At 52.8% G+C, this 134,083-nt stretch overlaps 9 protein-coding genes across 17 annotated transcripts in view; 3 read left to right on the top strand and 6 right to left on the bottom strand.

Moving 5' to 3' along the window:
- The window catches only part of MAP7D1 (MAP7 domain containing 1), a 16,124-nt gene extending 711 nt beyond the window's left edge, over nucleotides 1-15,413 (top strand). The window contains exons 1-18 of one of the 2 annotated variants that reach the window (XM_052812052.1): nucleotides 5,541-6,045; nucleotides 6,445-7,122; nucleotides 7,274-7,342; nucleotides 8,025-8,188; nucleotides 8,495-8,609; nucleotides 10,268-10,378; nucleotides 11,905-12,027; nucleotides 12,163-12,305; nucleotides 12,427-12,560; nucleotides 12,651-12,910; nucleotides 12,986-13,160; nucleotides 13,237-13,396; nucleotides 13,705-13,809; nucleotides 13,937-13,990; nucleotides 14,096-14,153; nucleotides 14,291-14,408; nucleotides 14,484-14,689; nucleotides 14,777-15,413. In XM_052812052.1, coding sequence (XP_052668012.1) covers nucleotides 5,556-6,045; nucleotides 6,445-7,122; nucleotides 7,274-7,342; nucleotides 8,025-8,188; nucleotides 8,495-8,609; nucleotides 10,268-10,378; nucleotides 11,905-12,027; nucleotides 12,163-12,305; nucleotides 12,427-12,560; nucleotides 12,651-12,910; nucleotides 12,986-13,160; nucleotides 13,237-13,396; nucleotides 13,705-13,809; nucleotides 13,937-13,990; nucleotides 14,096-14,153; nucleotides 14,291-14,408; nucleotides 14,484-14,689; nucleotides 14,777-14,787 — 3,174 coding nt within the window. In that variant the 5' untranslated portion in view covers nucleotides 5,541-5,555 and the 3' untranslated portion in view covers nucleotides 14,788-15,413. Of the gene's footprint in view, nucleotides 1-5,540; nucleotides 6,046-6,444; nucleotides 7,123-7,273; nucleotides 7,343-8,024; nucleotides 8,189-8,494; nucleotides 8,610-10,267; nucleotides 10,379-11,904; nucleotides 12,028-12,162; nucleotides 12,306-12,426; nucleotides 12,561-12,650; nucleotides 12,911-12,985; nucleotides 13,161-13,236; nucleotides 13,397-13,704; nucleotides 13,810-13,936; nucleotides 13,991-14,095; nucleotides 14,154-14,290; nucleotides 14,409-14,483; nucleotides 14,690-14,776 lie in introns of those variants that run through there. The other variant, XM_052812053.1, reaches the window with a different exon arrangement.
- Nucleotides 15,414-16,206: 793 nt separating this feature from the next.
- THRAP3 (thyroid hormone receptor associated protein 3) lies at nucleotides 16,207-51,829 on the top strand. 4 transcript variants are annotated; one of them, XM_052812055.1, is made up of 14 exons: nucleotides 16,214-16,300; nucleotides 21,395-21,460; nucleotides 26,597-26,775; nucleotides 27,161-27,246; nucleotides 36,010-36,171; nucleotides 39,798-40,703; nucleotides 42,173-42,913; nucleotides 43,895-44,067; nucleotides 44,504-44,615; nucleotides 44,844-44,928; nucleotides 47,287-47,471; nucleotides 48,080-48,272; nucleotides 48,936-49,085; nucleotides 50,262-51,829. In XM_052812055.1, exons 5-14 carry the CDS (start codon nucleotides 36,035-36,037, stop codon nucleotides 50,481-50,483), a joined length of 2,904 nt encoding a protein of 967 aa, XP_052668015.1. In that variant the 5' UTR covers nucleotides 16,214-16,300; nucleotides 21,395-21,460; nucleotides 26,597-26,775; nucleotides 27,161-27,246; nucleotides 36,010-36,034; the 3' UTR covers nucleotides 50,484-51,829. The 4 variants fall into 4 exon arrangements, with proteins under 4 accessions (XP_052668014.1, XP_052668015.1, XP_052668016.1 ...); XM_052812054.1 differs by lacking the exon at nucleotides 26,597-26,775 and having other exon boundaries at nucleotides 16,207-16,300; XM_052812056.1 differs by lacking the exon at nucleotides 26,597-26,775 and having other exon boundaries at nucleotides 48,939-49,085.
- Nucleotides 51,830-51,982: 153 nt separating this feature from the next.
- Nucleotides 51,983-58,030, top strand: SH3D21 (SH3 domain containing 21). Its single transcript, XM_052811687.1, has 13 exons — nucleotides 51,983-52,169; nucleotides 53,200-53,272; nucleotides 54,458-54,566; nucleotides 54,687-54,741; nucleotides 54,866-54,966; nucleotides 55,036-55,134; nucleotides 55,294-55,639; nucleotides 56,748-56,789; nucleotides 56,940-57,051; nucleotides 57,203-57,264; nucleotides 57,379-57,643; nucleotides 57,759-57,822; nucleotides 57,899-58,030. The coding sequence occupies exons 1-13, from the start codon at nucleotides 51,983-51,985 to the stop codon at nucleotides 57,935-57,937; spliced, it is 1,554 nt and encodes a 517-aa protein (XP_052667647.1). The 3' UTR covers nucleotides 57,938-58,030.
- Nucleotides 58,031-59,087: 1,057 nt separating this feature from the next.
- EVA1B (eva-1 homolog B) lies at nucleotides 59,088-62,353 on the bottom strand. 2 transcript variants are annotated; one of them, XM_052811921.1, is made up of 3 exons: nucleotides 62,166-62,353; nucleotides 60,100-60,219; nucleotides 59,088-59,990 (listed from the first exon to the last, which is right to left on the bottom strand). In XM_052811921.1, exons 1-3 carry the CDS (start codon nucleotides 62,233-62,235, stop codon nucleotides 59,584-59,586), a joined length of 597 nt encoding a protein of 198 aa, XP_052667881.1. In that variant the 5' UTR covers nucleotides 62,236-62,353; the 3' UTR covers nucleotides 59,088-59,583. The 2 variants fall into 2 exon arrangements, with proteins under 2 accessions (XP_052667881.1, XP_052667880.1); XM_052811920.1 differs by having other exon boundaries at nucleotides 60,100-60,216; nucleotides 62,131-62,343.
- A 701-nt stretch (nucleotides 62,354-63,054) lies between these two features.
- On the bottom strand, nucleotides 63,055-88,061 carry STK40 (serine/threonine kinase 40). 2 transcript variants are annotated; one of them, XM_052811127.1, is made up of 12 exons: nucleotides 87,952-88,061; nucleotides 80,258-80,370; nucleotides 78,109-78,228; nucleotides 77,021-77,106; nucleotides 76,380-76,523; nucleotides 75,147-75,374; nucleotides 74,258-74,310; nucleotides 71,135-71,250; nucleotides 67,676-67,820; nucleotides 67,188-67,307; nucleotides 66,283-66,367; nucleotides 63,055-65,488 (listed from the first exon to the last, which is right to left on the bottom strand). In XM_052811127.1, exons 3-12 carry the CDS (start codon nucleotides 78,218-78,220, stop codon nucleotides 65,270-65,272), a joined length of 1,308 nt encoding a protein of 435 aa, XP_052667087.1. In that variant the 5' UTR covers nucleotides 78,221-78,228; nucleotides 80,258-80,370; nucleotides 87,952-88,061; the 3' UTR covers nucleotides 63,055-65,269. The 2 variants fall into 2 exon arrangements, with proteins under 2 accessions (XP_052667087.1, XP_052667086.1); XM_052811126.1 differs by lacking the exon at nucleotides 80,258-80,370 and having other exon boundaries at nucleotides 87,952-88,056.
- Nucleotides 88,062-89,401: 1,340 nt separating this feature from the next.
- Nucleotides 89,402-90,499, bottom strand: LSM10 (LSM10, U7 small nuclear RNA associated). Its single transcript, XM_052810959.1, has 2 exons — nucleotides 90,444-90,499; nucleotides 89,402-89,989 (listed from the first exon to the last, which is right to left on the bottom strand). The coding sequence occupies exon 2, from the start codon at nucleotides 89,980-89,982 to the stop codon at nucleotides 89,611-89,613; it is 372 nt and encodes a 123-aa protein (XP_052666919.1). The 5' UTR covers nucleotides 89,983-89,989; nucleotides 90,444-90,499; the 3' UTR covers nucleotides 89,402-89,610.
- Nucleotides 90,493-102,379, bottom strand: OSCP1 (organic solute carrier partner 1). 3 transcript variants are annotated; one of them, XM_052810955.1, is made up of 11 exons: nucleotides 102,209-102,379; nucleotides 100,407-100,436; nucleotides 96,530-96,684; nucleotides 95,655-95,822; nucleotides 94,947-95,027; nucleotides 94,280-94,383; nucleotides 93,772-93,900; nucleotides 93,101-93,170; nucleotides 92,260-92,399; nucleotides 91,474-91,537; nucleotides 90,493-90,666 (listed from the first exon to the last, which is right to left on the bottom strand). In XM_052810955.1, the coding sequence occupies exons 1-11, from the start codon at nucleotides 102,318-102,320 to the stop codon at nucleotides 90,550-90,552; spliced, it is 1,170 nt and encodes a 389-aa protein (XP_052666915.1). In that variant the 5' UTR covers nucleotides 102,321-102,379; the 3' UTR covers nucleotides 90,493-90,549. The 3 variants fall into 3 exon arrangements, with proteins under 3 accessions (XP_052666915.1, XP_052666916.1, XP_052666917.1); XM_052810956.1 differs by lacking the exon at nucleotides 100,407-100,436 and having other exon boundaries at nucleotides 90,496-90,666; nucleotides 102,209-102,377; XM_052810957.1 differs by lacking the exons at nucleotides 100,407-100,436; nucleotides 102,209-102,379 and adding an exon at nucleotides 99,836-99,986 and having other exon boundaries at nucleotides 90,496-90,666.
- A 944-nt stretch (nucleotides 102,380-103,323) lies between these two features.
- Nucleotides 103,324-110,658, bottom strand: MRPS15 (mitochondrial ribosomal protein S15). The gene is made up of 8 exons (XM_052810958.1): nucleotides 110,485-110,658; nucleotides 109,312-109,374; nucleotides 108,410-108,485; nucleotides 107,506-107,554; nucleotides 106,621-106,705; nucleotides 105,652-105,710; nucleotides 104,226-104,417; nucleotides 103,324-103,503 (listed from the first exon to the last, which is right to left on the bottom strand). Exons 1-8 carry the CDS (start codon nucleotides 110,579-110,581, stop codon nucleotides 103,384-103,386), a joined length of 741 nt encoding a protein of 246 aa, XP_052666918.1. The 5' UTR covers nucleotides 110,582-110,658; the 3' UTR covers nucleotides 103,324-103,383.
- A 289-nt stretch (nucleotides 110,659-110,947) lies between these two features.
- Nucleotides 110,948-118,249, bottom strand: CSF3R (colony stimulating factor 3 receptor). The gene is made up of 16 exons (XM_052810954.1): nucleotides 118,024-118,249; nucleotides 117,041-117,136; nucleotides 116,410-116,709; nucleotides 115,932-116,055; nucleotides 115,627-115,796; nucleotides 114,697-114,851; nucleotides 114,416-114,569; nucleotides 114,221-114,303; nucleotides 113,900-114,113; nucleotides 113,449-113,637; nucleotides 113,093-113,194; nucleotides 112,613-112,759; nucleotides 112,254-112,394; nucleotides 112,017-112,107; nucleotides 111,703-111,784; nucleotides 110,948-111,494 (listed from the first exon to the last, which is right to left on the bottom strand). The coding sequence occupies exons 2-16, from the start codon at nucleotides 117,108-117,110 to the stop codon at nucleotides 110,985-110,987; spliced, it is 2,532 nt and encodes an 843-aa protein (XP_052666914.1). The 5' UTR covers nucleotides 117,111-117,136; nucleotides 118,024-118,249; the 3' UTR covers nucleotides 110,948-110,984.
- Between the last annotated feature and the right edge of the window lie 15,834 nt (nucleotides 118,250-134,083).

Genomic DNA, 134,083 nt, shown 5'->3' with positions numbered 1-134,083 from the left:
GGGCGGCGGCGCCTGCCCCTGCCCGTGCTCTTCCCCACCAGCCGGTGGGCGATGCCGGCCGGGCCCCGAGCCCCCCCCCCCCCCCGCCCCGATTCCCGCTGCCGCATGTGGTGCCGGGTCCCGACGCCCTGGCCCGGCAGGCTGCTCTGGGGGGCGGCCGGGGGGGGGCCTGCGTGCTTGCCAGGGCAGCCCCACTCGCGCTGTGGGGCGTGGGTGGCCCTGGGGTCCGCGCCCTGGTTGTGCCGGGGTCACCGCCACCGCCTGTCCAGCAGCCTGGCCGTGGCACCCTGGCTGGGGGGGGCGAGCAGGGGTGACTGGCACTGCCCGGGGGAGAAGCCGCTGCCGGTGGGTTTTGAGGGGTGCAGGGGTTGCCCCCCCCCCCCCCCCCCCGCCTTCCCGGAGCCGGCTGCCCTCGCCCCCCACCACGGGGACTCGGGACACGTCCCAGCCGGTCCGGTCCCATCGCTGCCCCAGGATGAACTCTGCCTCCGGCCCTCGGCTCGGGGGACCGGGGAGGGCGGTGGCTGGCGGGGCCGAGTCTCGGGGCGAGGGTTTGTTTTGGCTCTTCTTTGCAGGGCTGCAGCCAAGCGCTCTTTGGCCCCGCCGGGCCGCTCGCTCTCAGCGCGGGGCTGTGACTAAGCAGGGCTCCGTGGCAGAGCTGCTTCCCACCGATGGAGGAAGAGGAGAGGCGGCTCCCCTCCCCCTCGTCCCCGGTGCCCGCCACCGGGCCCGTGATTCATCGCCCGCGGCCGCCCGGGCCTTCGCAGGCGGAGAGAGATCGCTGCCCGCTCCCGGCAATGCCGAAATACCGCTCGCCCTTTCTCGGCGGCTCTTGAACAAACCGGCTGCAGATCCCCGGCTGCGCTGCCCGAGCGGCGCGTCCTGCGCTGCAGACATATTGTCTGTGTCCCGCTCGCCGCCTCCGCAGCCTTCCCGCCAGCCCCGGCGCGCAGCCCGGCTCGGCCTTTCCTTCCCTCTTGAGGCCATCGCTGCCCGGGGAGGGGGGCTGGCTGCTCCCGGCCACGCCGGCCGCTTCTGCGGTCAGCCGGGCCCCCCGTACCCCCTGCGTGGTTTGGTTTCCCGGTGCGGAGAGGTGCTTGCCTCTCTACCGCGAGCAGAGGACGGTGCTGGGGGAGCACGGGCGGCTCTGCAGCACATCCCGCTCCGGGGACCATCCCCGATCCTTCTCATTTGGGTGACCCACATGGCTGAGCAGCCCAGGCTGCTCCCTCCAGGTCGCGCTGCCCAGCGTGGGTCGGAGCCCCTGGCCTCCCCAGATGTGCCGTGCTCTGGTCGCCAGCGGGGCCGGGGTTGCACTCCAGGCACCGGGACCCACTGTGGTGTGGGGCAGCTGGTGGTGCTGGGAGGGGAAGGGGCTGGCGGAGGGCAGACGGGGCAGCGTGGCCTTGCGGAGCCACCCGGGTGGGATGCCGCCCCGTGGGCAGGCAGAGGGGCGAGGACCACGGCGGGGAGCAGGCAGGGGTTTGTTCTTATCTGGGTTTGCCTTGGCTTCTCCAGCCCTTCTCCCTCCGGCACGGCGGAGAGGGAGGGTGCAGGGCGAGCTGGTTGCCAGCCAGCGCCTGTGTTTGGGAGCAGGCAGCTCGGGAGCTCTCCCAGCGCAGGGACGCCAGCAGAGCTGCTGCTGCGAAACCGTCAGAGCAACGTGATGCGACGTGCGGAGCGGTGATGTGACGGTCCCGTGGTGCCATGTCCAAAATAGTTAGCGCAGCTCTCGCTTGTCGAAGGGCTCTGAGCAGGGACGGGCAGCAGCACAGGCAGCCTGCTGGGAGCGGAGCTGGATCCCGCACGGCCCCAGCCCCGGTAGGTGCCCGCATCCGCGTTGTGAGGCTCAGGACCCATTTTTCGGAGGTGCTGGGCACCTGCTCCCCGAGAGGCCGGATCCCAGCAGGCGCAGAGCCCCCTGCCCTGCCTTTGAGCCAGGTTTCTGTTTTCCCAGCGTGATGCTAGCAGACAGGTTTTCGGGAGCACGGCTGGGCCGGCTGCCCTCGGTGCTGGCGGCTCCGCTCGGGTCACCCCAAGGACGAGGGCACCTCCTGTCGCCGCTGCCGGCGCTGCCCAGATGGATGGCAGGCAGGTGCTGCCTGCCCCTGCCCTCGGTCTGTTGGGGGCTGTGCCGTGACCACAGCCAAACGGAAAGTTTGCCGTGGGGGTGCCGGGGCACAGCAGCAGCTCAGGCTTTTTCCTCCGCGTGTATTTTAAACCCTGGAAACTCCCCGGCTCTGGCCCCGCTCTGGCCACGAGATCCCATCTCCCAAGTTCCCCTTGCTGCTCTTCGGCCTGGCACGTCACCGCCGGCTGGCTGCTGAGCCGCAGGAGCTCGGCGGCCTCTGCCAGGGGCTGGCGCGGTTCCCCCATGGCTGCCCCCATGCCCCCGCTGCCTCGGAGGAGTATGGACCCCAGGAAGGGGGGCTGGTCCTCCATGCTGGGGAGGTTAGCTGGGCAGCGGGCGCAGCCCCCTCCCGAACCAGCCCTGCCAGGAGCGGGTGCAAAGGCAGTGTGGCCCCAGCCGGGTGGGCGATGCCCTGCCGTGCCCCTTCCTCTCCAGCACCCACCGCGGGCATCCGGCTGTGCGCTCCCGGCTGCGCCGCTGCCTGTGCCCCTCCTGCCCTGCTCCTGCCTGGCCCTGGAGGCCCGTCCCCGAAGCGGAGCTCCGGGCAGTGCGTGGGCTGCCGTGGGACGGTGCCTGACCTGCCCCGGCGCTGCCGGCTGTGTTTTGCTGGCTGTAAGCCGGCGGGGAGAGGAGCCAGCCTTAGGCTACAGCACCCGTGCTGCCTGGAGCCAGGGTGCGGGTGGCTGTGGGCAGCAGCACCACAGGGACCCCCCCTCTCCACGGGGGACGGGGTGTCATTGCTGTCGGCGGCTGCCAGGGGGGCACTGGCCACCCCCGTGGTGCGGTGCTGCTGGTGCTTGATCTGCGCGTCACCTGTGTCTCCCTGCCCATGCATGCGAGCCGGGGCCGAGGGTGTGCGTCAGCGCTGCGCCCGCGGCCGGGACGTGCCGGGGCTGTGCCGGGGATGCTTGCTCGCTGTCCCTGTCATCCAGGTGCGAGGGGAATCCCGGGAGCTGGGTGGGACAGGACAGGGCTCGGCTCCGAGGCACGTCTGAGACGTGACGAGGCAGAGTGGCACTGGGAGCAGCGCCGGGGCTCTGAGCACCCCCAGGGCTTTGAACCCTCCCATGCACCCCACGGCACGCCAGTGGCCTCGGGCAGCCGCTCTGCCTGCCGGACCCAGCACCCGCAGAGCAATCGTGGCTCGGGGCCACGGCTGCCTCCCTGCTCAGCACAGGGACCTGTTGGCAATGAGGAGAAGCCCCGAGACCCATCCTTCCCCCTCCTCTGGCATGGCCATGGGGCTGCCATGGGGACGGGGGGGGGGAGGCAGCTGGAAAACAGCCGCACCAGGAAGGGCCCAAGGGCGCATTGGGCACACGGGTGTCCCCACGGGCTGCGGGGAGCCGGCGATGGCTCTCGGGGCTGGGGTTCCCCTCAGGACCCTGTCCCTGGGCATCGCAGGGACTTGTGCAATGGCCAGGGTGGCCGGGGTCCGCCGGCCCCCCCTGTGACCCCAGCCCCTTTGGGTGGCTTTGCAGCTGCCACCAACGGGCCCCCGCTGTGCCCACCGGCTCTGCCCTCCTCTCCTCCCTGCGTAGGGGTGGGTTCTGTCCGATGCCCCCAGCCCCAGGCAGGCACTGCACGCGGAGCATCCCGTGGTGGGCTCCGGCCGTGCCGCAGAGCGGGAACATGAGGCTATGGCGGCCGGGGGGAGCTGAGGTTAAAGCGGCGCGGGTGCCCCCCCCGCCCTCGTGGGAAGCACCCTGCGGGGATGCGCAGCGGACAGTTAACGAGGGCTGCTTGCCTTCCGACCGGAGCACCCCGCAGGGCCTCGATGTGCTCTCGCTTCACGGCACCGGGGAATTAGCCTCTGCCTGGCCGAGCATCCCCAGCCACGTGCTGGCCACGGAGCAATGTCGCACCGGGCAGTACCGGGCTGGAGGTGCCGGCGGTGCTTGCTGGTGCGGGTGCCTGTGCCACATGGACCCACGGGAGGAGGTGGGATGAGCTGGGTGACGTGACATTGAGGGGCAGCACCTCGCCCTGTGGCCGTGGCCCTTGGCCGGGCACAGCGCCGTCCCGGTGCCAGCAGCACCGGGCTGGGGGCTGTGGGGGAGCCGTGCCTGCGTGTCTGGGGTCCGGGGAGCTAATCCCCTGCGGAATGCCCTGGCCGGGGGAGAGGGGACGCCCGCGCCGCCTGGGCGCAGGCAGCGTTGGGTTTCAGGGCAGCTGCCGCACTGGAGCAGCGACAGGGACAGATGGCGGCAGGGCTGGTCCCGGCCGCATGCTGGGGTTTTGGCCGTGCCCGGCAGCCCTGCCCTGGCCACGGGTGCTGCTGTCCCTCTGGCTAGCGGGGTTGGACGAATCCTGCCCAGGGCTGTGCCCAGGGCTCCGTGCCCGGTGCCACGGGGTGGCAGGAGGCACCCGCCATCCCCCCCGCACCGCTCCTCACACGTCCGAGGCTGCAGGAGGTATTCCCATCTGCTCGGAGGTGTCAGCCTGCCCTTGAAGCTTTTGCTCGGCTGGTGGCCCTGCGGGCAGCACCCAGCAGCATCACCGCAGCTCTCCCAGGGGGTCACCCCTCCGAGCTGGGATACACACGGTGCCATCGCGGGTATCGTCCTCAGAGCTGGAGCCTGCGGGGCCGCCGAGCCCCCCTGCCTGTGGGTGCCGATCTAGGGAATCGGGGCGGGGGACCCCCCGGCTGCAGCCCCAGCACGTTTCCGGCCGCGCATCAGGATCATGGCCACCTCGTGGGGTGCAGCGATGGGGATGTGGGATTTGCAGGATCGAAGCCAAGGGATGGGCCGGCTTCCTGCGGCAGAAAATACCCGGAAGGCTGCCGGGGTCTGCGGGGGGGCTGGGGCTGGCTGTGTCCCCCGTGGATCCCACGGTGGGTGAACCCTGCTAGCATGAGCCCTGGCCTGCTGGCGGGCTGCAGCAGGACCCCCAGCCCCTCCGTGGGCAGGCGGGTGCTGCTGTGGGTGCTGCACCCCGGTGTGGGTGCTGGGGGGACCATGGGACCTGGGGTGCACCCATGCCCACAGTGCAGGGGGGGCTGGCGGTGCCTTCCCCGGCAGTCTGGGGCTGCCCCTGGGCTCGGCGGGCTCCGGCGCAGGGTGGAGGAGCGGCGCCAGCCCGTGTTTGCAGAGCCCACACTTTGCCCCTCGCCGAAGATTGTGGAGAGCTCTGCAAACACGGCCGAGCCCGGTGCGTGACATCACCCCGTGGCAAGAGCTGCTCGCCGGGGCCAGCGGGTGCCGGTCGCTGGTGTCCCCACCATGCCGTGCTGCCAGAGCTGGGGTCGTGCGCTGCAGCGGTGCCCGCGGGGCTGGAGCTGGGTGCCCGCGGCACCAGGGCAGGTCGGGCATCATTCCTGGGCAAGAGCGACGGTGCTGCCCGCTGCGTGGGGGTCGGCGCTGTGGTCCCAGGCACGTACTCCAGAGGTGCATTTGCAAAAGGCTGGTTAACTGGGGGGGGGATGACCGCTGCTGGTCACCGCAGGCGGTCCTGGCACATCCACCCTGTGCAGAGGGCACGTGCTGCGGCTTCGCAGGGTGGCTGGCACCACGTCTCCGTCCCCAGTGCCGGGGCGTGCAGCGGGGTCCCCAGCTGCCGGGCTTCCCTGGGGCTGGCCGGGACGTGGGGGGCGATTCCCCGGGCTGCTCCCCTTGGGGTGCACAGAGCAGGCACCGTGCCCCCCCGTCCACCCCCCGTCGGGGCGGCGAGCGGCCGGGCGCCACGCGAGGAGGGGGCTGTTCGCTGGTGGCAGCGGCGGCCTCGTGTACATTCCTTGGCCATGAGTTCATGGCTGTGCTCAGGCCTGGCCACGGCATGGCGCGGTGCTGGGGGACATAGGGCCGGAGCGGTGACGTCAGGCCGCGGGGCCCGCGCCCATCCTGCCTCCGACCGTGCCGCGAGCACCGGCGGAAGCGGCCCCGCATCCTCCGGGAAGAGCGGCGGGGAAGCGTGTGGGTCCCCGTGCCCGCGTGGGGTCTCTGTCCCCGCCGCGGGGCCGGGGCGGCAGCTGTCGGGGGAAGAAGGGCGGCTTTGTGGCGGCGGTGCCTGGCGGAGCCCCGGCCGGTTCCCTCTGTGCATTGTGCGCCCGGCGCCTGGCACCCGGCATGGGGTGGCGAAGGCGCTCCCCGAGATGGGAGCAGCGGCAGGGCTCGGGTGGGGGTCCCGCTGCCTTCTCCCAGGGGGGACCAGGGGACTGTCCCCAGCCCCTGCGGCCAGGGACAGCCTTGCTCCCGAGGGCTGTGTTTGGGGGGTACAGGGCTGCACCCCCCGAGGGCTGTGTTTGGGGGGGACGGGGCTGCCCCGGGCTCCTGCACTGAGTGACCGTCTGTTCTGCTCTGCCTGTGTTGCAGGGAAGCCACCGTCCCCGATGGGAGACAGGGTGTTCCCCCCCACCTCACCGCCCCCCTCACCTGGGGACGCCCTGCAAGGAGAGCGCACCCCCCCGCAGCGCGACCGACCCATCTCTCCAGCCATCGTCCCCTCCGGACAGCCCGTCTCACCCGTCCCTCCAGCCATCACCCCCTCCGAAAAGACCGTCTCGCCCGTCCCTGCAACCGTGACCCCCTCCAGGCAGCCCATCTGCCCCCCAGCCGTGACACCCCCCTCCGAGAGCAGCACCCCACAGCGTGACCGACCTGTCCCTCCAGCCGCAACGCCGTCAGGACAGCCCGTCTCCCCCATCCCTGCAGCTGCGGCCCCCTCAGCCGAGAGCATCTCCCCCTGGTGTGACCGGTCCCCCCCCAGACCCCCCCAGCCCCCTGTGACGGAGCACCCCAAAGAAGAGGCATCGCCCCATGCCGCTGGCCAGCCAGTCCCCGTCCATGCTGCTGCCGCCCCTTGCCCGGCAGAGACGCTGCCCCGCGGGAGCGAACCCCCGGCCCCAGCTGCTGGTGAAGGGGCCCCCTCCGATGCCAAGAGCCCCCCGGGCGGCACAGCCGGGCCCTCGAAGGACGTGCCGCCCCGCAGCGACCGCCCCACGCCGGCTGCAGCCTCGCCGGCTCCTGCTGCCAGCCCCAGGCCCAAGCAAGGTGGGTGCCCGGGGGGGGGTTCCAGTGGTGCTCCGGTGATGCTGGCACCCCACGGGCGCTGCTCGAAGCCTCCGTGCCCGGCTGGTGCCGGCACAGCTCTGGGGCTGGGGGGGGGGCCGGGCGCTGCTCTGACGGTGTCTCCCCGCTGCAGATGCCCAAAAAGCCCAGGCGAGGCACAAGCAGGCGAAGGAGCGGCGCGAGGAGCGGGCCAAGTACCTGGGTAAGGGGCTGGGGGAGCGGGGTGGGACGCGGGGCCAGCGAGCCCCCCGGCACGCTCCGGGAGGGAAAGTGGAGGCGGGGGGGGGAGGCAGGAGCTAAGGAGCTTTACCGGCTCACGGGCAATCCTATTAGCTGCGATGAGCTGAGCCCGGGCAGGAGCTGCTGTGCCGGCGACTCTGCCCCCCCCGCCCCGGCACGCCGCCGCTTCTGCTGCCACGCTCCCCCGGCTGCTCCCCACGGTCCGGGTGCCTGCATGGGTGCCCCCCCCGGTCTGTGCGGGTGCCGCCGTCCCGGTGCCCAGCTGTCTCCCGTGCGCGGGCAGCAGCAGGCAGCTGCGGGCAGCCCCGCAGCAGCTCGGGGCGGCAGGCGAGCGGGGCCCCTGCGCCGCGCATGGGGCCTCCTCGTCCCCGCGCTCTTTCCACCCTCATTCCCCCATTGTTCGCCGGCGCGGCGCGGCTCGGCGGGCTCCCGGCCTCCCTTTTGTCCTCGCCCAAACCCCTCCCTCACCGGCCGGCCGTGATGCCGCTTGCCCCGCGCGCCCAGGCAGCCCAGCGGCGTGCCCCGGCCGGAGCCAGCCCTCGGCCCCACGTCGCCGGCACGGGCACGCGTCCCGACCGCGGGGTTTGCCGGGGCCGGGGCTGTGTCTCGGGTGCGACCCCCGCTGCCCCGGTTCCCTCCCGCAGCTGCCAAGCGGGTGCTGTGGCTGGAGAAGGAGGAGAAGGCCAGGCTGCTGCGGGAGAAGCAGCTGGAGGAACGCCGCAAGCGCCTGGAGGAGCAGCGGCTGAAGGCGGAGAAGCGCCGCGCCATCCTGGAGGAGCGGCAGAGGCAGAAGCTCGAGAAGAACAAGGTGGGGATGGGGGATCACGGGTGGGGGGCCGGGGCAGTAGTGCTCCCTGGGGAGACCTTGTGGCTCCAGAAGCCCTTCGGGAGCTGCCCACCATGCCCGTCCTCCACGGTGCCCATCCTTCGTGGCGCAGAGCCTCTGCGGTGCCTGGCTCCTCGGGCACACGTGCGCTGGCCAGGGTGGGTGTCACTGGCCCGTCTCCCTCCAAGCGTCCCCATCGCTGCGATAGCATCATGCCGGGAGGCTCCGGTCAGTCCCAGCCCCGTTCCCCCAGCTGCCGGCCTCACCCTGTCCCTCTCCCTCGGGCAGGAGCGCTACGAGGCAGCGATCCAGCGGTCGGCCAAGAAGACGTGGGCAGAGATCCGGCAGCAGCGGTGGTCCTGGGCTGGGGCCCTGCACCACGGCTCCCCTGCGCACAAGGATGGTGAGTGCCGGGCTGGGCGAGGGCACCCATGGCCCTGCGGCTCTGCCGGCGGCGGGGGCGGCTGGGCACGGCTCTGCGGTGCTCTGTGGAAGGTGGGCGAGACTCCGCAAACCCAGCTCAGCCTCATTCTGCTGTGGGGTCATGCTGCTGGGGCCCGATGGGGTCCCTTGGTTTTTCCCTGCTCTCATGGGGCTGGGCGTAAGCTGGAGGTTGTGCGTCACGGTCACCGTTCTGCGCAGGGGCATTCTTGGGGACAGCCCAGGTTGGTTGTGGGGATGCCGTGGCCACACTGCCTGGGTCTGCAGCAGCTGGGGGGAGTCAGGCATGGGTTGTGGAGCTGTGCGAGGCCATCGCTGTCTGTCATTGGGGTCTGTGCTGTGGCGTGTTCCCTTGTCCCCCAGCTGGGTGGAGGCAGCGCTTGGCTCCTCCAGCTCCAGCGTGGGGTGACCGTGTCTGTGTGTACTCCTGGGTGTGCATGGCCATGCCGCGCCTCGCCGCGCCGCCGTGCCGTGCCCCTGTGGCGGCTGCCGGAGGCTCAGCCGTGCCCACTGCCCCACACCTGGAGCACTAAGCCCAGCTGGGCCCTCTCCCTGGGGGCTCCTTGGGGACACCCCATGGGGTTTGGCACAGTGGTTGGGCATGTGGAGGTCTCCTCTGTCCCCTGACTGCCAAGGGGACAGGGCTGCACCGGTGGGCGCTGGCACTGCCTGGTGTGTCCGATGGTGTAGAGGGGAGCGCTGTGACCCCGGGGTCTGTCTACCCCGGTTGTGCCATGGGGCGGCTGTGGCAGCCCTGGCTGTGCCTGGCCGGGCTGTGTGTATAGGTGTTGTGTGCCAGCCTGTGTGTACCGGCACCGTGTGCCCGGCACCGTGTGCGTACCAGCGCTGTGTGCCCGGCCGGGCTGTGTACAGGCGCCATGTTCTGGTTACGCCTGTCCGGGCTACGCGTACAGGTGCCGTGTGTCTGGCTGTGGCTCGTGGCACACTCGGGGACAGACCCTTGTGTCCTCGGTGCAGCACCTGGCTGGGTCCGGCAAGGGGACACCTTCCCCTGCCACCTCCCGCGGGGACGTGCTGCCGGAGCTGCTGCCAGCGCTCTCACTCGCCAATCTCCTGGCTGCTGCCTCCACCGGCAGCGAGGTCCCCTGGCCGTTTTCTCCAGAGGAGCCTGGCCGGGGCAGAGGGATCCCAGCACCCTGTGGAGGTGCTGCCAGCCACCAGCACCCTCCTGGCACTGTCATAGTGACCCAGCACCGGCGTGAGCGTTGTCCCATGTCTGTCTGGACCTGCTGCCCTCAACCTGCTCCACCGGGCTGGCTGCTCCCCCGGTGCTGCCGAGGTCCCTGGCCACCTGGCTCCTGGTTCTCAGGACTGCTTTTGGGGAGACTGGTGTGGCGGTGCCCAGGAGCCACCCTGGCTCCCTGAGGATGAGATCCCTGCATGATCCCAGCATGACCCTCTGGGGCTCGGGCACCGTGCCGTGCCGGATGCCAGCGCCGTTTGTCGTGTCCCCAGACACCAGCGTCTCCTGGCCCCACTCTCTGTGCCGCATCCTCCTGCTCCCGCCCCAGTGCCCCGGCACGGCCGTGCATGCTGCATGTGGGGGGCCCGTCCCCGTCCCCGGGACCTTAATGCCCTTGTGTCTTTTCCCTCCTCCAGGTGCGAGCCGGTGCTCGGTGTCCGCTGTAAACCTCCCCAAACACGTCGACTCTATAATCAACAAGCGGCTCTCCAAATCCTCTGCCACCCTCTGGAACTCTCCCAGTAGAAGTAAGAGCCCTTTGTGTTTGCCCCAGCGCAGGGGGCACAGCCTAGCCCCTGCCCAGCGCTGGGGACCCCTGAGGCCAGGGTCCCCCGTCCCCAGGCCCTGCCTTGCAGCACGGTGCCCGCGGAGAGAGGAGAAGCCGTTTGCTGTTTGCGGGAGGAGGCTGGAGCCGGCCGGCGGTTCCTTGAAGCTGCGTGCAGGCTGGGAGGAGGAGGAGGAGGAGGATGAGCGGCTGGGTGGTGGCAGCCCCACGGGGCGCCAGGAAAGGGACCGGGAGCCCTGGCTCCCTGCCCCAGGGCAGCTCCGGTGGGTGCATACGCAGCCGCAGAGCGGGGCTGCCCGTCACCGGACGGTCCTCAGGGCTGGGCACGGTGCTGGTGCCCGCCGCCGTGATGCCTGTCCCCGCAGGCCCTCGGGGCTGGGTGCCATGGAGCGCTGTGGGCACGGTGCTGCATCGGGTGCTGCGAGGTCGTCCTGGCCCTGGGCGAGCTGCCCGAGGCTGCCAGCCGCGCCGGAGGGATGCGTCCAGCGCCGGGGCTGCTGTTGTGTTTCGGGGTTGCCTGGCGATGGGTGCGCGCCTTCCCGGCCGGGTATAAATAGCCAGAGCAGCTGACGCGGGTGGCTGCAGGCGGTGGTGACGCAGGCGGCTCCCGCCGGCCCCACACTGGGGGCTCAGCCTGGGGAGAGGCACCCAGGGGCTTTCGGCATCGCCCGGGTGGGAGCAGCATCTCCCTGGGACGGTGCCAGACCCGGCGCCCTGTCCCCTCTGCTGCACCCGTGGCTCTGTTTTCTCCCCTCCTGGCAGCGGGTGCTGCTCCCGGCCTGACCGGGGGCTCTGGTGAAATGGGGCAGAGGGGCCCTGTCTCTGTGGGTGCTTTCTGTGCGCCTGTGGGGCGTTCGGTGCTGGCAATGTGCACTGGAGGGCAGCCAGGGGCGGCCCCGTGCCCAGCTGAGCCAGCAGCGTGGCCAGGGACCGCTGTTCCTTGGGTGCCATGAGCCTGGCCTGGCTCCCGCGGGCATGCTCGGTGACTTTGGCACAGCTCCCTCGGGGTGAGGACACGCTGCGGTGTCCCTGCGGCAGCTGCAGCGTGCTGGGGGCTCGATCACACCAGGACAGGGGCACAGGGAGGGTGCATGCCAGCGCCGGGCGCAAGGAGAGAGCCGGAGTGGAAGGGGCTGCTGTCAGCAGGGTTGCACCCTGGCGCTGCTGGTGCCGCTCGCTGTAGGTGCACGGTGGCCGGGGTGTCTGCGGGGCACGGGGACAGCGTCGTCGTCGTGCCTCAGCGCCGTCCCATGGGTGCCCAGCCGCCCACCCATGCCTGTGCCTGCATGGCCCCTCATCCTGCTCAGCCGGCCAGTGGGGACCCCTCCCCAAGGCGGCCGAGCTTCGGGCACTCCCGGGGCCACGCACGTGCCCTGGCCTTGCCGCAACTGCACGGCTGCTCCCTCCCGGCGGGCGGCCACGGGGCTGGGGGCCGGGCCTGGTGCCTGGGGGCTCGGGGGCATGCTAAGGGCCCCTCTCCCTCCCCAGACCGCAGCTTGCAGCTGAGCCCGTGGGAGAGCAGCATCGTCGACCGGCTGATGACGCCCACCCTGTCCTTCCTCGCGCGCAGCCGGAGCGCCGTGACGCTGGCCGGGAACGGCAAAGAGCAGGGTGAGCACCTGGGGGGGGCACGGGGCCACACAGGTCCTGGTGGTGGACTGGGACGAGGGTGCCTGAAGCCAGCGGAGAGCTGGTGCCAGTGCTGTGCCAGCTCTGTCCTGACGGTGTGGTCACTCGTACTCCCAGTGCCCGTGTGCCCCCGCTCGGCCTCTGCCAGCCCCCTCAGCCCCTGCCACAACCACCGCCTGCAGCACCGCTGCTGGGAGAGGCGGAAGGGGACCGCCGGCAGCCCCGATGTGACGCCGCGCCGCAGGACCGAGTCTTCGCCCGTGAGTGCCACCTCCCGTGGGGACCCCTCGGTGCCAGGGCAGCTGTGGGGTACAGTGTGGCTCCCGGCCGAGCCAAGCACCCCGCACTGATGCTGCCTGTGTCTCTCCCCGGCCGGAGCAGAAGAAGAAGGAGAAGAAGGAGAAGGATCGGGAGAACGCCAAGGAGCGCAGCGCCCTGTCCCGCGAGCGCAGCCTCAAGAAGCGGCAGTCGCTGCCAGCGGCACAGCCCCGGCTCCTGCCCGCAGCGGACAGCAGGTAGGGACCTGCCGCCGTGGGGGCTGCCTGGCCCCCCCACCCCGCAGGCTGCCCCAGCTGCGCTAACACTGTCTCTTGCTCTCTTTGCAGCCCCGGCCCCAAGAACCGTCCCTCATCCCCCGCCACCCCCAAAGCCCGTCCGGCATCCCCCAGCCCGGCCCTTGGCTCTCCCCACAAGCCGCCCCTGCCCCGCAGCACCCACTCCTCTCCCAAGGTGCGGGCCAGGGCCCGGGAGGAGCGGGGGGAGCAGGAGGGCCAGGCGAAGGCACGCGAGAGGAAGGAGGAGGAGCGGAGCCCGGCCCCCCCAGCCCTCCCTGAGACCCCCAAGGTGCCCGCAGAGCCAACAGCAGGTGGGTACGGGGTGGCTGGGGGGCAGCGGGGCTGGGGGGAGCGGGAGCAGCACTGACGCTGCGTGCACCCTGCAGCCCCCCCAGCCCCTGCAGCCCCCAGCCCTGTGCCGGCCACCCCCCCAGGCAGACCCCCAGCTGGCACCACGGACCGGGAGGAGGCTGCCCGGCTGCTGGCGGAGAAGCGGCGCCAGGCGCGTGAGCAGCGGGAGCGTGAGGAGCGGGAGCGCCGGGAGCAGGAGGAGCGGGAGAGGTGGGTGCTGCCCCCCCACCCCACCCCGGGCCCCTGGCCCTGGTCCCCCACCTTGCTGAGGGCCCCATCCCTGCAGGCGGCTGCAGGAGGAGCGGGCGCAGCAGGCAGCGGAGGAGCAGACCCGCAGAGAGGCCCTGGCACGCCAGCAGGAGGAGGAACGGCGGCTGCAGGAGGAACGAGAAGCCCAGGAGAGAGCACGGGCTGAGCGGGAGGAGATGGAGCGGCTGCAGAGACAGGTCTGGGGTGGCGGCGTGCAGGGGCAAGGGGCTGCAGGGGAGGCGGGGTGGAGGGGACGGGAGGAGGAGGTGGGATGAGGGATGAAGATAGGGATGGAGGGGGAAGGCACGAATGATCTCCTGTGGCTCCTACCCCAGCGGGATGCAGGGGCGAGGACCAGCCCAGCCCCTCGACACCCAGGGTGGCAGGAGGGGATGTGGGGCAGGGCTGTGCTGAGCCGCCCGGGCAGCCTGTCCTCACTGTCCCTGCCCCAACCCATCTGTCCCTGCCCTGTCTCATCCATCCCTGCCACCCTGCTGTGCCGCAGAGGGAAGAGGCCGAGGCGAGGGCGCGTGAAGAGGCTGAGCGGCAGCGCCTGGAGCGGGAGAAGCACTTCCAGCGCGAGGAGCAGGAGCGGCTGGAGAGGAAGAAGGTGAGGGCTGGGGACACCCCTGGGCGAGTGGCACGGCAGGGGCTTCCCCTGCAAGGGCTCCTGCCCAGCACCCAGGGCAGGTCCTGCTGGCGAGGGCTGTGCACGAGCCCCCTTCTCTGTCCTGCAGCGCCTGGAGGAGATAATGAAAAGGACACGCAAGTCGGACGCAGCGGATGCCAAGGTGGGTGCCTGTCCTCTGTCCCGAGGCGCCTGGGGACATGGGGGACTCTGCAGAGCCCCCCTGCCCGGAGCCGCTGCTGCCCTCACGGCTCTCCTCTCCCTGTAGAAGAAGGAGGACAAGAAGGTGGTGAACGGGAAAGCGGCCGAGCAGGAGGATGTCCCAGGTGCGTGGCCCCTTCCCACAGCCTGCTGCACCTCTGGGGTGTCCAGGGTCCGCAGAGCCACAACCCCATCCTGCTCCCCGCCAGCCATGCTCCTGCCTGGGGCCATGGCTGAGCAGGGGCTCTGCCGCTGTCCCCAGGCTGCGAGAAGCATGCAGGGCCTATGCCGAAGGAGGAGGAACTCCCTGAGATGAAGACGCTGAGCACGGGGACTCCGGGGGGTCCAAAGGGCCTGGCGGGCGAGGAGCTGCAGCCAAGGTGAGCACGGGGGTGGATGGGGGGGGACCGGAGGGCGGCAGGGACCTGGCTGACCCCAGCCCTCCCACCCCACAGCTCCCCGGCCAAGGAGGTGGCATCCCCAGCATCCCTGGTGAACGGCGTGCAGCCCAGCAAGCACGAGAACGGCTTCTCGGGCACAGAGGGGTCGCAGGAGCTGCTGGAGCTCTCCCACCACGGCAGCAGCCCCGGCAGCATCATCCCCTTCGGCGACAAGGAGCCCTTCCTCAAGCAGGCCGTGGTCAAGCCCCCCCAGGTGACAGGTGAGAGACGGGAGGGGGTGTGCAGGGGGGGCCAGGGCGATGCCATGGCTGCCTGGTCTCACTGCGGCGCCCTCCCTCCTCCCGCAGAGGTGCTGTGAGGGCCTGGCCCTGACAGACGTCCCCGCGGGGGTGACCGCACACGTCTCGACTCCAGACGCCCGCGCAGAACCATAGCTGTTGTCAGAAGAAAAAACCTCGCCGCTCCCCCCCGCCCACCACGCGTGCCCGGCCCTGCCGTGGGGAGCCCGGGCGGTGTGGGACCTCGGCGAGGCGGCCGCTGGCCCCCTGCCCGCTGTGGGGACGCCTGGTTTCTCTCTTTGTTCTTGTTTTTATTTCGTTTTTTTTTTTTTTTTAAATATGCACCTTATCAGACTGACACCCCCACCCTAACAGCCTGCCAGAGCCGCCCCAGACGTGTGGTGTAATAATGTAGTTATTTAACTTGCTGGGTACAATGTATGTGAATACTGTAAATAGAGCTCGGCCAGACATCGGGGACGCTCGCCTGGCCCGGCCCTGCGTGGGGCGGGAGGATTCGGGGCTGCCCGGGGCTCGCAGGGAGAAGGGCTGCAGCCCGGCCGGGGGGAGGTCGCTCCCCGTCCCCACATCCCCACGCATGTCTGCGTGGCCCGGGGCCCGGGCGGCGCCACGTTGCTCTCCGTGCCGTTGTGACAGTGTTATGCATCCGGACAACCTTTGCGAACAATAAAAGTGGACAACTGCCCTCGCCTTGCCTCGCTGTGTCCCCAGGGGGGACGGGAACCACACTGCCGGCGGGCAGGCGGCCGTGCCTCAGTGCTCCGTGGGGCTGGGCTGGGCTGGCAGCTCTCCTGGCCCCCCCGGCAGCAGTGGGGTGGGTTTATCCCCGGTTTCAGGACTCGCCCCTGGAGCCCCCCCAGCACCGTTTGCTCTGTCAGCTCCCTTCTCCCTGGCAGGGATGCAGCAGGCTCATTCTGGCCGCCCTCCCCACACGCCAGCAGGCCCCTGCACCCTCCCTGGCCCGGCCTCCGAGCCGGTGGCCGGCAGCTGGGCCCTCGGGAGCTGCAACCGGCCCCGGGCCGGTGGAAAGAACCCGGCAGCCGCGGGGAGCCCGGGGCCTCCGCCTCCTCAGGGCCGCGGCCTACGCTGCCAGGGCCCGGGTGGGAAGGGGCGGCCGGGGGGGGGGCCCCTCCAGCGACCGGCTGCTCTGCGGCCTCGCTCCCCCCCCGGGCGGGGGAAGCGCCGCGCAGTGCGGGAGGAGGCTCGGCCCACACCGGGGAGGGACGGAGGGCGGCCTGCGCCACGGCCCAGCGAAGGTCGCCGCCGCCATTTTCCGCCCAGACCCCGTAGCCCCACCCCTCCCCGCCGGAAGCATCGCCCTCTCCGTGGCGCCAGGGGCGGGAAGGGGAGGAGACGGAAATGATGTAATACCCCCGCGCGGTGCCCGCTGGGAGTTGTAGTCCGCACGTCGCCGCCAGCCAATGAGCGCGGCGGGGGGTCCGGACTGCGGCTCCCGGCAGTCCCCGCGGGCGGGCGGCGGGCGGGCGCGAAGCGGAAGTGCGTGAGGAGGAGGAGAAGGAGGGAGGCGGAGGCGCCTGGCTGCTGAGGAGGCCGCGGGCGGCGCGGGGTCCGGTGAGTGCGAGTAGGCCCGGCTCGCCGCGGCGGGGCCCGGCCCTTACCTCCTCTCCGCTACCGGGCTCATCTCTTCCCCTTCCTTTCTCCCGTCTCGCTCCGAGGCTCCTCCGCGGCCGCCCGCCTTCTCCCCGCCCGCTCTGGGCCTCAGCGCGGCGCTACCCAACCCCCACCCCCCCCCGCCGCCGCCGCCACGTGCCGGGCGCGGCCCCGCGGCCCCCCCCGCCCGCCCCGGGCCTTGTCCCCGGAGGCTGCCCCTGTCCCGCTGGGGCCCGACCCCGGAGACTCCTCCTCCTCCTTGTCCCGGCCCAGCCCGTTCCTGGAGATTCCCGTTCTCCGCCCGGGCCTCCGGGCCCCGTCCTCGGAGATTCCTGCCCCGCTTCGGGCCCGTCCCCGTAGGTTTTCTCCCTTCGCCGTGGTGGCGGGCCGTGTGCGGGGTCCCCGCACGCTCGCTGCGGCACGGGAGGGGCTGCCTGTATTCCCAGGGCGGGCCGTCGGGGCCGGGGGGGGTAGCGGCAGTTTGCAGGGGTTGCGGTTTGTCCGGGTCGTAGCCGCGACCCCGCGGGCTGGGGTTGAACCCCCAAGGGTGTGTAGCTCTCGCAGGGCTCACGCAGCGGCGCGCAGCGCCGTGCGCTTCTCGGTGCAGCAAGGGTGGGTTTGTTCGCTCGCGTTCGCCGCTCTGCGTCTTCTTGTTTAAAAGTGAAGTTTGGTAGAACCCCAGGTGATGGGGCGGAATGGGCTTTGTGGTGGCACAGAGCCACCTGTGAGCCCTGTATCTTTATTTTCACCAGGCTGACGAGGGCTTGTGTCCCTAACTGTTGTTGTTTTGGGGAGATTAATGTGTTTGAGGGGTCTATAAATGTATTTCAAAGTCTCCACAAGGCATTTGTCACTGTAATTGCCTCCTGAGTGGCTTTTTGAGTGCATTTATGTGCCAAAAGGTGACGAGATAAGTTTGGAATAAGCAGTACTCCGTGTAGCAGCCTTGGGAGGCGCAGGTTCGCCTCTGTTTGCTGGCGTGTGTGAGGACTCCATAGATGTGGAGTGGGTGCAACAGCGTTTCCTTGGGACTTGTCAGAGGTGGGGTACTTGTTCTTGTTTTTTACGTATACCGTGATGTGTCTGATGCTGTGGTGTAAGAACAGATTTCATTGTTCATTGAAATAAACAATATGTAAAACCATTTGGGAAACGTTATAGGTTGTCTTACAGCTGATGGGTGGAAGGAGACTTTATCTGCTGCTCTTGCGGCAGTGTCAGCACAGAGCACGCGTGTGAGAGGCTGCAGGGTCGCATCAGCAAATGGATGTTTTCAGGATGCTCCTTCCTAAGAGCACAGACAATTAAATCATCCCATTACTCTCTGCAAAGGACTCTTGCAGTATTCCTTCCCGCTAGTAGCGAGGGCAGGTCGTTATGTCAATGATTCTGGTAAGGCCAATGTGACATTTTAGGTGTGTTTTTAATGTGCCTTTTGTGTGGACGCTGCCCTGAAGTGCTGTGGCTGAAGAGGAGATCTGTTCTTTGGGTTCATATTGCATAACCTGACTTCCATTCATTGAAAAAGGTATGTTTTGAAGCTTAGCTTCTCAGATTGCCTTTAAGGGAGTATATTGTAGAGACAGAAAAAATAAGTATTTAGACATAACTATGCCTTCTCCTGGAGCGTTTAGTAGTTCCTCTGTATACTTGCGCTGGCAGTTTGCAGGTGCCCAGCACAGAGTGAGGAAATGGCTGACTGTGAACTGCATTATTAGTTACACAATCGAACAGCAGGTAAGAGGATAAAATAAAGCGGTTATTGTAGAGAGCTAAAATGTATGTTTTTGTGACATAGGATCCTCTGTAGAGTCTAGGGCCTTGTGATTATGTCTAAATTTTCTTTGGATCCTGCTATTTATTTTTTGTTTCACATCCTCCCTGCTGTGAATTAGTTATTCCTACTTCAGCAGGAACAGGGAGGGGCATGTATGAAAAGTCAATTTTAAGAGTTATCTCTGAAGTCCTTAAGAAGCTGATATTGCTGGTTAAAATTGCTGCTACCGAGGCAGTACTCTAGCAGACAGGCCTTAGTGTCCCGAGATGTCTTTTCAAAACTGGTGTTGATACACGTGAGAGTGTGTGATCTGTAAACTATACAATCTCAGCCCAGGGGGTTTGCAGAGTTCTGGAGCCTGAACTGACAGCTGTGGCGTTGCACCGTTCCCCTTCAGCTGGGGCTCCTGCCCCTGGGAAGGAGGAAGGCGTACGGCAGTGTGCCATCGCCAGCAAGGGTGCGGGAGGCCTTGCCACCTGCTAACTTGAATGCCCGCATTTTTTCATCCTTTTTTGTCTGGGATCAAAAGGTGAAACCTTTTACCTGCCATTTTACTGTAAAGAAACAACCTGGCCGTGGTAAGGAGGCACCTATAGCACCGTCCACGTGGTCTCTTTTTGAGGTGCTTGCTGTAAATGCATTAGAGTTGTGGCAGATGTTGCTGCCCTGCAGTGTGTCCGTACAGACCGTGTGTTGGCAGTGGCAGGTGCGTGTTGCGATGAATCCGTGCCCACGTTCTCTGGGTAGTTCTTTGTCTGCAGAAGTCATGCCTGCATTTCTGCTGAGTTATGCTCTGGTGTCTTCCTGCTTTTTTCCTTCCTTGCTAATTCCATGTCTCTCTGCAAGCTCTGTATCTCTGGAAGACATAGTTCTGCTCTTAGTGCTTCAATGGGTGCTGTCTGGAAAGAGGTTTCCCTGTATGCTGGGATTTCAGAGCAGCCATGTGCCCCTGACCTTAACTTCCAATTCTGTTTCGATGAAAGTGAAGTTTTGTTGTGTGTATTGTAAATTAAAGGGGTGTTCTGCTATTAGGGATATGATAATACAATTTAGCTGTCTGCTGGTTTCTCCAGCTTGTTTAAGCGAGGAAGCTTTGTAAATTATTTGAGAAAATAGTCACTTGGGTCAAGCCAGGCCTGTGCCCTGTGGGTTCACGGGTGAGGCGTTTGAGATCGGCATGCTGCAGAAGAGCTGGTGGACACCTTCTAGCACGGTTGGTGCTATTTGAAAACAAAAACATTACATGTATAAAACACCAGGACGTAAAATAGGTGGCGGTTCAAGCAAGTCAGCAGATGTCACTTTTTTTTTCTCACTGCTCCCACTTTCTCTACTGTAAAAGAAATCTTGCTTTGAGAGGCCTAGGAAGTACTGACCCGGACTGGTTAGGCCTGAGGATGCTCTTCATTGTAAAAGTGTGGTGTTCCCTTTGTAGCTGTATCACTAGCTCCCTAAAAGAATAGTGCCATTTAAGCTTGATTTTTTTTTTTTTTTTTGGTAGCTCACTTGGCTTTGTTTTTGCAAAATGACGGTTTGCCCTGTCGGAACTTGTTAATTGTTTAAGCAGCAGCGTAGCTCTTGAACTTTTTTTCCATATCAGGAAAAGTTTATAATATACTGAGCTGTGTTTAATGGCTGCATGTGCCAGTACAATAAAGTGGGCTTGGGTCATATGGTTTCCTCTGAATTATGATGGTACAGAGAGTTGCTCTGCGTGGCAGGATTCCTGCTTTATATTTAGCCATATAGTTTAGGCCGTGGGCATTGAAAGAGAGAGGAATAGTGGTGTTAATTGCAAAAGCTGTTCCGGCTCTGTGGAGCTTGTGCAAGGTACAGGCTGTATAAAGGGCTAACGGTCAGCATTGGGATTGTGCTGGCTTGCCTTGTGCTTGGCATATCTCTTATTTGTGCTTTGAGCTGACCCCGTTGCTCTACTGGTAGGCTGTTGTTCAGCAAACACTCGCTGCTGGGCGAGCCTGGGAGCATGGCTTAAAACTGCTTTGTGGGTTTCTGTAATGGGTCCCAAGATGAGGAGAAGGTGTTAGATTTAGCACAAAAGCTCATCTTGTCTCCCCTGTTCCTGCTGGAGTCACACTGAAGTGGTGCCTGGGAACAAGTAGGTGCCATTTTGTTTCTGGATGACAGGCTGGGTTTGTAGGTCTGGAGTCTCTCTTATCATAAAGGAAAATATCCTTCCTCTCTTCACAGTGAAATAGAGCATTAGCAGAGGCTAAATCACTGCTATTAGGTTTGAGAAAGTTAGGAGTTCCTGCTTAATTTAGCTTTATCATGTCAGAGCTATGAATAGTAAAATCCTGGGATTACATTTCATGCCAGCTGAGAATTGTGTTTGCGCTGTTTCACTCCATGGTAACCGGAAGCTGTCACGTCCAAAAAAAAAAAAAAAAAAAAAGGCACACAGAGATGACACCCAGCCTTGCTGTGGGAACACTGGAGCGCTGGGTCCTGGGCGGGTGGCGGGGGGGAGTCGTTTCCTACCCAAGGAAGTTTTCTGTCAGTGCCCTTTTTTCCTGTCACATATGAAAATAGTTTGTATGTTTCTCCCGTTGTACTTGTAGGAGAATGAGGCCTCTTTGCAAAGCCCTGCTCGTAGCTAGTACTCCTTTGATAAAAGAGCGAATGGACTGCTCATAATTTCATCTCCAAATTCATCATCCAGCCATTTTTAGCCTGTCATGATTTACAGTGTAAGGTAGCTGTACAAAACCCAAAAAAGCCCCTGCTGTAATGCGAGGGGTGCTGTAGCTTGCACCGCCAGCCAGCATATGTCCTCCCCACTGCTGCCTGCATTTCACTTTTACCTTTGGTTGAGTGAAAGGAAGAAAGGAAAGCTTGGCAAGTAACCTCATAGGTTTCTCGGCTCTGAGAGCACAAAAGGTGATGGTGTGGGGGGCCTTAAGCTGAAATTCTGTTCTCAAGGGAATTAGGCTCAGTATTAATGATGTTAACTTGTGCCTTAACAGAGGGCTGTACACGTGATATCTTGTGGGGGTTGTGTACCTGATTATTTCAGGCCCTATGTATCTGTGTAAATTATTACATTTGCTCCTATAGGGCTGTGGATGAGATTGGTTTCCTGAGTTCAGGATCTGCATATGCGCTATCTAATTAGATTAAGTAATTTCGGCAGCCTTTTTTAGCTGGGAAACGGTGCTGGGATGAATGGCTAAAATCAGAATACTTTCCTATGCTTGTAAAATGTGATGATTTGCTGGTATCTTGATTGGTTTAAATTTGATTTTCCCTTTTTTACTTAGGTGAGAGCTCAATCACTTCTAATAAAGCAGTATTGAGAAACATAATTGATGGGAGACTTATATAAGGTATGTAAACACAGCATTGAAAACTATCTGTTCGAATAAGCTTATCCCTGTGTATGAGATTTCTGTGGACAAGCATTTACCTCTGTTTTGTAGCCTAGCAGAGTGTGGGGATAGCCTGTTCTGATGGCTTGTGCTTGCAATAACTCCTATGAGTTGTGTTGTTTGTTTTTTTTTTTTTAAGAACTTTTAATGTTATACCAAGTTGTGGAAATCCTTTTCTTTGTTTTCCCCTGACGTAAGGAGATTCAAGTTAAGGTAAAGATAAATCAAGTGCTGACTCGAGAGTAAATATGTGAATGGTTTTGCTTGTTGCAGCTTATAAATTAAAGTTGCTGGAGCTTGTATTTTCATAGGTTAAATGTATGAAGAGTAGTAATCCTTTAGGGCAGATTCAGTTTTGGCTGTAACTGTACTGGGTATTTCAGAAGATACTCCAAAGAGCCCCAGATTCAATTGTTTTTTACATTACTTGCTGTTTCTCTGGAAGCATAACTTCCACATTTTTCAAGTGCATTGTGGTCACTCTAATGAAGGAAATACTGGTGTGCAGAGTCTGCTGGTTTCCAGACTGCAGTGACCTGAGAGGGTTGAAAACTTCACTGGAGGCCACAGTTTATTCTTCCATTGCCGCGTGGGGAGTAGCACAATAACTTCAATTATGCACAAGTTTGAATTCTTTTGGTTAACTGATTTGTGAATAGTTTTCTTATGTAAAGTAAATTGGACCATTTCTTGCTTCTCTTGGGGGTTCTGAAACTACAGGCACAAGGATTCACAGACCCCCAACAGTTTTGACAAGGGTTCAGTTCACATTCAAAAACTGCTCAAAATAGTAGGGCTGCACTGTGAGGAAGCCATTAGTTTTGAGAAAGATCTGATTTTTCTGCTTGTCTGTTCCCAGGTTGTGTAGGTTTGGAAGCAAAAAGCTGATGAAATAGGTTTTCCTTTTTTTTTTTTTATTTATTGTGGATGTTTTTCTTCCACGTTTAACAGAAAATCCAGCTGCCTGACTTTTGTAGCAAAAGCATCCACATTTCTAATCCGCTTTTTCTTGGATTTGTTTTCTTTGAGCTCCCTGTCACTAAACTGTCTGAGTAACAACATAAGACTTTTTAAGCTCAAAGATATATAAAATATTTTTTATCAAGTAACTAGTGTCAGAATTAAAGTCACTGATTGGTGTTTATAGCTGCTCAAATTATTTGGAAAACGATTGTTCAGCACTGCAGTCTGCAGAATCAGTCCTTTTGGAAGAACTTGTAAATAGTTTTTCAACCATTCTATAGAACCTGCTTCTAATTGTCTGAAACCAGGGCTGGAGCTCAATATTAAACTTCTTTAGGGATTAGTTTAATTGTGTGAAAACCCAAACATGCTTGAAGGAAAATCTTAATTTTAAAAGCATATAAACTAGAGAGAAATTGGAACTGCTATTGACAAACTAGTGCTGCTCTTGCCATGGCAGAATAATCTGAACTTTTTTTTTCCTCAAAGCATGTTTGGCATGTATTAAAGTAGTTTGTAGTTTGGTAAAGTAGTTGTGGTTTGGGTTTTTTTGTTGTTTTTGTTTTTAGCAGTGTTGTCCAGGAAAATTTTTCTTGAGGAGGTTGGGAGGTGTAGTTGTAGGCTTTAGTTTAACTTGTGTCATTAATCTCCTGAAAACATATACTGGATACTTGATCTAGAAAGAGGAATTGTTCTGCTTTTTGTTATCCTAATGAAATTTGAACTGGATGATTAGAAATAGCATTTTAATTTGCAGTCCACCAGGCTGGCAGTGGGAGTTATGCAGGTGGCTCTTTTTTCTTCCCCTTAAGTGTTCTGTTGATTTCAAGAGCATACTTAATTTTTGGTGCAAGACCAAACCTTAGCTTCAAAAGGAAGAATCAAGTAGAAAGTGAGATTATTAGACTTTGATTTCTGAACTAGCAAAGCCAGCGTGTGCTTTCTGTACTCTGTACGTTACTGCTGGCACTTCCAGTGTGCTCTGGCATGTAGATAGCTGCAACTTTTTTTCCACTTCAAGTAAGCTCACAGCAAAATCTCGTGCAGCTGCAGCACAAAGCTTGCTGGGAGATAGATTTTACATAGCTGTCATGCATAGCAAGGTTAATTTGTCATGCTTCTGGACTGCTCTTTTACAACAGGAGCTTTAGTTCACTTCAGTGTATTGATGGTTGTCAAACTTAACTGATTTAGGAATATTATTTTCAATTTTAATCTAATGTAGGAATTTGTGATAGTCAAACTGCCATGGTCATTATTTTGATTTGCTCTTTGATAAAACTGATAGATCTGGGAGCTGCAAGGGAAGAAGCAGGTGTCATGTGTCTTTGTGCTAACCGTGGCTGGGTTGAAGGGAGGCGGGTTTCGGCGTGTTCTCTGGCTGTGTCCCTCTGCATGAGCTGCCAGTGTGCTGCGATCCCAGCAGCAGCCTCAACAGGTGCAAGTGCAAAGTGCTGCTTGGACTGCGGATCTTTCCAGGGAATTAATGCACGGTATGAAAAATACCCTTTTGGGGCACTTGCTGCAGGGGAAAAAAAAAAAAAAAGAATAGCTCTTCTATTCTTTGCCAGGTACATGTCTAGAAAACAAAGATTGCTCTGATTTGACACTGGTGGCAGGCTGCTTTTACTAAGTGTATTGAGCCTGAGTGCAAGAGGAAGTACTAAGGACCAAATTTATTACAGTTCTATGTGTGTTTTTACATGAGCCCAGTAGCTGACGTTTGGCTTATTTAACCAATTTGTTCATATCAGTGTTATTTGGTGTTCAAGTAGCAATTTGGTATTGGACATAGTGCAAGTGCAAGTCTTATTCTGTAGGTAGATAGTTAAATTGAAACAAGATCATACTGAAATTAACTTTAAAAGATGCTGACAGTTGTTAGTTACTGTTGTGTTTTATTTGACACTTTTTATTTCCTACAGTTTGTCATTGTATTGTAACTAACACTTGGCAGTTCTTAACAGCGGTATTCTTACCCAAGTCTTCTGACATATCTACGGGTGCCACTTACCTCCTCTGCTTCTCTGGCAGGCAGGTCAATTAAAATGCACAGAAGTGGTGATTTTTACAGGCTTGTGAATTACAAGGTCCTGTATAGGACTGCATTTTTAATGGCTTGATCAGATTTTCTGCCTCTGTTAGGCCTGGATTTAGGTGACTACTATTGTTTAAGTTTATAAATAGCTAATTTCTTACTTTCAATGCTTTCAAAAAGAACACAGTGCTGACATTTCTGTTCGTGTCAGCATTTTCCAATATCTTTGATATCTTTGTAGAGTATAAATTGGAATATAGGGTCAATCAGCAATAAATAATTTTCATCTTCTGGGTCTTTAAGTTGTAAAGAGGCAGTTTCTTGGCTAGGACAAAGGCTGCCACAGTTTAAATTGATGGAAGCCTTTCAGGTACCTTATCCAAATGTTTAAAAGCTTGTTTTGTGGGAAATGAAACTGTTTTGTAGGATATTTTTTTTTTTTAATTAACTAATCTTGTTTGGGTTTTAGAGCTTAGGATTATGGATTGTAGACCTGGCTGAAGGAGAATTAATTTTTTTGTTCCCTGATAATGAAGGCTGTTGTGAGCAAATAAAGTAGCAGTTCAGCTGTTTCTCCCTAACTCAATGTTTGTGCTAGCAAACACTAAAGGGATGACAAGACGTTCAGGCAGAAATGTTTTCTCTAATGAGGTGCTATCTTCTTTGCTTTGGGTCTTACAGCAAAATAAACCGTAACAGTTTCATTAAATTCTGGCCAGAAAGGAACAAGTAAATTTTTGTTTTCCTACTGCAATTACATAGTGCTTCCTACAAATGCTTTTACAAAATATTTAATATTTGCAAATTAATGTTTTGTAAATGCTGTGTAATAAATTGAAACTACTGTAATGAGTTTTGCAGCGCTGTGCACACTTGAGGTATATGCATAAGCCATTTCACTTGCTTCCAAATGTTCTTAGTGTTTATACTCAGTGTATTATAGATATGAAGACAAACTGCTTCTTTTGATAGGGACTTATCTGCTGTGTTCTTCTCTCTAAGCTGGCAAGTTGTGCTACGTGGTATAGCAATCCTCAATGTCATTACATGCTTGAGATGGAGTCGTTTCAGCTGTAACATTTTGTTAGATGGCTTTTCTGTACAGGGCCATGGTGGTTCTGTTCTGCTTTAACATCTGTGAAAGATCTGAAATAATGATGAGTACTGCTTGAAAGGAGTGGAAGATGGAAAGAGACAGTCATAAAGTAATACAGGCCAGTTGGAAATAGGAAACAAATTCCTGGAAAAAGGCATTGTGAAAACTAGAGATGTTCTTCATTTGACCCATGTCTTGGCATATAGAAATGTTCTTCACAGTGTTCTGGAATAAGAAACTCCTGGAGTATGATTTCTGCTTCAGCAGAGAGCATTGAGCACGTTTCCTACTTTCCATATCTGGAAGAAAGGTTAGCTGTTCTTGCTTGTTGTGTGTTGTCTTGGTTCATTTTTTTTTGTAGTAGTGCTCTAAATAGGAGAACAGTATTCTTCTACAAAAGAGAATTCTGCCAGCTTTTTATCTGGATGACACCTGTGTGCAGTGGATTGTATCAAAAGTTTGTGGTAATGTTGGTGTTTGGGGAATAGGTGAAAAAACAAACAAGACTCAAGTGTTTTAACACAAAGCAAGAAAAAATGGTTACAGCAAATTTTTTTCTGGTAGCCACTGTGAACGGCTGAATGTCAAAGGTCTTTGTAAGGTAAAAGGCAAGATTTCCTTCTTTCGTGGATGTTTAGACAGACAGACATGACAACAGTAAAAATAAAAAAAAAAATCTGTGGTGTTCTTTATTTGGCCTTTTTCAAAGATTGGTAAGCATGACTTAGAAAACTCTAAACCTTGCAATACAACCTTCCCTCTTGGGTGAGCACAGGACTTAATCACCATTTCAGAGAAAGTATAATCTTCAAGTAGCCTTGAAACCTTTTTTCAATGAGGTAAACAGAAGAAATGAATAGCTTTAAACAAATTTATTTTATGGTTGAACACAGAGTAAATGACATTCTTGCTGTTAGATCAGAGGTTTAATAACGTGGAGTAATTTATGAGGTTGTGTTTACTGTTGTTTTCTTTTTTTAAACTTACACCCCTCTAGCAGTGCATGGAAGGATACTGAAATGTAACTGTAGACATGTCAAAACAGCTCACAGTGGACTGGTGGCACCCTTTGAAGACGACGATATGCTGATGGATGAATTTGTCAGGAAAACAGTTATTTCTCTTGGCTTGTGGATTCTCTTTAACAATACGGGGAAATCCTTAGTCCTGAATCCAGTAAGACCATACAAATACGCTGAGAGAAATTACTTCAATACGGCTGTACAAATGTAATGACAGCTATTAGTATGTATATAACAGGAGATGGGATGGGGTACAGTGGAGATGGAGGAAGGAAGAAGTGGACTTAAAATTTTGAAAGCTTGAATAACCATTTTAAAAACTACGTTCTTCATAAAAGTACATGAAAGAATTCATGGTGAAGTGAGTGATGAACTTTTGCAATGTATGCGCTCTGTTGAAATACTTAAGATATGATGAACATTTTGGGTACAGCACCGGATGCTAGCTTAAGGAAGCTAGACTCCTGTTGATCATTGGTGGCCGTAAGTACAACAAAGTACATACAACGATGCTTCAGTGCATTTTCTTCTCATTTCAGGTTTGCTTCCTGATTTCATAATTGATAAAGCTGAGACGGTGAAACCTGACTGTTGAAGGGTGCAAGGTGTGAACCTGCTCAAGCAGGTAAGCACACAATGGAAACTAAAATCTTCAAAAGTGGTAAAACTGCCTGTTTGGGGATTTGGAGTATACCTTCTTGTATCCCCTCTATCCTGGGCATACTGCAAGTTAAACTATCAGCTGAATTCTTTCTTCATTGTTAATGTTGCTTTGCAAAAAGGACTATACAGGTTTTGATAAAAAACTCAGCCTCACGTCTTGGAGTGTTTTGGCTTGACTTTCCAAATAGCTGGTAAATAGAAAAAGTAGTAGTACCTACTTTTTTTTATGCTATGTTGAGTGATTTTTGGATTTACCCCCTGGTGACTTTTGGGAGAAAAGGACTGCTTCCCCCTATATACCTTAATTAGCTGGATTATTATAAGTCATACTGATCCAAAGTGTTAAACCCCCATATTCAGTCTGTCCTTAAACATTTGTTCTTTTGCTGAAGCATTGCAGTGGCTTCAGTCAGTGGCCATAAAAGTTCTCCTTAAATATTCTGAATAATTAAATTTTGAAGCTGTGGTAGCTAGTGGAAGCAGCAGTAAGAGACTCTTGACAGTGACTTTTTTGCATTGCTGTGGAGCAGAGCTGAGCTGTTCTTTTGAGTTCTGTCAGAAGACATTAAACAGGTAAAACATTAACTTTCCTGACACCGTTTCATGACAAAAGTTTGTCTTGTGGGCAAAGTCCATTGTGGTGGCTTAGTAGAACATTTGCTCCTTTGTTGTTTTCACCTCTTTGAGTGGTATTGATGGATTGCCATGAGGATTTAGAAATGGAGAAGGCAAACTTTGCTCCTTGAAATAGCCTCCAAATTTTAGAAAATGCTTATTTTTGAGAGTGAGAGGCTTCCAGCTGTTGGTTCTCCATCTCACCCCCCCCCTTATTTGTCAGTAGGGCTCGTATGAATGGGGTTACAGAATCAGTCTAGATTAAAAATATTCTTGTAAAACAGAACATTTGTAATCTCTGTCATGACATGGATTAAGTTTAGAATGTAGATGAATAATTCATTATATTGGCAGGATGGGAACTTTCTACATGGGCCTTGTTGCTAAGGTAGTAATTAGTGAAACTGCACATCAACAGAAATATCCTCAGAGACCTCTATGTTAATTTTTGTTCTAGTTCTTTAAGAAGTAGAAGTGGATCTCTGCAGAAAACCGTCCACAAAGGTTACTATTAGACATCAGAGAGGGTTGACTTTGGCCTTTGTCTTCACTTGGTAGATGACTTGAGTTGCCTACATTTCACAGTATGGGTCCTGTTTGGTTAAGATCCTTGGAAACCAGTCTTTTATTGCTTTTTCTTTGTACATGTCAAAGATTCACAACAGTTTTGTAAAGACAAAAGTCTTAGAGTTCTTGACCAGCGCTCATTCTCTACTTCATTAGCCTTCTTTGCAAGTCTTCCCTTTCTGAATAGCACCATTTGTTGTGTGGCAAAAAAAAAAAAAAGTTATCTTAAAGCAGCTTGAGAACTTCCACAATGAAGTAGCTTGTATAAATATTACGAAAACTACATGCAGAACTGATCTGGTTGTGTTGCCTGCTTTCCTTAACAAGAAACAGGTTTGAAGAATTCCAGGTGTATGCCTTTGGGGTCAGGGAAATCTTTGATGCCAAGAAGGGGATATAAGTAATGTAGCAATGCTCTCCTGTGAGGAATCAAATTCACTTAAGTTACTGATTGCTGTCAAAGACTTTCACAGCTCAAGCAAACCTTCTGCCTTTACTTTCTATAAACTATGGAAGAAGGATTCAAAACAGTTTACTCCAATAAGAGATGTTTGCCAGTTTGAGTCTTACTGTTCAGTGAAGCTTTGGCTGTTGCTCATTTTCAAACAAGGCTGAACTTTGCACCTTTGAGTTGGTGGTACTCACAGCATGTGGGAATCTGAATACTTTCATGTTTTATGCAGAAATGTCCACGTTTCTTAGAATAAGAATCTAAAAAAAAATTATAATGCTTACTAATTTGCATTGGCAATGTACTTTCAGCAGACTAAACAGCTACCTGTTAGATTGACTATTTTCTTCACTGAACAACTTCAGTGATTTCAGATCTGGCTTGCAGTAAATGTAACTAATTTTAAATCTGTGTGGTATGAGTGAATTTAGCAAACTAATTTGGAATACAAATTGTTTCTTCAGACTTGGTGCGTGTTGAATTTCGAGGTATGTTCTACAGTGTAGTTTTAGGACAGATAAACGAGCTGTCAAGTGTCTGTTTTCCAATAGGTTAACACCTTACTAGAACTTTTAAACTCGGCACACTCAGGATCAGTGCTGATACTTTTGGATGTGAGACTACACTACTTGGGAAGATCTGCTGGACAGCTTGTAACTGGGTCTTCAGAAAAGACAAAGCAAAAAACAATTTTCAGAATTCCTGGCAATGTTTCCAGGAGTGCATGCCCTCCAGATGTGTGCAGTCACGCTTGTCTCTGCTGGGAGATGAGACCTGGATCAGGCAGCAGGGATCAACCATGGTCCCTTTCAAGGTAGAGGTGGAGCCGGTGTCATGGGAAGGTGTTCTGTAGCTGTGAGCAGGAAGGAAATGTGAATTCTGGCAGAGCAGATTGCTAACAACAAGTCTCTGTAGCACTGTGTAAATGCTTCTACTGCAGTCCCCACTGAGGGCCAGACACGCTTTACCTTCCCGTGTTTCAAAAAGCAGCATCCCCCTGTGAGCTCTGTGAGGCTGTATGCATGTGTGTGCTTTGCGGGCACAGCATCAAGTTCAGTGGAAGATTCTGAAAGGTAAGTGAGCAGCCACTGCTGCTTTCACAGGTTGCCTTTGCTTCATTTACAGGCATCTCTTTCTTTAAAATCAGAGTAACCCTTAGGATGTTTTATAGGAATAGATTCTTTCAGAACAGGGGTTTTTTTTTTTTTGCTTACCAGCTGAACGCATTTTATCTGAGTCAGTCATTAATTCTTAGGACAACTAACTGCATATCACAATAAGTTTACAAATGCAGTGTTAACACAGGGGAGCTGAAATGACTCCAATGTTTAGTTTGTTTAACCTTTTGAGTGCTGATAGAGCATAGCAACTCAGTTTCTATTCTAGTAGGAGTTACCTCACCTGTTAGGAATGAATCAACTTTAAAAATATTGACAAAGATTAAAAAAAACTTCAAAGACGAGAGCTTTTGGCACACATCACACATACCAAACTATTGTTTGGCTAGTAAGTGCTGTGGATCAAAGTAAAATACAAAGATGCTTAAACAGCTCAAAGCAAGTGATACTTTTAGAATCTATTTTGGGGCCTTCTCAGGACTTACTGAGAGTTACTGCCACTTATACTCTCCTCCGTCAGTCAGCTCTAACCATGTGCTTTTTCTTGGAAAACGAGTTATTTCCGAAGAGACACAACAGAGAAGAGCTGTAGTGAGAGGTGTTTTAATTGTATTAGTCTATTAAAATATTTCAAGCAGTATGGAGTTCAGTGTAAATAAAGATAACTTACAGATGATAATATGTTGAAGTGTAGTTTGTTTTTGAGCTACAGGGTTGTCATTTAGTAGAGAGCTATCTTGAAATTTGTACACAGTTTATGACATACTTGTAATCTCCTTACAGATTGTAGCTTTTTTCTGGTTTTATTGTATCAAAGCCCCTCAGGATTCAGTTGGGAGCAGCTCTCTGATTCTGAGAGGCAATTTAGATCGTCTTCCTATATCTTCTAGTAGTTCCTATTACCATTTGTTTCTTCTCCTTCTCTTCCATGTTTTGGTTTACTGTGCTGAACTTTTGATTGTTTTGGCCAACAGACTAGGAAATGTTGCTGTTTTGACAGATGTATTTAGTAAATTAAAAGGAAATATTTATAAATGGTCCTTTCACACATTCTTTCCCTGAAAAATGACCATGCATAAGAATGAACTTTGCTTCTTCAGTGATAATGCTTTTTTATTTTCATCCCTGGTGCGATTTATTTTTCCTAATAGAACAGGAAACATTAATTTTTTTTTCTGCATACATTCTAGTGTGGAATATATTAAAGTACTTCAGTTGAATTGATATAGCATCTTTAGTACAGTGAGAGGGAAGAACGAGAACATGTAACATGATTTTTAAAATAAAAGCCTACTTCCCATTTCTGGAGGGTACCAGCTCTCATGATGAAGAGCAACCCACTTTCCCAGCAGTTGCTCCTGTGACAGGCATTGTGCTGTTCCTGAAAGTACCCTGGCAGTAGTTGGAGTATTCAGTAACCATAATGTAATTTGGCTTTAGAGAGCGGCTGAAAGTGAAGATGTTGCAAGTTAGTCCACTGGAATTTGCTTAAAATGGATACAGCAGCACAACTTAATCGGTTGTGTTTACATACCTAATTTTAAGCAGTAGGTGGAAAAAAAGGGCTAAAGTTGTGCTAATGTAGTTCCTTTTTTCTTTCTGGCTTTTATTCATTAGTCACTTTTGCTGAAAAGTTTGTTGATAACTTTTATGCAATACTCAGTTAATGCAAATTTTATCTTTACAATCCTTTTCCTAATTCCCAGAGCAATCTTAGTTTTTTCCCTCTTGTAGAACGTGGGCGATGAACATTGCAGAGCATTTGTTTCACAGATGCTCAGGTTTTGGCAGTTTGTTGTCAGAATGCTTCTTAGTTCATTTCATGATTTAAGATGCTTTTTAGCCATTGAAATAAGTAATTAAAATAACTTACGGTATGTAATCTCTGGACCATCACAACAATTATTGATGCTCAGTTTTCTTGGGGACACCATGAACACTTGCACAGTGTTTATTTTATTCTCTCTTAGGGCAGCAAAGGCCAAGGACTTCTTGCTTAAACAGAGCAGATTAAGGGGTCTCAAAGCCACAGGCAGTTGTGGACTGCTGTGTGTGTTAATGATTAGATTTTTACTGTATGATCCTTCGTGACTCATATTTTGAGCTTCCTTAAGTAACATGAGAGAGTATATCTGATGATTTAAAGCTGAAGTGCTGATTACATATTAGAATTAAATGAACACTAATAAAAATCCAGCTCTTAGTTAAAAATGCATGTGTTGTGTTTATCCAGTAATGATTAACACCATTGCAGTTGAAGTGTCTGCTTGATTGGGAGCACCTAAAGTTCTACTTCGGGATTTATTACGCTGCACAGCCCTCAGATGTGTCCTGGAAATAGAAAGACAAATTTTAAATATTTATAGGCATGCCACCTCTATCTGGAGCTGGGATAACTTAGTGGTGGATGATTTTGGAACAGGTTTTGGAAAATACAAGGCAAAAACCCAATTATTCATGTTACAGGAAGTCTTAGCATCCTTCCAAGGATGCTTTTGAAAGGATGAGGATAGCTCACCAATCCTAAATAAGTAGAGTATAATAGCAAGTTGCCTTTTCAGTGCACTGATTAAAAGTAAGGTCCAATTTCCTTGCAGTGTCATTGGTGGCCTTGTTTTGCTAATGTGGGTGTTGCAACCTAATTTGAATGAGAGTTCTGTTTTCCTGACTCAGAGTGCACATGGACAGATCTGCAGAGAAATCAATTGAACATGATCAAGTACGCATGTATTGTGTTTGCATGGCAAGGTTTTGGTAGTGGGGGGCTACAGGGGTGGCTTCTGTGAGAAGCTGCTGGAAGCTTCTCCCATGTCCGACAGAGCCAATGCCAGCCGGCTCCAAGACGGACCCGCCGCTGGCCAAGGCCGAGCCCATCAGTGACAGTGGTAGCACCTCTGGGATAACAAATTTAAGAAGGGAAAAAAAGTTGCTGGGACACAGAAACTGTAGCTGGAGAGAGGAGTGAGAACATGTGAGAAACAATCCTGCAGACCCCCAGGTCAGCAAAGAAGGAGAGGGAGGAGATGCTCCAGGCACCGGAGCAGATTCCCCTGCAGCCCGTGGGGAAGACCATGGTGAGGCAGGCTGTCCCCGTGCAGCCCAGGGAGGTCCACGGTGGAGCAGATCTCCACCTGCAGCCTGGGGAGGACCCCACGCCGGAGCAGGGGGATGCCCGAAGGAGGCTGTGACCCCGTGGGAAGCCTGTGCTGGAGCAGGCTCCTGGCAGGACCTGTGGCCCTGTGGAGAGAGGAGCCCACGCTGGAGCAGGTTTGCTGGCAGGACTTGTGACTCTGTGGGGGACCCACGCTGGAGCAGTGTGTGCCTGAAGGACTGCACCCTGTGGAAGAGACCCAGGCTGGAGGAGTTTGTGGAGAACTGTCTCCCGTGGGAGGGACCCCATGCTGGAGCAGGGGAAGAGAGTGAGGAGTCCTGCCCCTGAAGAGGATGGAGCAGCAGAGACAACATGTGATGAACTGACTGTAACTCCCATTCCCCGTTCCCCTGTGCCGCTGGGTGGGGGTAGGTAGAGGATTTGGGAGTGACGCTGTGCCTGGGAAGAAGGGAGGGGTGGGGGGAAGGTGTTTTAATATTTGATTTTATTTCTCATTACCCTACTCTGGTTTGATTGGCAATAAATTAAGTTAATTTTCCCTAAGTTGAGTCTGTTTTGCCCGTGACAGTAATTGGTTGAGTGATCTCTCCCTGTCCTTATCTCGACCCACGAGCCTGTCACTATATTTTCTCTCCCCTGTCCAGTTGAGGAGGGGGAGTGATAGAGTGGCTGCGTGGTGCTTAGTTGCTGGCTGGGGTTAAACCACGATAATGCATGAAAATCTGTCCCACTCTGAAACAAGCTCTGCAGAATTATGAGTATCACTCTAATATTGTTGTTTGGTAACACTGGGGATGTTTTCTGACAAATAAAAAATATATTCAATTGTAACCTGGAAGCTGCCTGTCTGGATTTTTCCCTGCTTATAGTATCATTTTTCATGCATTCTATGTAAAATTCCAAAACATCAATAACACTGTATACAAATCCGCTTTGAATAGTAAGGCAGTAAGGTAAGAAACTTTTTCAATAGCTATAATTTTGCTGTTGAACATGCACAGATAGAAGCAGAATGGTAAATCTACCAGTACACTGATTTTTTTTTTCCTTTGCCCAAATTACTTACAGCTATGCAATATTTTACTAACTTTGAGGGGGAGAAAATGTAACTTCTTGTAGAAATTCCTAAGGAATTCTCTTAAATGCTAAATAAATTCCTTCTGATATTGTGAATGGAACTTATGTATTGTTTAAAGAGAGCAGATTTTCTTCTCAGCTTCATTAGCTACCTCTGGGATTGCAGAGTTCAAATTTTGATACCAACTGCTGATGTGGAATACTCACCAATCCAAACACTTAACTCAAGCTAGCACTTAGTCCCTTTCCCAGCCCATTACTGAAACCTCCAGTTTCCAGGAATGAAAATAGAAAGGAGACGAGGAACTTAATCTGAGGAGTGAAGGAGTGGAGTCCCCTTCTTCCTCAGCAAGTCAGGGGCCAAAGCATTTTCCATAGAAGCTGAAGAACTATACCGGAACCAACAGGGATTCAAAAGCTGGAGCATATTTTGCAGCATGATCAAATTCTGAATTGTAAGAAATTTTGTTTATGGCTGGATACAGTGATTAAATAGGTCAACTATTACTACAGTTGAGAAGCACTGTAATGGCTGGACAGAAGAAGCACTAGAGGTCTCCTGACTCTCTCTGGTATGCTCGATTTTCTTCCCCAGCCCTTTGTGGAAGGGAGGTCACGAAAGGAGGTTGCTGGTAGCGTGAAGGGGAAAGTTTGTGAAGGTCCCTGTCGGAAGCTGCAAAACTGTGTGTTATGCATTTGACTCTTGGATACTGACAGGAGAATCTGACTGGCTGAAAGAAATACAGCATCTTGAATTTTATCAATTTGTACCAACCTTCAAATGTAAACAATATGACACGCCCCAACTCTTGAGTTAATAGTCCTGAATATTTTTCTTTCCCTTGAGGTAAGAGATGATGAACATCCTTTAGAAAACCTTGCTCATTGATACAAAGTTGATGTTTACAAGAGAGTGGGTCAGGTAGGGTATAATTGAAACAACCATGTGGTCAAACTGTATTCCTTGAAACATCTTTTAAGGGACTCTTTAACCTTTACCTGGACACATGCCTGAAAATAGCCCAGGTAATTCATAATTATAGCTGTTCTGAGTCACTTAATGCTACAGCGTAATCTCTTCTGTCTCTGAATATTTGGAAGGACATCTGAATTATTTTGGCTGCAACAGAACCCCTCGCTGGATGATACTTGCTTGTAACTGATCATAGCAACTGCATAAACTGCACAAGCAGACAGGACACGTACATCCACCATTTAACCTGAGTGTTCATAGTGAGGCAGATCTGTGCAAATAGGCTTACATTTATGTATCTTGGATTAACATTTTTGTTTGTGATTCTTTCTGAAAATTGAGAATAGTTTGGGGGGTGGATTTGGGGGGTTTTTTTTGACAGTAAGCCTTTTTATTTCTTCATTGTTCTTTAAACCAGTGACAGCTGGCTGTACTGATAGTGATGTGGCTGAAATGAAATGGTTTGTCTCTTTAAAGGTATTCTTGCTTAAGGTAGCAGTGTGGCCTCTGCCTGTTCCTGGGTTTTGCATTAACTTGCTGCTTTCAAATGTAGCACTCACATTTGTAATTACTCTGGGTTGAAAGCCTTTTATTCTTTTTGCAAATTTCCTCCTTAGACTGAAATAAACCTTCTATTCTGAGCCCAACGTCATTCATCTGTTATTAGGCAGCCACTTCAAACATGGATATTTCCAGTCTTATCAAACTTCATGTCACTCCGTAGTTTGTCAGGCTGCCGGATGTTGCCTGTTCTCTTAAATCTGCTGCATGACTTCATTTTTCAAGTACTTTTATTTCCCTGTTTCCTTCAGGTACAACTGACAGGTGCTTGCAAAGATGTCCAAAACTAACAAATCAAAATCTGGATCCCGTTCTTCCCGTTCGAGGTCTGGATCAAGATCACGCTCACGTTCCTTCTCCAAATCTCGCTCCCGTTCTCGTTCTGTCTCACGGTCAAGAAAACGCAGGCTTAGGTAAGTGTGTGCTGCTCTGAAGCCAAAGGGTGTAACTGTGGTTTTCCCCTCTGTCCTGTTCAGATGGTTTGTCACTTAATTCTTTTCCAGGGAAGGACTTTGATTAGATTCTAGGACAGATAGTGTCCTGTGTCTTTGGCTGTTTCCTGTACTGTTTTGAAGTGTTTTCAATGAGCTAGGAGAATAAATTGTGACCGTTTATCAGCATTGTCAAGATACTTCTTCTGAGCCCTTAACCTGGTCTCTGTAGCATGTTTTTGGTGAACGATAATTTTACTTTTCTGTGCAGGTCTTTTTCCTCTAATATGAATACTAAGATACTCTAATGTACAGTTAAATCAGAAGGTGTTTTGTTAGTATAGCTCATTTTGTCAGGTATGCAGTAAACAGTGGAGCTGTTACATCCTTTTTAGACCGGGCCCTTACAGAAGACTTCTGTACTTTGTTTTTCCTCACAGGTATTAATAGAAGCCCATTTCAAAATGCATGTGGGTTTTTTTTCCCATGTTCTTCTGCAGTTCTTAATTGCTGCTGTATGTAATGGGATAGCCTATTGTGCTTTTCCTAATTCTAAGTATGCACAATCTCTGAGACCAAGTTTCCTATATTAAAAGTACTCATGGTTAATGATGATGTTTGAAATTGCCAAAGCAGGACAAAATGTGAAAAATCATAGCCTTTTGTCCTGAATTGAGATTATTTCGGGATTTTGCTTTTGGTCAGATATTTGCTTTACTGCTGCCAGTGAGAGAGTTTAAGTGTGTGTTCTGTAGTCAGAGTTGGGAGGGTCCATAGTAAAACATGCACCTTTGTTTTGTTAAATGTCTTTGGCTTTTTTTAAGCTTTTAATGTAATTGATCCCAGACTTGAGGGGCCTTTGTGGACATTGCATGCTTTCCCCCTCTTTCTAAAAATGAATTCAAACAAGTTTTAATGTCAGTTTAAGATACTGCTGTGAAAGGTAGGGGCAATTTTTGTTGTTGTTTCCCTGCCCCTCACCTCACCATACAGGAGTCAGTTAATGGAATTGATCATTCTGGATGGATAAAGTAGACAAAGTTAATTTCACTGCAGTTAATTTTGAGAAATCATTAATGTGCATAATAGTTGTTCTTACCTCCCTGAATTGCTTCTGATCAGGCCACTTAAAGGCTCACGTCTTCCCTGGATATCAGGATATCTGTTTTTTCCATTTCTTTTGGCTAAGCATTTTCTATCTGGCAAAGGCATTCCAGTTGGACTGGGTATAAAGTTCAGCTGCTTTTTCACTAATCTTAAATTAATAACACATATTCTGAAAATCATTAGATTGTAAACACATGCAACTGTTAACAATTAAAGAGATTTTTTTAAATGCAGAGGTTCTAATAAATGTACAGTTGGAGAGAGAAGGACATGACAAAACTAAATTAGAGGCGGAGACTTGAGTCAAACCAAGTTCTTTGCAGAAGGAAGCTGGAAGATACACGGTCATTTGGGAATATCTGCCTAGCGATGAAGGAACTTTGACAGTTGAAAACAAAGGCATCCTCTGCAAACATGATCGTTTCCTCTGTGCTGCTGCTGAATCTCCTTGCGCTTTGTAAATAACTCCTTTTTTAAAAATAGAATCAAAATGGAGGGGGTTAGTACAGACAAGTCATCTTGTATGGCGTTAGGATTTTCTCTGAGGTAGGTCTCGTTGTATCTTGGCATAAAAGTCCATTGTTGTGTACTTCAGCATACACCACAAAAATTGTTGTACTCTTCATTTGGTAGGTTTACTGTTTGTTCTAAGTTGTTTTGCCATGTTGGAGTCTGCCTAATATTTCTTGCTTTCTTTATGACTTTATTTTTCATTTTTACCTATTGTGAAATGGTGGGTGCTTTAGAACTGAGCAGTGTGTATTAGCTGGCTAGCTACAGGGGCTGGCAGAGTTGGGAAAACTATTACTTGCAGTGTTTCTTTTGCGTAACATTTACTGTATTTTTCTAAAAAGATTTCTTGTAAATAATCTCTGCAACTTTTGGAGTGAAATCTCCCTGCTGCAAGCCTCTGTAAAATGATAGAACAGATTTTGGAAGCAGCGTACAACAGGTCCCTTGCTGGTAATTGATCACAAATGCAGCAGTTGTCTGAAAATGGGAGTGTATGTATTCTTAGTACTTTTGACTAGGGCTCATTGTAATTGGTTCTTGCTGTCTGCCTCTTGTGCTTTCGTCTCAGATAACTTGCTTAGGTTTTTTGGTTATTTGAAGTAATGGATGAAGCATATGTTAAAATTATCATTGAGCTGTTTGCTAGCAATGACTATACAGTTTCACGCTAAAATGTAATGTATTTGATAGGTGGAAGAAATAAAAACAGAACTAGAGTTCGTCTCTGACTGCAGGCATGTATGCTAATCTTGTAGGAATTCCTAACATGGCAGCGTTACAGGGGTTTGGGGTGTGAGCGGAGAGGGGGCAGCAGTGAGTTGTGTGTTGTCAGTCTGTAAAAGTACAAGTCTACTGGAGTATGACTAATGAGTGTTTTAGAGCCAGATCTCTCTTAATGTAAGAAGGGACTGTGGAAATGGTATCAATGAATATTATTTACTAAAGTTCCGTTTGGAAAAATCTCTTTTCTATTTAAACTTACTAGTTTGGACACTTTCTCTGTTTTACTAATACAAATTTGGTAAAATTTCAGACTTTCAGTGGAAGTTTGTTTTTCTAACAGCAGTGAAATACTTACTGTAAAGCTGGCATTTAATCCTGAGCTACAGTGGGGCTTTTAAACAGTTATACAACTGCAGCTCCAAAATTTTAATGGAAGAGACTATTGGAACAATTAGCCCTTAATGTTTTGCTACTTAAATCTGTATTCTTACAGGCTTTGTACTTGTCGTGGATTCAGTTCTGTTCTTTATGAATGTTCTTGCACAGTGTGGAGGGGAGCAGAGGGACTCCGAACAGTGCCATCTCGCGGCGTGAGGCTGGAGAGCGAGTGCATCCCTCTGCTGTCCCGCTTGTTTGGAGCTCCAGCTTCTCAGTTGTGGCAAGGGGTGCACTTTTTGAAACTTAAAACTATAGACCAGTGTGCCATTTGCTCCAGTAGTGCTCTTCTCATGTTGAGGTGTAGCAATTTATTTAACTTGCCTGGCAAAGAATTGGGGTTTCATCTTGATTATCAGAATTTCAAAAGCACATGAGAACTTGGGACACAAGAGGAAGATATTGGATCTGTTCTAATAATGGTAATGTGACATGCCTAAAGAAATACCTCATCTTAGATCTCCTCCACAAAGAAATATAACCTTGACCTTGAGCTGTAAAGGGCTGGAATTCTGAGATGTCACTTTTTCTGAAGCTGGATAGCAGCCATGTTCATCCTAGAAAAATGAAGAGCAACGTGGACTTATCATGGGCTCTGCAGTGATCCTGAAGTCAAATATTTGTTTGGTGGTACCACTGATACAAGTTATTTCCACTCCAATTTATTGAGGGCAAAGTGTAATACCTCAATTGGGTGAGGATAAACCAAAGAAATTACTTTTAAAAGCTTAGAAATGAATTTTTCAGGTTCTTTCTTATAAGGCTTCAAATAAAAAGTTGTGACAGAAGAATAAACTTTAAAATATTTGTGTAATTTTCTTCTTTATCAGTTCTAGGTCCCGTTCAAGATCATATTCTCCATCTCATAACAGAGAACGGAACCATCCAAGAGTCTATCAGAACCGGGATTTCAGAGGTCATAATAGAGGATACAGGAGACCATATTATTTTCGTGGCCGAAATCGAGGGTTTTATCCATGGGGCCAGTATAACCGAGGAGGATATGGGAATTACAGGTCAAACTGGCAAAATTATCGCCAAGCATATAGTCCTCGTAGAGGGAGGTCACGCTCTCGTTCACCCAAGAGAAGGTCTCCTTCACCAAGGTCTAGAAGCCATTCTAGAAATTCTGATAAGTCATCTTCTGATCGGTCAAGGAGGTCTTCCTCTTCCCGGTCTTCCTCAAATCATAGCCGAGTTGAGTCTTCCAAGCGTAAATCTGGAAAGGAGAAAAAGTCATCTTCCAAGGATGCCCGGGCATCTCAGGCTGCAGGAGATAATCAAGGTGATGAGTCCAAGGAGCAGCCATTTTCAGGAGCAGTGGCTCAAGACGTCAAGGCATCTGAGGGATCAAAACCGTGGCAAGATATGACCACCTATGGTACAAGTTCAACGTCAAGAGCTTCTGTGTCTGAACTTAGCCCAAGGGAACGCAGTCCTGCATTAAAAAGCCCTCTCCAGTCAGTTGTGGTGAGGCGTCGTTCTCCTCGGCCAAGTCCGTTGCAAAAGTCAAGCCCTCCACTGTCCAACCCATCACAGATGAGCTCTGCTTTACAAAGCAGCAGCACCTCCTTTCAGGCAGGCTCTCATCAGAGTCCATTTGACCATGGCTCAGCAGGTTTGAGCCCAACAAGGAAGAGCCCTGTGTGCAAAAGTCCAACACCAATCAGTTCAATTTACGGTACATCTCAGAAGGAGGAAACCACAGCTCCTGGAGGAGGAGCCTTCTCAAAAAGGCAAGTGATGTGTTTCGTTGTGCTGCAGTATTTTTGACAAGCCAGCTTGCATGAGTAGGCACTCTCCATGAGCACTGTAAGGGTTCTCGGTGTGTGTGTGTGTGCAGGTTCCAGCTGGAAAGAGGCCCCAGGGTGTGCAGGGTGCCATGCTAGCAAGCTGCCAGCTGTTTGGGCCTGGTACTGTCTAAATCACAGAACAAAATATAGACCTAGCCCTGTGTTGCAGGAAGTTGGAGTTATGTTTCTGACTTGGATAGTTCTAAAGATTGTGTAGGTTCCCTGCAAAAATGTTCATAGCTGATGAACACTTGAAGTGAAGGTGTGCCCGATGAGATTTTCTAGCAACCTAACAGTGCACACTGGAAGCTTGCATTTCCAAGTTATTTACTTTTCAGTTAAAGACATTTTTTTGGTATTGCATTCTGGAATTGCATTAGATACTATAAATTAGAAAAATTTAATTAAATCTTACTGCATGTCCTCCTGCAAGCAGCTTAAGGCAGGTGTAGTTGCAGTGCTTGTGCCTGTGTATGCAGGTAGTATGAGAAACTAAAGCACCGAGATCATCACTAAAATTAAGACATCCTTCCATATCGAAGGCATCAATTTACCATGTTTCTGTTTGCTTGGTTAGTCCATTGCAGATTCCTGCCTGAAGGTAACGCTTTGCTTTAAAAGATACAATAGAATACACAAGTGCTTCTAAATATTTTCTTTATTATTTTTAAAGTTATTTTGAACTTATTCTATATAAAGGATGTCTGAAACTTAAAAAGAAAAAAAAAAAGCTGTAGCTCTTGGGCTTTCCAAAGCACTGAACTAATGTCCTTGGGCTTTACTGCTGTTTCCTCGAAGCTAGGGTTTTGCTTAATGAATGCTTTAAAACATAGTTCTGATGCTTTAAACTAGCTAAACTGTTGTTCTCACTAGAAGTGTTTTGTCTTCTCCCAGCAAAATAAATATTCTCCTCTGTTAACCTTTTTGCTTTTATTTGTATTTACAGTCTGTCATGAAATATTTAGCTTACCTATGAAACTTGCATCCAAAATTTGAAGTAGCTTTTGAGGCTTTTATTTCCAGTGTGTTGTTTAAAGCAGAACAGCCCAGTTTGAAAGTTTTGATGTGTTGTTCTCCTGAACCAGGTTTGTAAGTAAATAAACCGATTGGGTAAGATGTTACTATTTTCCTTAAAATGAATCTGTGGGTAAGCTGTTTTTGATTTGTTCTTAAGCCTCATTTCATCAGTTCTGCATATCCATTTTCTTCTACATTTGCTGAATGTATTGAGAACTAAAAGTCTAAATCCAGGCTGAGTAATCTGCTTTACATTTTAACTATTTTAGGGCCTAGAGACAGCTTTCTGTACATGTGTAGCTTGGTGTTCTCTAAAATTTGACTGCTTTCAACTGAAGTATTAACTTCTTTGATTTTTAATAAGAGAACTACTGTAATGTCTGTTTTATGAACAGGTATCTGGAAGAGCAGAAGACTGAGAATGGGAAAGACAAAGAACAGAAAGTAATAAATGTTGAAAAAGAAAAAAATAAAGAAAAAGGGAATTTCTCTGAGTTGGGATCAACAGATGGAAAGGCAAAATCTGACTCCTATGCATCCAAAGCTGACTCTGAGAAGGGATACCGTGGCAGCCAGTCGCCCAAGCGCTACAAGTTCCGGGATGACTTTGATAAGCTAAAGGTCCCGGAGTTCCACAAGGAAAGTCATTATGGCAAAGAGGAAACAGATGAGCAGGAAAAGAAAGACAAGGCAAAGGGCCGAAAAGATTCAGAATTTGATGATGAGCCCAAATTTATGTCTAAAGTTGTAGCAACGTCAAGTAAAAGTCAAGAAGAGGATAGGCCAGGAAAATGGGAAGGTGTGGTGTTCTTGCCGCCTGGAAAAGAGAAGCAAAGGAAACCTGATGAAATGGAGGAGGAAAGCTATTCTGAAAGATCAAAAAAAGAAGAGAGACCAGCATCCAAGAGAGCTGAACCAGGTCACAGGGGCTTTGTTCCTGAAAAGAATTTTAGAGTGACCACTTACAAATCAAGCCAGGAAAAAAGTTCTTCCCCCCCACCAAGGAAGGCTTCTGAGGTAAAGGAGAAACCAGGCACCAAAGTAGAGGGGCTAGCTCCTGGCAAATCCTCCTTTTCCATTACTCGTGAGGCCCAGGTCAATATTCGAATGGATTCCTTTGATGAAGATCTTGCACGGTAAGTATTTGCTATTTTTGAGAAGTCTAAATGGTGATTTTTTTTTTCCTGTTTCTCTTCCTGAGGTCCTCATATGTTTGCCAAGTGTGAGGAAGGCTACATAATATTGCATCACGATTTGCATTTTGGGGGGATAGAGATGAATTTTTTTTCTGGTATTATAATACTTGTGTGACCTTCTTTTTGTGGTGGGAGGTTAGAGGGGTTACCAGTTTGCAGATGGTGAAAGTATAGCATGAATGTTAAACAACTTTTCCTAATGTTTTCTATGACTAGATGTAAGATTAGTTCAGAATGTAAATTTTCCTAATCTTTTCTATGACTAGATGTAAGATTAGTTCCGAATGTAAATGCTTCTGCATCAGGTTCCACACTACACCAGGCTCTGGAAAAGAGTTAGGTACTCAGTGGCTTCTTGCTGCCAGTAGCTTAGTGGTACGGTAAAGTTAGTGCCACTTAAATGATATTTGATTTTCTGGAGTATGTTTAAATACTTTTATTCTCAACATAGCATTACTGAAACTCTAGGAAGCTCTGAGTGCCACTTCAACATTGCTTCAAGAAATCATAAGACAGTAAAAAGTTAGTCCAGAAAATACATTTGTACAGCAGTAGCCAGTAAGTGTTAATACGCCCTGTGGGATGTTAGAGGTTAATCTAGAATTTAGGAACAGTAGCAAAAGATCACATCCAGCCAGTGGTGTAAAAATGGGCTTGTGTTTCGCAGGATGTCAGGGTTTAATACCTGCACAGCCCTCCAAATACAGAATAACAAGTGATCTGAATTATTACAGTAACCTAGATCAGTGTATTTTAGAGATGTTTAAATAAGCGTCCTGCTCATGCTACTGAATATTCTTAGGTGCCTTCATAATACTACATAAAAAATGCAGTCTGCTTCCAACTCCTGAAACATTAATCACCTTCAACTGCTTCCCTTTACCCTGTTCCTCTATTTCATGTGGTCTGTTCTTTTTCTAGTCCAAGTGGCATATTGGCTCAGGAGCGCAAGCTGTGTCGTGACCTTGTGCACAGCAACAAAAAAGAGCAAGAATTTCGTTCGATTTTCCATCATATTCAGTCTGCTCAGTCTCAGCGAAGTCCTTCTGAACTGTTTGCTCAACATATAGTGACTATAGTCCATCATGTAAGAGGTAGGTCAGAAGTCCATGTATCCTCAGATGAAGGTTCACTCCTCCCTTGCCCAAATAAGTGGGTTTCATGCACTCTAGTTAGTGCTCAAGGAGTTGTTTTCCAGCAGATATGCCATAGATGAGAATAGCAGCCCAATCATGAGTCGTCTTTATTTACATAAATAACTTTTCTTCTGGAAAGGCAGAAGAGGCATTCTTGTTTTTACTTGAGCAATATTCAGAGAGACTGTGACTTAGAATTTGTGTATTCCAGTGAATATGTTGTTAATTTCAAGATTGAAATTGAAATTTGTCAGCAGCATTAGTTAGAGCTCACCACCAGTGTGTTTCACGTGTCCTGCATCTGAATTTGACCAAGCTGTAGGACTGATCTGCTTTGTCTTTTTTGCAAAAATGGTATTAATATTTTGGCATTATTTACTCAAACCCCCAACAGAGCATCACTTTGGGTCTTCAGGAATGACACTGAATGAACGCTTTACCAAATATCTAAAGAAAGGAATGGAACAAGATGCAGCTAAAAACAAAAAGAGCCCTGAAATCCACAGGTTGGTGCCACTAGACACTGCCTTAACATTTCAGGGGTATTTCAGATTTCCTTCTCAAACTCTGGAATAATTCAAGTATATAATTAGCTTCAGCAAAAAGATTTGAAAAAATATGGGGAGTTTTAAGTACCTTTGGGAATATTGGTCTCCTTTAAATTACATTTGATCTAAAAACTTCAGATTCTTCTTATGAGCAAGATTATATCTGTGTACTGTCTTTACTTTTAGGAGGATAGATATATCTCCCAGTACTTTTAGAAAACATGGGTTCTCTCAAGAGGAAACGAAAAGTTCCAGAGATCCTGGCTTCAAGGTGAACTGTTACTCTGATTAGTTTAATTCAACAAAATGAGTGCATTGGGCATGAACTTAACAGTGATGTTTTTGTTTAAATTACTCTCTACTTAAGTTTGTGTTTTTCTTTTAAGGATGGGCATAATTCTAAAAATGAACTACAAAGGGTTAATTTTTATTAAAAATGTATCAACAACCTTTGTGAAGTGGTTAGACTATGGTAAATGACCCCAAAGTCAATTGAGGTGAGCTTGAGAAAAAAGAGAGGATTTTTGGAACAAGTGCCCATGATGAGAGAAGAGACTTTTTGTGATATTTTTCTGCTTGTAAGTATTATTAAATCAATTGTATACATGCAATATTTCCAACCATGTTTTCAAAAAGACATGCATGTCAAAAAGAGGAAAGTAAAACTAAATACTTATCTAAACCAAATACACTATTAAGCAGATTATAAATTTTGTTCTAACAACTTACTGTACCATTTCTGTTGATTGCTGTTACTTTAACATTCAGCACTTGTTTTAGTAGATCCAGACCATTTGGAATTTAGTGTATTAGCTTTTCTGAGTAGATGAATGTTAAGCCATTGCAGTCACTGTAAACAACCATAAAAATGGCTTAACGTAAAATGTTCGGGATTTTAACCTTTGTTTATTCACCTTCATACATATTTACGTTGAACGTTGAAGAGATTTTAAAAAGTCCTGCTGAAACCTTACTTGTTTCATATTTGTTTTCGATTTTTTCCAAACACACTTGTGGCTTGACATGGACGATGGTGAGATGGATTTGATGGGCCTGAACTCTGAGCATCAGCTTGGCAGAGTGTATTATAAACGTGGTTTCCAAACAGCTCGCCAGCCTTCCGTGAAACAGACGTGCCCTCACAAACCCAAATAGGTGTTTGCTGTACCACATAAGGGAGCTGCTGCTGATTTTGTCACTTATCTGTCATCCATCGTGTTGGGAGCAGTTTTATTCTCAGAGTAGAAATTAAAGCTCTTTGCCTGGGGAAAGTAGAAGAGCAAAATACCAAAACAAAACGCCTGCTCTCACTCCTGCGTTATTTGACATATTTATTTAAACAAAAAAGTGTTTAGAAACTCATGTAAGTAAAAAATTTAATAGCTAGAGAATTACTAATCCTTTTGTATTTAATTCAAGACGATTAATATGATGTATGTTGCATATCAAGTCATACAGTTCCCAAGATTAGTATTGTGTAAGTAAAGTAGCAATCGCTGACCACAGCCATGGAGGCTGTATGTTGTTGCTAGCATCATCGTGTACAGGCTTCCCGCAGATGTACTGCTACTCAGTTAAATGTTTGTCAGAACCACAGCCACTGTCAATTTGCTGCTCCTGTATGTGCAGCCAGCAGAATCTCATCCAGGTACCATTGGTCTTAAAGTATACGCAGGTAACACAACTTCTCATTTTCCAGAGCAACTATCTTAATCCATTATTTAAGTAGCAATTTAAATAGAGCTCAAAGCAAGCATTACCAGATATATATTTTTTTTAATTAACAATGTAAAAAAAAAAAAAAAAAAGCTAGTTGTTGAGTGTTTTTCATACAGCTGGTTGGTTTTTGCTTTGTGAAACACCAGGGTCAGCTTGCTAGGATTGTGTGGAGAAACGCATACTTCCGTCTGTGCTGACTTCTTGGCATCTTTCATGTGGTGCCTTCCAGTTGAAGGGGAAGGAGTACTATAGGTGACGTCTGCCACAGAGTAAATCTTCTTGACAGACAGATTAAAGGCTACATATCAGTAGGATGTTGCAATTCTCCCAGATGCACTTGGTTGCTGCATTTCAGTGGCCTCCACCTCTTACCACTTTGATTAGTAATCGCTATCCTAGGTATCTCCAAGCACCAAACCGCTTTTGCTTCTCCTTAAGTTCTGTTTCCAGACCTGGTGATTAAAATTCCTTCTACCCTGCTAGATTATGTCTGTTGTCAGGATAGTGAGCATGCTGCTGTCCATGGGCTGTTAGACATTTTTGACATGCTGGAGTTCTGATACATAATCAGTTGGATTGGATTTCCAAGTTTTTTCTCATCTCTCACTGGCTGTGGTGTACAATAAGTGTCAGCTTCTGTGTTTCTCCCTCCCCTATTACCAGGCTATTTATTCTAATGCTGTTTGAAAGAGGAGAATAAAAGTTAAAAAGCAGTAGGAAAATTGAACTCTGACAAATAAAAACTTATTTTAATAGTGCATTATTTTACATCTTAAAATGGATTATTGATTAATATTCAGATAAACTCCTGTTCTCCAGAAGTCTGTGCAGTCAATAGCAAAGTAATGGTGCTAAACTAGTGCACTGTAAACCTTTGTATTAAACTCTCCCCTCTTCCCTGCATTTGTAGGCTGAAGGGAAATATAAGGACGACCCTGTTGACCTGCGCCTTGATATTGAACGCCGTAAAAAACATAAGGAAAGAGATCTTAAACGTGATAAATCCAGAGAATCGGTGGACTCAAGAGATTCAAGTCACTCAAGGGAAAGATCAACTGAGAAAACGGAGAAAAGTCACAAAGGCTCAAAGAAAAAGTATGTAGGAAACCTAATAGCCATTTCCTTCTGCCTTTCATGTTTCTGCTATTAAGGTTGGAGACGACATCGTGTACATACAGTTGTACACCTTTTGACATAACTGCTCCAGTGGTGTGAATTATTCCTCTGCGTGTCTTCTTGATATCATTATATCTATCTGAAACACTAAATAATTGTTAAAGGTAAATGAGAAGGCTCCATATGTCAGAATGGGTGAGTCACTTTTCCTTCTTGTTCCTGTTGTGTTATGGAGAACAGCCATGTTTAAATGACTGCTTTAATGTTAATTTAATCCTTTTCTATTAGCTTAATTTTTCGTTTGACTAAAACTCTGTAGATGCATGCTTATCTCATAGTAGATGGTGTAAACACCTTAGAAAGAAGCAACAAGTTCTTTCTGGAGAAGTCTTGGGCCCCGGTGTTAGATCTGCGTGTTGTAGCTGATCCTGAGCTCTTATTATGGCTTTTGCTTTTTGTAGTAGGAAAAGGAGAGCATTGCGTTGCTAGGGGAGCGATAAAGAAATTGTTCTGTAGCAAACAAGTCACAAATGAGTTATTAACCCTGTTGGTGTCCCCCTCACCTCCGTTTCCTATCACTGAAACAGGAAACACCGAAGGGTACGTGAGAGGTCCAGATCCAGTTCATCATCTTCGCGGTCCTCTCATTCAGTCAAAGCGGAGGAATATCCTGAGGAGACTGAGGAGAGGGAGGAAAGCGCCACAGGCTTTGACAAGTCCCGACTTGGGACTAAAGAATTCACTGGTCCAAATGAGAGAGGAAGAGCTAGAGGGACCTTTGTAAGTGTTCTCCACCCCCCCTGCCCCAAGTATCAATTCCCAAAGCAGTCAAAAAGTGGCTGTTGTGTATTGCTCTTTCACAGTTAAAGCATACCGTAAAGGAGAAACCCCAAAGACATTGTCTGGTTGTGGATGATGAGCCAGAATATGATCGCTCCAGGTGTGGAGCTCAAACCAGGGTGCTGAGAATATAGTCTGGGCAGTTGGACTCAAGATGCATGGAGCGGAATCAAGCCTGGAAGCTTTTGTGCATTAGTAATTGCTGAGCAACCCCGATGGGCAGCATGATGTGCATCAGTCAGTTTGGGCTACCGAAGTGACTCACCTGGTCATAACCATGCTTATTGCTTGCAATTCTTATGCCTTAGTTACATAGATGCCTTATGTGCATATTGTATTTCTCAGACGCTTTCTCTTGAGTGCTCTGGAGATGCCTCTACATGGTCTTAAACAGCTTTATAGAAACTGTGATGTACCGTGTGATCAGATGAGCTAGAAAACCCTAAAATTTACTGAGCTCTTACTTTAATAATAGGTTAAAGGTGTTCTTGGATAGTTAGAGAAGTGATGTTGTATCTCTTGGATGCCTTGGAAGCTGTCTGGGGGTGGGAGGGCACTGCCACTGCAACCATTTTATTTTTCTTCCATGTTTTGCTGGTGCAGCAGTTCAGAGCAAGAGGGAGAGGATGGGGCAGAGGCAACTTTTCAGGCAACAATAACAGCAACAGTGGTGGCAACAACGACTTCCAGAAGCGAAACAGAGATGAAGAATGGGATCCAGAGTACACACCTAAGAGCAAGAAATACTACTTGGTATGTGTCTTAAGTATTGAAACACATATGTACACTCCAGGTATATCTGGTCTTTCAGAGGTGGAAGCACCAACTGTCATTAAACTATCTAATCCACTGGGTTAAGGCTTCATGTGACACTTCTTCACAAGAAGCTTCTGGCTCATGACTAAAGAGAACTTGTCTCTGTTCATTGTAGAGTGGTTTGCCACTAAGTGAGATCTTAAAAGCCAGTTAAAGAGCACGTGTTTCACACACACGTGGAAAACACAGCCTAAATCTATTAGTCTGTGTTGCAGATGGCCTGCATTTCTTGGTTCTTCTATCCCCATAAAACATCCAGTTTCCTGGATGGGTTAGTACTGTTCGTTTTTCTTTCTGGTGATAGCAGTCTGCCATACTAACAGGCGTTAATCCAAGAGAATTCTGTGTGACTGTGTTCTTTGAAAGAGGGGTAGTTTTAAACAGACACCAACTCATTTTTTCTTTGCCTGATTTGGGGTAGTTGAGATCCCTAATCTTCTCATTAAATAATGCAGTATTTCAGTTCTATACCTCAAAAAAGAAAGCCTTGATTTTTTTTTTTTTTTTAAACTGGATTTTTTTTCCTGATCTGGTTGAAGGCAGAATTGTAACTTTTGGGGGTATTCAGTCTCTACACTGCACTTTACATACAGAAATGGATCAATCTGAGCCCAGTGACATGGTCCATGGCAGCTTGTACCAGCTGCATCTGCCTTAGCTCATGGAAAGCATTCCTGAAAGCAGCATGTGTTATTAAACAACCTGAGTACCAGCAATAAGGACCGAAGCTGCCAAAGTGGTTTGATTGGTAAGAAAATAAAAGGGGAAATGTGTAGAACATCGCGGAGCTGCAGAACCAGTAATGGTACTCCAGGCCTAGACACCCGTCCCCTGGCCACCCCTAAATATTCTGTAGAGAGCTTCCTGGCCTCAAGGACAGGTTGCCATGCACAAAGGGCCTGTGTAGGGATTGTGCATTCCTGCCTTCATCTGCTGATTTTCTTCCCCAAAACAAGCCAGTATTTCTCTTTAGATGGCGGTATTCACTGTGGCACAAACATGGCAGTCTGGTTTGTGCCGCAGGGCTGTGTATCACAAGCCAGAGTTTTCCAGCTTTTATATTGTGAGTAGTCAGTCTGTTTCAACTGATGTTGTTGGCTTCCTCCTGTACAGCACGATGACCGGGAGGGCGAAGGTGCAGACAAGTGGGTGAACAGAGGCCGTGGTCGGGGTGCTTTCCCCCGAGGAAGAGGTCGCTTCATGTTCCGAAAGTCAAGCACCAGCCCCAAGTGGGCTCATGACAAATTCAGTGGAGAAGAAGGAGAAATTGAAGATGACGAAAGCGGAACAGAAAACAGAGAGGAAAAGGACACGTTACAGACGACGGCTGAATAGCCGCAGTGTCTGTGTGTTTCCGAGAGCCCTGGCAGGAGGGAAGGGGTTCAGCACGATGCTAGTGCTGGAGATTGTCAGGGCGATCCTGAAGTGCTGAGCAGAGCCCCAGAGAGGAGCTCTGAAACAATCCCGAAGTTAACTGCATTTCCAGAGTTCAGCCTCCCTAAGTGTGGACTAGAACTGATAAATCATTTATGCTTGGATCCACTTGTGGAGTATATCTTCCCAAAGACTTACCTTCTGGACTGAATAAGGTCAAGTACAGGGTGAGATCCTAGATTTTCTCTCGTCTGTGACCTTATTGAATGGTCGGTTATTTTTTTGGTAACAGGCTTTGAAGACAATGTGGATTTTGGTTTGTGCCCATCTTAACCCGGTAGTTTTGACATTTTTGTTTCTCTTTTATAATTTGAAATAGTAAAGGTCGGGATTAACTCGCCAGTTCAAATTTTTCTCCCCTATTGTGTATTCAATTTTTTAAATTCATACTCTACTTATTTTAGGCCTTTACGTATGTAGTAACATCAATTAAATGATAATTTTGGAAACAATTCTTGGTTCTTATAAATAAGAAAACAATGAAGCATGTGAATAAACATCTAAATGTTAACTTGTTGGGACCAAACTGCTATGATTTTTTAAAAAAAAACAACTTTTTTTTATGTAACAGTTGAGTTTAGGGCCTTTTAAAAATGGTTGTTTTCCTTTTATGTTGAAAGTTAACAAAATTAGCATGGTTTAAAAAGAAAAAAAAAACAAAAATAATTACACCCTACTTTTCACCACTGTTTGTGTACACTGTTAGGCCTGGTGTGTGCTGGAGTCCCAAACTGCTTGTAGGCATTTTGTGTATCCTCTTTGCAGCTGGTTGTGAACTTGAGTGCTCTTTCCAAGGTAACATAGTTTTCTAAGAAACTTCAGAATTCTACTAGGTTAAAAATATAAAAGGAGATGAGAATTTTTCAATATTTTTTATTAATCTTTTTATAAAAACAAAAGGCAAATCCCTCCTGTGCTGGTTAAGGACGGCCGTTATGATGTATTTCTTTTTATCTTCTACTTAAAAATATTCTGAAGAAGTTTGCAAATAGTTCTCTGGCTGAGTCAGTGAGCCTTCTTGGCAGGAGAGGCATGTCCATGCACCGACGCTGAGTGTGCACGTGCTGTAAAGACACCGCTCTCCCTCTCTTCTCCATCTCTGCCTTCCCTTCCCCAGGATTGCTGTGCTGTTTCCCCACACACACCAACTAGAGTTTGGTTTGTTTTGACTTGAACAGTTCCTGTTTAGCAAAGCCCTGAAGTTTGTTTATGCAAATAAAATACAATAAAATAAGTAGTAGGTGTAACTCAGCTTTGTTTTGTGTTCTGAGTCGGGGGCTCCTTCTGTTGCCAGACACTTGCCTTCTGAATTAATTGGTGAGGCTGAAAGAACCAAACGCCTGTGGCCAGCCCTGGTGCGGAGCTGCAGAAGAGTTGCTGCGAAGGGAAGGTTTACACACATGACGGTCCTGGCAGAGAGGTCAGACCAGACAGCCCTCACCAAAGAGGAAGCTCAACCTGGTACCTGTGGGGTTGCCCCCACTGTTAAAAAGCAGCAGTTGCAAGCAGCTGCTCTCGGGATGTCATGCATGAGAGGTTCCCGTTTTATATGGCTTTCCAGGTGGGGAACGCTGCGCTTGGAAGCAAGTAGGAAAATTGCCCTCGGAACACAAGGGCGTGCAGGAGCAGAGTCCTGCAGTTGCCCCTCCAGGAGCTGGCCAGGGGCAAGCAGTGCCACGGTGGAGTTTTATTGAGTGAGTTACTGCAGGTACAAGAACGTGGTATTTGTTTCACCGTTAGCCTGAAGTGATTGAGTTCGTTGCTTTTAGCAACTAACTGCTGGTTTTTAAGCAGCTAATAGACCTTTTAGCCCCTTGGTGTTGGCAGTAATTGCATGGGGGGGGGGTGATGCAGCCACAGGCCACATTCCCCAGCCCTGCTGCTGGGAGGGATTGTGTCACCCAACAGGAAGACCAGCTTCATCCATGCTCTAAAACTGAACTCCTCACTGAAGATCCTGGCTCCAGGCAGCCCGGTTTTATGCCATTAAACCCCAGTGCTTGTCAAGTGCAGGCGAGTAAGCTGGCCATTGCATTTGCTGGTGCCAGGCAGTAAATGCTTTTCCATTGCTGCTGCCTCAAAGGAAGATTGCTCCTTGCTGTCTGACGTCTACAGGGGCTGCTGGCTGTGCAGCCTTCGTGGTGGATTTAGGTGTCTGCTTGCGCTGCAGAGAAGCATTCCTGGCTGGTGTTGGTTAACAGTGTTGGCTAACAGCAGTTGAGACAGTAATGTGGGTTAACGGTTCGTGTTTCCCTTCACGCTTGAATTTGAGCCCTTGAGCCAACTTGAGACAAAGGGTGCCCAGTGTTCCCTGCTCCCCAGCCTGAGCGGCCAAACCCAGGGGAGAGCAGGGAGAGCACGCTTCCCGCTCCCCAGCAGAAACCGCTCCCCCATCAGCCTTCTCTGCCGCCTGGTGCTGATCCTCACACCCCCTCCCTGTGCTGTGGTTCAGCATTGATGTGTCAAATGCATTTGGTCTAAAGGAATATTGGTGCTGTCAGGCTGGGGCCACTACGGACCCTTGTGGCTGCCGCGCTCTGCAGAGCGACTTCGGCGGCATGGCCACACCAGCCCCGTGTGCTTGCGGTTTGTGGGTTTCGGCCCCTCTGTGGTTTAGGTTTCACTTCCCCCTCCAGACCGAAGGTGACAGACACACAGCGAGACCCGGGCGGCTTCGAGCTGTTGTTCAGGTCCGGGTGTGACGCCTGCCTTAGTGCTTCGCTCCCTGGATTGGCAGCCTGCGCCAGCTGTGCCCGTGTCGGCAGATTTTGGTGCAGCTCAGGTAGGGATGCGCCGTGCCCGTGGTGCCGAGAGCTCAGCGCTGGCGCTGGGCACGGCCGTGCCACACCGCGGGCTGCCTCTGGGTACAGTCCTTGGGGCGGGGGGGGCTGGGGCTGCTGCTGGCCCCACGGGAGCTCGGGGGGGCTCTTCTCACCTCGCAGCAAGGCACCTCCCTGGCTGTCTGAGCGAGGCAGGAGTGGTCACAGAGCCATGAATCCCCTCCACGCTCTGCAGTGGCAGCTGGAGGTGGCTGCTTCTGCTAAATCCACCATGTAACAGCGATAGCCCAAGCCAGGCACCAGCTCTTGAGCTGCCGTGAGCACACGTGCCTTCCCCAGCTGGTGGCTGCCGAGCTTGCCGGGTGGGAGAGTTGGGACAAATTCCCTCCAGCTCCTGGCAGTGACGCCGGGGGAGATGGTGAATCGCCCGTAGCGAAGGTGTGAGTGTTGGGAGGGTGCGAGTCAGTGTTCGGGTAGGAGAGAGGCCACAGCAGTGCCTGTGCATCGGATGGGATCATCCCAGAGGAGACCGAGCCCACGCAAGGCGAGTGGGTGCCCCTTTTTTTCCCCGTAACGCTGCGGCTGCAGCTTCAGGTCTCCTGAGATGCCAGTGCCAGGCGACAGCAGCCCTGAACGCCTGGCTTCTGCGTGTCACCGCTGCCGCCCTTCTGCATGAACACCCCTGTGCCGGGGTGCCAGCTCTGCCGGGGGGGGCTGGTCCCGTCAGTCTGGCCATGACCGAGCTCACCCTGCCACGGTCCCGGACAGCCCAGCCCGGGCGATTCCTGCACGGCTGCTTGTGGGGATTTGTCTGTACCCAAGCCTGCTGGCAGCCTCCGGCACAGCCCGGAGGTGCCGGAGGAGGAGGAGGGCAGCCCCGTGGGTTTGTCCCCGGCTCCCGGTCCCTTCCTCTCCCCAGCTCTTTCTTTCCATGCAGCAGTTTTGTGACTTCACTCCGCAGCAGCCCCAGCCCTTGTCACCAAGCTGCTCTGCTGCCGTGGGTCCCCAATCCCACCGCCTGCGTCAGGGGGTGCCAGGACTGGGTGCGGGCACAGGGCAGCCCGGGGGGGGTGTGAGCTGGCATTTGGGGCTCAGCCGCAGCCGGGAACCCCCTCCCCACGCTCACAGGTGCCTGCCCGGACGGCGAGGCCGAGACGCCGCACTGAAGCAGATGCCCAAGCCCTTCCCAGTGCCGGAGGAGAAGGTGAGTGGGGGGTGGCTGGGGGGGACACAGGGCTCTGCAAGCCGGCAGGTGCCTGGGCTTGTCTCTGGCCCCGGGTCGGAGCCGGGACCCTCGTGCCCCAGCGGGTCTCCTGTCCCGCAGACAGAGCCGTGGCCGGCGGCGCAGCGCCTGGCACCCGTCTTGCCGCCAGAGCTGGGTGAGTCACCCATTGCCAGGGCTGTGCCCAGGGTGGGGGGGTCTCCCCTGGGCTCGGGGTGCTGGGGGGGGCCTGGGGAGGAGCCAGACCCCCCCCCGAGCCCCATCCTCCTGTTCCCGCGCAGACCGGGAGCCGCAGCTCTGCCGGGCCCTGTTTGACTACACCCCGGAGCTGCCGGACGAGCTGCCGCTGCGGCGGGGAGATGTTGTCCAGGTCCTCAGCAAGGTGAGGGGGCGCGGGGACGGGGGCAACCCCGAGGCTGGTCCCCGGCGCTGACGCCTGCCCTGCCCGCAGTGGACAGAGGTTGAGGGCTGGTGGGACGGGCAGTGCCGGCACCAGAGAGGGCTCTTCCCCAACAACTTCGTGGAGCTCCTGCCGGCGCCGGTGCCCACGGTGAGTGGGGGCTGCACCGGAGCCACGCTGCCCTGGGGGCTCATGTGGCTGGATCCTGCACCCTGGTGGGCTCCATAGAGCCAAACTCCGGTGTCTGTGGGGCCCCAGCACGGGATGCGCTCCGATGCCCCATCCTCACCCAACCCCACTCTCCCACAGTTGAAGCCGGCGATGCCATCCCGGGACACGGAGTCCGGTGAGTCTGGCCCCAGCGGCCGTCCGGCCCCGGGGGCCTCGGTGTCCCGCCAGGACGGCCGGGCAGCCCCGCGGCCGGGTGCAAGGTGGGTTGGGGCAGCCGGGGGGCCGGCCGTGCCAGGGGGCAGGAGCCCCGTGGGGCACGGGGATGCGGCGTGGACCGGCACCGAGGTGCTCTCTGCTTCAACTTCCTTCCCAGCGAGGAGCCGATTTCCTCCGGCGTCACGTGCGCGGTGTGGGGCTGTGGCAGCCAGGGGAGCCTGGCACGGCATCGCACCACACGGCCGCGTGGGCAGCCCCGCACCAGCAGGTAGGATGGAGCGGCCGTGGCTCTGGGGGTCCCGTGCCTGGGGACCATCCCGGTGGCAGCACCTGCGTGGGGCCATGCTGCTCCGGGGCTGTGTCGGTGCCGCGGGAGCTGCTGAGGAGGAGCAGGGGCTGGTGGGATGCCGGGCAGCTCTGGGCACCATCAACTCTGCGCCGCTGGGAGTGATGGAGCCCCAGGACCCGCAGAGCAGCTCCCTGCACCCTTGGGGCTGGGCACCCTCATCCCCGTCCTCGTCCCTGCAGCCCTCATGGCTGCAGCTGTCTCTTTGGGTGGATAAAACCCATCACAGGCATTTCTGGTGCCCGCGAGGCTGCCGTGGCGAAGGCCGTGCTGGTGGTGGCAGGGTCCAGGCGGCATCAGGGCTGCCAGCCCGCCACAGGGACAGGGTAGACCACCATGAGGACAGGGTGGTCTGTGGGCACATGCCTGTGGCCTGATGCCTCGTATCCCGCTCTGCTGGGGGGGGGGGGCCTGTCCCGGTGGGACCCTGGGGCTCGGCGGCAGAGGGATGCTGCTGTGCCATAGGCGGTGGCGGGATGGCATCCTGCCTGTGCCGCGGTGCTAGCGCTCCGGGGGAGGTTTGCGGCCGCCTGCTCTGCCGTGCACAGAGGAAGCGCCGACCGCAGCGGAGCTGGGTGCGGGGCTGGGTGCAGGGTTGGGTGTGGGGCTGGCAGGAGGGGTGGCTGCCCCCAAACCAGCAGACACGGCCCTAGGCACATGGTGCCAGGGGCAGTGGGGCAGAGCCCGCCATGGGGCTGCTCAGGTCCTGCCAAGCATCGCCGCCGGCCCCGGCAGGCGTGGGAGACTGTGCTGGCGGGAACCGTGGGCCCAGGAGCACTGTGGGACCGTCTCCCACCGGTCCTGCCTGTGGGTGCCTCGTCCCCAGCACCCCCTTGTCCCCCCCCCACAACCCTGAGCCCCCTGGCAGGAGCAGGGTGCAAGGATGTGGGAGTCAGGGATGGAGTGGTCCCTGGAGACCATGTCCTAGCAGGGTGGGGGGGCTGTCCCACCCAGCTGAAGGGTCCCTGGGAGAGGGACCATAACGAGCATCCTTCCCCCAGCGCCTGACGAGCCCCTTTTTGCTCCCCAGCAGCCTGTAAGACAGTGAAGGACGAGGAGGGGGAGCACCCGGGTGAGTCCTGGGCTGAGGGAGGGAGGGGGACGTGCCCTGGACAGGACCCCCATGCCTGGTGCGGGTCCCCGGTGCTGGGGCATGGCTGTGCCGTGCGGTGCTCACTGTGCCGATCCCAGCCCCAGCCCCGGTCCTGCCTCCTCTCCCCAGAGTTGCCAGCACCGGTGAGGATGGAGCCGGCTAAGCTCCCCCCCAGCAAGAGGATGGCTCCTGCTCCCCCCATCCCTGCCAAAGCCAAACTGGCCCCCACTCTGGCGAGCAAGTAAGATGCACGTGGCCGTACCGGGGCGTCTGGGGCTGCCGCGATGCCCCCAATGTCCACACTTGGTCCCCGGAGTGGGTCTGGCGTCTCCCCCATGGGAGGGCCGAGCACGGTCCGGCTGTGCCGCTTTTTACCACTCTGCCGTCCCCAGGCTCGGCGGCCCCCAGCCCTGCGCCTCGGCCGACACGGAACAGGGCAGAGCTGGCGACCCAGGTAGGAGCTGGGTGCCAGCACCGGGCGCTGCGGCCGTCGCGGGGCCGTGCCCTGCGCCAACGCCGGGCACCGACACTCTCTCTTTGGCGGGCGCCGACACTCTCTCTTTGGCAGACGCCGACGGCTTCAACACGGTGCCGGTCACCACGGCCAAGCTGAGCCACCCCACTGCCACACGGCCCCGGGTACCCGGCCAGCGGCCCCCCAGCCTCGCCCTGGGGAGTGCGGGGGGTCCCCACGCGGGGCAGGCGCCCGGTCCGCCACGGAGCACGGAGGTGCCAGCGGCACCGCGGCCGGAGGAGAGGCTGGCCCTGGAGGACCTGAAGGCTGAGGTCCGGACCCTGCACATCCTCGTGGACCTGATGCGAGTCCAGCACCTGTGAGTGGGGACGGGGGTGTTGGGGTGCTGGCGGTGGCGGGGGGGGGTCCCCAGCAGCTCCCGGGCGCTCGCTGCCCGGTGTGGTCCCGGCTGAGCCGTCCCCGTCGTGCTGCAGGCGGGACCTGGAGGACATGCGGCTGGAGATGTGCCAGGAGCGGGCCAAGCGCCAGGCGCTGCAGGTGAGTCCCTGGCGAGGGGCTGCCCCCGTGTCGGGGTCCCCACCGCCCCCCCAACGCTCACAGCCTCTCCCCACAGGCGGAGATTGAGCGGGTGAGGAAGGTGCTGCCCTGCTAGCGGTATTGGGGGCTGCGGTGCCCACCCCTCTGCAGCCCCGGGGGTGGCACGTGGTGCTGCGGGAGCTGTGCCGGTGCTGTGCCATGTGCCCCCCCCCCCCCCAGCCCCATTCTGCACCGATTGGGCACAAACACCCACCCTGCACCCAGGCACTGCTTTCTGCAGCAACAGCCCCTGGGTGGTATAGATATTGTTTAAAATAAACTATATTTTGGGTACGGAGTGCTGCTGGGCTGTGTGGGTGCTGCAGAGGGCAGAGCCCTGGGGCTGCCACGTCCCTGTGGGCTTGGGCAGGGCAGGGCTGGTCCTGCCGGGCACAGGGGGGGTCCCACCATGGCACAGGGGGTCCTGCCCTGGCACAGGGGGTCCCACCAGGGCTGGCTCACTGCAGAGCCCAGGGCAGGAGCCTGCAGTGCTCAGCCCCAGGTGCTGGCAGTGGACATGCCAGCAGTCACAGGCAGGGCTGCAGAATGTGACAACCAGTCCTGGGGGGGGGCCGAGTGCCCCCCCACCTTGTCCCAGGCTGGGATGCAGAGCCAGGGCCCGCAGCAGGACTGGGTCAGCGCCGCCTCCTCCTCCTCCTCCAGCCCCCGCACCGTTTCCCAGCCCAGCCCCAGCCCCGGCACATCCTGGCCTCCAGCCACTGGCGTGGGGCCGGGAGAACATCTGGAAAACATCTGGATCCTGCTGGCGCTGGCGGCGCGGGGGACTGGCCTGGGAAGGAGCTATTTTTATAAAGCCGTCGGGGAGGGGGCTGGGGAGGGGGCAGCAGGGCCCCTGCACCCCATGGGGCTGGGCCGGTGCAGGGAGCGTGGGCAGGATGCGGCCCAGCCCTGCGGGGAGCAGCCCGCGTCCCCGGGGAGCACCCGCCGCCCCGAAAACCCAGCGGGGAAACATCCGCCCCAGCCCCGCTGGGAGGGCGCTGGGTCAGGGCCAGGCGGTGCCGGAAAGGACCCGGCTAATTTTAGTGGGGCCAGTGGGGAGGGAATTGGCCTGGGAAGGCAGCTGTGGCCGGACCCCCCCCCCCCGCCCCAGCACCGCTTCTGTCGGCTGCTGCAGCCGCCCCAGCATGCAGGACCCCCCCCCCTTGGCATGCAGGACCCCCCCTTGGCATGCAGGGCCCCCCTGCCCCGCCACGCTGGGCTCCAGGTAGTGTATAACAGCACCATGTTTTGGGGGGGGGGGGCAGGACCCCATAGCTTACACGGACGTACAGCCTGACCGCGACCCACGGGGATGGGCCTCCCTGCGGTGCCAGCGCCAAGCCGACGGGGCCAGCGCCCATGGCCGAGACCGGCAAGGTCTGCCCTGTCCTCGTCCTTGTCTCGGCAGAGTCCCTGGGCTGCTCGGCCGGTGCCAGCAGTCGTACCAATGGCTCAAAGTGCGTCACAGCCCGCAGCGGCGGGGGCGAGTCTGGTCCTGGGGGGGGGGTTTGCCCGTGGTGCTGGGGTCCGGCTGGCAGCGGTGCAGAGGTGCTCCAGGTCAGCTCCTCCAACCCGGGGGCAGTGAGCAGCCCCCCCCACCCCACCGTCCTCCTGTCCCCAGACCGGGTCCTAGGCAGCTCCCAGGGGTGGCACGGTGTCGGCTGAGCTACCCGCGGCGGGGAGCCAGACACGGTGCCAGGGCATCTGCCCCCGTGCCGGGACTCAGTAGTAGTGGACACGGCCGAGGGTGCCGGTGCCCAGGATGTCGGGCTGCCCGTTGCGCCAGATCTCGCGGATGATGCGCTCGCGCTCCTCCAGCCGCTGCGCCCGCTCCAGCTCCTCCGCCGAGGCGAAGACGTTGACGGCCAGCGCCCCGTCCCCAGGGCCGTGGCTGTCCAGCGGGATCTCGGTCACCGGCAGCAGGGACTCGGATGCCGGACGGTCAACGGTGTCCTCCTCTTCCTCGTCCTCCTCCTCGTCCTCCTCCTCGTCCTCGCTGAAGTCCCTCGGGCGGGGTGGGGGGGGCACGGAGGGCCGGCAGGAGAGGCGCAGCACCAGCAGGCACAGGGTCAGCACCAGCCCGAAGCAGACACCCAGCACAAAGTAGAGCCCGAAGCTCTCGGGGTTGGCTGCGGGGAAAGCAGAGGGGATGAGGGACTGGCCCTTGCCTGCCGCAGGGCCCGCGGTGGCCCGAGGGTCCCCCCGGGACATGTCCCTGCCAGGTCCAGGCTGGCTCACCTCGGATGTGCGCGTATGCGGCCATGCTGTTGCTCAGCAGCTCCATATCCCGCCTGCGGCTCTCCATCTCGTGCCTGGCCCCGCTCAGCGTCTCCCGGGATGGCACGTGCTCGGCATCTGCAGGACACAGGGGCTGAGCAAGGCGCTGCTGGGGGCTGGGGCCTCCCCAGGAGTCCCCCGTCCCTTTTCGGGGCCATGCCTGGCTGCGACCATGCCCCAAGGGCTCCCTGCTGAGCCCCAGCCGGGGCAGGGGCTCACTCCCGGTCTGGGCTGCTCCATCCAGGGCCGAGCCCCACAAGTGCCGAACTGGAGCCGTCCCGCTCCCACCACCCCTCCATCATTCCGGCAGGACCGGGACGGATATGGCTCCTCCAGGACGCTGCGTCAAGCGGCTCTGCGGCACCGGGCCAGGCTTTCCATCCCCTGCCCCGGTCATGGGCACAGGACACGGTGCTGAGCGGGGCCGGGGTCCCAGCACACCCTTGCAAGGCTGCCCGTGCCGGCAGAGCCATGGGGCACGCGGGAGCTGGTGCTGCCTGTGCACATGCATGCACACACGTGTGTGTGTCCCCTCCACGTTGCTCCCAGCCCAGCTCCAGCCTCGGCTGGTGGCCACGGGGCCCCGCGGCACAGGGGCAAGCACCGGGCCATGGTGCAACGGCCGCCAGGTTGGCAGGGCACACCGCTGAGCCGGGGCTGACCCTGCGCTCCCGCCGCAGCCCCGGAGCAGGATGAGCGAAGGGCAGGCGCTGGTCCTTCTGCAAGAGGAAAAGCCGCTCGCGCCTTCTCAGTTGGGCCGGCCACAGCTCCCACGGGAACCTGCCCTGGGAGCTGGGAGGGGATGTGGGCACCCTGTGCCGTCTCCCTCCATGACACCCCGTGGGGACGGGGTGCCTGAGCCCCTGATGGGGTGCAGGGGTAAGCACCCACCTCCTGCCGCCCAGGGACCCGCCTGGCCCCAAGCAGCTGAGCACCAGCCTCGGCAGCCCGTCCCTGCGGCCCCTTGCTGCCCCAGCGATGCTGGTGTGGGGCCGGGTCCCTCTCAGCGGTGGGGTGCCGTGGCCCCCAAGACGTGGGGCTGGGCAGCGGGCAAGGACGGACGGGAGGCGATGCAGTGCCTGGCCCTGGCAGGGGACGAGCTCATTTCCCAGAAACAGCTCCAGGGAGGGAGGAATGAGGAAAGAAATGCAGAAAATGTGACACATCAGCAGAACCGTCCCCGGACAGTCCAGTGCTGCGGGGCTGCTGCACGTCCCGGGGCTGGGCAGCCCCTCGCAGCAGGACACCCCGAAACACCCCCAGGAGGGTCCCGGTGTCCTCCCTTGCGGAGCAGCCCCACCGCCAGCCCCTGCCCCTGCAAGGGGGCCGGCTGGGAGCTGCACAGCCCCGCTGTGGGGCTGGAGGGGCAGAGCCCCGCCATGGGGCTCCAGGGACCCCCGGAGCCCTGCCGGTGGCAGGGCTGCTGGCGAGGGCACCGCAGGGCCGGCCCCAGGGCCACGGGGGGGGCTCAGCACCCGTGGCTGTGGGCCATGGCAGGGTGGAGGTCCGGGGCTGTAGCGGGCACAGGGTGTGAGCGAGCCCGGGGACAGGCGGAGGGAGCTGGGCCCTGGTGGGTGCTGCGTGCTGGGCAGGGGAGCACCGAGTCCCCACCGCCGGAGCCAGGGCTGCCCTGGACCCCCGGGGACACCAGAGCGGGACCACCCCGATACACGGCTGCGCCTGCAGGCACAGCCCCAGAGCGCTCAGCCCCTGCGTCCCCAAGCACCCAGCCCCGCATCCTCAACCGCCGCGTCCCCGAGCTCCGCATCCCCACGCACCGAGCCCCGCGCCCTCAGATCCCGCGTCCCCACGCGCCAACGCCGGAGCATCTCAACCGGGGGACGGGGCAGATCCGTGACCTCCCGCCGCGGCCATCGGGGCTGGGTGGACGTGGGGTGCCGGGGTCCTTTGGGGTGCCCCGTCCGCCCCGCGGTCCCCTGCGGCCCTGAGCGCCCGTGCTGGTGCCCAGGGGCCGGCGGGGCTGGTACTCACCGGGGTGGCGGGTGGCCCCGGAGTGGGGCAGGAAGGCGAGCGGCGGCAGGAGCCCGCTGCACTTTGGCTGGAGAGAGGGAAGAGAGAGAAAGGTCTGTTTAGCATTAACGCCGCAGCAACAGGAAATAGTTTGGAGGCGGCTGGCGGTCAGCGCTCCCCGCCGGAGCCAATGGCAGCCCCGTCCCGACGCCGAGCGAGGCACGGGGCCGGGGTTCGTCCCGCTCCCCCGGGACGCTGGGCTCGGCCCTGCTGCGGAGCCGCCCCGGAGCAGGGAGTGGGGCTGTGGGCCCGCAGCTCCAGACCCCATCCCGGCCGCGACCGGCCCCGTGGGCTCGCGGGGCTGTGCCTCGACCTGGCGAAGCCCCCCCATGTGTTGCACCGTAACCACGCAGGGACGGGTGTGCAGGGGCTCCTGGGGCGGCACCCAGCCCCCAGGGAGGTTTGGGGACAGGCAGGGTCCTGCCCTGCTCCCGGCTGCACCCTGCGGGGACGGAGCAGCCCAGCCCCACGGCGCAGCCCACCCGGCAGCTTGACGGCGGCACGTGCTGCTCCGGCGTGGCAGCGGTGCCGGGCAGAGCCGAGGGCGCGGGCAGGGGTCTCTGCCCCACCTGCATCAGCCCTGGACGCCTTGGGGCCGGACCCCCAGGACACAACACTCTGTGCCCAACGTTTGTCCCCACTGGCCCAGGGATGACGCCGGGCTGGATCGGGAGGGACGGGCTCTGCCGGGGCAGGGGGCTCAGCCCCAGGCAGGGCCTGGCAAGGGGAGCTGGGACCCCCGGGGCAGGACAGGGCTGCGGGTCCCCGTAGGGTCCCTCACAGCTGCTTCGCTGCAAGCCCACCCCTGCTGCACCCTCCCATGCGTGTCCCCGAGCCATCCTGGTCCCAGCCCCCCCATCCCCACGGGGTCGCTGCGCGCCGGGCTCTCGGTATGAAGTTTTATTGCCGTCATGCAGGAGTAGTTTTGATGTAGTACAAAAATAATGTCTTTATACAAATTTTTTTCCTTTTTTTTTTTTCTTTTCTTTTTTCTTACAACAGGCTCCTTCCCACAGTGCGGCCCCTCCGCCCACACCCCCCAGCCGCTCCTGCCCTCCCCGCACCCCCCCCTTCCAGTTTGCTTTAATACAAGTGTGATTTACTGGCGATGACCGGTGTGCAGGAATACTGGGTATGATACAGCCTTGCAGAGTCCCCAGAATATTGCTTTTAACTTTGGGGGGGAAAAAAAACAAAAACGTAAAGAGGTGGGAACAAGACAGGAGAAAACCAGATGGAAAGAGCAGGGCCCCAGCTGGGGGTCCAGGCCCCAGGGGGGGCTCGGGGCTGGGGGTCTCTGCTCCGCTGCTGGTGGCACAGCGGGGCGATGGGCACGCGCTGCGGTGTGCCGGGACAGATCTACCATCTTTAAAATAAATAAGGCTAAGACTTCAGGCTACTGGCTCAGCTGGCTGGGGTTGGTGCAACTGTTCTAGTCTGTATTAGTGTTCACAATTCCCTGCCTGCCCGCTGCCAAGCGGCTTTGGCGAGTTCGCAGGCAGGACATAATGCCCGACGCTGCCAAGGAGTTTCAGGTCAATCCCTATGTCTCCACAAAGACACCTGTAGGTTGGCCCAGGCTAGACGCAGTCTGCTGCCCCAGCCTGGGGCAAGAGAAGGCAACAACACGCTACAAATAGATCTGCTACTCGCTCCCTGCCCGCACTCACCAGGGTGGAAGAGCTGGCCCCAAAAAGCAGGGCCAGCCCCCACAGCCAAGGCCACAGCAGCTTTTCCCATCCCTGCTCACACATTTCCTTGTGCCCAGCCCAAGGCTGGCAGGAAAGGGCGATGCTGGAGCTGCCACAGGGCTGGGAGCAGCCCGGAGCAGGGGAAGGAGGCAGCCAGAGAGCTGCTGCCTTGAGCAGGAGCCCTCGCTGGGGCACTGTGAGCCCTGGGACCTCTGTGCGAGAACAGTTCATCTGGCAAGACAGGCATCCAGTTCACAAAATGAGGCTCAGAAACAATCGTTCCTGTTCTCAGCACAGGCAAACGCTCTTCCAGTGGCATTAGGTGACAAACTGGGACATCCTTCTCCCGCCTCAGCACCACACAGGGACAGCAGAGGTGGCCCCAGGTTTGCATGGCGAGGCTGGGATGGCAAGATAAGCTAGGGAACAAATACAGTAGAGACTTCAGCCAGCCCCTTCCTAATTCTAGGCAGATTATTTTGGGAAGCTTTTTCACATTATAACTCATATATTATATCTGTACCACAACTGAAGTGTGAAAATGCTAAATCAGAATTAATGCAATTTTAACTGCACCTTAGATAAGCTACTGAAAAATAAGATTAAATCATATATCCTTATGAAACTAAAAGAATCAGTGAAAGGTGGGAAAGAGGTCAGAGGCCACACTGGGCCAAGTCCTGCAAAACCTTTGAACTGCAGACAAGATCCCATCTTTGCAGCAATTGCCTGCAAGGACGACTCTCTCCTGAGGCAGTGGCCAGCTCTCCGGGCAGCCGCTGGTCACACAGGATAACCGGGCGGCTGTTTGTGCTGCTCACGAAGGCCTTGGCACACTGCAGCCCACGCACGGCCACCGAGGGTTAGACAACACAGCCAAACCAGGTGGCATGTCAAGGACAGAAAAAGATTTGATGCAGATGAAGGGAAGTGGGAGGTTTCAAGAAATTCTTCAAGAAACCCTGATAAATCTAAGCTTATTCAAACCATATGGAGCGAATGCAATCAGCCGACTCTCTGTACTACACAGCCGCAACTCTTGTGCCAGCAAACCAGCTTCACCCTTGGTAGTCTTCTCCTTTCCCACAGGCTTCACTCGATCCAGAGAACAGCATGGTTAAAAAGACAAGAGAGGTAGATTACAGTCATGATTAAAAGCAGATTAGTCATCTAGGCTTCGATTTAAAAAACAGATTCCAGAAGATGCCAAGAGGTTGCTGCTTCCAAAACTAGCTTTTTCAAAAGTCTTCTCCCTCCAGAGCGAGTGTGAGTGCGTGTCCCTGAAGAGAGCTCAGAAGAATTGCTACATTATTCTCCATCACGGGACACCGGTATTGCTGTTGAGCTGTAGTAGGCGACGTGAAAGGCAGACTGCAGGATGGTGCTTGTGCTCTCGGATGTGTGGGAAGCTACTTCCGAAGGTACCTCTGGGCCAGGATAGCTGCGTCCAAAGGGTTCATGGGCTGGGCGTCATGGCCCAGGCGTCGCACGGGGGGGATGTTCCCAAACTGCCGCTTCTGTAGGAAGCTCTTGGCCTCATGCAAGGTGTTCTTCTCCTCAGCCAAGAGCAACTGCTGCCTCATGTAATTCTCAAACTCGTACTGTGAGCACTCCTCTGTCACCTTCACCTGTGAGAGAACCACCCTGTCAGAGCCACAGGAACAAGCAATGTTCACACAACTCCCCTCCAACGGTCCTGAGCTACCACCGGATAACTGGAGTCTTAATGCAAGAACTGGACCTGCTGCCAGACGTACAGGCAGGACTCACTTGTGCCACCAGAAACAGAGGTCTGGAAACCTCAGTGGCTCTGTCCTGATGCAGCTCATCCCAACCCTGCCAGATATTCAGGGGCTGCAGCTGTTTGGCCCCAGTTCTCACACCCCCCTGAGCCCTGCAGAGGGATTTCTCATGGCAACATTGACTGCAGCATCACAGGCAAAAGCTCCTACAAGGCTGTCCCCAGGCAGTGAGGTCACCAGCTGTCACTTCCAACAAAAAAATATGCTGGCAAGAAAACAGGATGTTTGCTCCCATCACAGAACTCACCAGGGAGCCTGAGCCAACATCGCTACCTCCTCCTAGCTCTCCCAGTGCATGTGAGCTCTCAGCTGTGTGTGAGGGAGCAAGCGCAGCTCGGAGAGGAGCAAGCTGACCCTCAGCCAGCTCTGGGGCCTGAGAGTTCACTTCCAGGCAGCACGGCCAGCTGGATGTGACTCCCAGCCTCAGCAACATGAGCCTTTCCTTCCGCTGCACAAGACAACGATGGACTTGGCCACCTCGTAGAGCAGCAGCCACAGCTGGGTCCTCACCACCCTCCCCTCACCAGCTCGGGGGCCACAAGGGGCTGCCATCTCTTTCCATTACAGACAGACTTAGCACAGAAAAGCAGTTCCACAGAAAGGTAAGTAGGAAAACCTACCTCTTGGGGGTTTTCAGGGTTAGCCACTTGGTCATCGATGTCTGGCACTACTTGCAAAGGGCCACTCAGCGAGGACATAGACTGCCTGGGGGGAGAGTACAGTGTTGGGGTTCAGAGCACAGAACCAGCCCACCCACCCTCACCCAACACCCTGGCCAGGGCAATCCCACCTGGCTGGCTGCGAGTGTGGCAGAGAGCTACCTGGATGCCACACCGGCTACTGCTACTAGAGGACACTATTCCAAATTCAACTTCCCTGGTATGAAATCATGTTATAATCCCAGAGCTGCCTTTTTTTTTTTTTTTTTTTTTTTTTTTAAACAGGATGTGGAACTCTTAACTCTTGCATAGGTAGGAGAGAAAACAGACACAGCTCCAAAAATCACAGACTTCACTGCTGACTCAACAGACAGCACAAGAACTTTGCCTGGGCATGCTGTGCAGCACAGACAGAAGGTCACAGGGCTAACAAGAGACGGCTGCACCGAGCAAACACCGCCAAGATCCATTTCTGCTGGAGTGTGCTACTGGAATCTCATCCCAGTTGGTTCATGCCAGTCCTGGAGTCAGATTTACCCTCAAAAAGCATCCCCACCCTGCACATGTAGTGTTCCCACCTGTAATGGCATCTCCTGCTCTTCCCCTCTAGAGATCTCAGTACTGTTTTGTAATGTTATTGCTTTAGACTCCAACCCTGGTCACAATGACAAGCATTTGTACAGGCCACTCTGGCTGTATCCATCAGCAGACACCAGTGGTTGAGACACAGGATTTAAAGACTTTTTTGCAGTTCTCACAGATCCTGCTCTGGTGTCCTGTTTGGCAGCAATCTGCTGGCCACAGCTGGAATAACGCTGCCTGCGGCCAGAGGCACCATGTTCCTGTGTCTCTCCTCTTGCACATACCATGATGCTATGATGGAGCTGAGAGAATCCAGCACTTCAGAAGCTGTCAGACGCTGCTGCGGATCCAAGACCAGCAGTTTTCGGATCAAGCACACAGTGTTTTCTGAGACCCGTCCATCCCTGGGAGAGAGAACACATGATCAGTCCGAGTGCCCGAGGTGGGCAGAGGCAGCAGCAGGATGGATGTGCTGGGAGCACAGGTCAGGAACTAGAGGAGCCACCACTGCTTTGACTGAGAGAGCCCAGAATTAACCAGGGGGTTGATTCCCTGTTTTGCAGCATGGGCCCTCTCTCACCTTTGTACAAGATGTCGCAGCTCTGCTACTGCTTCCTTGGGGTCTACTGCATACAGTCTTTGTTCTCATTACTGCTGCGACCCTCAGGGGCTTTGAGTGAAGCCCCTCCAGCTCCGGCTGTCCCAGTAAGGCCCAGAGCACCGCCCACACAAGCACTAAGAGAAGGGCCTCCCTGGGACAGGCTATACTCACTCAGGGATGGTGTACTCGGCAGCCTTGATTTTGCGGAAAAGCTCCTGAGGTATGCTGTCATAGAAGGGGAACTGGCCATAGAGCATGGTGAAGAGCACCACACCCAACGCCCACATGTCACTGGGTTTTCCACGGTACGGCCGTCCTGCAGGGACCAAGGAGACAAAAGCAACAGGCTTTACAACACTGCTCACCTCTGCAGCCCACCACCAGCAGTAAAGGCACTGAAGCAACCTCTGCATATGCTCCCTTTTTTCTTAGCATTAATCAAAATGCTCAAGACTTCCTATCACAAGACACCAAGAACCTCTTTCAAAGATGCATCCTTTGCAAATAAGCAAATTGTTCATCTCCACACAGGTGTCTTCCCTTTCCCTACAGAGCAGGGCTATGCCTGCTGAATGGCCTTGATGTGATCCAACAGCACCAAGTAATCAGAACAACTGCATACTGTGCTGGAGTTCGCACCTCACTCCCCTTTGCCATTCCTGCAGACTGTTGCCACCAGGATCCCCCGAGCCTCGCAGGCTCCAGAGATGCACCCTGCTGTGAGTCCAGGTCAAAGGAGAAGGGAATTTAAGGGCCAGCAAGCACAAGGCAGGGGGAGGCGGGAAAGAAACCCTGAGAAGAGTAAGTGCTCCTCAGGTGAAGAGTGGCCCAAGATTAATGCCAACCTCACCACCCCAACTGCACTGGAGATTTGCATGGAAGTGCAGACTAAGACTCTCCACACCCAGCTCAGATTGAGCCCGTCAAGATGGGACTCTGCCTCCGGGACGGATCCAGCACACAGACACTGGAGCCTGCTGGGAAGCTGTGGAGGGCACAGGAAGGGGCCTCCTCTGGGCAGAGGCATTCCCAAAAGCTGCTGCAGCCCCAGCACATCCTGGGAGCCACTCGATGGAAATGCTGCTTTAAAGCCCCTTCAATCACACAATAAATCAGCAAACAGCAGAATGCATGAGGGTCAAAAAATTAAACTCCAGTGCTGTACCACAGCACAGGACTGAGGGAATGACTTCCTCTGACTCACGCAGTGAGTCACTGCTGCAGCATTTGTTATTTGTACTAATTATTCTTTGCTTTATATGCTCAAAAAAAGGCACCTCTCCCTCCTCCTCCAACTTTTCCTGCGGTGACATTTCAGCAGCCATAAAACGCGAGCCATCTCTTAGCAGAAGACAGCTTCTTCTGGAGACCTAAAACAATGATTAATTCTTCATGCGTTTTAGCTTCCCCTTGCACAGGAGCATTAGCAATACAGACAGAGGGATGCTTGGAGTCTGAAGGTGGTGGTGAAGCCTGGAATGTCCTCAAGTAACTTTTCCCTTGATGCTTGGAGGGGAACTGCAGACTGAGCCATTTTGGAACAGTGTTTTCAAGAGCACAGGATCGGGCTGCACAGACACCCCGGAGGGAAGGGCTATTTGCAGAGACATCAGAGCCGGAGCGCAGTGCGATTGCACCCAAAGGTCAGGCAAGGTGGTGCTACAGCAGGATGTAGTCCTCTAACTAAGGCTGCCCCTTGCAGGGTCTTGAACAGCCTCAGCTGTCAGAGAAGTCAACGACAGCCTGTTCGGCGCCTTGTGGTGTGTGGCCTACAGACAGGCCAGTCAATCCACCACCAAGAGAGCCGGTGGAAGAAACGCAGGTGCTTACAGCCAGGCTATGCTGGAAGGGAGGATAACAGGGCTGAAGTCCAGGACAGAACAGTTCCCCGGACGAGCAGGAAGGAGCAGCCCCATGCAGCCTTTACCAGACACCAGCCACTTGAGCTGCAACTGCTCCAAGCTCCTGCAGAGCAGTTGGCTCATATCATCCATCTGGTTACAGGGGCCTCAGGATATCCTGCAGAACAGGAAAGGCCTGCAAAAAAACACACGTCCCACCTCCCTGCCTGCCTCTGCTCCCTTCCTGGCTCAGTCCTGCCCAGGAGGGAAGCAGCCTCAAACCTGCCTGGCAGATCACAACGGAAGAGCTCAGCTACGTTTATTGCTGCTGCCTGTAGACCCGACAACAAACTTATTGAGGGCAGTCCACCGGGTCTGGAAATTTCAGGACTAGCTCCCTCTGAGGGCATATCTGAAACACAATAGCTCAGGATACCACAAACTAATAACTCAAATCTTCAGCAGAGGTGTTTTCAGTATTCTAGATGTTATCCTCGCATAAACAAACGCGATTGGCAAGGATTCTGGCTTTCACACTAGCTATATGCACACCAGCAAGTGGTGCTGCCCAATGTGCTGCCAACTTGTCCAGAAAGCAGTTGGTGCTGATGACCTACTGTCCACAGTTTTAGGCAGTTTCCCATCGCCCAAATGCCAGCTTGACCCTGTAGATGGATAACCCTTAGGCAGGTGGGATGCATTAGGGGTGATCTTGGACTGCATCCTGCAGTTCAGCTCCATCCAAAGGGAATTTTATCTGTGCTCACAAGGACTACTCCACAACATGAGATAATGCATGGTAACTAGAGTCTATGTAGACTTATACAGAGGTGCTTCAGATGCACAGTCCCAACTGTAAATGCACCTTTCAACACTCTTAGTCAAGCTCACCTGGATGAGGAAAAAAAAAAAAAAGCAAAAAACCCACAACCAAACCTCCAGAAAAAAACCCAAAACGATGCCTCAGTCACTGCCCTGACAAACAGGACAGCCCTGCTCAGCTATTGCCAGCACAAAAGCTAGCACAATAGCAGACAGAGTTTATTGAAGAGAAACCTCCTGAAGCAACTAGACAGACAGAAACCACATCTGTTTCTGAAAGTCCCATGCACTGGAAACAGTTAAAAGGTGGGAGGACATTAGGGAAAGCTGTTCTTTGCCAGACTTCTGCTTAAGGCCACTGCTGCAGACAAGGCATAGGCCAGACTGCTGGAGACAAGATACAGCCCAAACAGACTGCTAAGTCTGGCCTGATGTGATCATTCCTTTATTTTCAAGTAACTCCTCTCAGTCAGCCCAGAAACCGCTCAGAGGGTCAATAGTTCCCTTCTAGAAGCAAGCAGCAGCTGCAGCAACTGCTCCTCTTAGTGTATGGCCTGGAATAAACTGACATGATGGTGGGATTTGGACCGATTGCCTCTTAGGTCTAGGAATTTACCTGCAGCTTAAGTGAAGCCTCAGAACAAGATTCAGGTATGGGAAACGGAACATCTTGTCTGCAGTCGGACTTATTTAGGAACAGGCAGGGAGCTTTTAATTAGCTTTGAAGTTCAGACTAGCCTTAAGAAAAAAGTTACACTTGCTCCTTCCCTCCATACTTTCCCAGTTGGAAAAAAACAGACCAAGTCTCATAATTGGACCCTAATTAAAAGGCTCTCACAGAAGGCAGGTTACATATGGGAACAGAACTGGGTTGTTTTCATTTATTGTAAAGAGCCATAAATAAATGCAACAAGTGTTAAGTGTGGAGGCTGTGAATTCCCACTGAGGACTGAAGGGGATTGCCTACCACTAAGCACATCTGGGCTGATGTAGGCAGGGCTCCCTCGCTGGTCTTTCAGCAGGTCATCTTCACTCACGAGGTGCTTTCCAAGACAGAAGTTTGTTATGGTTATTCGATGAGTCCTGGGGAGAATCAGAAGGCATCAGTGAACAAGGACTGTCCTGCATGAGCCAAACAGCACAGAGGAAGTTAACACCAAAACAGAGGTGTGTGTCTACAGGGCTTTTCGGGAAGCTTGAAGCACTGGGAAAAGACAAGCGGAGCTACAAGATCAACAACTCCATCCCAAAGGGGAGGGATTCCACACCTGTCAGCATGGCTTGCAAGACCCTTACAGGGGGAATAAGAGAATCTTCTACAACTATGGACTTCTACATCCAACTCAAGTGGCACATATAAGCGTGGCTGTAAGCACAGGGTGCTCATGTAACTTGCCCACCTTGCAGCCACACAGCTGCCTTTTGGCCAGCCTGCCAGGAACATCCTAGCCAGCAGCACAGCACCCTGCAGGCATTAGCAGCACCAGGATCTGCACTTGTGTGCTTGCTGACCATTGTAGTGTATGAGCGTTAACAAAGTAGAAGTTTAACTGCTGATTCTCTTCTATGCTTCCCAACTACCATCTCCAAAAGCATCTTCTCCACACAACATTTTCTGGCAGCTGAGGGAAAACACCCTACAGAAGGACTGCCACACGCCTGGCTTCCATGCACTGTTTGCTTACATGTTGCCAGCAGAAGAACCACAGGACCTTTGTTCAGATTCAGTACAACCACTTTCACATTACCCAGCAATCCCACAGCAGTAGTCTGGTGGCAGTTTTACCTGATCTGCAGGACTGTTCTTCACATGCAAGTATGCAGAACAGAGAAAGTCTAATCAACATCCAAAAAACCTCCTACAGAAAAGGTGAGAACTGCAGGTACATGCAATTTCTCTATTAAGATACCCCTATTTCCCTATGGTATTGCCAGCTCCAATTAATGAATTTTTCCAGGGAAAGTGAGCTCATTACGAAACTACTATCACATTAAATCTTCCATGTCACTCAGATAATTTGGATTTTAACATACAACTTAAAGGACTGTCTAGAGGTTTTCTATATTCTTGAAAAGTATTACACAACTAGAGCCTGAGAGCATGAATTAAGTCAGTCACAATAACCAAGAAATACTTCCAGCAAGTCTAAAAGACAAGTGAAATAAAACCAAGTGTGGGTTGGCAATGGAGAGTTGATTATTAAGAAAGACAGATTTGTGTTTAAGAAGTGTTAGCTTCAACTGTCAGGAGACTTCCCTGGCTGAATAACAGTCTGCAGGATTTGTTAAGGATTTAAAAGACTAAGTGTTCTAAAGGACACTAAAATATTCAGGGTTGCTTGGTTTTATTTAGTCACCAAAATTTGATCTAATCTGTAATCATCCAACTACTGCACTGGCTAATTGGAAAACTTTAATGCCCACATCTTGCAGGGGACAACGTCTGAGGGACCTACATTAGCCCAGGGTGTAACGTGCCTGGTTAGGACTTTGCAGTGATATGTAGCTACCTTCACTCCCCCACCAACAGAAAAGACCTGGCTCTTCTATGAGCACGGCTGGAACAGAACAAACATTTCTGATCAGCCCAAATGGCTGGTCCTCTCCATGGTGATCTATTCTTATGCCTCACCCACCCTTTCATATGACTCACTGCTGTAGAGGCTACAGTTTTTCCTCACCAAAGCTGATGGTCTTGCTAGTAAAAAGCGAAAACATAGTATGTAATACAAAGAATTACTTTGGCAAACATGTTCACAAAGCTTAAAATACCTCCCCCTTCCTGCTAGCGGGGCCCCCCGTGTGCAGCTCTGTCAGTGGGATGCTCCACTGCACACTTTGCCCAGAAAAGAAGGGAAGCTCTGGGTGGATCCTTTAAAGCAGCAACCTTTGCCTGCCTCTTCCTAGCAAGAAGGAGAATCGAAGAAGCAAGCAGAAGATAAGAGATTTATCTTAAAGTGTTACAGAAATGACGTAAAACTCTTTACAGGTGGCCCTGAAAAGCACTAGCTGCTGTGTGTGTTGGGGGGAACCAAGAAGCTCAACCTCAGTAGGTAAAATCTGTTTGCTTTCAAGTGGTATTAGGAGGAGAAAACAGTAAGTTGTGACCAGAGTGAAGCTGCATGCTTTGTACAGACTCTGGAAGCCTGCAGACCTAAAGCCTTCCAGTTTTTTTATTCATTCCACAGAAAACCAGACAGTGTGAAAAGACAATGAATTCCGCTCATTCTTAAAAGTTAGTGCAAAATATTTAGCCAGTAATGCAATACTGAAGGACACAGTGGAGTATCTGAACTGGAACTAGCTTGCCAACTAAGTAACTACATAACCCAAGATAACTAAAAAAACTCCAAGGAGCCACCCAGCAAAGCGCACACTACCACCAGCTGCCTCTCACTCGTGCTGAACTCATGCCCCACTGATGCTGTTCGCTCTGCTCTGGGAGGGCTAGTCCCTCCTGTGTCTGCACAGCATCCAAGACATGTTGGACATCAGTGCATTATAAACTGAGGCTTGCATCAAACCAGCTAATGGGAACAAGGAAGCTATTTGAAGCACAAATACAGACTAGACAGAAGAACTTTTGTTTAGATAAGTAAATATTTTACTGCTAGCAAAAACACAGCAGTGCAACAGTCAAAGATTTAACACTGCTGTGATTACAGTACAGACTGCAGTGTTGGGAATCCCTTTAGCATGATGGAAAGTGAATTATGTGAACAGAACCACTTACAATGTTTTAATTCTTTTTTAAAATATAAATAAAACAAGTATTTCTCTTGCAGGTTTCTGAATTAGAATAAAATTTAGTTTTCAGAAGTTAGAATTGAAAAAGAAGTGCTGACATGGGGTCACTAAGCTTGGTGGAAGAGTGAACTATCTAGGTTGGGCTCAATTCACTTTTGGAGAATAACTCATGTAACTTTGAGCTGGATTTGTATTTTTGTGCAGCCTACTTCCAGTTCCCTCACCATTCTCACACGAGAGCACTCTCAGGAAGTGCTGCCTCCAGTTGTGTTTCTAATAGAAATCTGCTTCAGGGAAGAAATGCAAGACAACTGCCAGAACAGCAGCTCTCCAGCAGACTTACCTTTTGTTTAGCACCATGTTTCCTAGTTTCAAGTCTCTGTGCACAATATTTTTCTGTAAAATATGTAATAGTATAACATAAGCAAAAGCATATTTGTTATAGAAGTATAAACTCAATACTTGGACAAAAGCACTAAGTATCTTTTGAAATCATGTCATCTTCATTCTCAGAAATAACCTAGATCAAGGTTTCAAGTCAGGTTCCATCCTAGGTACTTTATGCACTTCATTTTCGATTCTGGTCAGAAGGACAGAACAAGCAAATTTGCTACTTTGAACACACAGACAGACTTGACTGAAACTAAGAGACCTGAAACTTAAGTGTCCAGGCTCAGTAAGACCAATATGATGAGCATTCCCTCAAAAATATGCTTCACTGCTCTGCCAAGGAAGGATGGGTGTCCCTTGCCACAGTGTAAGAAGTCAAACATTGGCAGAATCTTTTTTTGTTACAATAATTTCTAGTTCATTGATCTCAAACTTGTAGCTTGAGGTTCTGATCTCAGAAATCAGTTCTTACATTGTGATTTATTTTGCTTCAAAAGGAAATGCTTGAAGTGTTTCCTGCATTTGATTAGTCTCCGCTCCCCTCTTCAACCACCCCTTTCTGAGGTTAGTAACACCCTAGTTCACCTGATCTGCATTTAGTCCAGCTGGCCCCTCTCCACAGTCAACAAATGCTATGTTATCATCGAGAAACTTGAGAAGGGAATGCTCTTTTACAGCTTGGGGCATGAGGTCTTAGACAGAACACTGTTGGGGGGAAACAGCTGAAATATCCATCCTCTGTAACCTTGCCACTGTCTGCACAAGGAAGTTTTAAAACATCTATTATACTAACATGGGAAAACTAAGCCTTCCAGCACTGAAATGGGTAACAAAGATCTTACCTTATGTAATGCTTCTACCACTCGTACCACATCATAAAATATTACTACTGTCTCCCGCTCACTGAGTCTCTTCTCTTTAATGACATAATGCTGCAGATTGATCAGATCTGCTGTTTTGTCACTGAAATCATGAGCACAGAGACAGTCTAACACAAGACAAATGCGCTTCTTCATTTTTCTAACCATTCTGTTGGCTTCTAGATCTTCTATAATTTCACAAGCTCGGTCCTACAGGGAGGCAAACAAATGAGCAATAGTTCAGGGAAGCTATCTGGACATATGTACTTACAGAGCACTAGAGAATAAATAACTACGTGGTGATCTCAAAATAAGCAAATGCAATCATAGCACTTGATCTTTGCCCCGAGTTGGGATTTCAAAAAAGAAGATACATGATCTCTACCTAAAGAAGCCAGAGAAAGTCTATGCTGTTTGGCTATATGCATATGTCAGCACTGATACTGTTTATATACACACAGACACCTTTAGATAAAAACGTAGAAAAACCCTACAGTGGTACAGACTCTGTAAATACTAGGGATCCGACACATTATTAATGAGAACAGAAATCTTAAGACACAATTAGCAGTTCTTCCATAACATTAAACAGGACACAGCTGAGTTGGACATTTGGCTTATTTAAGATATAGTACAGATGGCCTCAAGTGAAAAGTCTGTTGACAAAATTTAACCAGCAAGCAAGGCAATACCAACATCCAAACCAGTAATTCCCATCAGCCCATCATATCCATGAACAGCTCTGAAGGCATTAACAGCAACACAATTCATTCACACAAGACATCGATCAGCATATTGACTAGTTTAATTTGCTGATACAGTTTCTTGGCAATTTGTCCCCTCTTGCAAGTCACCATAAAACAGTACAGAGACTGGAAAGCACAAATTCAGTTCTAAAGGGTGCTCTATGGGCACAAATTAATTCACCAGTGAAGCAGCTCTTTTCCTATTTAAAGGGGACACTAATGAGCACCTGTCCCATCTTTGAACATTCTCACACTTCCCAAATCCCAAACCTCATTACATCCCACTTAACTATCAAAAGCCCCTGCCACAGCCTTGCTTGTTAGAAGCAGCTGTGGTTAATCTCAGCAGTGTGCTGGTAACTCTTTACAAACAAGAACAGGGTCAGCACAAACTGTACATTAAACAAAAGCAGCTCAAGCCAATAGTGACTACTGGCATTCCCCCAACCTGGATGGTGACCAGCTGTACCTGAAAGAGCCCGTGATGATGAACCACTCCTTCCTGGTTGTGGAGCAGGGAAAGGAGAGAATACTCTGTGTGCAGCAGCATCTTGCCCTGTCGTTCCTCCTGGGTTTCTATTCCTTTATCACCCCTTTCTTCTAAGGTGAGAATCTTCAGGAAAAGGGAGATGACCTTTATAGTTCCCAGAAAAACCCAAATGCCCCCAAAGCCCTGTCATTTTAGGTATTCATATGTGTTTAACAGCTGATGTAATCACTCTGATGTTTGCATACTTGCCACAAACCTCCCTGAACTAACATCTATGCAGAATGCATAGCATGAGCTTGATTAACACAGAAAAGCTGCTCAGGTGGCTTTTTGCAAATATCCCTGGTGATTTTTCCCACTGGATCCACCCCCATTTCAGGCACAGCAGAGCAGATCAGAGGGCTCCAGGAGAGCAGCACAGCAGCCAGAGAGGCCTGTCTCAGGGCTAATCTCAACACCAGATCTATGCCTGGCAGAACTGCCCCACCGAGGGGAAGTTCCAGCAGCCATTTCTGACAGTGCACCAGTTCAGCCTACACCACACACTACTGCAAGTGCTTCTGTCACAAGAGCTAAAGTTAAAAAGCCCTGAAGATCTAGAAGCCCTGCAGTTTGCTTACCTTTAGCTGATAAAAGTCATCTGTCCCATCCTTTCTTGCCAAACACTGAACAATACTCGGCACAGGGGAGTTACCTAAACGTGGACCTAACAGCACAAAGCAAAAACAGACTTGTTTTCCTCTAAGCAGCAATGACTAATTCAGGGTTACATCAGTATGCAAGTGTCACACAGTTTAAACTGAGTTCCTTTTTTTTCAGGAGACTAAGTGCATTTCCACAAATTACAATCTAAAGAAAAAAAATGGTATTGAACTCCGAAACCTTTTTGGACAATGTTTCATTTGTTCACTGGAGAAACATTTAACAAAAGCCCACACATGGCACAGCTGTTTTCAGAAATTCAAATTTCTGCATGCCTGAACCATACGGCTTTTACATTTACTAGCAACACCCACGGCAACTGTTATTACCACACCTCTGAAGCCAACTGCCACCTCTGCAGGGACAGCTCAGGTACACCGATTAGTCCAAATTTCAAGTTAACATACAGTCTCCACTCTTCAGTTTAAATCAATCAGCTTCCAATTGATTATCCATTGGTTTCCAGTGTGAATTCCATCATGTTTTTGACAGTTTATATAATAGTTCTAAACTAACAACTATTCTAGCAACTTTCAAAAGCTAGCAAAGTGGTCTTGCCTTGGCACATACTGCTTATAATGACCACTAGTGCATTATTAAGTTGCCTACATGCTGACTTGACAGCATATTCCAGGCAAGAAGGGTTGAACATTTCTCTGGAGCTCTGACCAAAAAGCCCCTGAATGAATTTGCTCTTTCATGTTTAAGAATGTAGTTTAAAAAAAAAAAAAAAAAAAAAAAAGCGGGGGGGGGGCAGGTAAAAGCAAGGGCTCATATTTATCTTAAAAGCCATGCCTGCCTTTCTATATTAGTATTATACATCTCCTTAGCTTGACTAGCTGCAGAAGCTCCAAGGGCTGCTGCTCTGCTACATCAAGTGAATTGCACTCTGAGGTAAGACGTTAAGTTACACATCTGCTTTGCCTCATTTTACAGTGCCTTTTATTTTCAGATTTGCAATCAGCAGCTACCTTGAAAACTGAAGAAGAAACCCCTCCCTGCTTACCTAGTATAAAAGGGCCCGCTCTCTTGGCATTATTTCCAGAAATCCCTGTACAAAGAGCTTTTGCCTTAGTGGATGTTTCCCCAGCTCCTCTGTCTGATGCTCGCCGCTTCATCCTTGGCTCTTGAAAGAGAAAGAAGACCACATTTGATGAGCAACTTGAGTTGATTTCTTATACTACCCCTTATTTCTTACTGGAAGGCTTTCACCTACTGATGCACTCGTGTCTCTGCCTACGTATGTTTCTACAAAAAAGCTATGGCTCATTACTGATAGACCAGTTGTTGGTTGTAGGCTTAATGCATTTTTGAAGGTATAAATCAGCCTCATTATTCAAAGCAACATTTCCTAGAACAGTTGTTTGAGACACATAGTAGGAACAAGTCAAAATAATTAAAGCTTGTTTTACAGCAAAAACAAGTTTGCAAATTAATGTATTCCAAAAAACTCTGAAAGAAAATGCCTAAGTTATCATTCTGTATGGATGTCTACTGATTCAGCCCATGGACTTTTGTAGGTTCCTTCACAGAGGACTTCCCACTAGGCATCACAGCTAGCTCACCAAGTAACTCAGAAGGCTCAAGTCTGTTCCTCAAACAGCCAAGAATGCACAAAACTAACTGACCAAGAAAATGAACAATATCTTTCACCTTTTCCAGCAAGGGCGCAGAAGACTGAAACATGCTAGTCATTGTTAATTTAACAATGATTTTTCAAAAATTTATTTTTAGTCTTAAACTAAGTCCCCCCTCTCTCTTTGTACCTCTTTAGGCTTGAATCTTTTTATTACATCTCCATCTATCTACATCCAATGCAGCTATTTGGAGTCCAACATATAAAACTCGATCACTTCAGTCTCCACATGCAGCAATGGATGCTTTGTTTAGAATTAACACACTATTACCTGCCTTTAATGGATATTCCAATGAAAACGTTGTGGTGCCAGTACATGTGCTCTCTTGCACTACCACTCCATGCAAAGAACAATTTAACCTATTAAATGTTAATCTCATGCTTTGTGTCCAAGTATTTATTCAAGGTCCACACATCACTACAATTCAGCACAAACAACTAAAAGCTTGACAGACGCCTACTTATTCAGGTATTGCAGAAAATCTGATTTCCAACATGCACTGTCTGCTGCTCAGAAATCTGAAGAGAATTTGCAGCGGTATGGCAGAGCCAATACCTAAACGGACAAATAAATTCAAGCCTTTGTGACTAAACCACTTCTTCCCCAAAGGAAAGCCTTGTTTCAGTTTAGCAGGAAAAGAACCTCTTATGTTTGCTGCCAGGCTAGCCTTCACGCACTGCATGCTCAGTGCAAGCATAAATCAGCTCCATCAAACTGAAGTTTTGTTCCCAATATACCTCCTCTTCAGCTTTATCTCTTGGAAAATAGTTTCAAAGACTTTCACAAATATCTAGACATTAAATGCTTGTGCTCTAGCATTTCAAAGATTTTTTTGTTGTTGTTTTTGCGGGGGGGGGGGCAGGGGAAGAGGAGGAACTAAGCACAGATCCATTTTCTTACTCTGAGCAAGTCAAAACCAAGCCCCGGTAGTCTTCCCTAAGAGGTTACTAAAGCAGACTGGGAAAATATTTTTGGGTTACTACTTATGTGTTTTAAAAAAGTCCCAGTGTTTCACCACATAAGAGACTGATAAATCACCATACTTTGAATGAAGTTTACCCTCTGGCAGTCCCACCCTTTCTGTGGACACAAGCGTGATCTCATTGCATTAATTCATCTAGCAGTACCTGTCACCAAGATCAGAGATAGCAAGAGAGATAAGGTGAGAAGTCTTGCAGCAGACTTTGCATCCCTGCACTACCAACTTCCACCAGCTGTTCAGATCTCCAACAGAGAAGTGTTACCAGGCTCAGCGAGCTGAACAGAATAAAGTCCTGAGCCCATTATGCTCCTTGTTCTGTTCATTCCGCATCCCTGACCTAATATTTGATTGTGCCTTATAAAATTCTCCACTCCTTGCAACATCATCATCCCTGCTGGAAACCTATGAGTAACATTTCCACTGGAGAAACCCCACTGCACAGAAACTCTGAGATAATGACCGTTGTGCAATCTGAGCTGGATAGGAATCGCTGGTGCAAACAGCGTTATCGTAAACAAAATAATCTGAGGACTCACGTAGTTCAGCATCAACTGTATCTTTACTCTTCTTCCAAACTAGGTTTTCCAACGTCTCAGGAGACAGGAGTCATCACCTTGGAGAAGGCTGGATGGTCGAAAGGTCGAGGACTCTGTAATGCGAAACGAGATACACTTGATGCTGTGGTTCTGGATTATTCTTGATTACGATAACGTGATATGCACCAAAATTTCTGCAGCTTGAAACATCTGTGTTTATTTTGGCTTAGAAAAGGCCTGAAGCTCCTGATATCACATGAGAGAATAAAAGGGCTCCTGAAGTTCAGTCCCCAAAGAGTCACAGACACGTGGCCCTGCACAGCAAGACAAATACAAGCGTCAACTATCTCAAAAGACATTTTGTGATGCGAGACAGACCTTCAGAGCAGAAACAAACATGTTCTCCATTTTAACCTCTGCCACATGGTACTACCTTGCCTATTTTTAACACTATCTTAAATACACTCAAGCTAGCAACAGTGCCACAACAGAATCTTCACCACTGGAAGCAATTTTTAATCACGGTAAGAGTTAATGCTTAAAAGTCTGGACTTGAACAGAACAATTTCTGCAAAAGGCAAAGAAGAATACATTGAATTTTATTCTTATCGAACACCCACTGCAAGTTAATTCCTCTTTACAATTTATATCTGGCCTCTTAAAAAAAAAATAATCAAACTAATTCAACTTAAATTCAGTGCTGCTTAACCGTTCATCTGGTACCATTAAAAAGGAGAAATTTGGGATTTAAATCAGACACTCTAGAATTGAAACTATACCACCTCTACCAAATGCTTAGTTTAACCCTCATATATCAAGTGTTACACTTTTGTTAATCCAAGCTGGTTTACTTTACCAGTAACCAGTTACATCAACTGAAAAATGCACAAGGAACATTTGGGACATGGCAACCAAACTCCCAACACCACCCAAAACACAACACAGTACTATCACCTGGTCCTGGGGGAGCTGCAAAGACTGCTAAAAGTCTTTCTGAATTAGAGTACTGAAGCTATTTATACTTTGATGAACCATGTTCAGAGCCACTGCTCCAGGCAGCAGGATGCCCCAGTCAGGCAGACCCGTGCCGGCAGCACGCAGGCAGCCTGCTCACCCGCGCAAGCCGGCACTCTCGGTATGAGTCGTCTCAGCACTGAGAGCCCCAGCTCTACTGCTGCCTAAAGGACATCCACTGACTTAAATATCACAGCTCCGTCACAGAATACTTGTAAGAGCAAGCAAGAAAAACACCAATATAAACGAGTACTTAGCTATTAAAGACAATCCTATACCACTCACAGCACTGTCTACCCAATCTCCCCACTCCCTGCTCAGTTCCTGCTGCATCGCAAGGCAGCGAGGGCAGAGCCCCAGAAAAAATCTCAAGGGACCTCAGCAGCACCCAGAGGGTTTACATGTGAGCACTTCAGGTTCCTCTGAGACTGGAATGAAGGATGGTCGGATGGAAGGAAGGTCCCAGAGCAAAGGGAAGAAACCCAGGGGCAGCTTCTGTGAAAAAGCAGGAAAATTGTTCCCTTTTCTGCACATTGTGTAACCCCAATTAGAGCAAGGAAATTGGTCAAAAGGGCACGGACTTCCTTGTGTAAGCCTCCCACAGAACAAGTGGCCATCCAGTAGGCATAGGGCTAAGAACAGTATTTCGAGACTGGGTTTAAAGAAAATCTTAAAATAAGAACAGCAATGCAGGAGGCTCCCCCTCCCTGCCAAGCCAGCGGGTGTTTTCTACCTGCAAATTCGTTTAATCTTGGCTTGCACTGGGCTGATACAAAGTTCTGATTTCAAGGGGCTTCACTGCTAGAAGTACTCACAACACAAAGCTGGCATTGCTCAGACACCAACAGCTGAACTATATCCTGGAACAATAAGCTTTAAATAAGTTTCAGACAAAAGCCATAATAAACTGGATGGCTTAAAATGACTCTGCAGCTGTAAGAGGAAACATGAGGCCACAGCAGCCCTTAACACTCAGACCCGGAGCAGGACCCGTTGCGAGACGGGGGTCCCGTCTCACAAGCAGCATGGGCTGAAGCCGTCTGCCATCCCTCCCGCGGGCTCCGGAGCATCCCTAGCCTCGCTGCAGGCACAGCCGGCCCCTGGGCACATGCTGGCCGCAGGAGCCCCATCAGCCCAGCTCAGCCAGAGGGACACTGGCAGCATCACTGCTCCTCTGCCTAACATGTTCAAAGAGCAAACGAGCAGCTTCTTCGTGTGCTGCTGCTAGTGCCACCGGAGCAGCCGAGCCTTCCCAGGACAGGCTTGCTCAGAGCACGCAAGAGGGGAATTACTGCATCGCACAAGGATTTCCTCCTCACACACAATGAGCAGAGGGCAAATAAGCAGTAAGTGGAGTCCCACACACAAACTGGTCACGCTGCAGCACAGCTGAGATTTAAAATAGCCCAAAGCTGAAAATTTAGAATGTTTCCACATGAGGCGGCGAGCCTCATAAGGGCAAAGAGCATCCCCCCAGCCCCTGCAGCAACGCCTCTGTCTACAGGCAGCCCTATAGACAGCCGGGACTTTCCAATTCTTAAGACTGAAAAAAAAAAAAAAAGAAATCATTTTAACATCAGCAGGATCAGTCTCAAGAGAGAGCATCCAACATTTCTTCAAAGCACCAGGACAAAACCATTTATCCCTTAAAACACTCCATCCTAGGGACACGACCGTTAGATATTGATGTGGTAGATTCACCGCCCCCTCCACCAAAACCCAAAGTGTACAAAGTGAGTCAAACCACCCCCGCTCCCTGTCCCACCATCTGTAACAAAAATGGTCTCTCTCACACAGACAATGAAGTTACAAGTCTAGCACAAAAATTCATTACTTAACGATTTTAATGTGATGCATGCAATGTATCAAACATCTTACTGGAGAAGTGTCTAAAGCTTCTTACTGTGCTAACTATGACTTTAATAGAATTATTAATCAAATAATTTGGAGACCTAGATGTAGCGTCTTTTAATTACGTAGCTTAAGGAAATTGTCTAATTCACAAATTACTGCATGATGTTCCAGCATAACAAAGAAAAACAAAAGAGGAGGAAACTGACCTTTTCATCTCAGATTAAAGAACAAGCAGGTCCTGCAGTCCAGCAGCCACAGCTAATAGCTGGAGCAGGGAAAAAAAAAAAAGTACCTTTGGGGCGTTAACAGGATTACTCAGCAGCACAGAAACTAGTTAAGACACTGGAGCAGCTGATACAACCTCTGTGATGCTTTCTGTTGCTTTATCTTGCAACAAGTGGACAAAATGAGTTAGTTGGTGTTTACACCTTCTAGTCTGATGACTGGCAACCCCGAAGGTGTCCTACCCCACTGCTACAAGCGAGCTGATCTCTGCAAGTAAGGCAATGGGATGAGCTGGCAGCTGGGAACCAGCGGCAGATGACAGAACCCACCAGCGTCTGCTGGAAGTTCGGGGCTATTGAGGACAAGCTCCTTCAGCAAGGAGCTCATACCAGTAAAAGAAACCTGCCTCTGGGAGCCCAGGTGCCACTGGAGCAGCTCCCAGGCAGATGAAGGAGCTGTGCTGCGGCTGCTCCCGCTCACCGCGCTGCCAGCACCGCCCGTTGTTCCTGACCTGGAAACGCTGCAGGTGGAAACACGACAGGGCTGCGCGGGAGTCGCAGGCAGGGCTGCCAGGCTGCCGACTCGGGCGTGCGCACAGGACAAATGAATCACCGCTCCCCGTGGGCTTCGTCATCGAGCTTGAAACCTCCATGGTGGAAAGGCGGCACCACAGCCGGGCCCGCCGGGCGCTCACCGCCCAGGGAAGCACGGTATTGCTCCGTACTCGTGAATTATCCATCTCCCACCCCAGACAGGAGAAGACCTGCCACCCAATGCAGCAGCATTTCTGCCCAGCTTTCTCTTCTGGGAGCCAAATGGTGCAGCACTTGGGATGAAGCTGGAGACTCGGACCAAACATTTTTGTCTCACTCACCCTGTCCCCTCTCCTCTCAGTCAGCGCAGGACTCAGCTTTTGCAAAAATGAAGCTAAAAAAAATTGATTCAAATAAGCAGCATCAGGCTGCACCTTTTATCACCTAAATAACACACTGGGAAGTATTTATCAGTGATGATTAACCAAAGTTCGCATTTAAGCCTGGCTCACGGCAAATTCCAGCTCATGAGAAGCAATGTTGGACATGACCTAAAAACCTACATGAATGCTGACATTAAATGAGTAAAACCTCGAGTATGGTCCGGCTTCCCAGCACGGGAACAAGCAGGTCGGTATCGCTCCGAGAAGCGGCAATCCCGGAGCATTGCCACATGCCTTCCCCAGGCAAACCCAGCTAGGGACAGCTCAGACCCGAGTCATCAGTGCTCCCAGGGACAGAGGCTCGATTCCCATTGGAAAAGCTTCCCTGAGAACAGGCGGAGTTCAGATCAGTCAGGCCTGCGGAGGAGTCACTGGCTGGGGGATTACAGGGAACGTTTGCCGGGCAGGTCACAAGCAAAGCAGGCGTGCGGGAAGGAGGAGCTGCTGCTGCAGGTGGGTGCAGGGACAGCCGGGGTAAACTCCCCTCCCTCTGCAAAGCACTGTGGTAGATTCACTATACAGGAGCATTATCTTTACTAAAGGCTTTGGAAGTTTAACCGTTCTGTAAGAGAAGTAATAATAATAAAAAAAAAGCCCATCAGATGACTCAGAGCCACCAGTGCAACCCATGTACCGCTGTGTGAGCCCTTCCGGGAAGGGAAGTCTTCTCCAGAAACAGAGGAGCCCTGACTCAGAGATTTCTTGGAAATGTGCGAAGACTTATTCAAGCTTCTTCCCTAAGTGACAAGTTCGCTCAAAACCAGACACGGAGTTTCTCTGACCAAAGCAGAAGGAAGAATCCTGAGGTGCCGGTGCAGCCCCATACTGCCAGAAGGCACCTACTGAAGTACGAGCTCACCGAGCGAGCTGTGCTTCGCAAGCTGGGAGACATGAATGCCTCCGGCAGCCCCTGCTGAACTAGCAACCCACTAGAAAACCTCCTTCCTCAGCCAAACTTGCCAATTAGTTTAATCCCAGGTATGTGAGCAAGGCACAGCCAGCGCTTGAGAGGCCACAGTGCTAAAAGGGACCCCAGTACACCTTGCCTACATCCCACATCTTGCCTCATCTAGCTATGGCCAATCTCCAACTTCTCAGGGACAAAAAAGGCTTCCACAGGCCAAGTCATACATCAGGGAAAGCAAATTCCTTCCTGGCCCCCCCAGGCAGCCAGGGAAACTCTGAAACACAGGGTTCCAGCAACGTAATTACAGTGCAAGCAAGCAACAAGCTGGGCTTTCTTTAAACCCTTCTGATGCATCAACACATGCGATAGCCAAGGACTCATCTCTGGGAGTTCCCTGTTTGGTTACATAAACATCAACTTCAGCTTAACCCTTTCACGCTGAAGCACAAGCCACATCCACCAGGAAAAATCCATGCTCCAGCCCAACACCCTCACGGCAGGGGCACCTACAGCAGGGCATGGCGCAGAAGAGCCTGGAAATCCAACTGCAGCACTCTGACAGCACCTAAGACTGCATTGCTCTCCCAGCACAGAGCCCAGTGCACGAGTTCCTGACCTTGGGCTGCTCCCATGAAGTCAGGCAGTCATTACCCTTAAAATCACCATCAGGTGAGATGCATATTGTATTACGAGATTTTACTTTTTGTTTATAGCTTATGTTACTATGTACACTTGATTTTCCATAAATCCACTGCAGCAGGACTTTCCTCATGCGCACAAAGATTATTGCGTGACTCACACACGTCCTGACACTTTTGTTAGTGAGGTGTGGTTGCTGCTTTTAACGATAATCTACTCAACGAGCTCTAACTAGATAGATATATATTGAAGTTATCTACATATACTGCCATGCTAATGTTGCTATCGTTTGTATCATGAAAGCACACTGACGGACACCATAAGTTCACAAACATGTATCCAACTAACAAAAAAAGACTGTGTCACATAGAAAATTACAATGGGCCTGGAGCCTCCTCTGGTCTAGCAAGAGCTCCCAGCTGGAGAGCTCCCAGGCACGTGTGAGGTGCATGCTGTAAAAGTCCAAAGCACCACCGAGTCTCTGCAGACAGAAAACACATTCCTTATTTAGGCTAAGCACAGTGGGCAGTTCAGGCAAAATCAATAGGGTTGCCCTTAATCAAACAGCAGCTAAGTGCCTACAAGGCTTTCCTCTGCATGGTTTCAAAAGGAGATGATTCTGTAATATCCTGAGGATAAAAAGCAGCTGAACATGATGGTGCTTTTAAGTAATGCAATTATGTGACCAAACCATCAGCACGGATGCCACAGAGAAACAATAAAAGGATGTAGCACAAACACTCCAGCACCGGGGAAACACATCCTGCATCCCGACCAGGGCCGCTTGCCAGCAGGCAGGCCTTACTCTGCCCCATCCCTCAAGTTACACCCCACCTGGGCTGCAGGCACCCCGCGAACCCAACCACCCTCCATCTGCACCCAACTCGTGTCCCTTATGCCCCAAAGGGAGCCTGTTGTCCCACAGCTCAGCCCCACCACACTGGGCACTGGCCTCTGCTCCGAGCTCTCTGCCTCCCTCTGGACACGGGATTACAGCCTGAGACTAGAGTCCAAGATGCCTCGCACACCTATACATAACCGTGTATGTTAAGCCTACACGTTAAGACTCTAAACTAGCAAAGAACTGAATTATCAACACCAGTGCAGCACATTCACATCCACAGCCACGGCAGGAGGAGAGAGCAGTTGGCCAGGAACAAGACGAGCCCAAAACACCTCGTGTCAAGAGAGAAAAGCAGCGACACAAAGCCGCTGTGCCACAGGCTCCCTCCAACAGGAACAGGCAAGACCTTTAGCGCTCTCACGTATTGTGGCAGCAAAGCTCCCAAAGGCCACAGCCAGAGCCAACAGGTAACAGAAACAGGTTCTGAACGCAGGAAATCCCACAGCATGCCTCCTTCTCTTCTTCAGGCGAGCTCACACAGGGAGGATGGGACAGGTTTCTGTAGCTAGCTCCAGCTGTAATACTTTATGGTCTTACTCATTCTCACTTAGAGGTACAACCTTCAACTACTCACCGCTGAGACACACGAGACTCGTCCTCAGAACAGAGGTCCGAAACTACTAAATTAAGAAATCCCTACTCAGACTGAAAGCGAAATCAGCACCAAACACAAGCTGTTTGCTCCCTCAGCAAGCCCTGAACCTGCCAGCGCGCCGCAAAAATAGCTACGCTGTCAACAAACCCCAAATCCCCACCAGCGCTGTCAGCGGGGAAGAAAACGACAAAGCAGTTTTACAAAGTGATTTTTTAAACCCCTTTTTTGCCGCGATACGCAAAATCCCACCCTTCGCCGGTGAGCGGCCGCTGACACCGGCAGCACAGCGACCGACCGGCCGGCCGGCCCGACCCCTGGGGAAGGCTCCCCGGAGCGGCCGGGAGCTCGCCCCGCAGGCCCCCGCGGCGGTCCCGGGCCACCGGCTCTCCCGAGGCCTCGGCCGGGCCCCCTCCCGGGCTGCGGGCAGCGAGCGGGCTCCGCCGGCCCGGCCGCGGTCCCCGCACCGACGGGGCTGGCGGCGGCGCCTCCCCGCGCACCCCGTCACACAGCGGGACCGGGACCGGGACCGGGACCGGGACCGGGACCCGGCTCACCCTCCCCTCGCCCGTTCCCCGCTCACCCATGGCCCCGGGGCCGGCGCGGCCGCCGGCGCCTCCCGCAGCCCCACGCCCGGCCGCGGCCTCCGCTCCGCTCCGCGGCGGACGGCCACCTGACAACGGAAGTGACGCACGCGCCACCGCCCCCCCCCCCCCGCCGCCATCCCGCCTCCTGCCGGCCGCCGCAGAGATGGCGGCGGGGCCGCGGGGAAGAGGCGGCGCTGATTGGCCGGCTGAGCCAGCGCCGGCTACGATTGGGGGAGAGCCCGGGGGCCTGTAGGGGAAGACTTTGACGGGTTGAGGCGCGGAGACGAGAGGGAGGCAAGAAGCGAAGGCTGATTGGCTGGGGAGGGATGACTCCCTCCGCCGATTGGCTCCCGCTCCGGCCGCCGCTGGACGCCAAAGGGGTTGGTGGGCACGCGGGAGATTCGAACGCGCCGTGATTGGCGGAGAGGCGGGTGCTTTCCCGGGCGAAGGCCACCCGCAGAGCGCCGCCATCACAGGCCGCCGTGCCCCTGGGCCACCTGCGACACCCGGCCCTGCTCCCAGCAGCCAGGCCCTGGCCGGGGGCACCAGGCAGCCGTGCCACAGGCTCCAGCCACCCCCCGACTCCTCTCCCCAGTGGGAAGCAAGCCCACGGTACCTCCGCCAAACCCTCCAGCCCGAGCGGCCTCCTCCCCAACGCCCACGCAAACCGTGCCATGAGCCGCTCGGAGTCGTCCCCAGCCCGCCGCCGGCTGTGGCAGGGACACGCGGTCCCTATTCGCGTGCAGTTTCTTAAGGGCGAGCTCTTAAAAATCCACCATCTTCACCCGAGCGGGTCTTCGGTCCTCGGGGTCTGCCCCAGAGCCGCTGACCACTCCAGCGAGGCGCCCGGGCCCAGAGCTCTGCCCACGGCATGCGCTGGGGGAGGAGAGCCACCGAGATCCATCTCAGAGGAGCCCGGACGGCGCTGGGTAACAAAGGGATCCCTGTGGAAACAGGGTGAAGTCATCTGTTGACTGCGCAGTGGGATGAGGAAGGAGCTGCAGAGCTTTGGGCAAAGGGTGACGGAGGAGCGGGGAAGCAGAGGAGCCGGCAGCAGCAGCAGCAGCATTCCCCGAGTCCTGGGCAAAGCACCTTCGCGCTTTTCCAGGCAGACAGTGCTGCCCCTTCGCCTGCGAGCTCAGCCCCGCTCCGCTCCAGACAGATGTTCGTCTCACCCTCTTCCCGTCAAAACACTTTCAGAACGGCGGCTGTCTAGCAGGAAGCCGAGAGGACAGACCACGACCAACCCCCTCCCCAGCTCGGGACCAGCGTCTCCAGCTCCTGCGGGCAGCGATGCCGGCAGGGGAAGGCAAAGCTGTGGGCAGCAGGAGAGCTGCGGGCGGCTGCGGCCGAGCAACAACCCCAGGCTGTGACTTTGGCCAAATGGGCTTTGTTTGGCCATCGGAGGAGGGACACGAGTAGCCACCAACGGAACAAGAAATGAGCTGAGAGATTACAGACCCTTTTAAGCAGGGTTATTCATTACAAAAAAAATTAACTGTGCTACCCCACCGGCACCGGCCAGGGGAGCAGCAGAGCCGCGAGTCCCTGGGCGAGAAGTCCGTGGTGAGATGCAGAGGCGGCTGGCAGTCCGGTCAAAGGGGCAGCTCCATCCCGGCCCTGCCGCGGGCAGGGCTGCGGGCAGCGCCGTGGCCTCACTTGTGCTTGGCACGAGGGAACTCCTTCCTGCCCTTGTCGCGGCCCCCGAAGTAGCGGACCCTGTGGATGGCCTGCAGCTGCCGCTCGATGGTGGCCCTGATGTCCACCTCGTCGGGGATGTGGACGTAGCGGACGTTCCTGCCGGTCACAAAGAGCTCATCCAGGCGGGACACCGTGCCCTGCCTGTCCGTGAAGGTCACCTCGGCCAGCCGCACGTTCATGAAGGCGTCCACGTTGGTGACGCGCCCCGTGGCCGTGCTCTCGTCGCGGAGGTCCACGGTGGTGACGCGGCCGTGCAGGCCCTGCAGCAGGATGACCAGGCTGTTCTCGGCGATGGTGCGCTCCTTGACGGAGTGGCTGACGTCCATCGCGCGGCTGCGGCGGGGAAGAGGGAGACGCCGTGCTGCGCCCCGGCCGGGCGCCCGCCTCCGCGCCGCCGGGAAACCCACCCTCCTCACCTTGCACGCTCGTACGCGTACGTACCACCCCTTGCACACTCACCCGCACGCCGCCCCTCTCCCAAGTGACTTACATTCTCCATGTGCCCCCCCCTCCCCGGCCCAGCACGCTGGGGCCCTCACCGCCCGCTCCCCTTGCACGCTCGCTTGCACACCGCCCCCCTCCCAGCAGTCACTCGCGTTCTCCACGTGCCGCCCCTTGCACGCACAGACAAACGCTCCCCCCCCCCCGCCCCCTCGCGCTCTGCACGTGCGCTGCCTGCCTCCTCCCCTTGCACACTCGCGCTCGCCCGCGCCGCTCCTCCCCTTGCACACGCACCCCGCCCAGGCTCGGGCGTGCGCCGGGGCCGCCCCTCCCCTTGCACACTCACTCACCCGCCCGCCCGCGCTCGCCCGCCCCGGCGGCAGGAAGGGGCGGCCCCGCCTGCGCACTGCGCCCCGCCGCCCGCCCCGCCCCGGCCCCGCCGTTAACGCCGCTCAGAGCCCGTCCATCAGCGCCAGCAGGTCCTCGCCCTTCCCGGAGCTCGCCGGGCGCGGATCCGCCACCTCCAGCTCCCCCAGGATGCGGGAGAGCTCCGCCCGCCGCCCCGGCTCCTGCGGGGAGAGACACCGCGCCTCAGCGCGCCGGCCTGCGTACGCGGGCCTTCGCTGGGGTCTGCTGGGCGGACTGGGACGTGCCCCGGCGCCTGCTAACGCGGGCCTTCGCTGGGGTCTACTGGGCGGACTGGGACGTGCCCCGGCGCCTGCTAACGCGGGCCTTCGCTGGGGTCTACTGGGCGGACTGGGACGTGCCCCGGCGCCTGCTAACGCGGGCCTTCGCTGGGGTCTACTGGGCGGACTGGGACGTGCCCCGGCGCCTGCTAACGCGGGCCTTCGCTGGGGTCTACTGGGCGGACTGGGACGTGCCCCGGCGCCTGCTAACGCGGGCCTTCGCTGGGGTCTACTGGGCGGACTGGGACGTGCCCCGGCGCCTGCTAACGCGGGCCTTCGCTGGGGTCTACTGGGCGGACTGGGACGTGCCCCGGCGCCTGCTAACGCGCGCCTTTGCTGGGGTGTACTGGGTGGACTGGGACTTGCCCCAGCACCTGCTGACATCCGCAAGCCTCTTTAAAACGGGCTGCAGGCGTTAGGCTGTAACCGCAAGGAGGCAAATGTTCCAGTAACAGTTCTCCATCCTATGCAGCTAAAAACTTGCTCTTCTGTTTGTCAGGTTTCAAGTTCTCCTATTAAATAGTCACCAAATCCACAGGCTTGGCAGAAAATACTGCCACTACTTATTTATGAGCTTAACTGACATAGGAAAAAAAAAAATGTATTTTTAAAGTTACTACTCTGGGTGAAATGCGGTTCTTAGCAAGGCAGAATGATGAGAATCAAAGGTCTGAAACACACTGTACGTACCTGCGTGGCTTCTATGTTGATAACCTTGTAAGATAACTCCTCTGGTCTAGTCAATGCAGCGTGTCTTGATAAAAAACATGAAAAGAGTGCTTAATCTCATGAAGACATACAAGTAAATTATAAAAATCAGATTCCATGAGGCTCCTGTAGGCACGAAGTTTGGACAACGTTGCTATTCCTGCTAGGCAAATTAAGGTATTGACCCCAGTTTGGAGACTTTTCCCTGTCTTGGATTTTTTATGCTAACTGTAGAACAGTAGGAATATCTCTCTAGTTGAGATTAAAAGCACATAAAATCATTCTGCAGAAATCACATAACAAAAAGTCGTTACCCTTGTACTCCCTGCCAGGAGGGGGCTACAGTGTTCAAGCCTCTCAGGCTCATCACCTCCATCAGTTATATTCTTGTCTCTGAAATACGTAGATGTATTTGGGGGAGAGGAGAGCTAAAAGGGCTGAAGGGATGTCTCTGTTCCATGGGACAGAACTAAGCACAGATTGTCACCTGCTGCTGACCGCCAGTGTCATGTGGAGGGAATGCAAGGCTGTGCATCACGGGAGACACCAGTAAGGGAAATGGCTGTTCTTGCTGACAGCTGTAATAAAAAGGTCAAGCCAGGGAAACTGCTCTTCTTTTGTTCCTGTGGGGACCATCTGGACCAGAATAACAAAATGCTAAAAACCCTGCTATTCTGTCCCTAAAGCTGTTAAGGGCCAGCTTTTGTCTCCAGAGCTGTCCACATGGCACTACAGCACAAACCCCAACCAAGAAGGACTTGAGCATACTCTTCCTCCTCGTCGGTTGTGAACAAATTCAGTCGAAATCCTGTCTCACTGCCCCTGGGTTCCTTGATCTCCAGACCTCCCAGCAGCCTGGCCAAAAAGTTCAGTTCTTCTTTAGCAAGAGGATTAGGGACTATATTCTCCTGCAGAAAACAGCAATGGGTTCATTGGTCAGGTTACCAGGGAGATGAGGACTGCAATAATTTTTGTGTTTTCTGATTTTACGTAAATGTTCTTCAGAGTGATATAAATACATTTCTGTGTTGTTAATGGTACAGATTGTGCAGATAACTAGTAATTATCAGCTATATATTTAAAATGGTTGCTTGAATTTATAGACCTGGGACAAGATAATTTTCCAGCTAAATTGAACAGCTGAGAAATCTGTAAAACCAGCTTTCTGTTTTCTGGAGAGATTAAAATAGGAAGCAAGTACACCATTGCATAAGCCTGCATGTAAGATTCTTTAGGAAAACGTGCCCTTCCCCTAGCTCAAAAGGGACTGTGGAGGATTGGATGGGGCTCCGAGAAGGCAACAGAACAGGTTCCCCTGAAGTTATCCCATAACTGCAGACTAAAAAGATGGTTACTGTTTCCCTGAGAAAGGAAACGAACAAAGAGGAAGATAGTGCAACTGTATAGTAAATGTTTTGGAGATGACAGATGTGGGTGTTTCATTCGGTGACACCATCTATTAAGAGACAAGGGAAGCAGAATGTAAAATCTGGTGGATGTGGTGAAACTGCTCAAAGGAAATGCTCCCACCACGTGTGACCGGCTGCAGGGCTCACTGACACAGACTAGCTAGCCAGTTAACCAGTGACAGGAACAGAACAACACTGACCTTTGCATGGGATGCCAAGTTTTTGGATGATCCTGACATGTGTGTCTCTACTGGCCGACTAACACTGTACCTAGAGGGAAAAACACATGAGGAAGAGCAACCTGTTACTTGTATGAGATACAGGAACTGGAGGAAGCAGCACAGTATCTACGATTTTAAGATATTTTTCTGAAGACTCTAAATAACTGAAATGAGAAGTTACAGTTCAGTTTTATGGAGTATCAAGGCACTAAAATGTGTGAGCGACAAAGCTGTGAGAACACTGCTCTCTCTTACTCTTTGAATGGAAAAATTACGTTAAGACAAACATGGAGAAAAGAAAGGATTTCTTAAATACAGTTAAAATTAAATTACATTTCATATAATATGCAGTACCAGATGAGAACACTCTTTACTCAGCTCTACTGCAGACATAAATCAAACTTTTGCTCTTTTCCACAGCTCTTTATACACTCAGCTCTACTGCAGACATAAATCAAACTTTTGCTCTTTTCCACAGCTCTTTATACACATCTGTCCACATGCGTTCTGTTTCAGGACATCACTTTGTAAAAAAGTCAAACTGTTGATGGTGAAAGGCAAAAATACACAAGGCTGAAGATGTGCTTCTGAACAAATCCATAACCATCACCATTTACTTAATGTTTCTATGTAGGGCAAAAATTACTTACATATTTGTTCCAAGTTTGAGGACTCTGTCTCCATAAAGATCAAAAGATCCTTCCCTTTGTGGAGTAACGTAATTTCCATCAGTGGTGAACTCAGTCCTTTTAACTTCATCTCCATTGTGATTAAATATCCTTAAAAGCAAGTTATTATTGAAACATGTTTAGTACTTTTATTACTGATTTTCAGTACTGACTTCCTCCTCTTACTGCACAAGAAAAAGGGGAATAAAACCCTATTCTATATGTTGGTGAATGCCTATTTTATAGGATAAATTACTAATAGCTAATTTACTGGAACAGAGAATGCCAGACACAGCTTAGTATTTGATTGCTGGGTGACTTAGTCCCAGATCCTGCCCTTTAAATAGTACTTACTGGAGGTTCAGCTATCCATGCAACATGAACGACAGTCTAAGCTCGATTCCTATCAGACCTCTGGGACTGACTTCCTCTGTGAGCAGCCATACATGCAAGGCACTACAAACAGTATAAGCAGCAGTTCAGAACTCACCTGATGAGTCCTGGAACTTCAGTACCCCAAGGAACGGGGCCTGATATTGGCAGCACAAAGCGACCATTAGAGTTTTGCACTTTATCCTTCAGAAAGATAGAGACCTGTAAAAGAATATTCCACCTTTGAGAAAATCAATTACATATCTTCTGATCCGAATTCTTTGAAGTCTGACCTTGCAGCCTTCCTGCCTAGACTGGGGTAGGTTTCCTAGAGATTTTGGTGTATATGTAGAGACTATGATACAGGCCAAAGCCAGCAATGTACAATTATGGTCCACAGGATGGGCACGCTAATCTAAAATTAAAAAAAAAAAAAAAAAAAAAAAAGCGCGCACTGTTAATGCACTTGAGTATGATCAATTTATTTAGAGAATATCAGGCCCCATGACTTCAAGCTCAGGTTCCAAGTTTCATATCAAGTTTCTTCTAAAAGAAAACACATATTTATCAACTAGCAAATCTGTACTAGTAGAGATTCCTTTTTTTCATATCATTTTAGAATTATTATTGTAGTAGATGTGCTCAATTTGTGAAATACGAGCACATCACGATGACTGAAAAGCATAAGTAACAAAACCAAACCTACAGTGTAATTATAACATACCTTCATATTCTAGCCACAAACTCCCTTTCATTCTTACTGACTAGTTGTATTGGGCTCTTACCCTTATGTGCATGTCCTGAAAAAAAATGAGGAGTGTTTGCCTGATAAGCTGAAATTCACCAGCAGAGAGACAGCTGTATGTCTGGAAAAGAAAAACCATCATGTAAGGCTTTGCAAGCATACCATGTCCAACCCAGGTAAAGGTGGAAACAAGCGTATCACAATACTGCTGGCCAAAAATGGTACGTGTGGCAGGGGAAGCAGAAGTTATATAAGGGGGGGCTGCTGGTCAGTATCAGTAACTATTATCTGTGACTAAGAGTCTGATTTAACTTCTGCTGAAGTCAGTGGAGACTTTGATCAGGCTGAATAAGCAATGTATTGATTTAAACTGAGCCAGCAGGAAAAAAAACCACTTGACTCGTAGACATCTCCCTCTCCAGAAGCCCTTTAGAAACATTTAATGACTTCCCAGAACTTTTAACGTTTTATGAAACCAGTTCCCTTTCACTGGGAGACTCATACTCTTTGTCCAAAAAATTACAGCAGTTACATGAGCAAAAGTTGCTAACTAGGACGCCAGTTTGTTTCTCTCAGGTTAAAAAGAGGGGAAGGTTATTTGGATGGTTCTCTGAGGTTGAGAACATATCAACCTCCACACTTGATATGGCACTTACTGATGTAGTATTTAGTCTCTAAGATTAGCTTGGGGGAAAAAAAAAACAACTCAAACCACAGTGTGTCCCACCATTTTTCTAAGGATTCTTACTTCAATCAGCTGTCGGAAAGTTTCATCCACCTGGTTCAGAATGCCAGGGGAATCGCGTATGAAATCCTTGATCGCATCCAGGTGATTGAATGTGACCAGCAGAATGTCTTTGGGCCGAGGGCACAGCAGCACTTGGTATTTGAAGGCCATGGTCATAAGGTCATATAGCTGCAAAGCAACATGGGGAAATTTTGATTCCATCACAGCAGAGAGTGCGACACTGCTTAGGTAGCTTCACATTGATGTGGAAAGGGATTTAGACACTTAGGCTAGCACCTGCTTGTGGTAAGAAGAACCATTTTAGCTTTGTTTCCTAAGAAAATAAGACCTCTGCAATCACATCATCAGCCCTCCTGCTGGTGTCTCCAACTACCTTTAAAACTACTGCAAATTTCAACAACACTGACACCCGAGTAGAGGTCTCAGGTAATCCAGTTCCTACATTTTTTTTTTAAATTGTCTGCTGGATATACTGTTTGCAGGCAAAAATTCTAACACCTGCAACTGCAAAACAGTGAGTGTCAATACAGAAATATATATATTTATATACACCCACATATATATATTTTAATATATATAAAAATATCCGATAAAGAATGCTTACTGAACCTCTTAAAATCAAACATGTAGTTATTAAAGCAGAAATACTTAGTTCTGAGGTATCTGATACTACCATGGATTTCCCCAAAGCTTCCTTGGCCGAGAACCATTTTTACAAAGCAAGCAAGCAAGCAAGCAAGCAGAAAGAGGTCTGTTACAAAATGCTTCAAAACTACAGTGATGTAAAGCCATGTACTAATTATCACAATCAGAAACTTGTGAACGGTAGCACGGAAGTACAGCATAGTCAGGACTGGGCAGGTGGTCTTTTTTACCTTGTCCATGCTTGCCTGGTTCAGTCTCATGATTGAAGCATGAGCTAGCCGGTCATACACTGTTCGCAGAGCTTTCTTGGAATAGAGTTCCTGTGGTTTAAACAGCTCTTCCATAAATTTTTTATTGAACATGGTTGTGATGATGTCATTCATAACTGCAAAGACAAAGAGTCTCTGTTTTTTGCTTCAGAAACAGCACATTCATCTGATTCCTTCCACACTGAGAACTTGGACACTGACAGCTGTGAGGATTGACATGAATGCCTACCTGTGAAAACTAGGTACATAGCCACAAAAGAAAAAAGGACGAGGAACACCGCTTCTTAATGTCAACATTTTTCTGAGTCCCACGTTGGTCTAAGCGAGCAGCACGATTCCTGCTGACTGTCCCCAGGGGCAGAAATGCTACTTGAGCTGTAGACATCAAACCCTGTTTTCCAGTGGGAATACAACTGGTTTTGTTGCCTTGTTTTTACAGCTACGGCTAGCACTTTTCACTTTTTAAATAATTTTGTTTATAGGCTACTCTGACATGTATTATCTATAAAAGCTACAGTTCTGCTTCCTAAAAAGACTGTTTTGCATCGCTCTAGATTTTTGCAAACTATAGCTAGCTGACTCTCCCTGTTCTCTCTTTAGCTTTTGACACTATTAGTCTACTTTTCCTTCTGAACAGAAGCTCCTGAATGATTCAAGGCTCCTTGAAGTATTTGTTTCAAACAGATTAACACTGACAAGTATTTAAGGGAGCATTTGTAACACTGGGGTCTATGTCAGGTCATTCAGGGCTCTTACACAGCAACATCTGCAGATACTAGGGCAGTTCAAAAGCACAGAACTCTAAACTTCCTTACACATGCTTCATTTTTTTATGTGTAAATTTAGACATGGAATTGTTATGCAATTTACTCAAGAGCATGTAGAGGTCAGGAGTGCTGAGTGTAAGGGCTAGAGGTCAGGAGTGCTGAGTGTAAGGGCTATGTTCTGGTTATTGAGCTTTTAAGGCAGAGAAGATAGAAAACATTTTGCAGTGATTCAAGCAGATGCAGCATCTTAGCTTTTGTGCTGGATCTGATACTTTTATTATATACCTGATACATTCTACAGAGTTATCATAAATAAGCATTTATTTCTCTATCAAAAAAATGTTAAATAAAAATTTCAGTTCACACAAGATTACTGTACAAGCATGAATTTTCCTAAGCAGATGACTGTTACTGAAGCTCATAATGCCAGCTGATTCTTATGGATTAGAAAAACCTCAGAAGAAGTAATAAAATAAAAAAAAATTTTGAACATATACATAGTGGTAGTGATTAGCTATTTGAAATACAGCTATAATTATTCATTGGTGGGTTGGACACCTGGCTTTTCACAACTGTTGTACTGAAGCTACACAAACAACCAAAAGAGAGTTAATGTCCCAGTCAGTTCATCTTTTCTTAGATGATTAACTCTCTGGGGAACATGGCTAGGTATGCTGTAGGTGCTGAGAACCTGGACACGGATAGCTGTGTTCCTGAGGGCAAGTGCTTTCTGATGTGAGTCTCTCTCCTTGCTTAAACCTGATGTGTACAGGTTTTCTCCTACACTGGTGTACGCCACCGGTGACACATACATTTCAGCATCCATTGCACTGTACCTAACAGGGCTCACTACTTCCTGTTTTAAGTACCCAAACAAGACAGACAGATCTCAGCTCAGTTTCTGAGCAGCATGCATTACAAACACACCTAATTACAAATGGGGAAAAAAAAATCCCTCCTCTTCCTCCCTTCTTTTCAAATAAACTGTCCATAAAACAATCCCTACTTGCAGTCTGAGGCAAAAATCCTCACTTTTTTTTCAGTGGGGAAAATAAAATATATTACTATTAGTATATATTTCATTTTGCAAGTAATCAATTATGACAAAAATAAGAACTTTTGCCTTATACTGCTATCAAGAAAAATATTTTTAAGTTGTTTGTGTATGTTGTCCGCGCAAAGGCTTCTCCTCCATCTTTGGAGAATCACTAATAACGACAACTGTCAGGAGACAGACAACGTCCCAGTACGCTGACTGTGGCTGGTAGATATTCACAGTGGAATTGGAAGATCTGTGTTAACCACACACCCAGCCTTACATAAAACATCTTCTGAAATTAAAACCTCTTGTATTGGCTATAAAAAGAACTGAGAAAGACATTAAAAAACCACAGTAAAGGGCAAATCTCACACAGTATGTTTGATAATGACACAGCAAAGAGATCTTAGAGCACAGGTAGTCCCTAGGGAGATATTTACACCATTCTTACAATGGAAAATAACAAAGAAAGGAGCGTTAGCTCAGGGAATATGGCACGCCAAGCAACATAGCATAAAAGCAATTTAGCAGAGAGGGTTTTCATCAACTGGGATGGGGAGAGGGAAACCAAGTATAGGCAATGCGATGGACAGAAGAGAAGCTGAGGATTTACGGTGGTTTTCGCCTACGTGTGCCATGTCACTGGTGACAGACACGTTCCAACGTCTAGTGTGCTGTCACATAACATGGTGTGGGATGCATGACATGAGACTGGAGTCTTTACACCTGGATTATGCTCGTGCTTCTTAGAAGACATTCGAGGCAGCAGAGGGAATGTTATGAGTTCAAAACAGTCACACATTCTACTTGCAATAGGTTTACAGTTCTTAACAAGGTCAAAGGCAGGCGAAGCCGCCTCATCATGGCTTCATCAGCAATAGTCTTGGCTGGTTACTCTATGCAGCCTTTCAGAGATCACCCCAACAGCAGTGCTCATGGGCAAACTTTTTTCCCCTCACAAGAGAAGCTGATTGCTCAACATGGGATCTGCATCTGTGCCGCTACCAACTAAATATGATAAAGTGGGCTTTCATACAACTCATTTTGGATGTGATAAAAGAGGAATATGGAATCTTTTAGACTTCTGAGATATTAAATGCTGGAAAAAAGCATTCTCGGAAACAGCATGTAATGGTAGCAAAAAAAAAGCTGGGGCAAACTCCAGGATATCAGTATTTACCTTCAGTAAATATTCCAAACCTACAAACGATGCTTATTTTGAAAAACATGAATCATAACCCTGATCTCTCTTAAAAAGGGGTGCTCAAAAAGACACTGAAAGTTCTACTCATGTTCACCTAGCAAAAAAACTGAGATAGTTTAAGAGATTTATTTCCTCATCCAGCTCCTTACCACACCCCTTTGCTGGAGGCTACCATTTCAAGGCAGAGTCCAGAAGGAAACGCGCACGCACACCTCAGCTGCTCCACTGCAAAACCTGATGTCTCAGGTCAAAGTCACCTTCTGGGATAATTTCAGTCAAGATGAGCTTGGCTGAAGTGTGAGCACCTGCTCCTTTGTGATCGCTCTGCAAGGGTGGTGACCACTAGCAGAGATGGATAATCAGCTAGGATAGAAATGCCTGAAATCTTTCCTGGAGTTCACCTGGCAAAACCCTAAGCAATGAATTAAAAAAAAAACTTTGAAAAATGCAGTATACATAATATTCCTGCACTTAAGTAGAAAAATAACCTTCATAACGCTCACACAATTATATGCTTGCACTAATACGATGCTAGAAAAATACAAATATTTTGGCCAGAAAGACCGCTACGATAAAAAGTTTTGATCTATTTATAGTCTTGGTTAAATTAGCAAGTTATTTTTGAAGCCATATAATTTTCAGATATTGTCTATTTTTTCTAAGATCTATAGTGAAAGTGCATTTTAATGAACAGGTGAGTGTTATTATTCATCTTTGACACTATGACTAGAAGGCTGCAGGAACAGGATACGCTGTGTTCACATACGATGAGCCTCGTGTGCATGTAGTGGTGTTTGTCTACTGCATGCAGCTAGAAGATTACAGTACCTCGTTTCCTGTCCACATCTGTCCATTCATCTACACGAAGCATATAAAACAAAAACATCAGTTCAAGAAGTAAGAACAGGAGTTGGCAAGGAGAATGAAAGAAATAAACTAAAAAAAAAAAAAAATTCCAGCTAATGGACTCTGTTTTTTCCCATCAGCATTCAGCGCTTAACAAGAATGAACTCTTCTGTTACTTGACATCTTTCACTTTCAATGAGCACACAAAAGATGAAATCTTGCCCTGCCCTTGGAAAAAATCTTGTTGCTTCAATGGAGATAAAATTTTACCCTTGATTGAATCTTAGCATGTTTTGCATTGAACTTGGAAAGTTTTCAGCTGTTTTTTGCACTTAGAAGTGAACAATATTTGAGTGAACAGTTTTAAGCATTAACAAACACCTCAGTGTGGACAAAATCACATCTCAGTAAAATTAACGCCTGATTTTTTGGAAGATAAAACACATATGTGGATAAACTAGTACAGATCTAATTCTCCTGCTGAGATATTCCACCAAGTATGGCTAATTTAGTTTAAGCTCTAAGCTTAGACCTATATGAACAGTAGTAACATTTTGTCCACTCATTCTCTGAAGACACACATGAATAATTAAAAATCACACTGCTGTAGTGAAACCTTTGCTATGGTTTAGCACTTCTTCCTATTGGATAGCCAGGAGAAGGAAAAAAATGTAACAACCTCTTCAATACTGAGTTAACACTGAGTTGATTTTTTATTACAAAATACTAAAGCTTCCTGAAGCACATTCCCCATCCCATGACAGGAAGCTGGAAGAATTTTTAAAAGCAAAGAAGTTTTAATCTATAAGTGGTAAACAAAGAGGTACTCAGCTGTAAGCTGGAATTTTTGTGCATGCCTGTGAACACACAGGGCTCTACTTTTACAATAATTTTGGCAAAATGCTAGGCTGACAGATTTTTATAAAAGCCGGACAAGGGTTTCAGAAGCCATATTTATGTTATTTGAAGTTTTTCTTAATTGCGCGTGCTTCTTCTGCATAGGCTTTACAAAATTATTCCTGGAAACTACTTCTGATTGCAAAGCAATCTGGTCTTCCTGAAACAGCTCAGGACCTGGACCGAGATGCCCAAATCCTGAGTTATTTTGATTCCAAAAGTATATTTCTGAAGCTCTAACCTCTGAAACAAGTGCAGAAACACTGAAATATACTTCAATTTCTACCTTAGATGTATGCATTTCACAAATGAGCTTCAGCAATACCTCCGGGCAGTTATGACCACAGAAACTTCATGAGAGCCGATTTACTCCACCGGCCTTACTTCAAATTCAAGAGAAGAGAAACACACACCATCAACTACCGTGACGGCGCGGTTCTGCGGAGGTGAGGAAACCGCTTGCCCAAGACTCCTTTCGCCGACGGAGACGGTGACGCCCCGTTACTTTTCGAGCACCCTTCCAGTAACCGTACAGCCAGTACATTCCCATTTATTCCCTATTACCTACCGGGAGCCGGCAGCCCTGAGCGAGCGGGCGCCCGCGGCGGGTCGGTCGGCGGCCCATCCCCTCGCCGGGGGCGGAGAGCCCTGCCCGGGGCACCGGCGTCCCTCGGGGCCGCCCCGATATCGCCAGCGACTTCCCGGCGCTCTGCGCCGTACCGAGGGCGGCCCCCACGCCGCGGGACCGGGCTTCTCCGCGCTGCCCCGGACACGGCCCCGCACGGCACGGACAGGCCCCGGCGACCGGAGCGATCCCCGCGGCGGGGGGGGGGGCACCCCCCCCGGCGGCAGGACCGGCTCCGGGAGGGGCCCCGGCCGCCACTCACCTTTGCGGGCCTTCTCCCCGGGGATGCTCTGGGCGCGGAGGCGCTGGTCCAGGATGTAGAGCATCTCCCCGCCCAGGTTGAGGAACAGCAGCGGCAGCGTCCGGGCCGACATGGCGACCGCCGACCCCGCCGACCCCGCCGCCGCCGTTGCCCGGCAACCAAGGGGCCAATCGGGAGGCGCCGTCTTGGCCGGCCGGGGCACGCAGGCGCGCGCGCAAGCCCCGCCCCTGCGCGTGCGAGGCCCCTGTCAAGCGCTGGTCCCTCAGCAGCGCCGGGGCCCGTTCCCCAACGGCGGCCTCGGAAAAAAAAAAAAAAAAACCAAAAAGAACGGGTAAGGAAATGATTAAAATAACCTCAAGGGAACAAAGAAGAGCTCGGTGCTACCCGGAGCCCTGCAGGACAACCGCACGTGCCACGGTCAAGAGGAACCCGGGCAGGCTTTGTTGAAAGGCGCAGAAGGTTGGCCGACTGGCGCCACTGCCATCGTACTGGTAATTCTCCTTCAGTCACCATCAACGGCGTTTTTGGTGTAACACACAAAACCACCGAGTTTGAGAATGACAGAGGGATGAGCGAGTGCCAGAGAACCAATGTAAATGTGTAACTCCACTGGGAAATTACAGACTTGATTGTCAGCACGATTTCCACAGCTGCAGAGCTCCCCATCAACCCGCGTTTTCCTGCGAGAAGGAATGTCACTCTAAGCGACTGTCAGGGCTGCTTTGTTTCCAAACAAGCAGCATTTCGCCTCGTTCTCTCTCCTCATGTGTCATCCCACTGCCCAAATCCCTGCCGAATGCTGTGAGCTGCTGGGTCAATGCTATTTGACAGCGCAATCCTACAGGCTGGCTGCGTGATGACAGGAGACAGGCACCACTTGGAAGCGTTCTCGCTTGAACATCCTGGGGGTGTTCTCACTTGAACATGCCTGCCTTCCCTGCCACGGGGCAATGGGGGAGTCCGCCCAGGTACTCCTCTCACATGGATCGAACTGCTCACAGCTCAGTCCAGCGCCATCAGCCTTAAAATAAACTTCTAAAACACTTAAACCACTCGTTGCACTTTTCCAGGTGCTCACCATGGCACAGATCACGCACACACGTAAGCAAAGAGGCTTTAGGTCTTTAGGTAGTTATTTATTGTTAGTGACTGGCTGCATCAGCCTCAACGTGCCGCTACACAGGCGTCCCCTCGCACTGCGCCTGTTTCTCCTTTGCAGCTCTCGCTCTTGCTTGCCACTCTCTTCTCTGCTTTAGCCTCTCTGGTGCTTTCAGCTTCTGCACCTCCTCAAAAACCTGCGCGAGGAGCATAAGGAGGTGAGAGAAGGGGAGAGACAAAGCTGCCTGCTGCCGAGCAGAGCTCCTTGCTGCTGCATGCAACACGGATCCGAGTTCCTGCAGCAGAGGCCAGGAGGCACACTGCGCAGCAAGATCAACTCCTTCCCCTGTGCTTCCTCTGGGACTCCAGACAGCCCTGTTTTCAGGGTACCATTTGGAGGTATTCCGTTACAGCTACCCAGTCTTTTGGTTATACTTTCATTGGACTGAAATTTAGTATTTAGAGACTGAAGGCATGTCCAGCTTTTTGGTTCTGCTCAGTTATACCAACTGCACACAGCAGTTACACTGATGTACTGAGCTCAAATGAGAGTAGACAGTGGGCATACCCACATTTCTGTTCCAAAGCTGCCATCAACTTTGTCTCACATATTAGTCCCCATACCATGCTTTGAAAAAAACCTGGTTTGAATCATACATTTCTGAGCAAACTAGGAGCACAATCTGAAGTTCTCAAGCACAGCACGTGCGTCACTGCCCACTACACAACTGTCTTTCATGGAGCTCTTTGCTGAGCTTATGCATTTCTCTACAGACATTATCACTATCTCCTCAAATTCAAAGCACGGATTAAAAGGATTTACCTATCAGTCTTTTCTAACTGTCTTAATTGTGCCCTTCTATAAAGAGTTTTTTTTTCTAGTCCAGCTATGTGGCACTCTCTCCAGATTGCTCCATACCTTGCGGCAGAAAGCCTTCTTCACAAGCCAGCGCTTGGTGATCCTTCTGCGGTGGAGAGGGGGTAGGGTGTATTGGATATTCAGCTGCTTGCAGGTGTTTTCAAAGGTATCATAGCGGACACGGCGAAGATATGCAAGTAGTTTCTTCCGGCAATCTATAGCCATCAGCATGCAACGACGGTTTCTTTTATCCTGCAAAGGACTTAGCGTTCACTAGATTGCAGACAGATTATACTTCCATTCCAGTAAATTACTTAGAATAGACCAGATTATGGCTGAAAGGAAACAATCAGGTTAAGGACAGTATCTTAGAACAACTTTTCTTGGCAGATACTGCAAGCACATTAGGTCACTGCAAGGAGATCCAAGAAGACTTAATTTACTTTTCACTTAAATTGCTTTCTTCATTCCGAGTCTGCACCTTCCTCCCCCAACCCTGAAGACTGTTTTCAATTTGTATGCAGTTTCAGGCGGTGGCAAAAGCTGCAGTGGCTTGGAGGCAGAGGCTGTAGTGAAGGTCTACTGGCTAAAAACTCTGCTTCCCCTGAAATATATTCTTCCAGAAACAACACAGAAGCATTTACCTTTGTTTTTCCAGAAATTTAATGTGAAAATAAAATGTGACTTGGCTCTATCTGACCGTTTGGGTTGTTCCTTGGAAGAGAATATGTGTAGCTTGAGCCGTGCCATTCAGGGCAATCCCCCATGGGAGAAATTTCCCTACCCTATACAAGCAATTTGTGTAAAAACAAGGCTTCATCCAAGTAATTTCAAAAAGTCTCTTCTGCTGAAACATTTGGTACAACTTCTGGCTTCTTCTAAAAAGTGAATTCTTTTCTGTTTTACCCTTCAAGCTTTTATGATTAACAAATAATTACGCAGTTTTTTCAAATGCAGTTGATTAATCCATTTCCCACCTTTTGCACTGCATAAAGAATCTTTAATATTTCTTGTTCATAAACTCATAGTTGTGATGTTTCAAATTTGGGCTCTGAACCCAGGTAGGTTTAGGTAGGAAAGTGGTCATTACGACATTAACAGTCCTGTCCGCTCAACATTTCCATAGGCAGAACAAAGAGAGAATGCAGCTGCTGAAGAGAGAACATTAATTACATTGAAAACTAAGCAGTGAAGCCACAGCTGCAGCTAGGATAAATTTAGCTAAACTCCATTCAAAGGTATCTGCTCAGCCATTTCCACCAATCCAGTAACAAAAAAGAACACACTCCACATTTCAGTCGGTGAGAATGTAGCTGTGACTGAGCCAGCAGTTTCCCAGACTGGCACCACGAACAGTTATAACTATTTTATAAACCTTCTTAGGAAAGCCATAATCCCCAGAATTAAAATCCTTTTGTTCTAAACTGAGAGAACAACCTGAACAGCTGCTGTCTCAGATGTGTGGGCTCAGATTACTGATAGTTACCTTGGGATGCCTCTGAAAATGTTCCTCGTAAGTGCGTATCTTGGCAGTCAATATAGCAACTATAAAGAACAGACATAAGAAGCCGTGTGAGAGCAGCAGCTTTCCAGGGTGAGACAGTATCATTTGCATTCCCTTCAAACTGCCAGCTGAGGACTGCTGTTCTTATGGGTACCCACTGCACCACAGCAAATATTACCACACAGCCCTCTGAGTAAGTGCAAAACAAACCACAAAATACAACCTACATAACCTGAGTCAGAACTATGACTATTATGAAGCTGCTTAATTAGAGCTTAAAATTTTAACAACAGATCATATGAATTTATTTGTAAAATACCTCTTGCACTCACTTAATTACTGGTGACTTTACATTCATTTCACTTCACTTGGTTTAAGCTTTGGAGGAAGAGAGACAAATTAAGAGGTTCTTTCTAAGAGCAGCAGCCAGCTCTTTGTGATTTCAGGCTTTGGAGAAAGGTACTGCTGGCATCCTGAGAAACTGAAGGTCTTTACTGCTGATAAAGGAGTGCATCTCGGTCAATGGCAGCATGGCCTTCATCTGGCCTACACTGTGCTTCAGCCAGAGCTCTCCGATGCAGAGGGAAATTCGGGTTCCATGGCTAAATCTAGTAGTTCATTTTGGTGATGAATGCAGTGTAATGCTTCATGTCACATAAGCACTTCAAGCAGAATAATGCACATGCTGCCTTTGGAGGGTGGATATGGAGTAGGAATTTGGAAAGCACCCTAGCAGACATCTGCCAGCAAGCGCATGCGCTGCCTCTGCAATGTTCCCAAACCCTGAACGGGTCCTCCAGGGCATACTGCGGGCTACCTGCCTCTCGGGTGCTCTCCTGAAGGAGATGCTCCTAACTGATACAGGAAACTTGAAGGGCTGGGGTGGGAATAGCTGAATAAAAGCTGAGATCTATCAGCTGCCAACAATATCCTTCTACTTTTTCAACTTACCTTGCACCTCAAAGGAGCCATTGTCATTGGGAGACCTCCTGACCTTTTCCACCAGCTGCTGTGTCTTTATCTTCATCTTCTCCTTCTGTGGATAACAGAAAAGAGCTTGTCACTTTCTCAGGAACACTAAAGGTCTAAGACAGCCCAGCTCTCTTCCCAAATGCCCAGATAAAGGCTTTGTAATTAACAGCTTTACTCAGTGTCCATCACAAAATGTGTAAGAAGCGCTGCAAAAAAGGACCTGCTGCTTGCAGGACAGTGCTCAGACTTCAGCAGCGAAGCAGCACAAAAAGATCTCAGCAGAACACAGAATCGCCACTGTCCAAACCAAGAGTCCAGGCACACCCTTCATCCCAAGATTACAGACGGGTGTTGAAGAAGCCCCGCTGCTCTCGTGAATAGAAGAGAGAACCGGAGCTGATCTCACGTGGCAGTAGCCTTTACTTTTCGCATTGTTTTAAGCTTAAGTGGTAAGCAGCGAGAAATTGTAAGATCTTTGTGCTACCCTATGATTTGCTTACTTTTACTTTTTGTATGCCCAGAAAACAAAGTAATTTGGAGAACATCTGCGGTCCAGTGTATGACTTTCTAGAACACAGGCCAACCGTCAGCAGTAACATAACACAGCTCATCTCCCCTGTGATTGCCTAATATTTTCTTCTCTTGTTCTAGTATGCAATTATTATAACAAAGACGACTGCATGATAAATTTTAAGAGCACACAAGACTTATCACTCTCATATATTTAATAGCCCTGGATTTGCAGTCATCAAGCAACACTTAAAAATAAAGTAAGGGAAGGGCATTTAACAATATAGACCAGTCTTACACAAATGTGCTCACTAAATCTTCTAGGTTTTTTTATGAAAGTAGAATGAAACTAACCTGGCTTGCCATTTCCAGTGACAACAGTCTTTTCACTACATCGTCAACACTGCAAGGAGATTGTAGATTAGTTTATAAGCTAGAAATGAAGTATATTTAATAACAAAAATGAGGTTAGGTTTTCAGAACATATTAACTTTTCTCAACTTTAATTTACTCTACAAATTTACAGCAACTCTCCTCCCGTCCCAAACCTGTCAGCCATAAACTGTTTCTTGCGTTCCCAAGAAAAATCATGGCTGAGATTACAGAAGCATCGAGTAGTTTTGCTGCTGTGGGAAGCACAGTTGTTTCAAATGATGATGAAAGTCTTACCAATTCCAAAAACATTATGTGCAAATCGGCTGCTGCAGATTAACCCCCAAATAAGTGCACAATGACAAAATAATTAATTTTAAGACTGGCTCCTTCAAAGATCTGTGAAAGTCTCAGTTATGCCACTGGGGGCTCTCCATGCACCACACATGAGCAGTTCCAGAATCAAAGCACAAAAATGCTGAACTCCAGGTCCAAATTTCAGCAGCAGTCATTCATTTTGAGTTGTTTAACTACACACTCTCTAGCACCTGAGTTCAAGACAGGCACAGATTATTTCTAAGAAGATTATTTTTAGTATTTCAAGTTCATTTCTTTTTTTCTGTGGATTACAAAGCCCACAGATGTGGGCAAACAGCACTTAATTTTACATTAAGTAGACAAAACCCTTATATAACCCTAATCAGTGACTGCTTTTGCAAATTTTACTTTCAAAACGACTTTGTGATTTTTGTGCTAAATTGCACACCAGTGACCGCAGAGCATTAATTACTTACTGAGCAGGTGACAGCTTCCACCTACTGTGGTTGTGTGTGTGTAAGACACAAATCTCTGAAAAGAATAGTCATTCCCTTTCCCTGTATCATACCTATTTATTATTGGGACATTGGCATAATCTTTCTTCAACATTGTGGGAGGAAGATCATCCAAATGGCTGGGGATGTCTACAAAGAGAAGATTAACATTTGAGGAAGAGCAGTACAAAGTCAGAGCTCTGAACAGAGCTTGCAAACTAGATCAGAGGAAACAAGTTGCAAAGAAAGTAGACTGTACGCTCCAAACAAGAAGGAAGAACTTAAGAGATGAAGCTGAGATGGCAAGAACTGAGTGAATAAAATTGGGTCCAGTCTCTTGCCTTCAGCACTCTGGATTTACAACATGGTGTATAGTCCACCAAGATCACTGATCTCTTGCTGATGACAATTGCTAATTTCCCACACATTCATGAGCTGCTGAATTTTCTGGGTAACTTTTGAGCTTGCAAGGAATTATTTCTAGAACGACAAAACCACAAAAAAGTTTACAAAGGGACCTTATGAAGTTTCTAGTCCAATCTCCCCTTTAAAGTGGGACCATCATTATTTCTTTGTCTAGCAAAGCCTTGAAAACCTCTGAGGATATTCCACAGCCCCTCTGTGAAGCATGTCCCCACACTGCACTGCCTTCCCAGTGAATCCCTTTTCCTTTTGTATCCAGCTGGAACATCTCTGAGCTGCTATTTGGGACCACTGCCCCTCATTATATCGTTTGGCACTACCAAGAAGAGTCTGGCTCCCTCACCCTTGTAATTATGCGTCAAGAAGCTGCAGGATTACAGAATCCTGTAACAGGGATTATATTTTCTCTCTCTTCTCATGATGAGCTCTGCATCTTTAAAGTGAAAACCACTAACTTCTCCAAATACCCTCTTTTCCTGCAGCATTAGGGTACAACTCTGATAATGTCAGCAGTAGAACATTTTGCCACATGGTCCCATTAATCCCGACGTACCTTTCCTCTTTCTTCTCACAGGTCTGGCATAACATCTGGCTGTCTGAATAAAGGGACTGCAAGCTTGATGGAAGAAAACAAAGATTTATCAGACTTGTGTGCACTTTTTTAGCTATGTACACATTAAATATTGCTCAGTCTGTACTAGAAAGCTGGTCAGAGTACTTAGACTCCAAGGCGATCAGTGGCTAGCCAGGTCTTTTGTCCCAAAGGAGCGTGGAACAGTTCAGCGTGGTTCTTACGCGGGTGCTGAAATAAATGGGCAAAGCTGTGCTGCTTCAGAGTGATCAGAACCCAAAAGGTGAGCAGAACAGGGCAGCAGGAAGAGATTACAGACACTGAGCAGAGAGCGCAAGGGCTCCCCAGCTGAACTGTGTTCATTTAGAGGCTTTAAACTGATGAACTAATTCAAGTAATTTCACGTGCGAGTTAGATGGGCTGCTCTGGACTACCCCAGTGGCAGGGCGCAGAGGCAGTGAGACCTAGAGACAACCTTTGACTGGCACAGCTTTGTACAGATGAGAATATTCACCAGCCAGCCTGAACTGAGCCGTTCTTTGACCTTTCAAGAACAAACTCCTCCAACCGCTCTTTCGAGGCCCCTGCTACCAGAACCGACACCTGCTTCAGATTATTCACCCGTGCCTCAAACATGTTTTCAGGTACAGACTTTGCCAGTCCACGTACCCGCCTGCAAACGGAACCGTCCAAGAAGCACGCGAGCTTGGCTCTGGATCCGTGAGGCACCAGAACCGCGCACGGGCTGTCGGCGCAGGCGTCGAGTGCGGGCCTCGCTTACCGTGCGGTAACGGCGTCTGCGGAAACCAGGCCAGGGCTCCAGCCCGCGTCCTTGGCCCGGCTCACAGCAGATCTCTGGCCCGGGAGCGGCCCCAGCCGGTCCCCGCCGTGCGCAGGGCAGGGTCCGCGGGCAGCCCCCCGCCCTGCCCGCTGCCTTGAGGGACACCCCGGGGTCCTGCCCGCGCCCTGCCTCCCCAGCAGGTCCCCCCCCCAGGGGTACCGAGCCCCCCCGTCTCCTCTCAGGGCCGCCCCAGGCCACCGCCGACCCCAGGCCGCCCGCCCCGGCCTCCTCTTCCTTCGCCGGGCCCCCGCTTCCCCTTCCAGCCTCCCTCCCAGCGGCCTCTCTAGTGCGGCCGAGACCCCCGAGCGCCTCACCGGCCCCGCCGCCGCCGCGGGCGCTCCCCAGGACGGCGGCCCCGCCGCGGACCGGCCCCGCCAGGCAGCGGCCTAGCGCCGTCCGCAGCACCAGCATGGCCCTCCGCTCACGGCCCCGCCGACACGGGCGCCGCCATCTTGCCCAGGCGCGGCGGACCGAGCGCCGAGCGCGGGCGAAGGGGCCGAGCGCCGAGCGCGTCGATGGGCGGGGCGCCCCCTCCCGCCGCCATCACCCCCCCCCCCCGCCGCCATCGCCGGTCGCCCCGGGCTCGTCTCCGCCGCAGAGGCGTCCCGGGCTGTTCTCAGCACGTCCCTGTTTATTGCGAGAGGGGACAGGAGGGGCGGGAGGGGACGCACACAGCACCGGCGGAGAGAGCCGGGCCCCTCGTCGCGGGGCCCCCCCCCCCCCCCCCAGGCCTAAGCCCGGCCCGGGGCGGACCACCCGCAGGCCCCGGGGGAGGCCCGGGGCCGGGCCCGTTACCGCTGCCCGGTCCCCGTCACTAAAACGCCCGGCAGTCGTGGAGCTCCTCGGCCCCGCCGATGCGGAGGCCCTGCAGCAGGGGGAAGGTGGCGGGCAGCTCCTCGGAGCAACCCCCGTCCCCGGGACAGCCGAGAGGGGCGGCCCCGTGGAACCAGAGGTTCTCGTAGGGCTTGGGGCTGGGGCTGGGGTCGAGGAGCAGGGGCTGAGTGGAGTTGGAGCGCAGGTAGAGGCGAGGCGGGGCGTGCTGCTGGCCCTTGTACCCGTCGCCCACCACCTGCGCGTACTGGACGGTCTCCCCGCTCCCGCCGAGGCCCTGGCACGGCTCCGCTGCCGCCCGGCCGCGGCCCGGTGTGCCGGGTCCCTCCTGCCGCACGTAGGGCTGGGGCACGGCGGGGAAGGTGCCGGCGGTTTCGGCGGAGGGCTCCTTGCCCCAGGCGGACGGCTGCTTCCCCGCCGCCCTTTCGAGCACTGCGACGGTAGAAATGGTCGCCAGGCCGGGCTCCCTCACGCCGGGGAGCTGCAGAGGCTCCTGGAGAAACGGCGTGCGGTCACGGCCTGTTTGCGGGGCGCAGCCCCTCCTCTGCCCCCCTCTTCCCAGCACCACGGGAGGGAAGCTCCCTGCACCCCCGCTCCCCATCCCAGCGTGGCCTCGCGCCCCGGGTGCCATGCCCTCCGTGCCAGGCGGTGCCCGGGTGGGGAGCGGGGGGGGCTGCGGGGTGCAGCCATCCGGCTCTCACCTGCTGGAGCTCTGCCGGCACCCACTTGCCCAGGCTGCTGTTGGCGGGGTCGGGGACGCTGGGCCAGAACTGCTGCTTCACCCTGGCGGCCACAGGACGAGGGGACTCAGCGAGGGGCCCTGAAACCGGCGGCCTTGGGGCTGGCCTTGCTCCCGCCGAGCTCGCAGCGGGACGCTGACGCTCCCCGTGTCCGTCCCGTCCCTCCAGCAGCCGGGCTGCGGCCAGGGCCACCGCAGCCGCTGGGGACGGGGACTCCCAGGGCAGCCCAGCCCGGTGCAGGGCCGGTCCAGCCCACGATGGCTCTCGGTACTCACCGCCCGTTCTTCTGGAAGCAGATGAGCAGAAGTATAAGCAAGACAAAGATCAGCCCCAGGGTCAGGAAGAGGAACTGGATTTCGATGTCGTCTGGAAAGCGGGCAGGGGAGAGGGTCAGAGGGGGAACCGCGGTGGGACACCTCCAGCCACGCTGTGCCGTGAGGCCGGGGCAGGACCTGGGGTCTGCGGGTCCCCTCCTGTCCCTACACCCCCTCCAGGTGGCTGCACCCCCTCACCTAGCACCATGGTCACCAGGGTCAGGCTGGTGCCATTGGTGCTGCCGGCGGCCGTGGATGCCATGATGTGCACTTTGTACAGGGTCGATGGCTTCAGCTTCCGGATGACAAAGGAGCTGAGAGAGGGGTTCACGGTGGCACCTGGGGAAACACGGGGGCTGTTGGCACGGCGGGGGCTGCTCGGCAGGTGCCCCTCACCTGCACGGCCCCTTGGGTCTCTGCTGGCAGGGGGTCCCATATGGGACCTGCACACATGCCCCAGCCCTCTCTGACGAGGGCATGGAGTCTGCTGACGTCTCCACCCAACACATCGAGGTGGGATGGAGGGCAGGGCTGGCGGTGACGCCGGCAGGACTCACTGGACACTTCTGCGGTGCTGTTGGCCCAGAAGATGGTGTAGCTGGTGATAAAGCCGTTCTGCATCTCAACCGGCACTGGGTCCCAGCACAGCTCAGCGTCAGACTTGCTGATGCTCTTCAGGTGGAGCTTCGGGGCGTAGGACGGTGCTGAAACAGAGCAGGACAAGCGTCCGGGCGCTGTGCAGAACCGCTGTCTCGGGGTGGGGGACGTGCAGGGGGGATGCATTGAGTGGTAAGTCCCACTCCCGAGGTGTGGGTGTCAGGGTCTGCTCCATGCTGTGCCCCCGTGGGGCTCGGTCCAGCTGACAGCACCTTTAGAGATGAGCCAAGATCCAGCCCGGTGGGCTGAGCTCTTCTGCACAGCCCCTGAATTAGGGGTGTGCGGTGGGAAGGCTGGCTCTCCTTTTTGAAAGGCAAAGGCTTGGTGGTGCAGGGCGAGCCCGCCGGGGCCCCGAGGGCAGCTGCTGGCAGCACACGTACCCTTCTGCTTGGAGTAGGCTGCGGTGTGGACGGGCACCCCTATGGCGTCCTTATAGAGGGGGTACACCGAGATGTTGTACCGCTGGAAAGGCTCAATGCCATCTGCAACAGAGAGCAGAGGGGGGGCCAGGCGTTTGGGGCTCTGGCTGCCAAGAGCCCCTGGCTGCCCTGCGCCGGCCCCACAGCACCAGCCCGCTTGCCCCGTGCCGTACCGCGGGAGTGGATGCAGTGGAAGGAGGGAGGGTATGGAGCGGGCTTTTGGGGCAGGGTTTGGCCCTGGGGCAGTCAGGAGGGGTGCCAGATCCCCCACCCAGCCGACCAGGAGGGCAGGGCCCCCCCGGCAGCCCCCGGCTTACCCCGGATGAGGACTGCGGTGGTAGCCCCGTCACGCTCCATCTGCCAGCAGGCACTGCAGCGACCGGGCTCCGAGGACACCCGCTGCCACTCCAGGACGTAGGCAGCCACCGGGGCCGGCGGTGCCTCCCAGCGCACCCAGAGGCTGCGCTCGCCCCCGGGCACGGCCCGGAGCCCAGCCAGGGGCTGACCTGCATGGGGACAACCAGCCGGGATGACGGGAGGGGGGAGCATCCCTGCTGCATCGCCCCCCTGTGCCCCACAGCCCGGAGCCTGCCCTCCTCAGGAGCCCCCCAGTTGTACACCCAGGGAGGTGTCTCCCCTGCAGTGGGGCGATGGAGCGGCACCCAGTTTGAGAGCTTGTGGAGCTGCTGAGGCGGCGAGGGGGGGGTTACAGATCCCCAGGGGGGCATGTGGAGGTTTCGGACCGTGGGAAGTTTGCACTGTCCTCACCTTTCCTCTCCAGGAGGATAACCTCGGTCGGTGCTGACTCGCCGGCAGCGTTGTAGGCTGACAGATAGACCCTCCTGGTCCCCACTGGCGCAGAGAAGTTGCACTGGGTGTGGGTGGTGTTGCAGACAGTGGGGGGGTCCCTGCCCCTCTTCCTGGGGCTCAGGGTGACGCAGTACCCCAGCACTCGCCCGTTCGCCTCCCGCCGCCGTGGAGCCTGGGCGCAGGCAGGGTGTGCGGGGATGCTCGGTCCCCACAGGGATGCTCGGTCCCCAGGGCGATGCCCCAGCAGCCCCCGCACCCCCACCGCCCGCTTGTACTCACCTTCCAGCACAGCTGCACCTCCAGCCGCCCGCCTGCCCCGGCCGGCCGAGCGCTCCACCACGCGTCCAGCTTCCCCGTGGGGGCTGCAACAGCAGAAGGGCGGCCAGGGAGCTGAGAGGGGTGAGCGTGGCCGTGCCGCCGCGGCTGTGCTGCCTGGCCAGGCAGAGGGGACCCCCCAGGTGACTCCGCACCCACCTTTCTCGTGGGTGGTGTAGTTCCTGCCCAGGCTCCACTCGCTCCAGTAGCCCCGTGCCGAGCTCCGCCGGCACCGCATCTGGAAGCGGTACTGCGTGCCGAAGAGGAAGCCACAGTGCTGCACGTTGCCGGCCTGGCCAACGATGCCGGTGACCTGGTGGCAGCCGAAGCGAGGGCTGTGCTGGCTCCTGCCTCGAGCAGGGCAGAGCTCGGAGCGGAGGGAACGGTCCCGGCTCCTGCTCGCTCAGCCTCCCCGGTCCCGCTGCCCCAGCAGCACTCACCAGAGCCCAGGCAGGGTCCTCCGGTGCCCGGTAGCGCAGCTCGCACTGCAGCTCCATGTGTGCGTTGCTCCGCGCCACCTCCCAGGCCAGGGCGACGCAGTCGGTCTGGAAGGGGATGGACTGGATGCTCTGCAGGGCTGGGGGGTCCAGCTTGGCTGGAGGAAGAGCAGGGGAGGGAGCTGGAGAGGTGCTGCGGCGGGCAGCGTGTGGGGACACCGCCTCGCATGCGGCCGCTGTTGTTAATGCTGCAAGCCGCAGCCGGGGTGCTGGCCTGCCCAAGACGAGGGACGGGGAGAAACCACCCTGAAACATTTAAGAGAATGGCTTGTGGCAGGGGCTGGTGTATGTCCCTGCCCAGGACACGGGGCGATGCTTGGGAGCACGGTGCCAGCATTGCTCTGCAGCCTGGGCTCTGGGCGGTGTTAACACCTACGCAGGGAAAACAGATCCCGCAAGACCTGGGGTCTGGTACATGGCCAGGAAAGCCGCACTTTTGGGTCTGCCCTGGGGCAAGAGCCCAGCACGGCCATGGGAGGGCTCGGCTGGTTCATGGGCAGCCCTTCCGTGGGTCCAGAGCAGGGAGGATGAGTTGCACCATCTGGGAAGGTTCCTTTTATAAATAGTTTATAGGAGCTGGATATATTATTAATAGACCTCCTGAATAAATGGGTAATCAATTGCTGGAGACAGTTGTAGAGTGCAGCAGGTCAACTGATGGCTCATAACCCACTGGCACACGCTGCTCAGTCTGTAATACAGCTTTGGCACCTATTCATCCCAGCAAGCCATTTATCATAGGAACCTGCCCATAAAATATGACCTAAAAGCCCGACGTGCTTTAATGGCACTCTAATACCCCTCTCTCACTGCTGATGAGCTTCCCTGGCCCCTGACCTCCGTGAGAAGTGGGCGGCTCTGGCTGTCACTCACCGACGTCCATGGGGTCGATGCAGAGATGCTCTGACTCGGTTGTGCCGAGGGCGTTTGTGGCGGACACCCAGATCTCCATTTGCCGGTAGAGCTGGAGCAGCCGGCGTGGCACCGTGCACCGGCTGCGGCCGCCTTGTGGGGTGCAGCCTGTCACCGCCTGGGCTCTGCTTCTGCGGCAGCGAGAGGAGTGGGCTCGGGGGTCCCTCTGGCAGAGGATGAGGCTTGCCATGTCGTTTGGGGGGGGGGGGGCAGGAGAAGTGGCCAGGGGACAGACGCCAGGGACCGTATCACCCCCCGAGGCTTACCCGGCACACTTCAGTGCGACGCTGGTGGGGAGGTGGCTGTCGGCTCCCTGCTCCCACTGGCACGTCAGCCCGTAATCGCTGAGGTCCAGGATGCAGCTGAGGTTGAAGGGCTTTGCAGGCGGGTCTGGGAGAGAGCGGCCACGGAAGAGCCTGAGCGAAGCGCCCATCCCAGCTGCGGAGGAGCTGCAGCCCCCTCTGTGCCCGGTTGCACAGAGCCCCGCTGCCACGCCACCGCTCCCCAAACCTCCCCTGCCCTGCAGCCTGCCCGCTGGGCACCGGCGCGCCGGGACGTAGCTGTGCACAGCCCCAAAACAGCCTCCATCAGCCATCGGCCCTGGCTGCTCCTCCTGCCCCAGCGGCTTTGCCCGGCTCAGCCGGGGCAGACACGCGTCTCAGAGAGGAGACGTGCAAACCCTGGTGCCAGGTTGCACCTCTGTGAAGTGCACATGCGGGTGACCCATGGCGGCAGCAGACTTACAACCCGCCCTGATCTCGGCCACGCCGATGCGCTGCTTGGTCCCGTTCCACTCCACCCAGCACCACAGCTTGGCCTGCGTGCGGTTGAACTGGGGCAGGGTGAGGTTGGACACCTCCGTGCCCCCTGGGCCCTGGTGCTGGCTCCCGGCCACGGGCTCGTTGTCCAGCATCCAGGTGATCCGGACCTTCCCCTGCTCCAAGCCGTGGCACAGCTCGCTCTGGATGGTGCAGGACGCCGTGACGGCCGAGCCCAGGGGCACAACGGGTGAGCCCACAGCCACCGAGGCACAGCCCAGGGTCCCTGCAGGCAGGAAAAAAACGCGTCACATCCAAGGCATGGCCGTGATGAAGACATCTCAGCTCCTCGGCGCCCGGGCAGGACAGAGGGACGAGCACCTCTTCCCTTAGACGGGCCCCCCAGCCGCTGGAGAGGAAGAGCCGGGCGTTGGGCAAGCCTGCCGGCACATGCCAGGCCCCATCCTGCCAGCGCCCGCCGCGCCGCCGACGCTCCTGCCCGCCTGCAGCAGTCCTGCGGGCCACGGCCACGGCCGGTCGAGACGGCGCTGGGTACACGGGAGCGGCGCGGGGCACACGGCTGCGGGACGGGATGGGACGGGACGGGTCCCACTCACCGCCTGGCCGGAGGAGCAGGAGCAGGGAGAGCCGCAGCAGGAAGGGTGTGCCGGCACCGCGCCTGGCCATGGTCTCCTCCGTGGCTTTGGCATCACCTGGAATGGAGAGAGCAGCTTGTCCTGGCGGGTTGGGAAGGGGCTGGGGACGAAGCGGGCTGGAGGAGCCATGGCTGCCACCGTCACCGACGCTTCCTGGAGCAAAATGTCCTTTTGCCGTCAGACGCAGCCTCTCCCCCTGAAGCCTTTCTGCAGCGCTGACACCTCCGCCCCCGCGCTTGGCAGCCCACGCTGCTGCAGGTGCCGGCGTGGAAAAGCGCTCCGGTGAGGTGATCTGGCGGGGTCCCCTCCGGCACAGCCTGCCACCGGCTCTCGGCCCCGCGCACCCCGATCCTGGGGCGCAACGCCCCATGCCTGGCCGCAGGCGCGGGCTGATTTTATCTCAGGTATCTTCAGCCTCTGCCGGGCAGAGATTTACGGTTTCAGGGAGGGTTAGCGCTGGGGCTTGGGGCGGCAGAGCTGATAAGCTGGAAGAGGGAAACGAATGAACGACGGCAGCGCAGCGGGGCTGGCCAGAGCGGCGGGGTCCTGCCTGCACCCCCTCCCCTGTGTCACCCCCTTGCCTGCTGCTGGGAATGGCCCCGGGAGCGGCGGCTGCCTCTGCCCCTGCCCGGCCACCGGCTCATCCTCTGCCCTGGGTTGGTCCCGGCCGTGTCCTTGGCAGCGCCGGGCACTTGCCCCAGGAGGGGCTGCCCACCCTGTGCCCGGCTCTGGGTGCCCACAGCTCCTCTCCCCTCCCCGAGCTGCCATCCAGAGGCAGATGAGGGACTCGAGTGTGGGAAATGGGGGAGCAGCCACCCCCGAGCACCCAACACATGGCTGTCCCAGGCAGGGGACACAGTGGAGCAGCCTGCACAGCCACAGACAAGGTGCTCAGCCAGACCCGGGCACTGCACAACCCATCCCTACCTCACCACCATCCCTACCTTGCCTCCATCTCTACTTCTCCTCCACGCCTGGTGCGTCCGGCTGCCGCTCACCGCCTGCTCCGAGCGCCAGCCTCCGGCTCCCGGCAGCTCGCCATGCTCAGCCCGTTTGCTAACATGCTGCTTCCACCGTTAGTTCCTCAAAACCAGTGCCGTTAATTGCTGTGACTCTCTGAAGAAGGTGATTGCAAAACACTTCCCTGAAGGCTGTGACTGCCTCACTCGCTGCAGGAAGGAAAGCCCAGCGGCACGCACACATCCAGCAGCGGGGAGCAGCACCCGGCCTCGCCTCCCACCCTGCCTGCTCCAGCAGCTGGGACGTGGCGCAGCCGGGACGTGGCGCAGCCGGGACGCGGCACAGCCGGCTCCTTTCTGCGACTCCCCTGGGACCACAGGGCTGAGCTGGGGGACAGGGCAGGGGGACACGGGCTGGGGGACACGGGACCCAGAGGGCAGGAGGCAAACCCAGCCATGGCTGCCAGCGCAGCGTGGTGCTGCCTGGGTGCAGCTCGCATCCCCCAGTCCGCTCCAGTGTCCTCGCCGGGCACTCACTGTGGGGGACTGGGCTCACCCCTGCATCCTCGTCCCTCTGAGCTTCAGCCCTCTCCTGGGATGTGCACGCCAGCCTTACTACCCCGGTCCCTGGGGACAGCACCGCTGCCCCTTGCAGCCAAGCCTGAGCTCTTTCCTAAAGCCCGGTCCTGGGGAGAGCCGCCCCGCGAAGCCTCATTTGACACACGTTGTCCACGTTCCCACCACGCGGTCCAGCTTGCCCTAGAGCGCGGGGACCCGTGAGATGCCCCGAGGGCAACCCGAGACCCGACCTTCCCACTGGTCCCTCCCCATGCCAACCATTAACTTGGGTTCTTCCAGCAGCAAATTGCCCAGGGCCCTGCCCAGCCGCCCCAGTGGGGCTCACTGCTGGGACACCGGGCAGCTCTGCCCACCCACGCCGGGCTGCCATCACAGCCCCCACTGGGGAACCCGTGTCCTGCGGGATGGGACCCGAGCATGGGGGTAAACAGGGGATTGCCCAACCTGCGACGCATTCGCAGCCTTTGCAACGGAGGCGGCTGTTGTGCAAACAGCTGTTTACTACGGGATTTGTAGCACGCATTTCACCTCCAGCGGCGCGTTACTCAGCACTCTTGCAATGCCATGCTGCAAACAACTGCGAGGCCAGCGCAGGCCCCCCCCCAGCCTGGCGTCCCCGGGGAGGCAGGGGGGCCTGGGACCATGGGAGAGCAGCCTGGGGGAGACGCGCTCCCAGCATCGCCTCCCATGGAGCCGGGCTTCTGGCCGGAGGGAGATGGCCCTGGGGCTGCGGCCAGCCGCCTCGCAGCCCCGACAGACCGAGCAAAGGTTTATTCCCCCCAAATTTCCTCTGCCCAGGGCCCCAGCCCCCTGCCCAGAGCCGGCCAGGCTGCTCACCAGGGCTGTGCAGGGGCACAGCTCCCCGGGCTGGGGCACGGGGCCAATTCCCACAGCCGCTGACCTGGGGCAGGGGAGCTGCCCTTGCAACATTTCCCCGGGGTGTAGCAACCCCCAGTATTTTGGGACGGAAGCGTGCGGCTTGCAGGCTGTTTACCAGCCGGAGCAGGAATATCCACGGGTAGCCATGGCGACGTGGGCATCTCCGTGGGAACCGGAGGGCAGGCAGAGCTGCAAGCACCCAGCTGGACACAAACAAGCGCTGCCCTCTCCATCCCCTCGCCCGCTGCCGCCGATGGGGCCCCACCACAGGGTACGCGCGGTGGGACCCCGCGTCCTGCTGCGCCGAGGGGACCGTGCATCCCACCCCAGAGCACGCCCGCTCCCAGGCTCGCCTCGCCCGTGCTCCGCAAGGAAAGGGTTTGTCCCCAAGGAGGCTCCGAGCGTGCCGAGCTGTTGGTGCACGGCTTTCGGCGTGGCTGCCTGTACTGCGCCCGGGGCAGCGGCCCCTTTCCGAGATCAGGGACGGAGCAGACGTGCCCCCATGACAATGCTCTCGGTTCCCCTTTGGCTCTGAGTCACTCTCACAAACCCACAGATCCCATCCCTGGGATGGGACAGGGGGACAAGAGGCAGGGTGCCATCCCGGCAGAGCACCCACAGCCAGAGCCGCAGGTCCCGGCCAGCCCAGCGGAGGGGTGCCGGAGGAGCTGGGGCAGGAGGACAAGCTTGGGAGGCTGCCAGGGTGCAAGAGCCGGCTGGGTGACGGAGGGTCCCGTGGGATGAGGCTGTGGCAGTGCAGAGGCAGGTGGTGACACGGGGCCATGGTGTGGGACAGACTGGGGAGCACCATTTGGAGGGAGGGTGGGTGCTCGTGGCCCGGACAAGGCATGTTTTGGGGTGAGTGGCAGGGCAGTGGGCTCCCAGTCCATGGTGCAAGAGCCCCCCTCCCACCCGGGGCCGCCTGGCAAAGGGGAAGGTGGAAAGGGGAAGCGGCCGTGGGGCTTTTCCCGGGTTGCAGTGCGTGGGAAGGGGACCGAAGGCACTGGGCAGCAGCCCACCCGCATGGCCAGACCCCTCAGGCAGCTCTAGTTGCAATCCGCAGCTAGCGCTGGAGGCGACAGACGGGGATGGATCCGGACCCTTCCCGGCGCCGCAGCACGGAGGCACCACTGGCTCTGCCACCGCCACCCCGGGGCAGAGCAGATCCCATCACAGGGGAGGTGTGAAGCGGCTCCATTCCCCGTCGCGGCTGCCAAAGCTCCCACCAGGCTCTGAGCGTGATGCAGGGACCCCGATGTGCCCCACTGCCGACGAGCCATCCGCTGCTGCCGTGGCCTCCTGGGGGCCAGGACAGCAGGGCCAGCAGAACCCCACCGGCCAGCACCGCTCTCCCACCGCTCCCCATGTTAAGTGCTGGGGGGGTTGTCAGCTGCCTCCATTTCTCAGGCGTGTGTTATCAGCACCTCTGATTTAATCCCTGCTGGGTGGATCACTGCTATTAAGCAGAATAAAGTACATTACCAGCTTGTATCAGCTCAGCTGTCAGCAAGAACCGGCCTCCCAAAAGAGATTTTCCCTTTCTTCTTTTCATTCCCTAAAAAAATAAAATATTGCCAGTCATGTAAGATGCAAGATCTAAGTGCAAAGTCTGCTGCAGTCTCTAATGGATGAGGAGAGCTGTTTAATTGCTGCCCAACGTAATTCAAACAAACCACCTTATTCAGCTGTCAGCAATGGGGAGGGAGCAGATGGCTCCTGGCCAAGCCACCCTGCAGGCAGGCAGAGGTGGCAGGGGGGAGACCCCCGGCTCGGCAGCACAGGGGCACACGAGGGGACGCGGGGAGTCCAGGCTGCCAGCCGCCCTGGGGAGGGGAACCCAGCCGGGACCCCCCTGTGTCCGCAGGCTCTGACCTGGAATACCCAATCCCCGAGCACCGGGGATGCCCGGGGTGCTCGTCCCAGGGTGCTCGTCCCTGCCACGTGCCGCTGCCACCCTGCTCCTCCCCAGCAAGGCGGCTGCAAATTGGAGAGAATTGATTACAGGGGTCTGAGAGGTTGACCTTGAACAAGGCTCCTGACACATTACTGTAATTAATGAGGCAGGAGGATTAATTTTCCATGTTGCGGGAACCTGGGGAGTCCCTGGTGGGCACGGGGAGGGGGACGGGGCGAGAGGGGCAGAGAGCTGCCTGTGCTGCCTGCCATTATTCATCTCTAATCTGCAAGACACCAAAAGGATGCCAAAGGGCTGCAGCTCCAGCACGGGAGTGCAGTCCTTTGGGCGGATGGGCGAGAGGGAGAGAGATCTTCCATGGGACCATGTAAAACTTGCATGTCCCTAAATTACTGGCGCTGTTGCCCAAGTGTCTGCAGCAGAGGAACCTCCCTGTGTCTGACGGCTGAGCCCCGTGCCAGCCTCTCATCCCCTGACGCTCCTGGAAATTCCCACTCCTTTTTGCCAAGATGCTCCAGAGCTCAGACACGCGGAGCATCTTCTCTCTCTGCCATTGCTGAAAAGAAATTTCCCTTCGATGCTGCCCCTCATCAAACCAGCAGGGCAGGGGGAATTTTGCCCCCCCCCCCCCATCCCTCCATGACCATGGTGCCAAGCAGCACATTTGATCCCAGCTACCAGGGATGCACAGCCAACTTCTGGCACTTCCCGGCAATCAGGCTGCAAGCACAGCGCTATTATTTTTCTGCTCTAATAAACACCCCTGACAATAATAGAGAAAATCAGCTTTTATCGGGAGAAAAAATATATCTGGAGATTATTTACTCAGAGTCAATAGTTGCAAACGGAGGCGTTAGCCCAGGCAGGTGCTGACAGCCGCTCACTGTTGGAGTGGCTGGACCATTGCATGGAAACGGGGCAAAACCCTCCCAACAGATCCCCTGCTTGCTCCCACTATATAAATACACCATCTCGGCTGCGCTCTGCAGGAGGACCCCCAGTGTCCCCCATCCGTTTTACCCTGGAACAAGCTGCAAGGGCCAGGAGAGCTTTGGGTGCTCCAGCAACAGGGGTGGGAGCAGCCTCAGGGCTGGAGCTCGGCTCGGAGCCGGCCACCTCTCATCTGCCGAAGGCTCAGGTCTGCAAGAGCAGGAAATTCATGGTCAATTGAGTTGCAGCTAATCATAAAGGGCAATTAAATGACTGCTTCTTGAGGGCTATAAACATCACCGATTTAAATCCAGTGACACACGGAAATAGGAATCCAACCAAGCAGCCTCCAAAAGTGCTTTATTCCCCATTATTTTCATTAGCTGGCTTGTAATTTGATTTGTCTCTCTCCTGCTGCTGGCTTTTTCCACGGCCAACAGGAGCGACAAATGAAACACGCTCAAACTCACAAACCCTGACTGTGTCCACGCGGGTCAGGAATGACACAGCTCCTCCAGCTCCTGAAAAACAGCCACGTTTGTGTCCCGTGAGAGGGGACTGAGGGGTTGGGGTGCCCAGACCGTCCCCGCCGGCGAGCCCCTGGCACTGTGGCATGCCGTGCAGCCTGCCGGGACGGCTGTGCGGGGCTGAGCCCCGCGCTGCCGGAGTCACCATGTCCGAGTGCTCTGGGCATGGGGGCAGAGCCCAAAGCTACAAACCAGGCAGGGGACCCCCCATCCCTGCTGCAGGGCAGGCCTTAACCCAGGAGCAGCATGCCAGGGACGTCACCTCTGCTGCTGTTGTCACACGCCTGGGCTGGCTTGTTTTCTGCAAATTCCAATTAATTTCGCTAGGCTTTTCTGACAAGATGGATTAAGGTCTTTCCCCTTCAATCTACTCTGCTGTGAGCTGCAGCGGAGGGAGTCGGAGGCGATGCCGGGCTGGTCTCCCTTCAGATCTCTGTTTTTTCTCCCTTTGGTTTACTCCCTTCTACCTCTTTTCCCATGGGGACTCAGCGGAGGGTGCTGGCCCCAAGGAGTCAGTAAGCCGAGGGCTCCACCACCGATCCACGCACCGGGCTGCTGGACGGAGCTGCCTCCCCGGGCTCGGGAAGGGCAGTTCTCCAGGGACACCTCTGCGGTGCCGTGGGGGTCCCACGGGTTGTCGTGCTGCCCTGAATGCAGCAGCTCCGGGGATGCTACAGGCACCTGCAATGGTCCTGCGGCAAGCTGGAGCCTGGGAAAAATCTCCAAGGCTCACGCTGTGCTTTCCAGCAGCTGCCAGGGGCACGCTGCCGCAGCCGGGATGGTGCTGCCGCTTCGTTTCTTTGCTCGTCAGCGGGGAGCTCAGGGCGAGGGCCCCAGGGCTGACACCAGTGTCAGCATCATCCGCCTCTGGGTGCTCCTGTGCACCCTACACCATGCTGACGTCCTCCCCCCCGTTATCTGCAATTTCCTTGAAAGCTGTCAGGCTTCGCTGGGACACCTCTGCAAATGAAGAGAGAAGAAAACAACGAGGTCTGCATTTATTCCACTAGAAATTAATCCCCCCCTTCTTATTTAAAGGTATCAGTGAATGAGGCCAAGTTGTTAAGTGACAAAAGAAAAATGATTCTTGCCTTCCAGGGTTATTAAAATCATGTTCTACAATTTTAGCAGCCACAAGGAAGCCCAGATAATGACAGATGATGATAATACATCTCCAGCTCAGCCTGGTCTATAATGATACTGCCCATATCTCTTGTATTACCACCAATTACTCAGCGTATAAGTATAATGAAAATGTACATCCATTCTGGGGAACTGCATTTGCTGCCTCTGAATCCAATTTCTCCCTCTCCCAGCCAGTGAAGGAGGCGGCTGCAGCTCACTGCTGGCCGGAGCCACCACCATGCCTGGCTCTGCTCTCGGGCTGGGAAAGCCAACGCTGTCCCCGGGAGGGAACAGTCCCTGCGATGGGTGCGAGGTGCCCCTCGCCCCGGCCACGTGCCGCAGCGGGGACCTGAGCACCTGCGGCTGCACGACGGCCTGTCCGGCGGGGACACACTCTGCACAGGTAGGACAGGCGGGAGATGCTTTGAAATGCAAATTGCAGGAGGAACCTGAGAAGAAGCAACGGGAATCCAAGAAGGCAGCTACATCTAACACAGCTGGGGCTGGGACAGCCCTTGCCCAGCTCCCAGCAGCTTTCTCTGCTGCCAAAAACCAGTTTGGAAGTCCCCATCCAAGTGCTGAGACAGCATCGTCCCGCTCAGCTGGCAGCAGCCACGGGGCCCCAGCCTGGAGGCAGAGCGGCCATCAAACCCCCAGTGTCACCTTCGGATGGCTGGAGGTGGCAGGGACCCCCCCCACACACCCCCCCCCCCATGGCCGTGTGTTGGGGAAAATGCACCCTCGAGCTTTTACACCATCATACCTGGACGGGCAGGCGTGCTCCCTGCTCCGCGCCGGCAGGCTGTACACGGGGGGTGGCTGCATCCCACAGCAGCACTTAATCCTGTTAAATCGGAGTGGAAATTGCTCGGATAAAGGTGGCCATCTGATCACACAGCAGATCCACTCCTGCCGCAGCACCTGGAAGCTCAGAGAAGGCACTCTCTGTGTAAGATTAATATAGATATATATTTCATCTGGATTCTATTATCTTTCACTTTATTCAGGTCAAAAAGCAGGAGATGACATCTTTTAAGATGAAAACATAATCTTTTGGAAAATTGAAAATAGAGATCATTGTTTGGGTAGAAGTACATGCGTGCGCTCACTGCCGGTGCCTCCAGCCCGACACACCGTGGCTCCAGAGACCCTCAGCCCACGTGTGGGGACGGCTGCACGTGGGTCCCTGGAGTAAAGGAGCATCTCGTGCCGACAGAGAGGAGCTGGCGTCGGAAAAGCTCCCGAAAGGCTTCGTGTGTGTGCACACCATGTGTGCACAGCTGGCACTGAGCAGCCTCAGCAGAGACCCGTGGGGAGCCCAGCCTGCCCTTCCTGACACCCCCCTTGGTGAGCGCTGAATGCACCCCCCAAGAAGAAAAACCCCACCACGACGGGGCCAGGTCCTCCCTGTAAATGTTTTTCCTTGGAGCAGAGCTCCAAAGCCAGTCGGCTCTTTAAAACAGGTCTCCAGGTAGCAGAACTTGCCTCATTATTTCTTAAATTAAATGCCTTTATTTTTTCATAACTTTGTGTAATATATACGTGTATGTTTAATACATAATTAACGGCCCCTCCATGCTCTAAGCTAGTCTATTGCAGGATGCCCATTACCTTCTCCGAACAGATTGCATTTCGTAGCACAATTTTAAATGAGTTATTGAAGAACATAGGTGCATCTATTAATTATTTCATAAATATTAATGAGCCCTTAATGGCTGGAATCCTGGAATAACATGTTCCCAGGGAGTTAATTTTTAAAAAGGTTGTTAACTACACTGACCGGCGGGCTGGTGGGAGCCGACACGACTGCACGCTGCGGCGGGGGGCTGATGACAATTGGGAGCAACGCCAGTGCTTGCCGGGGAGCACGTGCCGAGCCGGGCCAGGGCTCGCTGCCGCGCTCGGATCCCTCGGCAAACTCCCTGCCTGCACGGGAACCGCACGATGCCTGCCAGCCGCTCTGCGACGTGAGCGGGGCAGGATGGGGCTGAGGGTGCCTGCAGCAGCTGCCGGGTCTGCGCAATTAGCGGGTGAGCTTCTCTCAAATGAAACGGCCATCTCCATCTCCCGGCATTGCCGGGGCGAATCCTCCTGCCGTCGCCCGTGTTATGCCAAGGAGAGCGGGCAGCGGGGAATACAGAGCAAGATCAATACCCGCACCCGAGCTTGTGGGGAGCTCGTTGAGACCCCCCCGTTGGGAGCTGCGTGTGCATGTGTCTGGAAATCAATGTGCTGCATCGTGTATGAGTTACCAGCCAAAATAAATCACTAGAACAGGGCACTGACCTGGAGGGAGCCTGGCACAGAGGGAGGGACGCGCAGGGAAAACCCTGAAACAAAACGTTATGTCGTCCTCTTGCAAGTCAGACCTGAACCGAGGATGGAGCTGGGATCGCCTGGGACACGGGCGATGCTTTGTGTGGGTTGCATCTTCCATGAGCGCAAAGCAAGGGCCGGGCTTCCTCACGCAAGCAGGTCAGCACCTTTCAGCCAGCCCAGCGCAAGGGCAGCGCCTTCACAGCTCCTTAAATCACCCTGCGCCTGTTCTCACTCGTTAACCAACCCCGCCGCAGCAGCGAGCAGAGTTATGGAATAATTATCTCGCATTAGCAGCACTCCCAGCAGCTGGTAATGCTGGCAGTATATCTGCCGTCTCCCTGGGGCGTATTTAGTCTGCGCTTTCCTTTCATGGAGATATACGGAGATGCTGCTATTAAGTCCAGGAGAAGTTATGGCCTTGAACCGTGCACAGCTGAACGACGTGCAACGGGGGCAAACTGCTGAGCCAGGGTCAGGCCTCAGAGAGGGACATCGGGGCTGCACTTACAGGGCCGGGCGTGGAGAGGGGGATCCTGAACTGCGGATTTATGAACCCCTTCAGAAATGCAAAGCCCAGCCCGTGCTGCCGGGGAGCAGCAGCAGCGAGGACAGGTGCCGTGCAGGGCGCATCCTGCACCCGCCGCCGCTTTGCCTTGTGCTGCAGAGCAAGTGTCCCACCGCGAGGGTGCAGGGGTGGGGGGGCCCACGCGGGGTGGGACCCCTCGGCAGTGAGGGGTGACCCCAGACCAGGCTGCCAAAGGGGCTGGCGTTCAGGGGGGGGGGAAGTGGCGATGTCTTTGGAAAGCCGGGACGACACTGATTTATTGGGGCAATTAAAGCTCTTTCCGGCCTCTCCTTAGCAGCATTTTGGCATTTGATTCTTCATGAGTTACAGCACCTTCTTCCCTGGGAGAAATTTATAGCTATGAATTTTGCAAATCCCAGCAGAGCATAATTATCTTCTTACATAAAGCAGGAGACCTGAATCGCAGTTCCCATCTGCAGGAGAGGTGCGTGGTGGCTTCAGCTCCAGGCAGGGGGTTTCCAGCCAGGGAGCCCCGCTGAATTCCCCAGGGCTTTTGGAAGTAAGAAACGCATGGGGTTTGGCATGTTTTCATTCCACCCTGCAAATTGTCTTTCGCTGTGGGAAGACCTGGACAGAGCAGAAGTCCCCTGCGGAGCATCGCTCCGGGCAGCCCTGGGGCGCAGGTCTGGCAGCATCCCTGCCCACCGCGAGCCCCGAGGCTGGAGCGAGGGATGCTCCTGCACCATCCTGCATCTGCTCCTGTGTCCTGTAGCTGAGGCTGCTTCACCTCCGACCGGCGTTTTATCACCGCGATCAGGCAGCAACAGCCTTGGCCCGGCAGCACACCCCAGCAGCAGCTCCGGCATGAATATTGATGGGGCAGCTGGATGCGGGGGGAAGACACAAGCTAATTTAATCAGGGTGACAGGAGCGGGGCTCCCCGGAGGCACTGCACTGCCGTTTCCTGACATTAATGTTACTTTGTGTCACAAGGCATTTTTTAATGTAGCTTGCCAGTAAAATAATCAGCCTTCTCTGGGGGTAAAGAGGAATTTGTTTCTCATCTATTATGATACAGACGTCGCTCCTCAACTGTCATTAGCACAAAAGAGGAAAGCCGGGGCAACACGTCTGGTATTTTTAGAAGTATGACATGGATGAGAAACATATTCTTGCTTTTCAAAGGCAATAAACAACCTCTGTCATGCAACATCCCTCGGGGAACACGGGGCTGGTGGGTGCTGCGGAGCCCACCCAGCCCCACGGGGTGCACCGGCCTCCGTCCCTGGCTCTTCCCTGGATGAGCTGGGTCTGATCCCTGGCCTGACAGCTCCGTGCTGGGAGAGGGGTAGTATTGTGGGAGGTCTGGGGGGTCCTGGGGCCAGGGCTGAGGCAGGAGCATCGCTGCCCCAGGGATGCCTGTGGCCCCAGAGGTATTGGTCAGTGTGTCAGAGCCCTGCGTGCCCCCCGGCACCACCGAGCCTGGACAACAGGCAGCTTTAATTACGATGCCCCTCCTCAACAAGTGCAGTAATTAGAGTTAGCGGATTGGTTTGTGTTAATAAGATTAAGATATCTCGACAGCCCAGTGGGAGCCAATTCGCAGCAGCGGGAGCTGGGTCCTTGTCCAAGCCAAGGAGAAAGTGCTGGGGGCACGATGAAATGTCAAGTCCCTCACCGTGAGGACCACTGTAGACATCCTCACCTGTATGTGATATGGGGGAGAGGGTCAGTGCTCGGGATGAAGGGGGCTGGCGGGCAGCAGTGCCTGCCGGTGGGCTGAGGACAAGCAGCTCAGGAGGAGCATGTGCTCGAGGCACCCAAAGAACGTGTTAATGAAGGACGAGATGTCTTGTTTTAGCCCCATCCCCTGCCCTGCGTGCCGAGAGTAGGTCCTGGGCTCATCCCCTGCAAAAAGCACGCTGCTGGTACTGGGAAAGGTGCAGGGACAAACAGCTCCTCGCTCAGCGCTGCTGAGTGACACCCCAGCAGAAAAACGTAACTGTGAAACACAGTCTGAGCTGCCACGGCTGCTCAGGGGGTGACACTGGGGAAGTTCTCTGGGGACACCCAGCCACGCAGGGCTAGTCCCCCCCACCCCTCAGCCAGGACACGGGGACAAGGCTCCGGGTCTGGAGGTCCCTGTGCCCAGGACCCCCATTTCACACCCCCATTTCACTCCCCAAGGAGCTGGGTAACCTGTGGGAAGGCTTGGCCGGAGCCCTGGCAGGGACATCTTGGACCAAAGTGGACCAGCTCCTGGCAGCATCTCAGGGTACTGGGACCCACCTGCCAGTGCCAGGGGCTGACATGTGCTGGGGCAGTGGGCTGGGGGGGCAGTTCAAAGCACCCCCAGATTTAGTGAGTTTTGAAGCTGTCCGCCTGTTCTGCTCCCGACCGGAGATCTGAGGCAGTTTATCAATTTATTTAGTGAGCTTGGCAGCTCACCTTCAAAGCCTCTCGACTCCACAGTGAGCAGCCCTGCTCAATTCTGCTCATGCATCTTTAATCTCAAGTGAAAAATGAGGGTTTTTTTTTTTCTTTTCACTGTTTGGTTTCAGAGACTGAGATAACAAAATCGAATCTCCTCCTCAAGCAGACACAGAGGGGCAGCTGCAGCTCTTCACAGCCAAAGGCAGCCGTATCGCCCGCCGGGCTCCGCAGCAGCACCGCACCGTGCCCAGCCGGCACGAGGAGCACACAGAGCGATCAAAGCCGAGGGAGCGGGAGCTGACCTGCACCCTGTGCAGGAGCAGCGATGATCTTCCCCATCTCGGTCGTTTAGGCATCAAGTGCTACGAGGAGCCAGACAAGCACTTGAAGAGCATTAAATCCACTGACCACTCAAAACGCAACTTCATCTTCTGCTCTAATGGGGTCTGAACAAGGAACTGGGGGACAGGAGGGAAAGCACCACCGCTTGGGTAGGAGCACAAGGATGCGCTGTTTTGTTTTGGTTTTATTTTATTATCATTTTTTCCAAGAGGAAAAAATTGCTATGGCAACTTCTGCAACAGCCAAGCTCCTGGGAGACTGGCTGCAAGTGAAACTTGCCACTCATCATCTGACAATGTTAATCTGCCGGATTTACATAGTAATTAATGTCAAGAGGCAATCTACAATTTGAGCAATCAGAGTTTCTGTGCATGAAGTCAGACTCCACAGACAGCAATTTATAACTGTGTATAAGAAAGGCATTTAACCCCTTGTGGGTTTTCCCCAGGGAGCAGAAGGGCCCAATGCCCGGCCCCCCCACACCCTGACGCCGATGTGGTGCACGGAAAATCCTTGAACCTCCCCAAGCACCGGCACTGCTGCTGCTGCCCCAGGCCCAGCACCCCCGGCTGAACTCAGGGCTTTCACAGCAGCACCAACCACAGCTCCCAAATTCCTGCTAATTCCTCTTTGCCCCTGAACTTCATCAGCTGTTCCCCGAGTGGAAGACCCCTGCTCCGGTCTGGCCTTTGCTGCCTAAGAGACATTGTGCATTTTTTCCCCGATGTAATCATTAACTCCACAAATTGCAGGATCCCTTTCTAACGAGGCTGCCATTAGCCACCCCCCCGCCACCGGGGGATTCACGCTGCCTTCCCCAGAAGCACCAGAATCATCCCCCAGCTTTTGAGCTGAGAAGGAGCTGCTCCAGCCCCATGGCAGCCCCTGCTCTTGCTGCCCCCACCTTGCCCCCCCAACCCTGCTCCAGCCATTCCCATCCCTGATTCCAGGCTCACTGGGAAAGCCTCAGTCAGAGCCAGGCAGTTCGGGGGGAGGTGGTTTTGGGAAGGGGCAGTGGGAGCAGCGGGAGACCTGGAATCTGGCCCTAGAGAAGAGAATGGGGGGGATCAAGTGGGGACAGGGCAGCTTTCCGTCCCACCATTCCAGTGCCGAGGGGCTGCTCCCGTCCTCAGCTGCACGCGGGGATGGGGTTCAGTGTCAGCCTCCCAGGAAACCTTGCAAATCCCTGCATTAAGCTGTTCCTGCAATCTCCTCTGTAAAGAATAAAGCTCAGCTGAATCCCAGCATCCTTTCTTCCTCCATCCTTTTGGCTGGAGCCAAAAACTTCAGAGGAGGAAAAAAAAAAAATCTAATTGATTTCTTCCGTATTAACAAGTCAATCACTAGGGTGGTTTTTTTTTTAATGACTCATAAGCAAGCTTGACATGTCTGTTAATTAAATAGCCATCCTAGCTCTAATCCGCTGAAAGTTAATCATTTGGGGAATTAAAAGGTGTCAGTGCTGAATACCTCATTATTATAAGTGCCTGCCTGCCCTTCCTAGCAGGAGGAGCTGGGGCACTGCTGGGAGCCGAGCTCGGGGCAAGAAGGGGCCGAGGTGAGGAGTGAGCTCTCAGCAGGTCCGAGCCACGGACCACTCGCACAGCGTTTGCTCCCACCAAGCAAGCCCAGCTCCTCCCCAGCACCGACACACCACCGCAGCTGCTGCAGCCTTCCCAGGGTGACAGTGACCCTTCTGCCGAGGGCTGAAGCAGGTAGAACGGGACAAATTCAGGGGTAACAAACTGGTGGTCTTTTTTTTCCTGAGAACGAGCTTGGTGCCTCTGCTCAGGCCCTTTTGAGTATCATCTAACTTAATATTGATGAAGCCACTACAATTTAATTTATTGGCTCAGCGCACACACCCCATGACAAGCCATGTGCATGGAGCTGTTAGCTGAGCAATGGGACGTGGCGGCCACCTCAGCCGCGCGCCCTCGCCGGGGAGCAGAGCTGCTGCTCCAGCACTGCCGTGTGGCAGAGCACTTATCCTGTGATATCATCCACATAACACAATTAGTGCAGCGTTATCAGGGCACTAATGGTGTCAGGGCACATGTGTGCTTATGAAGCAGCTGCCGTCACCTAGTGAGACCTGCCCGCGGTGCCACCGGCAGGGACGGCAGCAGTTTGCCAAGCCACACAGGTGACAAGTCACATCAACATCTGGGCTCAGCAGCCCCCCCCCGCTCCCTCTGATCTGCTTTTTGGGGATGGTGGGGACCTACCCTGGGAGGAAGCCTTCTCCCCTAGGTCCGAGTGCTGCAGGACACCCTTGGAGAGGGCTGGCTGCTCCCAGGGCCAGGCAAGGGGCTGGCACAGCCGCTCCATCACCACCCGCAGCCTGGGCTGGCCGGTGGCACAGGGTGCAGACCGAGCCCCCGCAGCCGGGTCCTTTCCAGCTACACTGGAGAAGCTACAGTGAAAAAAAAAAAAGTGGAAAGCAAATAAAGAAAAACCGCTCTGTCTTCTGGAAATTGTCTTGTCTTGGGTCAAGACGCTTAGGTTTAAAAAAACCGTTCTGCAGGGTGTCAGTGGGCCACAGACTGTGCTGGTCACGCAGCAAGAGGGTCAGAGGAATTTACAAGCCAACTAGAGGTTCCTGTGTATTAAATCTTTGTTACATATTCCTCAAAGACAATTTTCCTGCCCCCAAAACATCCTGACCCAGCTGTATTGCTCCCTTGCCTTCCCAGCTTCTCATCCAACAGCAGATACTGATTTCTTGCATTTCCTGCTTTTCTCACCATTTCCTTAAGCTAAATAACAAGAGGGCAAATAGGATAATTCTGGTGGTGAATGAAGGATGCAGTTTTGTGTTGCTGTGTGCATTGTATTAATCATTTAGTGACATGCTGGCTACTAGCCTGATGAGAGATAACGAGAGGTAATTAGTTACAAAAATTAAGAGGTGGGCAGATTGCCAATTGTTTACAGGCACCGTGGTGATGGGGCAACCAGGAGAATTTCCTTTTCCCAGGTATCAAAGCTTGTTTTAAAACATCTGATACAATTACAGACCAAAGGCTGAACTCTGTGTATCAGCGGGAGACAGACCGAATGTCCCCGGGGTCCCTGCCCTGGCTGCAGCGGGAGCATTGGAGCACGGATGGGACCCGTCCCCTCCAGGGAACGTGCCCTGACCCTCCTCAGCCCCGCAGGTTGCTGGAGCTGCTGCTCAGTGCCCGGCCAGTCCAGGTTAGCCGGCCTGGGCAGGGCATCCCCGGACATACCAGCGAGGGTCACCCACACACAATGGTCCCACTCCCTGCGACAGCTCCTCCGGCCAAGTTTCCAGACGGACGTTTCTAGCTGGGCTGCCCACGGCTCCTCCTTCAGATCAGAGGAGCTCTGGGACGTCAGCTGCCAGGGACAACTCCTTCCAGACCCACTCCCATCTCTAGGAAACACCGAGGTCAGGTCCCAGCTGCCGGGGCTGGGGTGTGCAAGGGGGGAGAGGCTCTGGGCAAAGCGAGGGTCTCCCACAGCACCACAGGCACAGTCCTCGTCCCTGCCGAGAGCCAGGAGCCTCGGGGCAGCCCTGCTGCCTCTGCCGCTCAGGAGGGGTGTTATCACCCGTGGGAAGCGTGTCCTCCCCACATCTCCATGCCCGGCACACGACACTCACCTGGCACTGCAGCCTCCCCACGGCCAGGGCAGGAGGAAGAAAAGACAGCAACGAGCAGCTCAGGAGAAACTTTGTGCCTCTTAGTGGCAGAATTTAAAGGGTTTTCCTCCCACCCATTCGGGCATTTCACTGGCAACAGCTGCAGCACCATGCACATGTGAAAAACGTTGATGAGCGAGTGGTTGCTAGAAGTGAGCATCCTGCTGCAGGGTGCTCCCTGCCCAGGTTCCCCAATAAAGCCCTGTTTCTTGTCACACTGACACGTACGTGGCAGGTTGCCCTGGGCATCCGTTGCAAACTGGTGGGCAAAGGGCAAGGAAAGCTGCAAACCACACGGAGCTTGGTTTTGCTCCTCTGAGGCACAGTCATGGGAGTGCAGCGGCCGCCCAGGCTCCCTGGGCTGCAGCCGATGAAGCGAAGCCTGTTTGATCACAGCAGCGTGGGGCAGCTGCGATGCCCCACGGTGACGGTGTGCAACCGCAGCGGGAACGCTGTGTTTTGGCTGAACCAGTAACCACACGTGCCCAGCCAAGTGCACGCAGGCACATGCGGCACGCGTGGTGTCACCCCGCCAGCAGCGCGGTCAAGAAACGTCCTGTGCCCTTAACGTGCTCTGGAACAACAGCTGCAGGGAGCACTTGATATTTTTCCCTCGTAGATACAACCGATGTGGGCAGAAAATATCAGCTGCCACTTGGAGAGGGGTGCGGAGGCCAACTCCATTAAAGCTGCTGGAATTGGTACATTTGACACAACACCAGCTATAACTTAAAGCCAGAGTATGAATAATAGAGCTCTGCACTCAGACCCACAAGTGAAATATATCTGATTGTTATATCGCC

This window comes from Harpia harpyja, chromosome 16 (genome assembly GCF_026419915.1).
Source record: "Harpia harpyja isolate bHarHar1 chromosome 16, bHarHar1 primary haplotype, whole genome shotgun sequence".
NCBI lineage: Eukaryota > Metazoa > Chordata > Aves > Accipitriformes > Accipitridae > Harpia > Harpia harpyja.
This window is presented reverse-complemented; position numbering and strand designations above follow the sequence as displayed.

What these genes read in the sequence shown, in the direction of transcription:
- THRAP3 (XM_052812054.1), top strand. Translation starts at nt 36,035, where the DNA reads ATGTCCAAAACTAACAAATCAAAATCTGGATCCCGTTCTTCCCGTTCG. An exon ending in TATAGTCCATCATGTAAGAG is followed by an intron (nt 44,068 to 44,503) that starts GTAGGTCAGAAG and finishes AACCCCCAACAG; the next exon opens with AGCATCACTTTGGGTCTTCA. An exon ending in AAGAGCCCTGAAATCCACAG is followed by an intron (nt 44,616 to 44,843) that starts GTTGGTGCCACT and finishes CTTTACTTTTAG; the next exon opens with GAGGATAGATATATCTCCCA.
- CSF3R (XM_052810954.1), bottom strand. Translation starts at nt 117,110, where the DNA reads ATGGCCAGGCGCGGTGCCGGCACACCCTTCCTGCTGCGGCTCTCCCTG. An exon ending in CATCGACCCCATGGACGTCG is followed by an intron (nt 114,852 to 115,626) that starts GTGAGTGACAGC and finishes CTCTTCCTCCAG; the next exon opens with CCAAGCTGGACCCCCCAGCC. An exon ending in AGCCTACTCCAAGCAGAAGG is followed by an intron (nt 112,760 to 113,092) that starts GTACGTGTGCTG and finishes GCTCTGTTTCAG; the next exon opens with CACCGTCCTACGCCCCGAAG.
- SH3D21 (XM_052811687.1), top strand. Translation starts at nt 51,983, where the DNA reads ATGACGGTCCTGGCAGAGAGGTCAGACCAGACAGCCCTCACCAAAGAG. An exon ending in TGCCGGCGCCGGTGCCCACG is followed by an intron (nt 55,135 to 55,293) that starts GTGAGTGGGGGC and finishes ACTCTCCCACAG; the next exon opens with TTGAAGCCGGCGATGCCATC. An exon ending in CCAAGCGCCAGGCGCTGCAG is followed by an intron (nt 57,823 to 57,898) that starts GTGAGTCCCTGG and finishes CTCTCCCCACAG; the next exon opens with GCGGAGATTGAGCGGGTGAG.
- OSCP1 (XM_052810955.1), bottom strand. Translation starts at nt 102,320, where the DNA reads ATGTCGGCCCGGACGCTGCCGCTGCTGTTCCTCAACCTGGGCGGGGAG. An exon ending in CTTTCCGACAGCTGATTGAA is followed by an intron (nt 95,028 to 95,654) that starts GTAAGAATCCTT and finishes TTTCTTTTCCAG; the next exon opens with ACATACAGCTGTCTCTCTGC. An exon ending in TCAACATAGAAGCCACGCAG is followed by an intron (nt 90,667 to 91,473) that starts GTACGTACAGTG and finishes CTCTCCCCGCAG; the next exon opens with GAGCCGGGGCGGCGGGCGGA.
- STK40 (XM_052811126.1), bottom strand. An exon ending in CAGCCCAGATGTGCTTAGTG is followed by an intron (nt 67,821 to 71,134) that starts GTAGGCAATCCC and finishes TGGTCCCTGCAG; the next exon opens with GACGGCCGTACCGTGGAAAA. An exon ending in GCCGAGTACACCATCCCTGA is followed by an intron (nt 67,308 to 67,675) that starts GTGAGTATAGCC and finishes TCTCTCTCCCAG; the next exon opens with GGATGGACGGGTCTCAGAAA.
- EVA1B (XM_052811921.1), bottom strand. Translation starts at nt 62,235, where the DNA reads ATGCTAAACAGACCTTTCTCTCTCTTCCCTCTCTCCAGCCAAAGTGCA. An exon ending in GGGCTCCTGCCGCCGCTCGC is followed by an intron (nt 60,220 to 62,165) that starts CTTCCTGCCCCA and finishes CCCTGTGTCCTG; the next exon opens with CAGATGCCGAGCACGTGCCA. An exon ending in CGCATACGCGCACATCCGAG is followed by an intron (nt 59,991 to 60,099) that starts GTGAGCCAGCCT and finishes CTTTCCCCGCAG; the next exon opens with CCAACCCCGAGAGCTTCGGG.
- MRPS15 (XM_052810958.1), bottom strand. Translation starts at nt 110,581, where the DNA reads ATGCTGGTGCTGCGGACGGCGCTAGGCCGCTGCCTGGCGGGGCCGGTC. An exon ending in TGGCTCCTTTGAGGTGCAAG is followed by an intron (nt 105,711 to 106,620) that starts GTAAGTTGAAAA and finishes TGTTCTTTATAG; the next exon opens with TTGCTATATTGACTGCCAAG. An exon ending in AGAAGGCTTTCTGCCGCAAG is followed by an intron (nt 103,504 to 104,225) that starts GTATGGAGCAAT and finishes CTCCTCGCGCAG; the next exon opens with GTTTTTGAGGAGGTGCAGAA.
- LSM10 (XM_052810959.1), bottom strand. Translation starts at nt 89,982, where the DNA reads ATGGACGTCAGCCACTCCGTCAAGGAGCGCACCATCGCCGAGAACAGC.